This window comes from Ruditapes philippinarum, unplaced genomic scaffold (assembly GCF_026571515.1).
Source record: "Ruditapes philippinarum isolate M1 unplaced genomic scaffold, ASM2657151v2 ctg4116_1_1_1_1, whole genome shotgun sequence".
Lineage (NCBI taxonomy): Eukaryota > Metazoa > Mollusca > Bivalvia > Venerida > Veneridae > Ruditapes > Ruditapes philippinarum.
In genome coordinates, this window is record NW_026856716.1 from 2740 (window position 1) to 146918 (window position 144179).

At 32.7% G+C, this 144179-nt stretch overlaps 4 protein-coding genes and 1 long non-coding RNA gene across 11 annotated transcripts; 4 read left to right on the forward strand and 1 right to left on the reverse strand.

The window, feature by feature from the left end:
* The first annotated feature begins 12476 nt into the window (after window positions 1-12476).
* Window positions 12477-80891, forward strand: LOC132747475 (ankyrin repeat and fibronectin type-III domain-containing protein 1-like). 4 transcript variants are annotated; one of them, XM_060736869.1, is made up of 22 exons: window positions 12477-13777; window positions 31562-31689; window positions 42410-42438; window positions 50175-50258; window positions 55346-55509; window positions 57113-57223; window positions 60633-60711; window positions 61228-61331; window positions 61760-61893; window positions 62763-62841; window positions 63459-63572; window positions 64602-64790; window positions 65260-65373; window positions 69892-69982; window positions 70784-70919; window positions 71219-71332; window positions 72310-72528; window positions 72813-72979; window positions 73342-73466; window positions 75174-75359; window positions 75895-75995; window positions 76264-80891. In XM_060736869.1, exons 1-22 carry the CDS (start codon window positions 13606-13608, stop codon window positions 76993-76995), a joined length of 3372 nt encoding a protein of 1123 aa, XP_060592852.1. In that variant the 5' UTR covers window positions 12477-13605; the 3' UTR covers window positions 76996-80891. The 4 variants fall into 4 exon arrangements, with proteins under 4 accessions (XP_060592852.1, XP_060592854.1, XP_060592853.1 ...); XM_060736871.1 differs by lacking the exons at window positions 12477-13777; window positions 31562-31689; window positions 42410-42438 and adding an exon at window positions 44434-44492; XM_060736870.1 differs by lacking the exons at window positions 12477-13777; window positions 31562-31689; window positions 42410-42438 and adding an exon at window positions 48782-49383.
* On the forward strand, window positions 65468-68528 carry LOC132747476 (uncharacterized). Its single transcript, XM_060736874.1, has 2 exons — window positions 65468-65904; window positions 66670-68528. The coding sequence occupies exons 1-2, from the start codon at window positions 65630-65632 to the stop codon at window positions 67826-67828; spliced, it is 1434 nt and encodes a 477-aa protein (XP_060592857.1). The 5' UTR covers window positions 65468-65629; the 3' UTR covers window positions 67829-68528.
* Window positions 80892-96966: 16075 nt separating the features above from the next.
* Window positions 96967-101757, forward strand: LOC132747474 (small ribosomal subunit protein uS2-like). The gene is made up of 6 exons (XM_060736868.1): window positions 96967-97086; window positions 98902-99068; window positions 99269-99474; window positions 99798-99956; window positions 100741-100875; window positions 101381-101757. Exons 2-6 carry the CDS (start codon window positions 98936-98938, stop codon window positions 101663-101665), a joined length of 918 nt encoding a protein of 305 aa, XP_060592851.1. The 5' UTR covers window positions 96967-97086; window positions 98902-98935; the 3' UTR covers window positions 101666-101757.
* Window positions 101758-116331: 14574 nt separating this feature from the next.
* LOC132747477 (mitochondrial glycine transporter-like) lies at window positions 116332-125619 on the forward strand. 4 transcript variants are annotated; one of them, XM_060736876.1, is made up of 9 exons: window positions 116332-116675; window positions 118585-118700; window positions 118994-119078; window positions 119394-119567; window positions 120005-120074; window positions 120575-120673; window positions 122654-122820; window positions 123338-123430; window positions 123939-125619. In XM_060736876.1, exons 1-9 carry the CDS (start codon window positions 116655-116657, stop codon window positions 123963-123965), a joined length of 852 nt encoding a protein of 283 aa, XP_060592859.1. In that variant the 5' UTR covers window positions 116332-116654; the 3' UTR covers window positions 123966-125619. The 4 variants fall into 4 exon arrangements, 2 of the variants coding, with proteins under 2 accessions (XP_060592859.1, XP_060592858.1); XR_009628135.1 differs by lacking the exons at window positions 116332-116675; window positions 123939-125619 and adding exons at window positions 116727-117100; window positions 122064-122125; XR_009628136.1 differs by lacking the exons at window positions 116332-116675; window positions 123939-125619 and adding exons at window positions 116728-117100; window positions 122064-122110.
* LOC132747478 (uncharacterized) lies at window positions 124925-134771 on the reverse strand. The gene is made up of 2 exons (XR_009628137.1): window positions 134659-134771; window positions 124925-125959 (listed from the first exon to the last, which is right to left on the reverse strand). It is a non-coding gene; the product is annotated as an uncharacterized LOC132747478 (long non-coding RNA).
* Between the last annotated feature and the right edge of the window lie 9408 nt (window positions 134772-144179).

Sequence of the window (144179 nt, forward strand, 5' to 3'; positions counted from 1 at the left end):
TGTTTATTTCCTTTAACTAGTTTTTTGGAATATTAGATCACCCTACTAATGGCCGCTATTTCGGGATTGTTGCTATTACAAATGGTGCTTAGAAATCCATTAGCAGACGGCAAAAAAGGTGTCAATCCATTTTAAAATGATCAAATTTGAGATGACATGTTTATATAGTAATTGTTATCCTTTATCTATAAAAGTTGTTTTCTCCATTAAAGAAAATATTGTTTTGTCTAAGATTGCGGACGTAGCATTTCTGGTATTTCTCGAATGTGGCACCAGTAGAAATGTTGAAGTTTTTAATACCGGTATTCAGTTAGTTCATTCAAATCTTTCAATTTTGAAGAAAACAATTTAAATGTGTTATGGGCCACCATTTTTTTTCAAGCACGTATAGTTGTTTTTGAGTGATGTGTCAATTTGTTTTGTTTCCTTCTTCCTAATCTAACTCACACTTTGACCAATGTCAAGATATTTGTTATAGTGTCTTGTACTCCTTAAGCCTCGGTCTCACTTACTCCCGGCAGAGCCCAGGACCATCCCGGTAAGTTACTGGGATGATCCGGGACGATCCGGGATGAAATTATTGTTGCGGTCACACTTACCCCGGCAGCACTACGGTAGTTCCCGACTAACCACCCAGGATGCGCTCCGGATCATCCAGGCAGAGCCCAGGTGAAGCTACGGTTCATGCCTGTGCTTCCCCGGTCGTTCCAGGATGACGCCGGAAGAGCCCCGGTTGACCCAGGCAGAGCCCCGGTCGATCCAGACAGAGCCCAGAACGATCCAGGCAGAGCCCCGGTAGAACCCCGGTGGATTGAAAACGCCCGAAAATGATAACATTGATACATAATTTTATTTAATATGATATCTATTGTTTCAGAATAGTAATTCATGATGATTTTCTGAAAAATCCTTATGCCATACTGGATAGAAGGGAAATGGGAAGGCTTTTAATACAAACAAGTGCAATCATCGCAAATTGTCGTTATTCTTTTGAAATGATCCGGGCTTTGTCGGGGCTCTACCGGGATCAACCGTAGCTCTACCTTTATCTTCCGGGGCTCTGCCTGTAGTTACCGGGGCTCTGCCGGCATATACCGGGGCTCTACCGTAGCTCTACCGGCTATATAATACCCCGGATCATCCCCGGTTTGTGCCGGCAGAGCTACGGTGCTTTCCCGGTATAACCCCGGTCGTTCCCGGCAGAGCTAAGGATGAAGCCGGCAAAGCTATACCTTCCCGGATCATCCCGGACCACCCCGGTGATATTAAATATTTTATTCCATCCGGGATCGAATGCCGGATGTTCCCGGATCATCCCGGATCATCCAGGACGTTGCCGGCAGAGTTACGGATGTACCCCGGTTGTTCCCGGTTGTTCCCGGTCGTACCCCGGTCGTTCCCGGATCACCCCGGACGTCTACCGGGGCTCTGCCGGGATGTAAGTGAGACTGTAGCTTTAGTAGGTTTGAGATATATACAACTAGTATAAAAATAGAAGGATGACATCATACTTGCACTGTATAAAAATATCAAAGTGCTGCAGCACTGAATGCGACGGACATGCAACCGGAGAGACATTAATTAAGGCTTCTTTTAGAAAAAACAAAAAAACAAACACAAAATATATAACAGAGAAAATTTGTTCCATACAAGTTCGAGATTTGTAGAGCAATATATTTTGTGTCCCAAATTGATATAATTCAGATTTTCTACTTTCAAGCACTTAAATACAGAATGAAATTTATGCCTAAAAACTCTGGTCAAACTTGTAAATCAGTGTCCTTATCGATTTATTCTAAGAAATGATATGTAAATAGAAAAAAATACTATCAACGAAATATTTCTAGAATAAATCCAGGCAAATAAACTTCAAAACATCATACATTATACATTTGAGAATGCTATTTAGAATTCCTTCGTGTTATATCATAGTGGGCATACAGACAATAAAATATAAGTCATTTGTATTTTTATTTCTCTTGGATATGTCTCATTAAAAAAAAATTGGTTAAAATCATCAGCAATTAATAGTGTATTTCTTAGATTTTTTTTATTTACAATGTAAAGATGTAGAGGCCAGAGCACATCGTTTTTATTTTAATTTAAATGTCACTTAAGCACTACAGTGTTTAGTTGTCCTTTTCAACTTCACACTAAATTCCATTTTCAACTTGTTTGCTTCTTACAATTGTATAGCATTTCTAAAAGTATTGCATTACAATCCGCTGGTTTATTAATTACATGTTTAATGTGTACTTCCTAATCGCCTGTCCAAAAATCAGAACAGGTGAAGCAGAATCTATTTTTAGAATAGCGAAGGTTAACTCATATCATGACCTAGTAAAATATGTAAACAAACCACAAGAATCGGAAGTAGAACTGATATTATAACTTCCTTACCATGAAAGACTACATGGCTGTAAAGTGTCTTACATGCATTTTCAAAAATAGATATTTATACTAGCCATTGTACTGTATCTAATATATTAATATAAACTGCTGAATATTCAGCTAAACCCGCGGTATGAGTCACGAAAATAGTTCTTCTTTTATTAATGCGCGAGTTATCCTAGAGTCACGAAAAACTTTTGATTTGTTAATAATAATGTTTTGTATAATGTAGAAATATTTATTTCCTACTAATAATGTCTTGGATCTCAGAGGTTACACCTTTATTGAAGTATAATTTGCTGTCCTACTTTTTCGACAGCGGTAAATCGTTTCAGCAGTAATTTGCATATTGCGCAATAATACTACGGGACTACAACGTTTTTATCAATAATATACGTTCATATTTTAACTTGGATAACTTAATTTGAAATTGAAAAGGCTAAATATGGAAGACATTAAGATATCCAGACAAAGTATGGGAGTTTTGAAGGATCAAATTCATGTACTATTTCTTGGGCTGTTAATTGGTTTAGGACACATTGCGCGAGTGTAGCCAACGAAATCCCATGTGTAGATGACTTAGCTCTGAACGCGCCTGAGGGCGCGTCCGTCGCAATAACTAGTAGTTACTTGGCTGATTGAACTTTCTTGAAAATTCAGTGCTCCAGTTTTGTCATGACTTTCATAATGTTTTTGTTTTGAACAGCTACACACCAGAAAATGTTCTAGCTTTTGTCTCGGCACATGAACTGTTACTGAGCTATGGAGTTTGTATAGTGAATGAAAACTTGTCATATGTTGTCTATGCTATTTCCCAGAGAAATTCACTAGGGCAGGATATTCCTTTTGTTACGCTATCGACTGACAGAGAGGCTGATAGGGACGTAAATGATCCGAGGCTCGTTCATTGTCTTTACCATTAATATATGTCAATACGTCTGCTTTGTTTTTGTTTGAAAACATTTTATCTAGAAAGTGCATTTGTTTGAAAGTTTGTCATATCAAAGAGAGTGTATTATGTAAAATTGTCACTTTACCCCCCCCCCCCCCCTCCTTCTTTTACTATGGGTATGAATGTTGACAGCAAAGTTGAGGAACTGGTTGAACAGCAAGCTTACAGGGAGTGGGTGGTTTTGCCATACCTGAAATAATGCACCCAATCACTTTCCTGTAGAGCAAAACTTTGGAAACTAAAATTGCTATAATATAACATATTATGTTTCTGAAATTGTTTGTTTGTTTGACTTGAAATAGATATACAAAAACAGGCAAAGTATTAGAAAAGTAAACTATAAAAGGGTATATTATATTCAGCATAGTTTAATTTAATTTAAGGAAGGCCAGTATTTTTACAGCCATTTCTTAAGACAGTGTCACTCAGAAAGCATTTCACAAAGGTTACTACCATAATAACGAGCTCTGTGAATAACTCCAGAAAGGAAATTCTGTCGTAAAAGAAACACCTACGAGACCAAATGTTTTCTTTCAATCAGTAAAATAAATCTTCTTTAAGGTTGAATCTGAAATTCAAAATGTCATGAGAAAATTTGTGTTCGATGTGAGATATGTAGGAAGCTTTCATTCAAGGAATATATTTAAACTGCGTAATGATTTATTAAATTAGCTAGCACTATTTTTCATGACATGAATTCCGACAATTTTTGTTTGTTTATGCCCAAGAATATTTTTTTCGTATGACGTCAACACATTAGCTATACTTCCAGCTGAAACATTTTGAATGCCATGATCTTGAAGTTATTTCACGTTTTAAAACGTGGGCTGCACCCTCTTTTCAGGCGGTATTACAAAGTGGCGTATAAAATAAAAATAACAAGTCTTTGTCATGGCTGCTTAATAGTTTGAAATTATTGGAATAAAAGAAATAATCAGGGAGGGCTTGATTTGGTGTTAATATTGACTTTAATTTACGTCATATGAAACATTGATTGTGTCAGTTCCTGTGCCGTAAGGTGTGTTAGTCGGATATTTTTATTGTTTTATGTTTTAGCTCTTCATCAATAAAAAAAATCTCAGTGGAACAGTATTTCAAAAGGTTTTGGAAGAACATTATTAAGGATTGGAACTATCTGATAAAATGCGTGTTCTAGAAATTGTCCCTTAATGCACTTTTACGTAATTTGGATTCTGTACTATAATAGAAAATATATCCTCCTTCCCTCCCCCATTTAGTGATTAAATTCAGAATATATTTAATAATGTTAAAACTGAAGTGTCCCTTGCTGCCTCTTTCAATCTGGACAAAAATATTTTGCAATTTTAGGAAAAAAATTTTAATTAGTGTTAACTGAATAGCAAACAGTAGCAGACTTTAACGATCAGACGGCACTTATATGACGCTGATCATGGTCTGCACTGGTTGCATCGGTAGAACCGGTCACAGCCAGCAGGCATTATAAGCTGTCCTCCCCAATTATTGATAATGAATTGTCTCGAAATGGAAGTTGGCCATTCAGGAAAATCAGGAAGCATGCAAGCATGAGAATACAGCTATGTATTAACAATATAGGTTCTTCAAGCTGCATGCCTCCAGATGAGCCAAAATATTCCAAAAAAATTAAACTTGAGAAAAATGTATTGTAATGTATTGTTTTGACTGTATTTACATGTGCTGTTTGGCGCTTCATTGTGACATCGCATAAACAATTCTTTAAACGTCTGGACAGTGGTAATCACATGGATTGTAAGTGCTGTTTGCAATGTGTAAATTACTTTCTTTGCTCACTTCACAATATTGTACTTGAAAAAAAAAATCATGAAAATAAGCATGAATCTGGAGGCATGCTGCTTTATATTTTATAAATCATAAGTTTGATCAAACCAAAATAATGTGATTGCATTTCTCACATACTTGAATCATTTGATTACGATTGTTAATATATCTGAGCATGATAGAGCCAAATCATCTTCTTAAATATAATATTGAAATATTAATGGGTAATATTAAACCAAAGATATTGAGAGAAAATCTGAAATACTGTAAATTCACTTAATTTCGTGGGTATTAAATTTCGTTTTTTTTTTGTCACAAAGAACATTTTTGTGGACTATCCAAAAGGTAAAATATAAATAATGCGATGTAATATATAAAATCTTACAGCAGACAAAATGAAATTTCATTGGATCTTTAATTTGTGGATTGGCCTATCGACGAAAATTTCTGCCCCATGAATTAAATTATGATTTGCAGTATATATAGATACAGTATTGTTAATAATATAAAGATAGTTTCCGGCAACATTTTTTTGTAGGAAAAGATACCTTGCTTCCTTCTTGGAGTTACACAGAATCATTTTCATTTGTAACAAAGTTCATAATCATTGACAATTTAGAAAGAATAAAATTGTAGAAATTTATTTTTGTGTAAATGCATTAATTGCATGTCTGTATAATTAAGTTTTGCCGAGTTTGCGTTAAGTAATTAAATAAATGGTTTTACGCGCAGATAACCCATAATGCACTGTGTTGTTATTAACCTATTTTTTTTAATGTTACCTCCATCAATAATGACACGTAACCATTACATTCTTTTTATAATCCATTGGGTAATAATCTTTTTTTATATATATATAACAAGCCTCAATCGCAATAGATAGCCTGGGGGAAAAATGATTTGATTTAGATTACGGGTTGCTGCGTTTAATCAAACATGGAAAATCACCAATTGAACTATGATATTTATCTTGTTTATTGATTTGCTATAAAATTGAAGTAAAATGGTTATATGATCACAGTGGCATAAATGGACGCGCACTTGAGCTTGTCATGTGAAGATATTGATGGGACAGCGGTGTCTTTCAGGGGGGGCCGTTGAGTCGACTCATCTGCTATAAATCTGCGCTATAGATAATTGATCTCCTTTAAAGATTTATTTAAATGTAAATGTTGATTTATAATTTTTTATACGTATATGTGTCATAAAGAAGATCTGTTTTCGTTGTGATAAGGGTAGAGACTTCGCATGATTACGGAAGCAACTTACAAATTTTAATCCTGTTTGTCTCAAGTTTTGCTATTCTTCAAAAGTTGCTAACTTATTCATCATTTTTTTCAAATAATAAATTATTTATTCCCTTAAACTTAATATGTCTCCCTAATCCTCAGGTGTAGACTATCATTTTTACCAGGTTTGTCTGTCCGTCAATTTGTCACACATTGTTTAAATTATATCTATTTATGTTTTGATTATTGTTCAGATATGAAAATAAAGTAAGGGCCCGATATGACATGTTTTGATGTGTGGTCTGTAAATATTCAGATATGGTCCTTTAGTCAAGGGTCTATTAATTTTGTACTGTTAGTATGACTATGCAACTGAGGGAAAGTACCTTTAATAGACCTTAATTTCTCTACCTGACTTAACCAAAGGAAACGTTTCTTTAAATTATCTCCAAAAAATTTTACTGAATAGAAACTTTTCTGGCAGAAGATACATTTATCTCTCACCATGTATTTTGTCTTTAAGAATGAAACACGGTCTATCGAACAAAATACATCGCCCCTCTAATGATCTGTTATTTTATTTTCTCATTTACGCATGCTGAGCCCTTTTCCTCCCCGCACCAGGGTACGTACAGATATAGGAAAACATTTCCTAATTTAATATTACAAAGCAGGTATACTGTGGTTTTGAGAATTTTCTTCCTAGAAAAGTTCCGAAATTTGCAGACAAACACCACTATTTTAGAATCTTAGGAATAATTATTATAAGCAAAGTCTTTCCAAGTATCAGAATGCGGGAATTTTCATTATCAACAAAATAACAAAACTGTTTGTCGATTTTTTTTTTGATTTTTTTTTTCAAGAAAAGTTGTTTTTTTTAAATCACTATAATTGTATCAGTGACTGAAAGTGCCATATTTTTGATGCCAGAAATTGCATTGAGAATTTGTATTTTTCAAACACTACCCGTTTTGAATTTTCATTACGTAATGGGGAATTCTTTGCATTACATAAATACTCATGTATTCATTTATGTTTTTTGACAACTATAATTAGTATAAGTTTTGCAAATAATTTTAAAAGAATACTGCAACCAACAATGACTTGCTTTTGGCACAAGAAAAGAGATATAAGGCTTTTTTTTTTACATCTGCTCCATTTTTTAGTACTTTGATACTAAATAAAATCCTTTAAATTACTATTGAACTGTTCTATATTCACAAGCTGGGTTAGACCATTTTAATCGATCCTTATTTGATCAGAAAGTGTTGATTTATTGTAAATGCCATAACAAATATAACACAAGGAGATGGCTACTCATTTAAATTAACAGCCAATGTGCTTTTTTCCCACTGTTCAGATTTTTTTAATGGCATACAACCTAATTTTCTTTATGCTCACATTCAGTTTACAGTTATTAAAGGGACACAACTTATGTTATACATGCAGTGGTGATTTCCCATAGTTTCCAGTATATTATAGTTTGGTACAAAATCTGAACATTTTGTCAGCTAAGGAATGTCTTTGCTTTAACTTACAATATATTTCAACTATTTTTATGTGATTTTTTTTTACCTACTTAATTATAACAGTTAATGTTAACCACATATTTGTAATAGAGACCTTTGTGACCTCCTTGCATGGATTAAAACCTTTACCTTAAATTTTGCTTGTGTCTGAACAAAACAAAAATGCTTTTAAATAAATTGGCTGCAAGATGGAGTGAATTGGCATTATTTAGAGTTATTTTCCAATTCTTTTACTCAGACTTGCAATAAGAGAATAAAGTTTGTTTTTTTCAACAATAAATAAATGTATAAATTGACTTGTGTTATGAAGATCACAATGGAAAAGGAAACAAAATCAGATAATTTTTGATATATCAGATTGCTTCTGGTATGTTAGGTTATTTCTGGTATATCAGATTGCTTCTGGTATGTCAGATTATTCCTGGTATATCAGATTGCTTCTGGTATGTCAGATTATTCCTGGTATATCAGATGTCAGGTTATTCCTGGTATATCAGATTGCTTCTGGTATGTCAGGTTATTCCTGGTATATTAGATTGCTTCTGGTATGTCAGATAATTCCTGGTATATCAGATTGCTTCTGGTATGTCAGATTATTCCTGGTATATCAGATTGCTTCTGGTATGTCAGATTATTCCTGGTATATCAGATTGCTTCTGGTATGTCAGGCTATTTCTGGTATATCAGATTGCCTCTGGTATGTCAGGCTATTTCTGGTATATCAGATTGCTTCTGGTATGTCAGATTATTCCTGGTATACCAGATTGCTTCTGGTATGTCAGGCTATTTCTGGTATATCAGATTGCTTCTGGTAGGTCAAATTATTTCTGGTATATCAGATTGCTTCTGGTATGTAAGATTATTTTCAGATTATTTCTGGTAGATCAGATTGCTTCTGGTATGTTAGATTATTGTCTGGTTGTTTTTGGTATATCAGATTGCTTCTGGTTTGTCAGATAATTCCTGGTATATCAGATTGCTTCTGGTATGTCAGGTTATTTCTGGTATATCAGATTGCTTCTGGCATATCAGATTTTTTCTGGTATATCAGATTGCTTCTGGTGTATCAGGTTATTTCTGGTATATCAGATTACTTCTGGTATATCAGATTATTTCTGGTATATCAGATTGCTTCTGGTATGATAGATTATTTCTGGTATATCAGATTACATTTGTTATTTCAGATTATTTCTTATCAGGATTATTTCTGTTTATCAAATCAGTTCTTACCAGTATATCAGACTCATTCTGGTATGATAGTATAATTTCTGGTATTATCAGTTATACCATCTTTATTCTGGTATATCAAGGTAAATTCTGGTATATCAAGATTAATTCTGGTTCCTGAATATCATAAACATACTATGAAATATCTATTTCTGGAAGTCATTTACTTCTTCCCCCAAGACAACATGTTTAATTTCAATTAGAGAAATATCTTTAAATAGAAAGTAATGATAACAATAGCAGCTTTTTTGATCAAGTAGGAAGAAATTCTAAATTTCACTTTTAATCTCAGATTGACAAAAAAAAAAAAAAAAGGTTTGAGGATTGTAGAAGCTGAGTAGGTGGAGAAATATTAAAGTGCTGCCTGTACTTTGATTATTTATGAGATGATGCTTTTTATAAACTGTTTAATAATTTCTGGTCATAACAATTTGTACATCTGCTGTTTATAATGGCCATAAACATAAAATTTTAATATAAATTAATTGATCAAATTAATTTTAGATTTCTAAATATCATCAATGTATTCCTGAATCAGCAATGTGCACCTATATAGAAACTCAGATATTGATAAATTAAATGTGTTCTGGTTCTGAAAATTGGTATAGTGAACTGAAAGATGTGTTCATGTACAAGTATTGATAACAGATTTTGTTATTAATTAAAATGTGTTCTTTAAATTGACAAATTGTTCCTTTATTAGCGGTGTGTGTTCTGTCTTTAGTAAAATGCTGTTGTTTTTGACTTATTCTATTTTATTGACAATGAGGTTTTTTGGCAATATGTTCTTTTATTGACAATGAGGGTTGTTGGCAATATATTCTTTTTTTATTGACAATGAGGTTTTTTTGGCAATATATTCTTTTTTTATTGACAATGAGTGTTTTTTGGCAATATGTTCTTTTATTGACAATGAGGGTTTTTGGCAATATATTCTTTTGACAATGAGGGTTTTATATTTATTGACAATGAGGTTTTTTGGCAATATATTCTTTTGACAATGAGGGTTTTATATTTATTGACAATGAGGGTTTTTGGCAATATGTTCTTTTATTCACAATAAGGGTTTTTGGCAATATGTTCTTTTATTGACAATGAGGGTTTTTGGCAATATGTTCTTTTATTGACAATGAGGGTTTTTGGCAATATGTTCTTTTATTGATAATGAGGGTTTTTGGCAATATGTTCTTTTATTGACAATGAGGGTTTTTGGCAATATGTTCTTTTATTGACAATGAGAGTTTTTTGGCAATATGTTCTTTTATTGACAATGAGGGTTTTTGGCAATATGTTCTTTTATTGACAATGAGGGTTTTTGGCAATATGTTCTTTTATTGACAATGAGGCTTTTTGGCAATATGTTCTCTTTATTGACAATGAGGGTGTTTGGCAATAAGGTGTTTGGCAATATGTTCTCTTTTATTGACAATGAGTTTTTTTGGCAATGTGTTCTATTATTGACAATGAGAGTTTTTGGCAATGTTCTCTATTATTGACAATGAGGGTTTTTGGCAATGTTCTCTATTATTGACAATGAGGGTTTTTGGCAATGTTCTCTATTATTGACAATGAGGGTTTTTGGCAATGTTCTCTATTATTGACAATGAGGTTTTTTTTGCAATATGTTCTTTTATTGAAAATGTGGTTCATTATTGGCAGTGTGTTCTTTTGTTGCAATTTTATTATGACCTTAAATAGAGAGATTATAACTCTAATTCAACGGTATTAACATAATTATTAAAGAGTTATAGGCAGCAATGATTAAGTTACAGATCAGATTTTCCCTGAATTTGAAACTATGAACACCGAAAATTCTTTTCATTCACAATTAGTTTGTTAATTCAATTATAAAATGCTGTTGAAGCAGTGTGGCTTCATTTAAAACATGAAAGTGTAAATCACCATGAAGCACTGGAGAATGCAAATTTGCAGAGATAATTGAATTATAAAGTTGTTTATACCATCAAGGTATAGTTAGTAAACAAAGACTCTAGGATGATGGATTTTCTTCGACATTTGCTCTTAGAAAAATTTTGCACTATTATGTAACACAGCATGAAAGATTCTTGGAAACATTTTTTTTGTTGAGAATATATTTTAGGCTTGTTATGATTATGATCAAATTATACCCGGAACATCTTCATTTAGGCCAGGAAAACTTTTTTTTTTTGTGTGTTTATGATGCACTGATTGACTTGGTCTGGCATTGTAATAGCGAAGGCATGTTGACTTTCATAAAAAACTATGGTGAAAAGGATATGTTTAATTGAGAAAACATTTTAACATGGTTATTCTTTTAAACCTTAACCTGCTAGAACCGGAAATGATCAGCCGTTGATTCACACCAGTATAGAGCCAGGCCAGACTGTACATCCATATACAAGGCCAGACTGTACATCCATATACAGTCTTCAGACTGGGGTTAACTCAACTTTTGTATTTTTGTCAGCTTTGAATAGTTGTAATCTGGAAAGAGGCAAATGTAGGCTTTTCTAAACTTTTACCATTATAGCTTGCTTCATGGTGCATTGCTGTTCACGATAGATTAATCAACATGTTGTGCATATTAAAGGAGTATTAATTTGTATCCCAGGATAAGGTGAGAAAACCAAAAAAAAAATCTTTTTTTCCGGAGTAAGTCTGTTAAAAGGTTAAATAAAGGAAACTTGACAAGTTCATTTTAGAAATTCAACTGATTAAAAGCAAAGGAAACCGTGTTACGATGAAAATGGCCAAAAGCTGCATGGCTTATCAACAATCAGTAAAATTTATTCAGAATTATGATTCTTTTGACATTTTTATTCAGTAGCATGAAGGGCATTTATTACTGCTAAATTGCATACAGGATAATTATGGTATTTTATAAAACATGCAAATTGTAGTAAATGATAGTAAAATACTGTATATTCAAAGTGTACTTCACACTGCTACATAGTTGATATGCTACAGAATTGAAACAACACTTTCTGGATGGTTTTTATGTAGATTTCGTCAAGAATAGCTATAGAAACATGTGAATGAAGTCTCGTGAGCATTTCCTCTATAATGTGAGGCATTGAAATTTACAGTTCTGTACAAATTGATTGGAGAAACCCGTTAACTCCCGGTGGATAAGCTGGTTAAATTGATTTTGAATGGTTTTGTGTCCCGAGTTTGTATTTATTTTGTTCAAATAAAATCGTTCATTTAAGCATAATGATGTGATAGCATGCAAAAATTATCGGATATAAAATACTTTTACAGTGTAAATCAGTCTGTTTTCTCTGTCAGTTGGTGATGGCGATCTGAAATAAAGCAGCGGAGTGTTATTTAAGTAGTTTAGTCACAGTTACTATCATTTTACAGTGACTTAATAACTGTTAACAGTTTATTGTTTTTATAAAATATACAAAAATAACAGTATATATTCTGTTGGAACTTGCATTTTCTATAGCTATTTGTGGCATATAACAATAATGTTAATACTATTGATAGGATTACGGTGTGCCTTTTGACAACTGTTAAAAAAAAAATCTGGTTAAAAAATAACCTCTTGAAATAGAGAAGGATAATCCCTAATCATTTCTAATGTGTGATATAATTGAATTGATCAGCTTTCAATGGTATCGGGGAGTGACATATAGCAGTTATTGAATACTGGCATATTTCAATATTAAAACTAGATCAGTGTATTTGCTTTTAACTTTGAGTTTGGTATTTTCGTACTGAAATTGTGCCATTTGATTAAACGGAAAAGTGTGTTTATATTGAGATAAGACGAGTGTTTGAGACCTGAATAATTTTCGTATTGGATTTTAAAAATGTGTTTGTGAAGTTATGTGACGAGGTGAAGAGATGTCAGTGTTTTCATTAATTGTTTGGTTTATATATTACCAAGTGGTATAAGATATAGGTAGCTGTATGAAAGAACCAGGAATAGAATAGGATTGATAATAAAATAGCTGAATAAGATGTGGAAATTTATGTCGGAATAAACTTCGATGAAAAGAACACTTCGATGGACAGGAAAGGGCATATTTATAAATGTTTGAAATATATCAGTCCTTGAATTGATATTCCGGTATTGAAACGGTGAAATATTTGTTGAATGTAAACATTGGGCTTTTATATACCCTGTATGTATTGGATACCTAAATGTATAAGTTAAATGCAAGTTATCATTTATTGCACAAAATTGTTAAATAATATTAAACCGCCACTGAATAAATTGCATGAAATTTGTTTTCCCCTTGTATTAAAAGATATAAATTGATATCCGAACTATGTGATGATATGGAGAAATCGGTTATTTATGAACATGCCAAGTTTTTATATGGAATAATGGCAGAAATGGAGATAAATTGTTCTTATATACTTTAATAAAAGACGACATCATGATCGGTTAAAGTTATGTAAGAGATAACGGGATATAATAATTATTAACACGATAAAAAAATATATGAACATGGAGAACAGGACCTGTGTTTTAAATATTTGGTATATTAAATGACATTTAGAAATGTTATCGCGGAAGTCTCGGACCAAAATGCAGGATCTGCGGCGCGTTTCTTCTTGGAAGCCGAAAAAGGAGAAAAAATCTATCCTCGCTCGAAGTAAAAGTGAAGGCGGTACAGAATGCTGTATGCCTGTAGATTTAAGGCTACCTGGCCCAGGTCCACCTATGGTTCCAAGTAAGTTTGTCACATAAATTTTGTTCTTTTTTTTTTTTTCTAAACTGCTGTGGGTTTGAATCCTGCCAAGGACTCAGTGACTATAATAGTTAAGTGCTTGGGTATGTATCTTTTACTGACCTGAGTAAATTTATGCACCTGACACAAATAGTAAACATATGTTTTGACTTATAATCTAAATTCATACCTGAAACTTTATTGTGTTAATGTGGAATTCTCAATTGAATTTAAATTGGCTTTCCTTAAAATGTGTTTTTAATTCTCAAATTCTGACCTAGTTTTAGTAATTTTGACTATTTTAGTAATTCAAAAATTGTCATAAAAACAATCCCAGTACAGATAAAGTCCATATGCTATCTTAAATTCCAGATAAAATATTTTTCCATATGTTGAAGTGTTGAATAATTACTCTAGTAAAATGTTTACATTTAGATGTTTTGGGCTTGACATTTGACTGTACAAGTATCATTATATGGTCTCTTCAAAAAGGATTACATTAGACAAATATTTTATTTCGGCTTTGTTAAGTTTTAGACCTGTATTATTAAGGAATTCACCATTCTAAATCAGAACTGTAAATATTTTCACCATTATGTACATTCTGTTGAGAATTTAGAAATTCTGTAACAAGGGCAGTGACTTAATAAGTATAAAATGCTTTAAAAAAAATATCAGAAATAGATTTCATGGAATTTAATATGAAAACCATATTGTTATTTATGGTATATAATAAAAGGCACATAACTATATAGAGACCATTTCCTGTCTATAAATATATGTTAAGATTTCCCACCCCTTAAATAAAGATGAACTTTATAGGTAATTTTATAATAAGAGAGTGTTAATTTGATAGAGGTTCATAGGAAAGACTGGACTTGCCTAACTGTGTTACCTCTAAATAAAATTATTATTAGTATGACTATGCGGAGAGACACACAGGCATGAGTATCGGACCTGGGAAGAAAAAATATGAACAGATTGATAAAAAAACCTGTGTTCATCTTAAAATTGTCAATAAAACAAAAACAAAAAGGAAATAATGACCCCCTTTAAAAATATACTATAAGTTAAGATAAATTTATCTTAACTTACAGTATAGTATGTTTTTAAAGGGGGTCATTATTTGCATTTTTTTTGTTTTTTTTTACACTTTTAAGATGAACACAGGTTTTTATTATCAATCTGGTCATATTTTTTTCTTCCCAGCTCCGCTACTCGTGCCTGTGGAGAGACAGGCACAAATGGTCTTGCACCACCATGCAAACCCTATATAGGAAATCCCTCCCCCTTCTTCTGTTTAAATGACAAGATTGAGGATCTTTAAGTTTGAGGTGTTTTTTTTCTCTCTCTAACTATTGTAATGTAAATGATTACTGACTGACTTTCAGTTTGACAGCATAAACTAGATACAGAAACATAAATAAGAAATAACTAACACACTTAACCAACTTGGACAAGTCCGAAAATATTACTAAAGGATAATTAATTGACTTTACCAAAAAGAAAAAAAAAAGAATAAATAACTGACTACCACCATGAGATAGACAGACAAAATATGGATAACTGACTGACTTTTACCACCTGCATCTACAAGGAAAATATGGATAAAAGATAACTGACTGACTTTACCACCTGTGTCTACACAGGAAAATATGGATAAAAGATAACTGGCTGACTTAACCACCTGTGTCTAAACAGGAAAATATGGATAAAAGATAACTGGCTGACTTAACCACCTGTGTCTAAACAGGAAAATATGGATAAAAGATAACTGACTGACTTTACCACCTGTGTTTGCACAGGAAAATATGGATAAAACATAACTGGCTGACTTTACCACCTGTGTCTAAACAGGAAAATATGGATAAACGATAACTGACTGACTTTACCACCTGTGTCTACACAGGAAAGTATGGATAAAATATAACTGACTGACTTTACCACCTGTGTTTACACAGAAAAATATGGATAAAAAAGAACTAACTGACTTTACCACCTGGCTCTACACAAGAAAATGTAGATAAAGGATAATTGGCTTTACCACCAGCAACTACACAGGAAAATATGGGTGAAAGATAATTGACAGAATTTACCCCCCAGCAACTTAGGGAACACAGGAAAGTATGTATTAATGATAACTGACTGACTTTACCCCCTGTATCTATACAGGAAAATATGGATAAATGATAACTGACTGACTTTACCACCTGGGTCTACACAGGAAATATAGATAAAATATATCTTACTTTACCCCCTGTATCTACACAGGAAAATATGTATTAATAATAACTGTCTGACTAAACCATCTGGGTCTACACAGGAAAATGTTGATAAAAGATAACTAACTTTACCCCCTGTATCTACACAGGAAAATTTGTATTAATAATAACTGACTGGCTTTACCCACTGTATCAACACAGGAAAGTATGTGTTAATGATAACTCACTGACTTTACCACTAGTATATGAATTAATGATAACTCACTGACTTTACCAACATAGACTACTATAAATCCTGATTAGCTTTACCATGCAGTTTGATAGAATAAAATTTATCATTATAAGTTATATTTTTATTGCACAATTTGCAATATTTTTATTGCACAATTTGCAGTTACACCATTGTTATTACAACCTTCAACTTTAATCTGGCTTATAAAATTAGTTTTACTATAATTTTCACAAGTTATAACTAACAGGGCAGTAAAGGGTTAAGTCATTATATAATGTAATAGGAGTTAATCTTTACTGCACTAATGTGGTGAAATGTTATTTCAAATATCTTCTGCAAATACCTATTTGTAACATTACAATTAACATAATTATCAACGAATATTAACTACCAGTATAACAATTGACCTCAAATGATTTGTGGTTAGAATCCCACTAGGGACATCAGATTCTCTCATGTTAGGAAACTATACTAAGCTGAAAGCTATGTGATGGCAGATACCTTACCGGTGGCTGAAATAATACACAGAGATGCATCAGAATCAGAGTTCTTCTGGTTTTTTGTTTGTTTTTTCTTTCTCCATTTGGCCAGAAACAGTCTTGTGCAACTTTAACCTTTTGTCAGCTGGCGGTAACTGAATCTAACCTTGCGATCAGTGCAGACCAATATTATCCAGCACTTTCTTGCTATCTTACCTCATTGTCTGTTGAATCAGTCGGTACTTATTAAAATTTCCCCCCATATAAGCTGAATGGTTTTGTCCAGTTTGAAATATGGATGAATCTATTTGAGCCATGTCATGACAAAACCAACATAATGGGTTTGCGACCAGCATGGATCCAGACCAGCCTGCGCATCCGCGCAGTCTGATCAGGATCCATGCTGTTCGCTATCAATTTCTCTACTTGTTATAGGGTTTGTAAGCCATTATGTTGGTTTTGTCGTGACGCGGCTCATATTTTAAGATATTAAGTTTGGAACGATGAAACCTTGAGTGGAAAAAAAAATTCTATGACAGCAAGTGTGATGTAACAAACACTTCATGTGACACTCATTTGTTAGTAGAAATATTTGTTATTAGTAGCATTTGTTTTGTTAATGATTTCCTATATCAGTTTTCATTCTAATAATTTCAAGTACTTTTACTATAATACAATGCTCAGTTATTACATACAAATTGTAGTCCTTCTTCTGTCATTTTTTTTTGTATGGTAATTTTAAGTGAGCATTGAAAATATGTTAATTGAAACAAATTTCAATATCAAAGTTGAAAATGATCAATTTAATTTTTTTTCTTTTGAAATGATATAATATTGTCAGAGTATATTCCTGTTTATAAATAAACAACAATGAAAAATAAATTTTAAAGCACATCACGGAATATATTTTTTTTCTTTTCAGAATATTAATATTTAAACTTCTCAAACAGTGTACTTGGATTTGTTTTGACAGAAGATATATTTTACTTTGTATTTAAAAAAAAAAAAAAAAAAATCCGAAAAAAAATAATTTTGAAATATATTTACAATGGCTATCATTTTCAAGTGAAGGACACATTTTTATATCCCTATAATAATCTTAAAACCATTTAGACATAATTTGTACGTCAGTCCATTTGTTATGTCTTTAAAATGATATGGTCTCATTTTTATATAATTGACAGTTTCCATTTTCGTGATTTGACACACATATAATGATTGTTATTAAACCGCGTTTTCAAATAATTTCAAATATTTTGATTTTGTTTCAGCTATTGATTTATAGATTTATGTCTATCCTTGATAAAAAGAGAGAAAATTGGGTTATCGTGTACGTTTCATTAATTTTCATTTTCGTTTTTGAATGTAAAATTAAGAAAACTAGCAACATAACAGTCTCTGTCAAATATTTAACACCTGTTTACAATTAATATGATTTGTCTCATTAAAAATCATTAAGTATAAAAAAATTTAGATTTTGTATTTCTTAATAACCTTAACCAGGCAAATGTCTTTGATCTTTAATTTTGGACAAAACCATTCATTATTTTTACCAGAAAAAATTTCAAAGTATGTACTGACAGAATAGCAAACTGTGCAGACCTGAGGGTCAAACTGCACGGATATGACGGCCGGCCAACTGGTTACATTGATTTAGTCGCTGCCAGCTGGCTTAAGGTTAAACTACTACAACTTAATTAGCTTGATGGTCTATATTTAGTTCAGAATATATAGCGTACACTTTGTTAAAAGTTTGTCAAACAAGAAACGTCTCCAGTCAGTTTTTCTCCACCACCGACTTTAAAGTGAATTTAAGTAAAGAAGTTGACATGATTTGTGCTTGTGGGGAAAACATTTGATAAATATAGTGTTATTGCCATTATGTTTTTTATATTTCATTCAAAAAGAAAATGCAATAATTTTATGCTCTGAAGATTAGAAGAATTTATCTTCCTAAGAAAATCACTAACAGAATATTTCACCGACATTTCCGAAAAGTACATTAAAAAAAACCCATAATGATAAAAGATTGGTATGTAAATATGCCAAGAGTTTTGTATGATATTTGAAAATTGAATTTGCTAGAATTAATGTTTAAGATTATTCTTAATGGTGTCGAATTATGAAAGTGCTAAATTTGTTACAACTTGAGTCAGTGATAAATCTCGAAAGCTCTCTCACGTAATTCACGTGATTCGTAATTCACAACTATAAGTAGGATAAATTTGCATGATGAAAATGATGCCAGCGGTTTAAGTGGCTAGACACCTGGCAAAGAAGGTAGCGTATAAGGGTTTAATCCCCCATCCCCCTCATAATATGGTTTTCAATTATTTGATTCTTGTTAAATGAGATTTTAAACAGGTACCTGCATGACTGTGATATAACCGAAAAATTAGGAAAATCAACTCGGAATTTCTCTGGAAATTTAAACGTTTTGCAAAAATCATGCAGCTTATTTAAAAGAGAAAGTTGTTGCAAGATACTTTTTAATTTCTGTTAATTTCAACCTGGCTAAAGTTGTACATTTGAAAGTTTGATCAAATTATAAAATGGTGTTGATGTTTTTTAAAACCAAAGCATAAGGAACCCATTAAAAAGTCAGATTATCTGCTTTTTTTATGAATTAAACAAAACAAAAATGCATATATTTCTTTATTTCCTCCAGTTTTGAAGAGTACAATGATATATATATATATTTGTATGTTTACAGGAAAAGTACAAAGTACAATGACTATAACAATGTTAAATAATGTGAAGAGACATTTTCATTTTTCTTCCCTGCAATCAGTAAAAATAACAAATTGCAATAACCTTTGAATTTCAGTGTGATTTGTTTTTTAAAATCAATTTCAAGAACAACAGCAGAAAACTTAATTGGGAAAAAAAATTCTCTCATGATATTACAAGATTTGACATTTTTCACTGCTATTTTCATCTTTAACACCAATGAACTTTACTAACCTTTACATAAGAAACTGTCCCATGTTATCTTAAGATGTTTGGATTTAGAGTTTCTGTGGCCGAATTCGTGGTTATGGTCAAAAATCTAACGGGGGTTTAAAATTATAAGAGGAAGTTTAAAATGAGTTATCGGCAATATAAAGACTCAGGTCAGGTAATGCGTCAAAATGTGCTGGCTGATCTTGGTAAGCTGCCTGCTCGAACATGGGTAGAATCAGTTGTTGCTTGCAGACTTAGAGACTTAATAAAAATAATTAGCCGCGCCATGACAAAACCAACATGATGGGTTTGCGACCAGCATGGATCCAGACCAGCCTGTGCATCCGCGCAGTCTGATCAGGATCCATGCTGTTCCCTTACATACTCTATAACAAGTAGAGAAACAGCGAACAGCATGGATCCTGATCAGTCTGCGCAGATGCGCAGGCTGGTCTGGATCCATGCTGGTCGCAAACCCATTATGTTGGTTTTGTCATGGCGCAGCTCAAATGTTCCTTATGTCATTTTAAATTTCATGTTTTATTAGCTTATCTGCTTCGAAGAAAAAGTCAAGCTTATTATGATATATGATCCTGCCATTGTTGTCGTGCAAAAACTTTAATGTAGTCCATTATTAATTATCCTCTTATCAACATGAAAATTTGAAAACTTGCTTATCATGATTAGACAAGGGGCATAATTCTGAAAGCAATATTTTTGGTTACGCCCCTTTTTAACTTGAATTGTTTTATCAGACCAGCATTATCACGGCATGCGGTGCTCTTGGTTTGCCTTAATACTCCACACACCAGGAAGATCAAGAGTACAGAATTAAATTATCTATCTCAGTTTAAAGCAGCAGATAAGTAAAATAAATCTTCTAAACATAAAACTTCGGAAAAAAATGTGTTAAATGATTAAATCAGTGTATTGGTCTACAATGGGCACATTTCAATAAAAAACTGTAGAAATGTATCATTTGGATATTCTGATAACATATAACTTGAAAAAAAAATGTTGATCAAATTCTTTGTAATCAAAAAAAAAATAGTATGAACATTAATTTTATATGATGAATAATAAATAATATTTTTTTATCGTATGTAAGACATAATATTGGATATGATCCACAAGAACTCCAATTTATAAATTTTTTCATACTATCAATGTATTATTTTTTAATTACAGACATTCCTTATAACCAAATTCACTTAATATAACCCTTTTTTACAAATTGAATAAACTTTAAATTTTCCCAAAATTGGAAAATAATTTTAAGTCCGTGCTGCTTTATAAACACATCAAATGCAATATTTGGAAAATATTAAATTTGAAAACTGCAGGGAAATCTTAAAGATAAACCAAATATTCTGTATAGGAAGATTGATATATTTTCACAATATTATCTGGGTACACTGAGCAAAAAATGGACGAAATAGAAATTTATGTTTTATATGAAATTGCCATGGAAACCAATGCAAGAAATTGTTAGACAGTGGTCTATAAGGAATATGATCAGATTTGACGATTGCACATGAGGCTTGTAGAAAAGTTGTAGAGACGAAAATAGGAGAATATTGTAAGATTTGGTACGATTTTTGTATATTATTAGCTTTACAAAATTTCTATAGTTTATATGGCTCAATAGCTAACATAATTTTTAGCAGTAATTTTGTATAATCTTTATTTTTATATGGCTCAATAGGTAATATATAGCAGTACTTGTCTATGACCATTTATTTTAAAGGTGCATGGCTCAATTGCTAATATATTATAGAAGAAATTGTCTATGACAATTTTTATAGGTTATATGGCTCAATAGGTAATATATAGCAGTACTTGTCTATGACCATTTATTTTAAAGGTGCATGGCTCAATTGCTAATATATTATAGAAGAAATTGTCTATGACAATTTTTATAGGTTATATGGCTCAATAAGTAATATATACCAATACCTGTCTATGACCATTTATTTTATAGGTTATATGGCTCAATAGCTAATATATTATAGAAGTAAAAGACAATTTTTATAGGTTATATGGCTAAATAAGTAATATATAGCATGACTTGTCTATGGCCATTTATTTTATAGGTTATATAGCTCAATAGCTAATATATAGCAGTAATTGCCTATGACCATTTATTTCTATAGAATAATTTATATGGCTCAATAATTAATATATAGCAGTAATTGCCTTATAATGACCATTATATGTATTTCACTGCCATATATCCAGTAAGTTTAAAGGCACATTAAGCATCAGAGATGAATGCATTTTTTTTCTTCCTAAAGGGTAAACATATTTTGTGTACTGTATTAATAATGGATTTCCAGCATGCATGCTTTATTTGAATGATTATCACCTAAAGAAAAGAGTAATTAGTGTGCAATAATTTGTCATAAAAGTAGCAAATTGTAAAAACAAAGTACATGTAGTATTTTGACTTCTGTACAAAATACTGAAACACCATAACAGCACTTATTTCCAAAATGCAAAAAATTTTGCAACAAGGGGTTTAGATTTTAAAAATAGGCCCAAAGGTAACTGAAAAAAAATGGGGGGTTTTTTAAAAAAGAAGAATTGAAAATTTTTGGGGTTAATGGGGTTTCAATTATAGTAATACTGCCTAGGTGATTTTTTTTGATTACTTATTTTTAAAATTTTTCATTAAAACTTTTTCGCAGCTTTTTTAAAGTCGAAAATTTAATCAAACACTGTAGTCCAAAGAAAGCTGCAATTTTCTACTACATGCAGTATTTAAAAAAGCCCGATTTTGAGCTGCTTTTTTAATACATTCTATAAAATAAAAATTTGTAAAGGGGAAAAATTTATAAAAAGCCAAAATCTTTAAAAACCCCCAAAAGATCAACCTTTAAATAATTTATTTAGTTTCCGTACTTTTTTGGGGCCCTAGTTATTTCCCTTATGGGTCAATTTAAAATTCAGTGTCCTTTAAATTGTATCAAGACTCTCATAAAAGTTAAATGCATAAATTATGGTACGGGGTGACTTTCTGTATCGTCCCGTCCCCTTCAGTTCCTTCTGCATTGGTATCAAAGTTGCATAACATAACAGTTTAAATATATAAATATGTAAAAACCCCCTTATGTTGCTTTCTTATTCAATGTCCTGAAATGCTATCAAAGTCGCACAAAAGTTTATACATAAATATGCTGTATGTCCTCTTATGTTCTTTTCACATTCAGTGATCAAAATATACTGTATGTGACTTAATTAACATCCCCTTACTATCGTCCTTGGTAGATGACATCATCATGGAAGGGCACCTGTGGTCTTCCTCCACCAATTTAAAGCTGGAAAGTTGCCATATGACCAATTCTGTGTCGGTGTGACGTAAAACCTAATCAAACAAACAAACAAAGATGACATCATAATGTTTGACAAGATTATAGATAATTAATTATCATATTATCAAAGTGCTAGTAATATCTTTACTCATTTAAACAATATTTCAAGTGAAAAACAATTATCTTTTATTGACACACCTATAGTTTATATAATGCTAACATTTAGCGCATCTATGCACCATTATGTTTGTACAGTGCAAAGATGTCATGTCAAAATAAATGCATTGCCTTGCAAAATCATTTTCACAGAGTCCCAAAAGCGGCACGTGTATGAACTGATTTTATTTGCTAGATGTAATAGAGGGAAGATATACATCAGCTAGGTTTTCACGGTGACATACCTGATAAATAAGATCTCATCCAATATTAAGCAGAAGCTATCAGTTTTATGGAGAAAAACAAAAGTTGCTTTAAATTATTCATGAACAATATTGAGAGTAATTGGGAAGTTTGTCAGAGAGCACATTGGCCCCAGGGATGTTTTGTAATACTGTTTTATACACATTAGCAGAAACCTATTTGATTTTATCATCCATTGAAACCCAGTGAATTTGAAAGTTGTTATTGAAAACTGATGATGTAGGTAATATTGAAATGTTTTGTTTGTATTTTGATTCTAAACAAATGATTGGTTTGTGTAAACAAATGATTGGTTTGTGTTCTGATAAAAGTATATACTGTATCACATAAACATGATTGGTTTTCATTGATGCTATAGACATGATTGGTTTTCAATGATGCTGTAGATATGATTGGTTTTCAATGATGCTGTAAACATGATTGGTTTTGAATTATGCTGTAAACATGATTGGTTTTCAATGATGCTGTAGATATGATTGGTTTTCAATGATGCTGTAAACATAATTGGTTTTCAATGATGCTGTAAACATGATTGGTTTTCAATGATGCTGTAGATATGATTGGTTTTCAATGATGCTGTAAACATGATTGTTTTTCAATGATGCTGTAGACATGATTGGTTTTCAATGATGCTGTAAGGTGTTTTGATCATAACTGATGCTTTATCTGCTGGTTTTAAGTAATGGATTGGTCTTGTTGCAGGTTGGCATGGCTCTGAAACTGTGGCAAAAGCTTTCACACCCTGTTAAAATCATATTGTGACTTTCTAATTGGGACTCGATCTCCAAGTTTATATGGGACTTTTACAGAATTATATTGGGACTTACCAAGATTATATATATAATTTTATATTTATTGGGACATTACAAAATTATATTGGGACTTTCCAAGATTATATTTATTGGGACTTTACAAAATTGTATTGGGACTTTCCAAGTTTATATTGGGACTTTCCAAGATTATATTTATTGGGACTTTCCAAGATTGTATTGATTGGGACCTTTAATCTTGTATTTTTGTGAGCTGTCTTAAATATTTTTTATGCTCCCCGAGGGTGAACAAATAGTCGCCGCTTTGTCCATCAGTGTCCGCTTTTCTTGTCCAGGACATCACTTTGAAACAACAAGAGGTATCAACATGAAAATTTGTAGGTAGATAGATCTCATTGAGTAGGTGTGCAGTGCACAAGAACCCTAACTCTGTCTTGCTTAATTTTGGAGTTATTGCCCTTTGTTCATTTTGACACTTTGAACTTTGTCTGGGACAATTTACTCTTTAAATAATAAGAGATATCAACATGAAACTTTGTAGGTAGATAGGTCTCATTGGGTAGAAGTGCAATGCTAAAGAACCTTAACACAGCCTTGTCTAATTTTGGAGTTATTTCCCTTTGTTTATTTTTACTTTTAGACTTTTTTCCAGGACATAACTCTGAAACTATAGGAGATATCATCAAGAAACTTTATAGATAGATAGATCTCATTGAATAGAAGTGCAGTGCAAAAAACCATAACTCTGCCTTGTCTAATTTTGGAGTTTTTGCCCTTTGTTCATTTTTTATACTTTCCTGTTGGGGAGCATCACCCGGTTCAACCGGTTCTTGTTCATTTTTGTCTTGTGAAGAAGTTCTTAAAATGAAGCATTTAGTGCTGTTTATGTAACTTGATGTAAAATAATTGATGATCTCGCAATTAAATAACATAAATGTTTAAAAAAGAATAATTATTAAGAATATTAATAAAATATATATATAGAGCATAAGGCCTAAAGGCTATTTTCACAAGGTCAGGTCATTGTATCAATTAAGTATTGAATTATATAACTATTATTATCAGAAGGAAAAGAATGTGGACTTTTATTGAATAATTGACAGGAGAATTAACAAGTTTTTTATTGACTTGTCATTTACAAGTAGGGTTAATCAAAGGTGTAAATTAAGACATTGTAAGTGCAGGAAATTATTGTCACTATATATATATGTACATACTGGTGTATAATTACAAATGTTAGAAACAAGTTTAAATGTTACTGCAGATGTTAAACAGTCAGGTTTAAGTGAGTGTTTTGAATTCGTTGGTTTTCTGTAGAATTTTTTATTTGAGGATATCTGATTAACAATTTTACCAGGTTATGGAGCTTTAATTCACAAACCCTAGGATAATTATGGCAAGTGACGTTTTGTTTGGATATTTTTAGTCCTTTCTAGTTTATATTGTGTATTTGATTTTTTAGTCCCCTACCGGTTTACCGGAGGGGACTTTAGGTTTACCCTCCGTCCGTCTGTCTGTCTGTCTGTCAGTCCGTCTGTCTGTCCGTCCACAAAACTGGATCTCGCGATAACGCAAAAAGTTATGAAAATATTTTAATGAAACTTGATATATAGATAGATGGAAGTATGGAGATTATGCACATCTTTTTCTTTTCTTCCTTTGTTGAAAATTCTGGTTGCTATGGCAACAAATAGACAGAAAATATGGCAAATTTTACACAGAACCTGGATCCCGCGATAACGCAAAAAGTACTGAAAATATTTTTATGAAACTTGATATATGGATAGATGGCAGTATGGAGATTATGCACGTCTTTTTCTTTTCTTCCTATGTTGAAAATTCTGGTTGCTATGGCAACAAATAGACTGAAAATATGGCAAATTTTACACATAACCTGGATCCAGTGATAACACAAAAAGTACTGAAAATATGTTTATGAAACTTGACATATGGGTAGATGGCAGTATAGAAATTATGCACATCCTTTTTTTATCTTCCTATGTTGAAAATTCTGGTTGCTATGGCAACAAATAGACTGAATTTCAAGATTTCTGATTCTAGTTTTTAAGTTTTTGTGCCCCCACGTTACTGGCGGGCATTTAGATTTACCCTTGTCCGTCCTTCCGTCCGTCCGTCCGACCGTTCACTTTTGTGTCGCACATAACTCAAAAAGTATTTACCCTAGAGTCATGAAACTTTACAGGAATGTTGATCAGCATGTGTAGTTGTGCACCTGGGTATTTTCGTCTGGATATTTTTAGTATTTTCAGAGTTATTGCCCTTGACTTAGTAAAATTTTGCAATTTTCAACTTGTGTCGCATATAACTCAAAAAGTATTTACCCTAGAGTCATGAAACTTTACAGGAATGTTGATCAGCATGTGTAGTTGTGCACCTGGGTATTTTCGTCTGGATATTTTTAGTATTTTCAGAGTTATTGCCCTTGACTTAGTAAAATTTTGCAATTTTCAACTTGTGTCGCATATAACTCAAAAATTATTGACCTAGAGTCATGAAACTTTACAGGAATGTTGATCAGCATGTGTTGTTGTGCACCTGGGTATTTTCGTGTGGATATTTTAAGTATTGTCAGAGTTATTGCCCTTGACTTAGTAAAATTTTGCAATTTTCAACATGTGTCGCAAGTAACTGAAAAAGTATTTGACTAGAGTCATGTAACTTTACAGGAATATTGATCAGCATGTGCAGTTGTGCACCAGGTATTTTCGTCTGGATTTATTTAGTACTTTTAGAGTTATTGCCCTTCACTTAGAAAATTTTTTGCAATTTTCAACTTGTGTCTCAAGTTACTGAAAAAGGATTTGACATAGTCATTAAACCTTATGGGCAGGTTGCTCAGCATATTTTGATTTGCACCTGGGGTTTCGCTTTTGGATTTATCCAGTATTTGTAGAGTTATTTCCCTTGACTTAGTAAAAAGATTGACAGAACAGTGGCGCGGTGGGGGCACCCGTTGTCCTATGGACACATTTCTAGTTTCACTATAAGTTCTTTATTTCTTAAGGTATTTTCTTCAAAATTTAAATATAAGTTGCTTGTCATCAACCACATCATATGTGACAAAGTTTACAACTCTAGCACAAAATTTATCAGAATTACCTCCCTTGAACTTAAAATTTTCATGAAAAAAACATTGTTTTTTTTAATAACTTCTTTTTCTGAATGTATCTACTTCAAACTTCATATAAATGTTTCTTATTGTCACTCAACATTTGTGAGTGCTCAATACTCTAGCAAGACTATTTCCAGAATTATGCCCCTTTTGAACTTAGACTTTTTTTTGAGAAATTGGTAATTTTTACTCCAACTTCTTCAATCATGATAGGATTTTAAAAATGTTATATTTTGATAACAGGGATGTTTAAAAAATAACTTTAGAGTGTCCTTCAGTCCATCTGTCTGTACATAAAAACTGTTTCCTGTGATCACTTTTAAAGAACTTTTTCAACAAATTTACTTAAAATAGGAACCTAAGTGAATGGCCAATGGCTAGGGGTGTCATCGATTCAATCGATATCGGTGTATCAACGATCTTTGTTATCCGATTCGATATCGATTCCATTTTTTAAATATCGGATATCGAATGCACATATAATTTCTAGCTAAAGAGACTTCAGCGAACAGGTTTTATAGAACTGACAGACCTGTTTACTGTCGCAAAACATCAAAATAAAAGCGACATATAAAGTTAAGAATGCCAGAACCATTTTTTTTTTAAATTAAAATGGAAATCAATGCCAAAGTTACTTCCCAGTGTCTCTAACGAATGCTGCCTAATTTCGTTGTAATCTCGCACGTCTGCTAAGTGGATGTGTAGAAATGCCAAGAAAAATTTGTCAGTGTTTTTTTGAAACATTTATGATTACAAAATATTAAACATATATAATAATTCAGGTTCTACACACTATAATTTGCCAATTAAACCCGGCCTTATTGTAACTGCATGGACGGGATTTAGCATGATCAGTAATTACGTAATAGCAACAACAACAACTAAAGTAAAATGGAAAAGGCTTTAAACTTTATAGTTACTAGTCATTAGTTTTCATTTATATCTATATGATAAAAAAGAAACAAATTGTTCAGTTTTCATAGTTTATCTTTTTTGCATTTGTCTATATATAACTGCTTTGTCAGTGTCCTTAGGAAACATTTAAAAAGACTTGAAAGCTAAAATTTAGCCTGACAATCGATATATCGCTGTATCGCCGATGATTCATTACCGATATATCAATACAAAAATCCTTATCGATGACACCTCTACCAATGGCCCTTCAGAATGTTGCTTGGGCTCTTACCGGTAGGGGACTTATGGATTGCTTGCAATCCTATGATAATTGCTTGTTAATGTTATAATATATCAGATAATGGTTTTTGTTTTGTTTTTGTTTTTTTGCACGGCAATATTTAAGTCATATAGCAACTTTCTAGCTTTACCGGTGAGGAAGACTCCAGGACCTGGAGCCCGTCCTCGTTTTAGGCACCTGAATGGAATCATGGACCTTCTGCAGACTAGCTGGATAGTTAACTCATATCAATAACTTAGTCCATTCAAAAGTAGTTATGGTAATGAATATTAAGTTCAACTGTACCTAAATTGAGTTCATTCATAAAGGAAAACTTACAATGCTATTTCTTGCATGGTCAACACTTGGCAGGGTGTTTCTTTGCTTCTTTTGAGGTGATAAAATAAAACAATTAGCAGGAGTTCTTCTCTTTTTTTGATCTATTTTATTCAGAAGCTTTATGTCCGAATGGATGCAAATAGCAGCTTTTTATAGCATGCAGCTGAGTGATCGAGAGTGGTTGCCATAGATGATGAAACAAACATGTTTGTTGACTTATGGAACCAATCAGATGTTCTCTAACAACCTATGATCTTAGTTTGGTACATGATACAGAATATGTTCCACATGTCAACAAATTTTCACCTTGGGGATGAACAGTTCAGGATGTAAAAAATACTATCTTTGAAAATACTAGGAAAAAAGATGTTTGGTTGATGTAAAAAAAAAACATAAGAAAAAATACTGCACAATATTGTAACAGTGTATATGTCTAGGTAAAGCTAGTGCATTTAGAAAAACCTTGTATTTTTTTAAAAGAAAAAATAAAATTTTGAAGAAAAAAAAAATGAAATATGTTTTATTTGTGTCTTGAGATAAACGACATTTTTTGCAAGCTCATTGAAAAAATCTAGTTCTCAGGACCCTTACTTATTTACTTGGTGAAAGAATAACAGTTATCCCCCTTTATTAGTTGCATAGGATAAATTAGTGGCCTTAGACTGTAACCATTTTTGCTGGTCGAAACCAGTTTAAGATCCCATTTAAAATCGTTCATTAAATTTTTGATTTAGATTTTCAGTTCCATTCATTTATGCTCTTGTTTGTCACAGTGATTTTTTTTTCCATTAAGAACAATGGAGGTTTTTGTTCCGCAAAGAATAATAAATAAATTTTTATTCCATTAAGAATACAGATTTTTTTCCCTATAAAAGAAATAGTAAAAGTGATGTATTAAAATTGTTTAAAAATCCAAACTGCAAGAAAAACTAATTTCGTTATTGACTTTAAATTGATCATAAAATCTCTCTATTTCAATGGGGAAAAAAATTATAATGTTTCTTTCTAATTACTGTTATGTGAAATTTATTTCTTGGCGGAACTATTAAAACATTTTAATACAGGAATGAAATGTGATGATAATGTTTTATAAAGGCTTATTTTTACTTCCCTAGAATTAGACTATTAGGTTATTGGGTAATAATAGATTTTATTGCGGTAGAAAAATTTATCGAATTATATATTTTTTGTTAACTTAATGTCGGATGTGATGTTTTTTTATTGGATTTCCTTTTTAACGTCATAAATTTTTCAGAATTTTTATTTTTTTCAATGGGGCTAAGAGTTAAAAGGGGCGGATAAGTGTCACAGTACTCGAAACAAGACAAGTTTGCTTGATCAGAAAGATTTTTTTTTTTTCAGTTTTGGAGTAATTTCAGAGAGAGAGACAAAATGGAAATTAAAGATCAAATTTATTTCTGGAAGGTTGTAAAGAGAAAAAACGAAAAGTTTGCAATTTATAAAATAACAGAAACAGGAACTTGAAACAAATCTTTTTTTATATAATAAAAGTAGTAAACATAATCAACTGGAAAGTTAACTGGGTACTTGTAGGAATTGCTTGGAATAATTAACAAAGTCGTTAGCAGAGCCTGTGCTAATGGGGAAGTGTTAATTGGAACGAAAGGCATCTTGTGTGTTTAAATTTTCTCTCCCTGGTTACTTTCAGATGTTCTGTGACTAGATTGATGGTTTTGAATTAAGACTGAACTCCATATCATGATGTGGACTCGTGAAATAGGAGAAATTGTTCTAGAAATTTTTAAAAAATGAATTTTTTTTTTTTTCCAGAAAATTTAATCACACTGTTATTGCAAGAATTGCATCATTTATTGTGTGTTAATTTGAAAGAGATCATTTATAATAATTTACATAATATTTTAGTATTAGTAAAATTGCAAAATGTCATGTGTCTTTTCTGTAATGCAAAAATAATTATATAAAATTTAAAAAGTGCAAATATAACATGTACTGGTAACAAAGTTGTACTATACTGGGAAACAATATTTGAACAGGGAAAGTTGTGTACTGGGAACAATATAAACTTGGGGTTTTGTGGGAACAATAATGAACTGGGGACATTGTGTACTGGTAACAATATAAACTTGGGACATTGTGTACTGGTAACAATATAAACTTGGGATATTGTGTACTGGTAACAATATAAACTTGGGATATTGTGTACTGGTAACAATATAAACTTGGGACATTGTGTACTGGTAACAATATAAACTTGGGACATTGTGTACTGCTAACAATATAAACTGGGGACATTGTGTACTGGTAACAATACAACTTGGGATATTGTGTACTGGTAACAATATAAACTTGGGATATTGTACACTAAGAACAATATAAACTTGGGATATTGTGTACTGGTAACAATATAAACTTGGGATATTGTGTACTGGTAACAATATAAACTTGGGATATTGTGTACTGGTAACAATATAAACTTGGGATATTGTGTACTAAGAAACAATATAAACTTGGGATATCATGTACTGGTAACAATATAAACTTGGGATATTGTGTACTGGTAACAATATAAACTTGGGATATTATGTACAGGAAACAATATAAACTTGGGATGTTGTGTACTGGAAACAATATAAACTTGGGATGTTGTGTACTTCGAACAATATGAGCTTCTGACATTGTGTACTGGGAGCAATATGAATTGGGGACATTGAATAAAATATAATCATCTTCCTATATAACATAGTTTTTATGATTTTAATTGCACACACTTTTATATTTTCAGGATCAGCATGGAATTTTGATGATGATACAGATTCTACAACATCTTCAGAAACCATGACAACTGGTTCAGATGATGTGTCGGTCAATAAGAGTCCTATGCCACTCTATTATACCACTCCACCTAAAGCGGTAAGTGTTTTCAGCTTGGTTATTCAAAGACTGTTTTGCATTGAAGTATTATTTAGACTTTATCTCAAGAACATTTGCAGGGATTGGATTCAAACTTCACAATGATTTGCTGATTATAAATCTTGAAAATAGAATTTAGTTTTTAACTATACTCCAAGTAACCGGAGTTATGGTCCTTGAAAAAAACTTGGACATTTCATGCAGTTTAATGTTTTGAACAATTGTCACAATTGCTGGTCAGTGGACAAGACCTATTACTCTTATAATATATTGTTTTAAGTAATGATTCCCCTTTGTGTTTGTAGAAATTTTGTTATGATTCTTGTATTACTGAATAGTTGAGCAAACTTCTCTGGGACAACTCTTGTTGTTGTTGTTTTTTGCTTTTTCTTCACATTTCTGTTGTTACAGTTATATTTTTGAAGCTTAATTAATACTGAAAAATATTATTAATCTTAAACATGTTCAAACTTCAAACCTTAAATGTTCTATTATCTTAGTTTAATAAGGCCATAAAAAATGAGAATATAACATCCTTTGATTTAAACAGAAAGAAAGGATTTCAAAGTCTTTTTGTTTGTTTTTTTTTCTTTAAATAAAGCACACATAATTGTGCTGATGCTAAAGATTTAAGGGGTATATTGTTGTTAAGAAAACTGGGGAGTTTAATTAAGGAATGTATTTTCCATGAAAATGATGTATAAATTACCTAATTTATTAATTTTTCTTGCTTGGCATTTAAATGCACTGATTTTTTTTGATTTTTTTTTTTCTTTTTAATAATGAAACAAGAGTTTCTTGTTTTCAAGTTGATCTGTTTCAAAGCCAAATGCCATGACTTGGTAAAAAGAAGTTAGTTTATGATTTTCGGATATTTGCCCTGGTAAATAATGGTGATATTGACATTTAGAACATTCAGTCTTAAGGGAATATCAGTAATTGTAAAGAGAACCAACTATAGCCCAGAAAGTATATAAATCATTCCTTAATTGAACATACTGATACTCCCGGGGCTTGAACAAAGGTCAAATGTTCTTCACCAGTAAATCTGTTAGGAAATAAAACATTAGTACAATTATTTAAGTGTGATTGTCTGTTAGTCCTCATTTGGTAGGCATAAAGTTATTTGTTGTCTGCTGGAGGCTTCACATACGCTGATTGGTTTAATAATTAATGTGGATAAATGTGGATTTACTCTTTTCTCCACCTTTGCTGATGTGTCCCAAATTTCCAAAATGTAACAAAATGTAACAAAATGTACCATCATACACCTATCTTTTTGGGTCAGTCTACATTTTTATGCTCCTTGAAAAACTTTTGGGAGTATAATTATAGTAACCATCTTGTCCTTCCATACTTTTACAACTTCATTTAATGACCAATATTGCTTCCATATTTTGAAATATCTTAGAGGGTTTTCTTACTTTGGTTGAAGTTTTAGGTCATTGGGGTCAAGGTCTGGACGAAACCATTAATTGTTTTTAGGCATTTCAAAATATTAAGTCACTGAATAGCAAACTGGATGTGCTTTCTGATCTTGGTCTGCACTGGTCGTTTGGGTAAATTTGGTTGCCATCAGCAGGACAAAGGTTGATTGGTTAAATGAATATCTTCCAATTGAGTGAAAGCTCATATTGTACAATTAACAGTATAAGTACAAATGTCATTCTAAATAGAGGAAGTTTTCAGAAATCCCCAGACAACAATGTTACTGTCTGATAGTTAACAGTTAACACTGCTCTATTGCTCTTTCATGACTTCGGAAAGACATTTCTTTAAATATATTATCACTATTTGAGACAATTTTTTTTTACAATTTCTAGCAGAAATATTCATACTTTTGAATGTGTAGGTCAGGACTGTTACATTAAGATAATATACGCCTCCGTGGTCGAGGGGTTAGAGTCGATGACTACTAATCCAGTTACCTCTCTGGCGTGGGTTCGAACCCCGGGAGATGCTTTGGTAGTTTAGCGCGGAGGAAGATAGTCTAGTACTGGTGTAACTCTCCAGGAACGATGTTTAGGGAACTACCCGCCTATATGACTGAAATACTGTTGGGAAAAGGCGTAAAATGAAACAAACATTAAGATAATTTTAGCACATGAGTGTGTGAACATAACATAATGTAAAATAAAATCAGCATAGAGGAAACCAGATAAAGTATACAAATAGTAGAATTTGATCATGTAGCAGAGTGGTTAATGCATCAGACTAGTAACCTATGATTGCTGACCATGTTGGTTCAAACCCCATCTGAGAGGCAAGTTATTGTTTCCTAATTGTCATAGAAACTTCACTCTTATTGCTCATTACTGGTTGGTCCCAGGAATGCAGATCTGAGAGTGGTGTCTTTAAGCTTATAGCTTCCCACACAATCAAACTAAAATAAATTCTGTAAATAAAAGGTGTCCATTCTACATAATATTATATAAACACAGTGGAAACAAGACCCATATAGGTTGAGGAATTTAGGGGCCATTTTAAAATTGTGTTCTGATGTTTGAAGATGTTCATCGCTGAACTAAAAGAAGATTGCATACTCAAGTTTAAAGATTTCTGTGGTTTAAAGTTTGTAGATTTCTGTGCTTTTGTTTGAAGATTTTGCTCAAGTTTAAGGATTGTCTGTGTTCAAGATTGAAGCTCTAGTTAAAAGATTGTGTTTAAACATGTGTTTAGTTATTCTGAGATCAAGATCTCAGTTATTGATGGTGCTTGAGTAAAAAAGACAAACACTTAAAGCACTAGAAGAAATTCATATGCATGAAGAGGGTATTTTTTCCATGATTTGAGGAGAATGTTAAAGGCTTCTTCTGTAAAAATATCACAGATATAGTTGATACTGCAGCCTGAATTCATATAAATGCACAGGGGAATTGTGTCGTAAATTTTCTCACTTCATACTATAAGGCTGTCTTTAATATCTAGCAAGCTATTCATATGAAGCGTATAATTAACCGGGTCACCTATATTTTTGAATAAATGTTAAAATGAATCCATAATAAAAGTCATTCTGTCATTTATGCATGATTTTATTATTTGGCATTTGCATCTTTTTTCTATAACAATAAATGATATGTTGTGGACACTAGTAATTTAGGCAGTAGTTGTGTATTTTATTTGTGTCTGAAAATAGGTTTGCTTAACTCGTACCGCATTAAATATCTCTTAAATGGACTTGTCCGTCTTTCAATCTGAACAAAACCATTCATTGCTTTTAGGGAAAAATTTAAAAGTAAATACTGACTCACAAGCAAACAGTGCAGACGATAATTATGATTATGCAGACGACTCAAATGTGACAGGTGATCTTGGTCTGCACTGCTCACATTGGTAGAATCAGTTGCTGCTGGCAGGCTATGACCTAAATCACAATGGTATGGGCTTGATCATGGTCAACACATATTTCACTGACTTTATCAATGTTTCTTACCTATGAATAATCATAATGCTTCCTTACATTAACTTTGTCACCATTAGCTACTAATAGATTTTCCCCCCATCTTTTTCAAAGCAAAAATCAAAAAAACTACCAGAAATGGAGACACCTTCCCTTCCAATTGTCAGTGTTATGTTTGACATTACATGTATCGATATGGAAGATTATTATTGGCAAAACATAAGCTTGGGTAATTGTTACGGAGACTGAACATCATTTAAACGTTATTTGTTTTTGCCAAATATGTCCGATTGGCGGTCTGACCTACTTTGTATATAAATGCTGTTATTTGGACTATAGAATTTTTGCTATAAGAAATGGTTTCTGTCTTGACAATCTTGGAGATCTATCAATTCAATGCAAGAGAAAATTGGGGAGAATTTTTGTGATTTATTGTTCACTGGTGTATAGTTACACGAAATAAAGGGGGAGAAAGAAACACATGTGACACTCAGTTGCCCTTTTATTTATGGTAATGTAACAAAGTCCCGCCCCATCCATGAACTGTGCTTTTGTTTGGCAGTAAACATTATTTGGTTAAAGTATTCAAGAGCCATTACTACAGTAAGATGGGTTTTTTTGTATCACCCTGTCACATACAAGATCATTATAAAGACTTACACAGCTTTATTGATGAAGAAATTAGGACTTCAGATGCCCATCTGTGCATTATTTCAGGCACATGTATAACCACTGTTCTTCCATAAACTAGCTTGTTTTATGAGCTTTATCACATGTATGAATCAAATGTCTCTGAAAGGTTTCAAATATCACTTGCAGTGGTGAGGTGCAGGTGATTCAAAGTCATGGAAGTTAACATATTTGTCATTGAGGTAAACCTCAGGTGTCACATGTGTCAGTGACCTTCAGTAGGCTATTCTGATTATTAAATCACCTCATTATCACAAATCAACATCTCCAAGAAATTCTGACCCACAGAATTTAGGGCGGTAAGAAGCATGATGTATTTGACCTTTTTCTCTCTTTGATCCCCTTGTCCTAAATAGGGAGGGGATTATAAGGATTGGGTAAACCGTCTGTCTGTCTGTAAGATTTCAAGTCAGCTTTATAACTTTTAAAGTGCGGGCAAATTTTTAAACACCTTGATCCAAATGATCACTACTATGACACAATGGGCAGAGTGAACAGCCTGGTCATTAGTCCCCACCACTTAAAGGTAAAATATAAAAAGTCAACATTTTGTGTCTGCTCTATAACTTTGGAATTGTTGAAAAAAGTTTTGAAAGTAATTTGGTACAAATGGTCGCCATTATAACATAATGTGAGAATACAACAAAAGGGTCCGCCTGTCACAAGGTCAAGGTCATATTTCAATGTCAAATGTTAAATAGTTCATATTGTCCACACCATAACTCACATGTTAGGAAGGTTTTGCAGTTTAAATACTAGGCAGAAATATCACACCATGTCACAAGGTGCGGTAACTGTGTACAGTACTATAGCCAGGTTTTATCCCCCAAGGTCAAGGTCGTTCAATATTTAAACAAGATTCATGTCCGCTATAGCTGCAGTCCTTCAGTCTGTCTAGAAAAAATGTTAATATTTGCAGACCCAGAATCCAAGTGTGCCTTTGTGTCCTGGTTGAACTACATTTTCACTTCCAGTCAAGCATTGTTTAGACATTCGGAGAGAATTTGTTTATATAAACTGTTGCGGAAGAAAAGAAAATGGTGAAACATTGTAACTGAGTGTTTCCATTGTATTATGATAGAAATTCAATATTTTCTGTTAAATCCAGTTTCTATTGAACGTTCTTGAAGTTTGTTTGTATATGGTCTGACAGCTTAATTGCTTTGCAATTGTTGTCAAAATAAGAATGAAAATATAAGCAGAACAATATTAGACAGTTCTGGAACACACAGCTTGGTTGTTTTATAGCTTGTTCTCAACATAATGTTTGGTTTTTGAGTTGATTTTTTTCATAGGGTATGTTGTAGTTTTCATTGCTTGATTTTGTGTCCGCTCCATAACTTTTAAACTGATGAAAAACATTGAAATAACTTGGCACAAGTGATCACTATTAAGAGGCGAAGTGCAGAGCGCAATATTTGGGTTGCAACCCCCAAGATCGAGGTTACACTTAAAGGTCAAGTGGTAAAAAGTCTACTTTTTGTGTCTGATTCATGACATTTAAACTGCTGCAATGGTTTTAAGATAACTTGGCAGAAATGATCACCATTATGACACCATGTGCAGAACACAACAATAAAGTCAAGTGCTATCCTCAAGGTCAAGGTCACACTCAAAAGGTCCAATGTTAAAACATCTATTTTTCATGTCTATTCTATTATATATAAAAAACTTATTGACAATTCAAAGGTTTTAAAATTACTATGCACAAATGATCCCCACCATGACACAATCTGCAAAGCACAACATCCAAGTAGCTACTCCGTAGTTACATCCAAGGTCAAGGTTATATTTTCTCCATAACTTTTTGACTTAAAGGAAGATTTTAAATAACTTTGCACAAATAATCACCATTATGAGACTATGTGCTTTTGATATGTATGGCACAACATCAAGGTCATGATTGGTTAAAGGTCATGAAGTTCACATTCATGTCCGCTGCGGAAGGGGATGACTGCCTTGTAATCTTTCTCACAACCAGATTCAAGTTTCGCCTTTCTATATAACTAGTCTGGTTTCACCTTTCCTATAATAATTAAAACTTTCTTATAACCAAACTTGCTACACTTTCCTATAACCAGACTGGTTTCACTTTTACTATAACCAGACTGGTTCTCCCTTACCTATAACCAGGCTGGTTCCCTCTTTTTATAATCAGACTGGTTACACCTGTCCTATAACCATACTGGTTTCACTTTTCCTATAACCAGACTTGTTTCACCTTTCCTATAACCAGACTAGTTACCCCTTTCTTGTAACCAGACTGGTTACCAGACTGGTTCCACCTTTGCTATATCCAGACTTGTTTCACCTTTCCAATCAATGGGAATAGATTCTTTAGTTAAGTGTTAATTAGTGACATTAACCTGCAAAGCATATTTCAGAGTAATTAACCACCCAGAACAAATAATTCATTAGTTGCAGTAATCAAAGGTTGAAGTATGAGGGCATTGGGTTAATGTGTCTACAAGGGAAAATATTTCCTTTGAAATTCATCGAAAAATTATGGCATACTAGAATATTTAGAGTGTCTAGTCTAGTAATTAAATTGTATTGAAATGTAAATGAATACTCTCTGAACAAAGGCATTGTTTTACAGGCAGGAGTTGTTCCAATACGTCTGATGGAATTGTTCCATTGGTTGTTTAATTGAACAGTTAATTAATGTCTGCTATTTGATTGACTGATTCTTGAATCTAATCTTGTGATTCTTCAGGGTAGCCAAGCATTTTCATCTTCAATTTGTACCACCATATGCTGTCTAGCTGATAAACATTCCTTTGTAAAGAGATTCTACTAAATGTTTAGCTTTGACATACAAACTGCAATTTCAGCAGTTTCTCTTTATAATGCTGAGCGACTTGATATTGCTTGTTTTTTTGTGCAATGGCAGTTACAGTGTGTTCTTATGTGAATTATTCTGTTTACATAACATGCATGACCTCCCTAATGCTCATCATTTTTAGGGTCATTCTGCTCACCATTTTGAGGGTCATGCTAAAATTACATAATTTTTTAGTTACAGTTCTAGACTGTGACATACACACCTCCCCTTCTATTCAAATTTGTCATTGAATTTCTAAATGTAAATTGCCAATGTGGTAAAGTATCGCATAAATGTGGTATAGTTTCACTTAAATGTGGTATAGTATCACATAAATGTGGTATAGTTTCACTTAAATGTGGTATAGTATCACAAAAATATGGTATAGTATCGTATTAAAATGGTATAGTTTGTCATTGAATTGACTGGAACTATAACAGTCACGTTCCTCTGTTTGGTGCCTAATGTGACTGAGTGAGAAAAATGTACAATCTGACGGGAACTCAAACCAGGTCCTGGGACCATTAAAATACAGTACAATGGCTCTATATCCAGCTGGTAACACATTCTCTCCCTTGAAATGTGAACAGTTGTAGACCATGACAGTTTAATTCAACCCTTAAACTGGTTGATCTTAAAAATGATAGCCTAACTGCTACCAGTTTTGAGCTTGCCCAGTCTGCACTTCCATGCAGTCTGACCGATCAACCTCTATAGTCTGATGATAGCTCAGTTTTGCCTAATCCATTGAAACTATAAGGGGACTGCTAACCCTAATTTAGCAGATAAAAGGTTAATGCATGATGTTATCGTGCCACAATATGGATGTATGATTAGTTTTACTAAAATATTGTATGGTATCACTTAAATATTGTATGGTATCAGTTAAATGTTATATAGTTTCACATAAATCAGTTATTCAATGAGTCTGGCTTCCTGACTTAATTAGCAACTGTAAGGTATATATTTTATGATATATAAATATGTATATGATATATAAATATATATCTGTAATAATAAATGTTAAAAAAAATAATATAACATCTTGCAATCTTGCATTCTCTAGCTCTCAACTCAAGCAATTGTCTTTTTCTTAGTATCAAAACAGAAAGAAAGGACTTTCACATGTAATGAGAAGCCATAAAATAAATATTTAATAGAAAGTGTTGTGAGATTAATTTTTGTCTACAAATCATTTTGAAGAGGAAAATAACAGCTACTTCACAGAAGTGCTCTCTTCTTCAAGAAATCAAATTAAGGAGATTTTTTTATATTTCAGTTTGCTCTATTCATATCTAGACATTTTATTGACACTAGAAGTTTCACTTTATACAATTGATATAATATAAACCATAAGTGTTTTCAATATTGCTGATTGACTTTTTTTCTTGCGCGTCGTGATTCATTCAATGTAAAAACCCAATATCTATATGTTGAAAAATTATACCACTGTTATTAAATGTGAAGGTATTCAATACAAAGATTGTTATCTATCAATAAAGATAGGAATTTTCTACTTTTAGATGTTGCCTAAAATCAATATAATCGCCCTAGGTTTTAATTGGGCAGGTTAAAGCTAACTGGATTGTTTGGATAGTCATTTAAGAGTTGTTCCCCTTGATGCTAGCAATGAAACAGTGTGTATCAAAAACGTTTAGTTAAAGATAGGTTTTGAAATAGAATGCTTAAAGAAAATGTCGGTACTTAATATCAGCAATAGTTTAGTTAGAGCAGAGTTAAATTGTTTAGTCTGACCAAATTTTGATACTGATCAGATGTTTGGGATTCTGAAACCCCTTATACTACTAGTAGACTGTTCCAAATTCAAACCCTGACAGGTCCATTGTACAAATTTAGTACAGTAATAATTAAATTATGAAATTACTTGTACAAAACATGAAAAGGTAATTTTGTTTTGCAGCTAATATTGTTATATGTCTATAATATATCGGTAATCTGACTAAACAGTATATAATTATATGTTTAGTATATATAAACAGTGAGTCATGTACATTTATTGTGGACAAATCAACACCAGCAGAATGACCAAAAGTAAAAAAAAAACTGACCACCACGTAAGTGAAATACGTGAAGTAACGTACATTGATTCATAAAGCCATGAGCAGGTATGATCGGAGTGACATTAATACGCTAATAAAACAATTACCGTAAATAACTGATATACTCCATAAACGGGCGTTTTGGCTTGATATGACGCGCTCCGATGAACAGATTTTTATTAAAATGAGACTGCAACATTTAAAGTTGTAACAAAATATTTATACAATACCGTGATCAATGGGTGATTTTTAGGATGGAATGATATTAAACTGTGATTTTGCACCGAGATTTTTTTTTTATTATTGAACCGGAATGACTTATTAGTATAGAATGAAAACAAAAGTGATAAATATTTATATAACAAAAGGAGAAACAATGGATTTTCATTCTAGGTAGGAAGGTTGATTTGTATCTGGAAAAAGAAAGTATATTATATTGGTGGTAATGTAAAAAACAAAGAAAATGTATTTCTTTTGTAAGAATAGTATTAATAGTAGTTATTGTTTACCTGGATTCATCAATATTAAAGTAATTTATAGAGACTGTGTTCATATTCTAATATGTCATTTTCTTCAAGTATAGTATATTTAATTTTTATTTGTTGTTTATGTTGTAAAATTTGCATTTCTGACAAAACAATTTTATGTTAAGATTTTGTTCCTTGTTGTGTTATTGACAAGAGAGCCGCATCACGACAAAACCAACATAATGGGTTTGCGACCAGCATGGATCCAGAACAGCCAGCGCATCCGGGCAGTCTGATCAGGATCCATGCTGTTCGCTTACAAACCCTATAACAAGTAGAGAAACTGATAGCGAACAGCATGGATCCTGATCAGACTGCGGGGATGCGCAGGCTGGTCTGGATCCATGCTGGTCACAAACCCATTATGTTGGTTTTGTCGTGACGCGGCTCAAATAGTGTTACTTAATTTAAAATTTACATAACATACAAAAAGTATAATGCCCTCATTATTTACATATAAATTGCACACCACACAAAATTGAAAATAAGAATTGGGGAAAAGATTTATAAATAATGTGAATTTCAAAGGCTGTATTTATTACTATTTTCCAACCACATGTTCATATGAAACAGCATAGATTCATGAATTATATAAGGTCAGAACTGAAAAAATCCTGAAATTATAGAGTAAAAGAATTATTTGTCATCATAACAAAAAAAATAAACATTGCAAAATAAAGAATTATCATTACAAAGTTTGGTTTATTGGTTTGTTTTAAATAATTTTAGTGGGAAATTTGATGTTTCATCTTTTTGACTCTTGGCCTGTTCAAGCCTGTGCTTTAGTCAGTAGATTTTGAAACTTTCCCTGGAAATGATTTTGTTAAGATCATAAGATGAACAAGATCATTTCAGGCATTTAGTGTGGCCAAGGGTCTAAAGAATTTCATTTAGACAATCATTTGAAGTCCTCTTTATGATAAGGGTGACCAAGGGACATAACTGTATTCATATTTTATATAGCCATAGGAGTTACCTCCCTTTCAGATCACAGACATTTTGCATGTAAATTTTTGTACATCAGAAGCTATTTCTATTTAAAGTATACACATGTCTGTCTTTTAAGTTTGTCTTACAAGTAGTATGTAAAGGGGATAACAAGAAAAATATTTTTTTTTGCATGAAACAAGGTTTTAGGCATGTGCTAAAAAAACATCTATTGAAGCAGGTTACTATATTTAACTTGATGATTAAAAAATGTCTCTGTTTCTCATTTCAGAACATGACAAGGAATACAGAGGACAAAAAGTGAGTACTTGTTTAGAAAAGCTCAATTTTTATGTGTTCTTGGATGGTGTTTAGGTTTATCAAATAACAATTTTGTTGGGTTTGTTGAAGTTATTTCCAATGTCTATCAATAGTATCAATGGCTAGGAGTGTGTTGTACAAGTATCAATGGTATGGAGAATCTTTTACAGTATCATTGGCTAGGAGATTCTTGTACGTGTATCAATGGCTAGGAGATATTTGTACAAGCATCAGTGGCTAGGAGATTCTCATACAGTATCAATGGCTAGGAGATTCTTGTATAGGAGATTTTCATACAGGTATCAATGGCTAGATGATTCTTGTACAGTATCAATGGCTTGGAGATTCTTGTACAAGTATCAATGGCTAGGAGATTCTTCTACAAGTATCAATGGCTAGAAGATTCTGTACAAGTATCAATGGCTAGGAGATTGTTGTACAGGTATCAATGGCTTGGAGATTCTTGTACAGGTATCAATGGCTAGGTAATTCTTGTACAGAAATCAATGGCTTGGATGATCTTGTATAGGTATCAATGGCTAGGAGATTCTTGTACAAGTATCAATGGCTAGGAGATTCTTCTACAAGTATAAATGGCTAGGAGATTCTTGTACAGGTATCATGGCTAGGTGATTCTTGTACAAGTATCAATGGCAAGGAGATTTTTATACAGGTATCAATGGCTTGGAGATTCTTGTACAGGTATCAATGGCTTGGAGATTCTTGTACAGGTATCAATGGCTAGGTAATTCTTGTACAGAAATCAATGGCTTGGATGATCTTGTATAGGTATCAATGGCTAGGAGATTCTTGTACAAGTATCAATGGCTAGGAGATCTTCTACAAGTATAAATGGCTAGGAGATTCTTGTACAGGTATCATGGCTAAGTGATTCTTGTACAAGTATCAATGGCAAGGAGATTTTTATACAGGTATCAATTGCTAGGTGAGTCTTGTACACATATAAATGGCTAGGAGATTCTTATACAGGTATCAATAGCTAGGTGATTTTTGTAGTAAATGTATCAATGGCTAGAAGATTCTCATACATGTATCAATGGCTAGAAGATTCTTGTACAAGTATCAATGGCAAAGAGTGTTGTACAAGTATCAATGGCTAGGAGATTATTGTACATGTATCAGTGGCTAGGAGATTGTTGTACAGGTAATAATGGCTAGGAGATTAATGTACACATATCAATGGCTTGGAGATTATTGTACAAGTATCAATGGCTAGGAGATTCTTGTACAAGTAACAGTGGCTAGGAGATTGTTGTACAGGTATCAATGGCTAGGCGATAATTGTAAAGTAAAAATGGCTTGGAGATTCTTGTACAAGTATCAGTGGCTAGGAGATTTTTGTACAGGTATCAATGGCTAGGCGATAATTGTAAAGTAAAAATGGCTTGGAGATTCTTGTACAGGTACCTGGAATGGCTAGAAGATTCTTGTACAAATATCAATTGCTAGGAGATTCTTGTACAGGTATTATTGGCTACAGGTATCAATGGCTGGGAGATTATTGTACAAATATCAGGGACAAGGAGATTTTTGTACAGGTATCAATGGCTTGAAAATTCTTGTACATATAACCAAATATTGGAAATATTTCTAAATAAATAATTTTACAACCGTTACAGATACAATATTTTAACTTCACAAGGGACCAAACAATGTACACATGAAATGTCGACATTACGTCTTGGCTCGTCAAAATCAAATCTTGAGTGGTTTAATTGATCTTAACTCTGTTTAAAATGTTTATATAAAGTTGATAATGCTTTGATTCATACCTATCTATACAAATAACCGAACCTCGGTTCCTCGACCTTTTATTGTGTATTGTTGTGAAATAATATCTCTTTGTTAAGACATTTTATATCCAAAATAGACCCTAAAGGATGATGTTAAAGTTAAAAATTAATAACGCATTAATTACAAGCGTGAATTATAGATTGATTTTTTTTCTCGATTTTTGAATATATGAATTTATAATTTAACGGATAACCAAAAATATCGGGGAAAGTATCAAATATGTTTTTCAGACACTCAAGGTAAGATGTTTATTTTACTGAATTTATAATAATCATTAAAATAAGTGACAATGGATATAAATGACTATTTTAGTTTGTTCTGAAAATATCTCCATACTCTTTGCATATATAGTTGAACTGGTACAATAAATATGTGGAAAAAACAAAAACAACTTAAGTGTAAACATAGGTTTGGCATTTATGTAAGATAATGTTGAGAAAAAAAATGGTTCAAACAGTGGTGATAATTTGAAAAAAAGGATATAACATCACCTTAGTGCAGTATCGTGTTAACTCCTTATATAATATAATAGGAGGTAACATGTTACTGCACTTAGGTGACTATTTATTTATTGTAGATAGGTTTCTGCAAGATGTCACTGTGATAAATTTGTTTTTATTTACACACAACGTTAATCCTAGTAATATTATTATTATGATAACTGTAATTCATTAGTGAGCCACTCCCACACCTGTGCAAGCGAGAGAAAAAAACAACAAAACAAATTTTAATTTTGTGCACAGCACCTATTGAACAGTTTGTTTTGCAGGATGCTTTTACAAGATGCTTAAATAGAAATGTCATGGTGTTATGTGCTACATGTAGTTGTAAATAAACATGTTTCAATATAGTGCTATATAGTGCTATTTAGATATGAAAATATTTGTTTCATTCAAATACAGTCTAAGCAGCGATATATGACTTTCCAAAGTACCAAAAGAATAAGGTCACATATGTCTGGGAATCTCTAAATGAAATGTCAAAGAAAGTATTAAAATTGATACTTTCGGATATACCATGTGACAAGGAGTTGTTTAATTTTGTCCATTCATATAGAGAAATATGTTGGGCAGATTGAAACAAGGTAGGAAGAGTCAGAGAGTCCTTGAATTCAGTGGAGTCACTATCGTTGAATTCAATGGGCTACCTAAGGCAGTCTCGACTGCATTGACTTTTTGAAAGGTCTGAGTTCCATGGTTTTTCTTGTACCTGAAATAGATGCACATAGGGGTTCTTACATCTTCCTTAACCTGAGTTAAGCATGAAAATCACATTAAGAACTTAATAGGGTCAGTGTGGCCAAAAAAAGCTCTAACCACTTGTAAAGCATTTATACAGGTAATTTACATGAGTGAAAACTTAAGTGAAATTGATTTTTAACAGCTAATATTCTTTCTAAGGACTGTGTGAAATACTTTTTTATTGAAAAGGAAAGTAATAAGGATCAGTCCCTCAATAAAAGAACTAAATTTTCTTTAAAGATTTCCACAAAACTTTATGTTTAGTCTGTATCAACAAATAGTGCAAACAGGAGACAATCTTATTACTTCAATTTATTTAAAAATACGTTTTGTTTATTAAGTAAAGTGAAATCAAACAGAAAGTTAAAAATAAACAGCTAGGTTTACCGTAACCTGCTCTCGGTCGAGAAAAGGCGAAATTTTTTACAATTCATGCGGCCGATTAAACCGGGTGTATTGTACAAATTTGAGGTTTGTTTACATATAATTACTTATGTATTTAGGTTTATACATAATAGTATTAAATTCCCATGTTTTAACAATACAAAATATTCATCTTATTTTACGCATTAATTGGATTAAAATTCTTTACGATCTTGAGTCAAACTTTAATTTTCGCGCAAGTTGGACGTTTTTTTTTTTCTTTTGTTCACAATGATGGAATAAGGATATATTCTTATATTACAAGGTATTATTGTCTTTTAGCTGCAATTATAAACAATGATTATTGGATATTAATTGTAATTAATCGTAAGAATTAAAACTATAAAATATACATTGAGGATATTTAATGAATGTAGATTTGATACTAAATTTATTGAACTAGTTGAATAATATCATATTAAGTAAGCCTCTGGCAAGCATAATATTGTTAAAAAAAATAATATTCTATTTATCACATAATAAATGCTTAAAATCAAGCAGATAACAATTTGCATCAAAGCGCCTAGTAAAAAAAATGTATTTTCAATACTACATTCACCCATAGTGTCCTTGCCTATCACATGCAACAAAATAACATGAAAGTTGCAGACTTGGTTTGATTGAGTCTGTACAAGTCATGAGGAATAATGAAACAGTGCAACATCCCTCACACACCCCCAGCTTCAGCTTGAGCAGTATGAATTTTCAACACTTGCTTCAAAAGTTCTGGAATCAATGATCCCGAAGGGTGAAAAAATATAACAACACTGAAGTGAAGTACAGGGCAACTTTTTACACTTCTTGCATAAGGATCTTTTTTTCCACATTTGACCAACACTTAATTCCTATAGCACCTTTAGGGCTCTGGTATGTAAATGAAGTAAATTTGTGTTATACTTCATAGAATGTTTCAAGTTTTATTACAATGTTTAAAGAGATTGTGTATTTTGACACTATTGTGTGAAGCCTTTTAAAGATGGCTGTAAATTGATAGTAAAAGGATTACAATTTATTTAGACCTGTTAAACAACTGACTTAAATAACTTTGAACTGACCCGCTGTCAAATAAAAGAAAAAAGGTAGGCAAAGTTTATCTATAAATCTTTAAAAGTTTTGCCACGCGTTTTCAATATGTGTTCTTATATATATTTTGCCATTTATTTTGCATTGAATAAAGTATATATGTACATGTATAAAAAAAGTAACATCATTTACTAAGCTTCAAACAAATTGTAAGTATTATTGGGAATTGTTTTTATGTTCATCAGTAAAGCTTAAAGGTCATCAAATTATTGAAAAATTTAATTATGTAATTGTGTGCTTAAAAAAATAAATCCAACTTCAAAGGTGATAATTCAAAGTTGACATATTCATATGAAAAAAGTTTTCACGAAGATCAAATTAGTATGTTTAAGAAACCATGGTCGCTGCATGCCACAGAATTAATTTCACAGTTTATATTCAATCCTTTAGTTTTGTTTAAGAATAAAATAGGAAACAAAATCAAGATTGACAATGAAATAATAATTTTAATCTATGTAATTAATTCTTGAAAATGGAGAAATATGTTTTTTTTTGTATTGTTGAAAATTAATCTATGCTACTAAATGACCCCTCTTGTTAAAAAGTCAGAGCAAAACTAATTTTCGGTAAATGGGTTGAACCAGTCAAACTTTCACAGCTTTAATCTCCGACTTAAACAAATCAAAGTAGAATCAAGATGCACATTGTTGAGTCAACTTTACGATACACTTAAGTAAAACTTACACAAAGACGTTAAAATGTTATGAATTTCTTTGTGTACGAGACTCCTCTAAATGTTGAATAAACGTATGCAAAGTACGTTTAATCATAATCATCTGAATAAAGTCCCTCGCCTATTTACAATGTGGATGCATTCATTTTACAATACGTTATAATCAATGTATGTAACGTACAAAATAATCTCCGAATTTTTAATAGATTGATCACATTGATTTTTAATGCTTTATCTAACTTTTTTTTTTCAACAGCGCCCATATCTAGACAGCCCCCCGAGATAAACACAAAGTTAATACTGTATAGCCGTAGATTTTTTTAATGAAATGAAATTTACGCTTTACATTGTAAGTCACTTCGATTACATAACACATTGTATATTATTGGCCATTTATTATTCATAGTTCTGAAAAAACTTGATAATTGGATAACAATATTTTGTTTCGAAGAGTTTGTTTTATCAGGCAAGGTATTATAAACTGTTGAAGTGGTCGGGAAAGAAATCCTCTAATCAAATATATCTGATCGTATGGTATATAGCATCGCCAAAATTATTTTGTTAAGGTAATTTACAATGTGGATCGGACAGGTCCGTTCACGTCCTTTTAGATCCTTAAATGATAGTAGGTTCTGATTTTTCAATAAAATTACACCTGGCTACCGATAAAATGACTTGTCGATGTTATTTTGATATATCTATATTCGTATATTCAATATGGGATGGATATTAAAACCGCTATGTGAATCATGCTGATTTTATTTTAATCAGTCAATAAAGACAATGTGGATTATAATATTACCTACGCGTGTATATTGAATCAATGATTTTGATGAATGGTTTTGGTTTAAGGTTCAATTGGTTAATATACGTAATAAATAGAAAAGTGAAAAAGTACTTTGTTTCATGATAAGGAAGTGAAGATATTATAGATTTTTGTAAAACTTGAGTAAATTTTATTTTTTATGTCGTATTGTTTTCTTTCACAATAACGTAAATGACTGTTTTCTACGAAATGTTGTACTTGATTCGTCAGTGATAAAGGGATTGTGGTGTCTTATAATGTTCCATCTTTTTGTGAATGAGTAACTCGCGCTCCTTTCTGAGCTGTATGCTCCAGAGACACTATAAATAGACTTAATGCAATTGAAGTACTGAATTTTGAAATCAATTAATGATACAGGTATGTGAAAAATCTGATCATGTATAATTGACGGCCTTAATGACTTAACACTAATGAACAATGACACATGTAAACTGGGAATTTATTCTCAATAATTGCGAAAGTCGAAAGTTTGCAGTTTTTATCTAAATTACTTCTTCGTTCATGAATATATTATAAACGCTTTCTCATTGTTGTTGCATGGTTTTAATGTAAGACTTTTTGGGCGTGGAATAATTTCTGATTTAATATACTAAGTAGTTCAAATAAAGATTTGAAAAGTTCGTTTAATCGCAAATACATTTTAAATTGTGATCAAACAGTACAGTGATTTAGGTGTAATACATAATGTAACTATTTTTCTACAAGTGGCATTAAGGAGCAATTAAGGCTTGAAAAGTTCGCAAAGAAATTTCAGTTTGGAATTAAAAACATTTATTTATGAAATTTCCCATGTTTAAAAGATTTCAAGGAAATAGGAAATCTTTGAGAATGGGCGCTGCGGGTAGTGTTGGAATGATAGTGCCTGCAGGCTCGACGATGCCAAGGTATAATAATTATTATGTTAATGAGACAAATGTTTCTGTCAGTTTACGTTGTCGGTGTTTCTTTTGGTTTTTTTTATAATAAATCATGAAAATTATATAGATGTATGTGTGAAACAAAAATTGAAACTTGTTGCATTAAAAGTACATTTACAAATTAATTGTACTTAAGTATTTTGGTCCATAGAATTGTAAGAATTAAGTGTGACAAGAGTAAAAAAATGTGTAAAATTATCCAAGGAAGCCATTACTATAATCATAACATGAATGAAAAAGGTTTATGATATGTCATCTTTTGACAAAAAAAGCTAAATTCATGGTCTTTAAATTACAATTTAAATTAATCGTATTTAATGTTTCAAAGTAATTCTGTAGTTTTGTTTAATAGCAAAATGCTTTTTATCAGCAATATTTAAAGCTATCTATTGAGACATTTATTATATTTTTTTGCACCTACAGTGTAACCTCTACAGAGAAACAACCTTTTGCAGACAAAGATTTTGGTTGTTTTTTGAGAGGTGTTGCTCTAGGGAGGTTTAGTTCATTATAAAGTCTGACTTTGGGAACAATTTTAACTGCTGCTGTAAGAAGTAATTACTCCACAGAGGGTAGCTATGTGAAGGTTATGTTGTATATTTTGTAACATTCATGTTACATTTGCCAAAAACTTTGCCCTCAGTTTGAAAAGTTTTCTATATTTTTTACATGTACTCAAAAAAGTGATCAAATATTTTAGCTCTAACCAGATGATAGGTTCTAAATGTAATAAAAATGTTCTATATATATATTTTCAGGACATCAAAGAGACCAAACAGCCATCTTGCGTCAGATCCTTCCTCCCTGCAGAATTCCAGACAGAGGTCCGTCAGTCTAGATTGGTATGTGTTCTTTTCTTATATTTGCACTGCTTGAATGTGCATATGTGGGGGCATATAGTTTTGCCCTTTTCCGCCCTGTCACAAACCTGTGATGGCATCCATCCCGTATGGACACATTGCTAAATTATTCTTTTCTTATTTTTATCAGAAATATATATTTTAAACAAAGTAACTCTTAAGCTAGCCATGTAGATATATAATTTCCTGGTATTGCACCAGTATTGATCAGGATTTAAACCATGTAGATTAAATTCTCATGATTGAAAATGACTCGATGTGACATTGGATTTAAATCCTTTAACCTATTGACCAAATCTGATGAGCCTTTGCCACCAGTATAGAGCCAGGCCAGCCTGCACATCCATGCAGTCTGATCAACCTCTATATTGGTGGCAGTCCATCTTCAAATTTTCATGTTGGTATCCCTAAAAGTGTTACCATATTTGGACAGTTTTGAAAAAAAAGCTGGCTAAAGATTAAACTTGTGAAAGCAAGGTCTATAAACACAAACCTTTTTCTAAACCAGCTACCAAGACTCAGAGGCTTCTGTCTAAAGGCAGATGTTACATGTACTTAAATCTCCCTTAAAGTAACAATACAATACAATTCAGGGGATTCACACAAACATTTAATAAATTTCAAATTGAAAACTGCTATATAAATCAGTATAAATTTAATTATAGAAATCAAAGGAATCTCACGTTTAATTTTTCTTTTTCTCTCATTATTTCTTCTAGTTTTCCATTTAGACTTAGATCAAAGGATTTCAAATGTTGTTAAAGTTTATCATTTGATGGAGAAAGTCTCTAAATGACCTAGTGTCTGAAGTAAGGCCAGAGCAGATTATGTATAATAGTTAACCACTTCCAATGGTAGAAAAGAAAGAGTATTCTATGCATTCGATATAAAGTTAGACCAGCTTGCATGGCCATGCATTGTGAACAGATTCTAATCAAGCACTCACTTAATTTTAGTGCTTTTATATTGAAATTCTTCATCAGTCTGATAAGCCCTGCCGTTTATTATTTAAAATGACTGCCTCACAGTTTAGGAAATGTTGGTAAGAACCAACTGCTGGTGTCACAATCATCAGTTTCTACCCACATGACCAGTGCAGTCTGATCAGTCTGAACATATTTTCCCTAAAAAAACGAATGGTTTTGTCCAGATTAACAGATGGACAAGTCCATTTAAGATATTTAAAGCACAAAAAGGGTTAACCATCAAGGGATGACTCAAGATTCAGAGGAGACAAATCTGTTTCACACAAATTTCATAAGAAATTAAAGATTAAAGACTAAACTATTATTCTGACCCTGTCACCATACGACTTTAAACATATTTAAACACAATATCTTCAAGGTCTTCTAGAAAATTATGAATCATATGGAAATTTGAGGATAGCTTAATACAAATTCCTGTAAGAATTCTTAGATCTTTTCAGGCGTCCGGTTTAATCCGTTGCTGATTAGAAAAGTTATTTATAGCTATTATTAAAGACAGTTCAGAAAAGGATGCGAAATTATGCATAAATTAATTCTGCTGCACAGATTTTCTATGACCATATAGGGGCAATATTTGCACAATTTGATATTAAAAATTCTAAAGCGCAAGTTATTGTACAATGTCTTTATTGAGAAATTATGCTCCATGACCATATTTGGGCAAAGAATCTGTACAAAAATAAAAGTACACAACGCTGAAGCAGAGACATAGATAACATGTTATCTATGTCTCTGGCTGAAGTCTCCATTTTCTATAATTTATGTAGACATGAAATAAATTCTATAATTCTATGTTTATAATGTACTTTATTCATTAGCCAGCAGACGGCAACAGATTCTACACATGTGACCGGTGCAGACGGTGATCAACCCGCACATCGGTGCAGTCTGGTCATGGTCTGCATTGTTCACTATTCAGTAATATATACAATGTACTTCCCCTATAAATGTTGAATGGTTTTGTCCGGATTGAAAGATGGAAGAGTCCATTTAAAATATTTAGTGTGGTTAGGATAAATATATGTCCTGTTTTAATGCTGAAATGATAACCCTTTTCTTCATAGATTAATCTATAATATTGACACTTGTTGTAACATGTATGTTACTCAAATATGGCACCTTCAAGTGCTTTTTAGGTGAAGAGTGCCTAAAGTTAAAAAGCTAATTTGGTAAATGCAGTTTTGATGTACCTGACTTGATATGTCTTTAAAAACATGAAAATAAAATTGTTCCTATATACATTCTTAGGCTGAAATAAGATAAATATTGACATATCGGCACAAGATATTATGCCCACTGTTATCTTTGTCAGGGTGGAGCACAGCCACTTTCTGTTCAATGCAAACATTGTCTAGTACCTTATATATCCTATATAAGGGTAAATTTATTTAAACAATACCAAAATAATATTTACATAATTGATAGCTAGGTTTTAAAATTTTATACAATGTTATGTAATTTAGGGTAGACAGATTGTTCCACACAATCGATACTGCCATACATGTATGTTGTATACAAACTGAAATAGGAAGTAACATCTCTTTTGGTGATAAACTGTTGATACAGTGTACACAGTGTGTGAGAAAAATATTTGACAAAGATTTTTTAAGCTTGATATATGAATGAAAGTATAAACTAATTTATCTTAACTTACGGAATTTCCTAATAAATGGACTTGTCCAGCTTCCATGTTTAGAACTGTCCATGATAAATAAAGAGGATATCATGATGAAAATTTGTAGCAGACGGTCAGCCAACAGTATAGAGCCTGGTCAAAGTGCACAGATGTACAGGCTGGCCTGGCTCTATATTGGAGGCAAAGGCTCATCTTATTTGGTTTCAGAAGGGTAAAGGTTAACTAAATTTTGAACATTTACTTTGAACATAAAAGCACATGGTGCTTGTACACTTACCAAGAAGTACATTTTGTAAAATATTTTATTTAATCAGTTCTCTTAAAGTTTGATAACAGAGTTGTAGAAAAAGTATTTATTGTATGTAATCTTGACAGATTAGGTAAGTGGTGCAACCAAGATAAAGACTCTGTTTTTTTACAGATATTTATGGGCAGAAATATTTTGACATTGTACAGTACATGTATTTTGATTTACATTGTTGTTACTCATAGCTTAAATATGTTTACTTAAGTATACAGATACAAATTTCTTTATTTACCATTCCTTAACATGTTATTTACCCAGCACGTACTTGCCCAGTGCTTTGAATTTGTAATAGTCCAAAACAAAAAAATGAAAAGATTTCAGTACGTCAAACTGCATTGTCCGTGAGCTTTACTGGTGTCTTAGGCATTAACTCTGAACCTGCTATATTTCTATAATGGATCTGTCCAGCAAGTCCATTCAAAGTTCAAGGGATTTCAATATCAAAATACAAAAATTGAGCTGCCAACAGTATAGAGCCTGGTCAGACTGCACGGATGTGCAGGCTGGCCTGGCTCTATACTGGTGGCAAAGGCTGATCACTTTCGTTAAGTCATTATTGCTAGAAAGCATTCAAAATCTATAAAGTCTTAACAATGTTCCCTTAAAAGTTTATAAAACTTTATAAATTAAACGAACTCCACTGAGGTTTAAAAACCTAAAAAAATAATTTTTAGAAAGATCTACAGGGTCACTTAACCCATTACTTCATTATACACGCCTTTTAACGCCTTTTTCAACCCCCCCCCCCCCCTTTTTGTTGTCTCAAATGATGAAAAATGCCTTATTTAGGCCCCAAACACTTGTTTTTGTTTGAGAAAAAGTTGTTAAAAAAAGTGACCTCTTTTTCGGCGCGGCCCCCCAACCAAAAGATACATCAGGGGGTTGCCAGAAGGGGATGTGTGCCCCTTCTGTTTGGGGGGGTTTGATGGGGGGCGGAGTCCCCTCAACGCCAAGAAAATTTTGGACTTGTGAGAGGCTGTAAATGACCCCAGATTGATCATAAGGTAACGTGTAACCCACGCTGAAAAGCATTTGACTTTATCTCAATCCATTGAGAAGTTGCAGCATTTGAAATCAATTTTGATGGAAAAAATCAAACGCAAAATAGTGATTTTTGGCAATTTTGAGATGTCCCCTCGTTGCCAATGGTAACAGAAAATTTAAGCCTGCAGCAGGTTGAGGGTTAAGTCATTATTACTAGAAGCATTCAAAATCTATTAAGTCTTAACAATGTTCCTTTAAAAGTTTATAAAACTTTATAAATTAAACGAACTCCACTGAGGTTTAAAAACCTAAAAAAATAATTTTTAGAAAGATCTACAGGGTCACTTAATACATGATAAACATGAAAAGGAAATATACTCACAGTTAAAATTTAGATTTATTTCTGTGTCATTCTTAGTCTTATTTGTAGTGATAGCATTCTAAATGCTTTTTAATTTTTGAGTATTTTTACAAAATGAAAATGATATTTCTGGAAAAACTGATTAAGGGAGCAAATTATCTAACTTTTTCACACAATGATATTAATGATCCATCATGTCTAAAAATAAACAGTTGAGTCCCTTTAATAACCAGGCAAATCAGTTGTTAACATAGGTTGAAGGGTATTTGTTGGTTTAGATTGCAAAGAATTTACTCAATTGTCATGTCTTGTTTGCAATGTCTATCATGACAATTTAATGCAGAATCTGATTACAACACAAAGGTTATTTACTTGAAACATGAGAGGTATATCTATCATATATAGTCATTACTTAGACAAAAGACTTGCCTTGTTTATTGTATTGGAATAGTACATTGTTACTTTAAGGGATTTAAGAACATGTAATGAAAACTGGCAGCAGACAGGAAGTTGTCCTGGCTCAGTCTTGCAAGCAAAGGTCTCTCTTCATGGGATTCAAGGTATTTTAAAGTGACATATTAAAACAATGCATCTGAGAATTCATTTTGTAGGATTTTGACCAATAATGGCCAAATGACAACCTTTTCTTCGCCATTTAAGGTCTGATAAGCCCTTACACTGCCAGATCTTCTAAAGCAAAATTTTTGTCCTCAGGAGAAAACTTTCCCGTCAACCAGATTGCATGATATTTAAAACAGAATTTTACTTCTTATAAATAATTGTCTTCTATTTCAGTGGTGATGGTAGAATGATGAAGATGTTCACGTCAGAGTCGGATAATCTTCAGCAGATTCAGACACAGAATCGTCAAATACTGCGAGCTTCGCCAAGTGATCCAGGGTCGTTGCTAAGAGCAAATGGTTATCCCTCTCCTGGTAGACCACCTAAAACTCCACTTTGTGAGAATTAATTTTTGTTATTAATAATATTATGTTGACTTTCGGATATTTTAAGTTATTTATCTAAGCTTGCGTCTCTTAGCATACCAGTGAGTTATCTATCCTTTTGGCCATTTTTGTAACAAAAAAGGAATCATGGAGTCTTTCCTTTTAGTGAAGTAGGTTAACTCCTACTAGTAATAAAATAAACCATTAATGCACTTAAAGGTGACAATTAATATACCAATTTCAACTTGATTGAGCATGTTTCTGTCTTTCACAAGGTCATAGTAACAGGCGTTTTTGTAAGGTCAAGGTCACACATGTTTCACTAGGTCATGGTTGTCATATTCTTAAATTATCATTATTAAAACAGATATTAATAAGTTGTAGTGAATAATTTCATTACAACTATTGTCAGAGGTCATTTAAATGTCACTCATTGAAAGGTGAAGGTCAGAGGTCACTCATTGTCACTAATTAAAAGGTAAAGGTCATTGTTATGAGTATGCCAGATTTAAAATTCGTTTTACAGTGCAATCTCTGGAAAGCGACATTTGTCACCTTAGTGCAGTAACAAGTCCTTCCAAATTAAATAGGAGTTCACCAGTTATTGCACTTAGGTGAAACATTGTCCTCTGGGAGACCAAGAATCTTTGTTGAGAGAAGTTGCTAGAGATGTTGCTCTTGGTAGTTCAACGTTGTTATGGAGCATTGCATAGGGAAACAGTGATACTTTTTATTAAAAGAGATTATTTCTCTGCAGATGGCCACCCTACACAGGTTGCACCGTACTTTTATTATTTTTAATTGAAAAGGAATTTTCAAATACATCATGATGATGAGAGTAAAATTAAACTATAATGTCTTAAAATAAACTGGCTTTTTATGGAGACATGTCCAGAAAAAAAGCAGGATAGAGGATAGAGAAGAAGGCGTCTGCCGATTCACAGATACTATCTGACATTTTAATTGTATGGATATAATGTCATTAAAATGCATAATTCTTCTGATTTGACATTTGAATAAAATTGATAGAGGCTGTTTTGTCAATGATCTCTGGCCCTCCTGCACAAGTTTGCAGTAGTATTAGAGGGGACGGTAAAAAAGTAACCAAACCTCTCTTGTGAAAGTTCAAATTTTATATAGTTAGAGTTGTTAAGCTAGCATTGATTAAAATGTTCATGAATTTAAAAAAAAAGAGAAATGAATAAAGAAATCCTGTCTGGGATTAATTTATTCCAGTTAATATGAATTTTACCTAAGGAATGAAAATTTATAATTATAGGCTATATTTGATTGCTAAGAAAACACAATATTCCTTTATACATTTTAATATTATTCAAAAATTATTTAAGAAAGTTGACATTTACAATTGGAAAAATTTTGGAGTTTTTTGAACTTCCCTCTTCATTCAAGGCTTAGGACTATTAGTATTACAAAATGACGGCTTATTGACATCATCTTGAAAACAAAATATATATATATATGTTACAAATGGATTAAAAAGTAGCAAACGGAATAAAATGTTACAATATGGACTCATTTGATCTAGGTTGTATATTGGAGTTAAAAATGGTAGTAAGACATAACAGCTTACAGAGTTTTTTCTCTAAATTTGTAGCTACGCCAAAGAAAAGGACGTCTATAAGCAGTACAGATACGGACAGCTCGTCTCCAGGGAAAGTTGACCGTAAACGTATGTCCAAAGAAGCCAGGACGTATGACATTTTGGGTATGTATTTATATACGAAGAAATAACGTTTCCAAAATTTGTACAAGGAAATAATGTATCCAAAAGTTCCGATGTATTTAGGTTTAAAACTATTTTTGAGCGATACGTCTTTTGACTTATATATTGAAATCATTTGAGCTTTATTTTCAAAAAGAGAAGTGTTTGTTAAGATCTTTGTAGTAGGTTCCAACGGTCATTTGTATCTAATGGCTGATTTCGAAAATGGTGAGGAATAAGTAGTTGGTAACTTGCAGAGAAATTGGTAATTACTGGTTTGTTATCAAGGAAAGCTGGTTAGGTAGACTGACCACCAAGATTAGGACTAAAAATTTGTTGAATTTGGCTTTAAAATCTAAGATTTAACAAACAATTGTTCCATTTTATAGTGTGAATATTACAAAGACAGATCTTTAAATATGTTGAAAAAATTTGTTGTTTTATATCATAATTTTCATAAATTTGTTAGAAGTTTAACATCTTATTCAGTTTATTTAATTTTGAAGTTTATCGAAACATCTTACAATTTAATCATGATGATAACAGTTTTATTAAAAAAATGACGGTACTTAGTGTGTACATCGAATGACTTTTACAGTTCATTTATCATTAAATTACCAACGTAATTGACTTTGAGCATTGTATTTAAAGTAAGGATCGAGGGCCCTGTTTAATCATACTGACAAAAAATGTTGATAAAAATCTATTACTGTATTATTATCTTTAAAGTAACTACACGTTCAGCCCTTAGGGCCGGAGTCGTTTATTACGAGTGTACTGTATTGTTACAATTTACCGTTTGCAAATTTATTTTACACAGTCACTTAAATCTGTCAGTTAGTACAAAAATCAATACCCAATCGAATTCAAACATGCGGCTTTTTCAAAATTTTCTATTTATAGACATATGGGTGGGGTAATTTAGTTTAAACATTTTACATTTTTGAGGATTTTTTTTAAAGATCAATATCAGCCTAATGGTATTTGTGTCTGTAGGGAGTTAAGGGGATCTATGGGTATTACGATAAAAAAGATAAATGAGTCATGGAGGACATAGGCCCTTGTTTCGCTGGTTGTGACATGTTTTTGTAACAAGTAACCAAGTTTTAAGATATTTAAGATAAAAAAAAGAACAAACTACCTGGAGCTAAGATTTGTTTGTGCAGTAAACTGTTTAAGATAAATTTATAAGATTACGATATTTTGATAAGATTGGAAAAATAGACAAATTTATTGTGTTTTACAAGATAAGTGAAAAATTTTGCATCTAGTAGAAAGTACTACACAGTACCTGTGTTAAGGAGTATGACATTGAAATTCAAAAATTTGACCGTTAATTGTAGGGAGATAAAAAAAAAATTAGAAACCACAAAATTTACATAAAATCATGTGTTAATTCTTAAAATTAATTTGGATAATGACCAACGGAATAAAATTATGTCAGCACTATTAAGATGGTGGAGATGTTCATGTAAGTTTGTAAATTTTCTTTTAGAATTAACTTTTTTAAAATTTTGAATTCCTTTATTTGATCAATTTTAAATTAATGGTTCAATAAGGTTAATGTCAGTTTGATTTTAAGTATTTCTGACTCTTTTTTATGTTAAAAAAAAAGAGTTGGTTAGATTATTTAGTAGTTTAAATATTTATGGCCCAGTATAAACAGTTTCAAGCTTGTAAGCCTGATGTCAAATAGTGGATAGATATACTAGCAAACATGGATTTATATATGGTCATATAACCTGTCATAAGTTTTTATAAAGAATTTATAATACTGCACATTTAAGTCCTTTATTTGAGGTAGAATAAAAGTCTTATTCATAAATTTTAAGCAGCCAGGTATATATTATATCATATATGTCAAGATTATCGAAAGAAAATTAATGTTACAAATCATGTCGTATAATATATATATTTTTGTTTGTCATTATGTCATATTATGAAGTGGTAATAGATAAATTTGGTAGGAAATTAAATGATCAGGTATTCAGTCAAAAAAATAAATTTCGTAGGAAATTAAATGGTCAGTTGTTCAGTCAACAAGATAAATTTCGTAGGAAATTAAATGGTCGGTTTTTCAGTCAACAAGATAAATTTTGTAGGAAATTAAATGGTCAGTTATTTAGTCAACAAGATAAATTTGGTAGGAAATTAAATGGTCAGTTGTTCAGTCAACAAGATAAATTTTGTAGGAAATTAAATGGTTGGTAATTCAGCCAACAAGATAAATTTTGTAGGAAAATTAAATGGTCAGTTATTTAGTCAACAAGATAAATTTGGTAGGAAAATTAAATGGTCAGTTATTCAGTCAACAAAATAAATTCTGTAGGAAATTAAATGGTCAGTTATTCAGGTTACAGGATAAATTCTGTATGAAATATATTAGTCAGTTATTCAGTCAACAAGATAAATTCTGTTAAAAAATTGGATGGTTGTTATTCAGTCAACAAGATAAATTCTGTTGAAAATAGACTGGTTGGGAATTCAGTGAAGGTGATACTTTTTTAATCCAGGTTGCGGTTAAAAAAAGAATGGGTCGTGATTTAATTAACAAAATAATCGCTATCTGTCACATGGTTTATCATTTACTATAATTATCATGGTTCAGAGATCAGATGGGCCAAGATCGATTGGTCATACATTCAATTATAGTAAGATTGATCAGCTGTCGGTTAAGTATTTTATACTCACATGCATTCATGTATATAATCACTATCTCGGTAATACATGTCATATGTTTATAGCATTCTATCTTTGAAACTTTACCCATATGAGCCATGTCATGACAAAACCAACATAACGGGTTTGTGACCAGCATGGATCCAGACCAGCCTGCGCATCCGCGCAGTCTGATCAGGATCCATGCTGTTCGCTTACCGACTCTATTACAAGTAGAGAAACTCAGATAGCGAACAGCATGGATCCTGATCAGACTGCGCGGATGGGCAGGCTGGTCTGGATCCATGCTGGTCGCAAACCCATTATATTGGTTTTGTCATGACGTGGCTCATATGTTGTATGACGCTGACTATCAAATATGAACATAGGACGCTCATCAAAATACCAGATGATCATCAAATACTAATAAGAAAAACATATTTTCCTTATGTTAGTTATTTACCTATTCTTTTATGTGTGTTTTTTTTATTTTTGTGGGTGTTTTGTTTTCTTGACTCTTTCTATGACTAAAGCAATGCAAAATAATGATTTTTTTTTGGTCATATTTGACATGGAGACAAAGTAGAATTGTGATGTCTTTGTTTTCCACTTTGACCTGACAATTAAGGTCTTTTGTTGTGTCGTTGTTTGGCAAGGTGTATCAGGGACATTTTTCCACATGGACTGCATTTACTATATGTCATGTATAACAAAAACAATGGTTATTATAACATATTTGTTTCTGTATTTTCAGCTTTATTTGACGCTGTAGAACATCAAGATTTAGATGCTGTCAAAGACATTCTTGAAACCAATGGCATTGATATAAATAGGTAAGATATTTTGTGCCTCTGGCTATGCAAACGATGATTGATGCTGCTGCTGCTGATGATGATGAATGAATGATGATAACAAAGATAGACAATGATATTAATGATGATGATACAGGAAACAAACCTATGATGATTAAAACTTGTGGCAATGATTATTGTAGTGATGTTATGATGATGATGATGATGACTTTGATAATGATGAGGACAACATATGTTGACGATAATTACGCTGATTATTTGATTTTGTTGTTGTTGATAAAAGATTATTTGAAACTTCAATCTTTTGTTTCATAGTCAAGATAAACATGTATTTGCAGCCATATTGTTCTTAAAATCACCACAGTAATATTATAGTTGTCATTCAGTGCCAGTTTTTGTTTCATTTTTGTTCAGATTTAGGTAAAGTTCTGAGCAAAATAACAATTTTTGACAAATATTTAAAAAAATATAAACTTCCTTTGCTAGTTCAAATGTTATCATCTCTTAGTAATGTTTTGCTGTTGTTTATTTTTCAAGTGTGAATAGTGAATTTTTAACACCACTTGATGTTGCTGTGATGACCAACAATATTCCTATGGCAAAAATGTTACTGACCCATGGAGCGAGGGAGAGTCCTTTATGTATGTATCTTTGTGATTGTAACATCTTTATTAGACATTATCAAAATTTTAATCTTATCTTGATAGCTAGAGTTGCTGACTTTAAATCACATGCCTTGAGAACTTGAATACATTCCTGATAAGGAGCTAACTTGCTATGGTTTCCTTGAGCAAGAAACCTTACACTCATTGCTTAGTGCATGTAAGTCTGACTTTGCAAAGGATGTATACTATACAATTTCAGTTTCAGCAAGGTTGTTGTTAATGTTTCCTGCAAAGTGAAAATTAATTTACAATTTGTGCTAGAGAATTAAAACTTAATTTCATCAGCAAGTCATGTTTTGATGTGTTTAATTTTTTTACATGTCTTTTTGAGTCCGTTCTTTTTCTTTTTGATTGGTTTATATCTTTAATAATTATTCAATTTGTACATTGTATATAATTTTCAGTCCAAAAAGGTGAAGGTCGATCAGCAAGATTGGATGTTCTGGTATCGGAGGCTGAGAGACGAGTGGTTGACCTGACTGCAGCTGTTTTAAATGGTTCGTCAGGAAATACTGCAATGTCCTCAAACCAACAAAAGGTAATTTCAAGAAATGAAATGAAGATAAAAAAATGTTTTTGGGTTTTTGTTTTATGAATCAAACTTATATTAAATATATCAACGATTATGCAATTTTTAACAGAATTATACTACTTTCATCACCATATTATATATCCCTTTACCTGAGAAAGACCTGTTCCAACGTATATTGACAAGTTGTAAATAAATTTTACAGATTGGAAGAGCCCTAGGCTAGGTGTAATCACATTACTTGTATATTTTGACAGCATTTTTTACTTCGAACAATTTTTTAATATTCATAAAGGAAATTTGGACAGATCTGGAGGGTAGCTCCTTCTAGATATAAATTTTATAAATAACATAGCTGCATAATTACAGTGTTTATTTTGGATTTAAATCACTAATTTACATACAATATTGTTAAAATAAATAGAGGGGGTGTTTTAAACTGCATATACACAGCAATTAGTGTGTTGTTAATTGAAACTTCAAAAGAAAAATCTTGAATGGGTTATTGATTTATGCGCATGAATTAAGAAAAAATAATAGCAAACTGAATATAGATAAATTAGCTACATGTACCTATAGATTTCATTAAAATACATTAATATCAAACGTACAGCCTTGTCAACTTTGCATATGGGATCAAAGGTCAAATGTTAATGAGATTGGCGTAAAACTTAATTGATGTATAATTAAGGAAACCGAGCGTGAAATTTTAAATCGTTAATGTGACGTTTATGGTCATGTTAACAGCTTTGAACAGAGTAGTGGGACACTGTTTCTTAAATATGAAAGTTAATTAATTACAAAAACTGCACATATTCTAGACGTAAAAAAATAAATTTGTTAAATTTTATTTATTTAAATTTATTATTTTTAATCAGGAAAATGAGCGTCAACTTAGCCACTGGGAGTTTCGTCACCGTCTTTTAAAACGAATGAAAGCTGGATATGACCATGCCCGTAAGTAAATTAATAATTTTAATATTTATGAATCAATTCATTTCCTGTGTTGGATTTAAGTTATATATACTGTATAGTTATGGTAAACCATTTCCAGCTGATTTTTTATTTTAACCATTTTATGTGGTTATTTTCTTGTATAGTAGCATTTTGGCTACAATATTCATGAAGTTTCACTTATTGATCAATAATTTTCATAAGTAAAGTTAACTACTTTATGTAAACCTAAAAATATAATTATGTAACCAAGTTGTTAAATCACCCTTGATTGGTGCTACTTAATGTAAAATAAAATAAAAAGATTGTTAATATATAAGATATACCATGTTTGTCTAATGTGACTCGTAAAAATGGTGAAAAAATGTCAGGAAATTTGAAAAATGAAACATAAATTACGATATATAGATAACTATAAATAGGTGATATGATTGTGAAGATAAATGAAATGAATAACAATACCTCATATACCTTCACAATAACACTACCAGCTGTATAGTAAGTTCTAGTGATTTACATTACGTAATTTGTATATATTTCTGTAAAAACTTTTGCACAAAGTAGACTAGATTCTATGTTTTAAAAAGCATTATAATGTAATTTTGTATATGTAATTTTAGGGTGTCCGGACCCACCTACAAATGTTACACTAAATATATCCAGTAGTACATCTCTGCTTGTAAAGTTTGGGGAGCCGTTGAATAGAAACGGAGCTGTTGTTACTAAATATAAAGGTAAGGGGAATATTAACAATATTTACTTGAGTATGCAACCAGTAGAGAGCCAGTTCAGTCTTCACAACTCTGCAGATTCTTCATAATTTTGCACATTTTCAATTTGCCTGACTAAAAAAAAATATCTATGCAGATTCTAGTTTGTGATTGGTTGCTGCTCAATTTTAAAGCAGCTCGCCTTCTTATGAGTAAAATAATTTTCAAGAAATGAAATTTTACAATGATATATTCATAAAGTTAAAAAATGTTAATGTATTCACAATACATGTGAAAATTAAATATGACAATATTTACTATTACATGTATTATCACCGTAATTGTGCCCCAATACTAACGAAGGAATAGAAATTTCTGTATAGATATATATTTGGTTGTCTTAGGAATTTCTGATAAAATAAGTTTTGTACTCTTGGCAATAATTTTACTTTTAGAAACAATTTTTTCTTAAATTTTAAGTTTTTTTAGTACAAATTAACATTTTTCTGGAGGGATGCTGCTTGAACAACTTCATTTTTTTTTTAAATTAAAGAACTGGACGAGTCACGTGCTTAAAGTTTTGATAGAGAATATCAAAGTACTGCAGTAACTCTATACGAAATATTGTTTGTTGAAGATTTAAGCAACGTAGGTCATCTGATCAGATTTAATGGATCTACTTGAGTTTTTCATAAAGGCTTGTTTAAAAAAAAAGCTCGGTCATAATTAAAAATCTTTTGTAACGACCTAATTTATCTAAAAACAGAATTTGTTGTTATTTATTATGATAGAGATTATTCATACACACTTGAATAGAGTAAGAAACAAAAGATATGAGCCGCGTGACGACAAAATCAACATAATGGGTTTGCGACCAGCATGGTTCCAGACCAGCCTGATCAGACTATGGGATGCGCAGGCTGGTCTGGATCCATGCTGGTTGCAAACGCACTATGTTGGTTTTGTCGTGACGCGGCTCAATTATACACTGAGATATTGAAAATAATTCATGTTATTAAAAGTGACTGTAATCTTGAAATAATTTTTTTACAGTTGAATGGAGTAAGGATGACAGTTTTGCTCGTGTAGAAGGGGACATAATTCTTGACGATGTGAGGTACCTGGAGGTGGAAATTAAACATCTAAAGAAAGGAACACCTTATTATGTTAGAGTATCAGCAATGAATATGAAAGGGTTTAGTGGTCCTGCTTCTTCGAATCCACTTTATGCCATACCATCGAGTAAGTTTGAGATTTTTTCTGAAGACTGAATGCAACTTATGTGCCTTTAAGTGTTGTAGGTTTGAATTCGGCTTTATGTATTGAATTTTTAGTGTGAAGAAGCTTTGTAAAAAATGACAGTAGTTTTGTCCATATTCATTTTATACAAACCAGTGATTAATGAGATATGATTAATTGTAAACATTATTTGGTATTTTGTGATGTATAATGTGGATGACTTTCTAGTTAATATACATGAATCCAGCATATTTAGTTGCCGATTTAAGAAAAAATTATGTTTATGTGATATGTGATTTTGTATGAAAATCAAAATGATCTGAATAAGATGTACAAGAAACGACAAATTATATTTCAATTTATCACTCTCCATTTGATAAATTTCTGTAATAATTTGAATAAACTGTGAACTGAAAAAGAAAGTAAATGTTTTGAAATATGAGGTATGCTATGTATATTTTTTTGTCTTTAGGTTGGCGGGATGTAGACAAGATGCAGCCACGATGGCATGGAAAATTGAAAATTTTAGAAGAATTATTTACGCAAGTTAAAACATTACGGCCAGCCGACGCCCCAACTATAAAAGGTAACGTGAAAATCTGTTCTATATAAACAATACCATCATTGATTTATGAAAGTTCTATGTAAATAAAATTAAAAAATGAATATTGGGTAATATTATACCTCATTTGCATACGCCCTTCTATATTTAATATGACGTCACCCTGTCCATAAACCGCATACAGACCGGGGCCGGTCCATAATTCTTATGAAGACCGTTTAAACGTAACTTTCACGAAGTGCAAATTTCACGACGACACAAACAGACGATAACTGTCAAAATGGCCAAGGCTAGCCGATTCGCATCATTATCTGAGACCGAGTTAGTTAAACTCAGTGAATCTAAGGATTCGAAAAACACAAAAGCAGCAACAAAACATTCAGTAAAGCTGTTCAGGACATATTTGGCTGAAAAAGGCCACGATTCTTCCTTTGAAACTTACACGAACGGGGTTCTGAACAATCGACTGCGTTTGTTCTACGCCGAGGTTCGAAATGCGTCTGGAGAACGATATAAGAGGACATCCCTGATTGCAATACGAAGTGGAATATGCAGGTTATTACATTTTCTTTATCTGTTAAATATTTTAATGTCTATTTTAAAATTTTGCAATATTTTATTTTTCGTCCCCAGACCATTTCGAAACAAGCAGACTTTGCCCTCACATTGTTGCCATAATTTTGGTTAAAAATTAAGGATTAGACAGAAAAGTCTGACAATATACTTAAATGACATGGCTTTGAGTATGTTGTATGCAGGACTTTTTTTTGGTAAAAAAATATTAGTAGGGTCCCTGTCACCCATGACTGCTGTCAATAGGCCCATAAGGATTTTGTTTAGCTATCAGGGCCAAAACACCATTTTTGGGGAAGGGGCCTCAGCCTTTTTCTTGGGGAAAATATGCGTGATTTTGGCTTACTTTGGGAAAAGGGGTCTGAAATTTAACACAAACTTTTAACAAGTTCTTCAAAATAGAAAAGCAAAAAGCACTGGGAAATACTAATAAGGCAGTAAAAGACCTTAATTCAACACCAACATTTAGTTTTGTTCTAAATTCTATGGGAAATTTCAAAAGACTGGGGAATTTTGAGGACCAAACTGGGGAAATAAAGAGGCTATTTTGGTTGGGGAAGCAGCCTATATTCGGCCCCTACACAGAAGGGTTTTTTGGCCCTGGCTATATATAGATTACTGAAGAAATTGGCAGTTTTACAGTCTTGGCCCTAAGATAATAGATCTTAATATTTTGATTGTGTTTTCAGATCTTGTTTATTTTATAAATAAGGCTAGCTATACTTATATATTTTTTTTTATTTTCAGGTACTTGTGTCAATCTAACAACATCGACATAACTCGAGATGTGGACTTTAAAGAAGCCAACGACATGTTTGTTTGTATGTGTAAAGATACCTGCAAAACAGGTAAAGGAACTGTTGATCACAAAGTGTCCATCGAGAAAGCAGATTTAGAGCGTTTATACAGTTCCAGGATGCTTGACACTACCACACCGTATGGGCTTTTAAACAAAGTATGGTTTGAATTATGTCTGTACTTTTGTAGGAGAGGGCGTGAAAACCAACGTGAGCTGAAACCATCCATGTTTAATATCAGAACAGATGCCTTAGGCAAGCGGTATGTCTGTCAGGTGGATTCAGAAGTATCCAAAAACCACCAAGGCATTAAGCATAGTGAAATTCAAGATAAAAATGTGAGAATGTATGAAACGGGTGGAAGAATGTGTCCAGTAAAAAGCTTTGAGAAATATTTGTCAAAACTGAATCCTAAATGCAAAGCTCTGTTCCAGACACCAAGAGAGTCCTTCTTTGACTCAGACTCGATCTGGTATGAAAATCGCCCACTTGGGAAAAACAAGTTAGGTACACGTATGAAGGAACTATCTGTTGGGGCCGCTCTTTCCCAGGAATACACCAACCATTGTATCAGGGCAACGGCTATAACCGCTCTCAGTCATGCAGGATTTGAAGCGAGGCACATAATGACAGTTTCTGGTCATAGAAATGAGGCCTCAGTCAAAAGTTATGTTTGTGACACAACCGTAACTCAGAAAAAAGAAATGTCTGCTACAATCAGTAGTTTAGCACCAGAATCTGCCAGTGTACATGAGTTTGAAGATGGCTTGGATGATGTTTTGTCACTATCTCTGTCGCAGACTGAGTCAATTCTGAAGGATATAACTTCTTTTGAAAACCAACAAACATCCAGTACGATAAACACTGACCTAGGACAGTTTTCTAAGCCACATCCGCAACATCTCTCTGCAGGCGCTGTGATTGGATCCGAGCTTGTGGGAGCTGACACAGTAGCGCCACATCCAACTCGTCTTTCTGCCGGCCCTGTGAATGAGATCAACCATGTGCGAGCCGAAAGTTCACTTCAAATACAAAACAATGCCCATGCTCACGGACAGTCATCATTTTCCTTCCATGGATGCCAGATCCAGTTTCATAATTATAACTAGATGATTTACACTACAGAAAATTTAGACAAAAATCCTACAATAAATACTTTAATTATTAAGTGAACAAGTTGTGCTTTAAACTTTCAATATTCAGTGTATTAGACTAGTCTAGACTTGTGATAAATATGTAAGAAATGGATGAAGATTTTTTGTATGTGTCCGATATATACATTTTGTATTAGCTGTATAATTTAATTTAATTTAATTTTAGTTATCATTAGTGTAAGAGAATTTGTCAGTGAGATTTTATTTTGTTGTTAAATGATTATTTTTACTGAATTTATTGTTGTGTTTCACATTAAATTATTACATGTTGATCAAAAGTCATGATTTGTCTTTAATTTAATTATAAATTTTATTTATACAGTTTGTGAAATTCTTAAAGTCCGGGTGTTTTGCTTAGTAACATTTAGTATTTAATTTTATTAACAAAAATGAAATGTTAAAGGGACTCCACTGAGGTTTAAAAGCCTAAAAACAAAATATTTAAATTTCTTACATGAATGAGCTGAGGCACTTTAAAAAGAAATATATGCAAAGATAGTTAAGAAATATACTTTGAAATGAATTGAAAATCGTATTTTTATGCTTTTCTTAACCCGATTTGAGTGAAAAGCGTTTAAACGCTTTTCATTTTGTGTCATTTTTTTAATATTTGAATAATTATTCTGGAAAAACGAAGTGCGCGAATGATCTAAAGATTTGTTGTCTTACCCTATATCAAATGGTACATTTATCTGGAAAAATATTTTCAGCCCCATCATGTCAAAAAACCTCAGTGGAGTCCCTTTAAAAGAAGAGCATGATTTTGATGCATTGCTTGAAAATAATAAAACAAAATCCGACTAGGGTTTGAGATATTTCACACACTGAACAAGTAAAATTATTATTTGAAAGCAAATAATAGTAAAAATGACAACAAAAAACAAAGGGATTAAAGGATTTAGATGCGCTTCGGGCCATATGCCTTCCTCAGTCTGACCAACCAGTCCGTAAACTTGCATATTGCCCTCAAGGCCATGTTTTATTTGTTAAATATTCAAATTTCAAAATCTGTACTGACTGAATACAGTCTAACTTGCCCATGCGACCACGTGTATTAAGCGACTTTTGTCTTAAACGACCACTTTAAATTCCCCCCGATCATTTTCTCTCTATATCTTTAATGTATTAAGCGACTTTTGCTCAACGCGACCAGCGACCGCTAATTAGTCACCTAATTGACATCAATCTTTTCATTAAACGACCACTTTTACCTGTCAAGTAATTGTGTTTTTAGAGAACGCCACCTCGTTATGTCACAAGTGTCAGCAATCAAAACACAACAATAAACGTGTGAAAAACTCTATTTCCCATACCGTTTTAGCGTATGCAAATGAAGTTAAGTATACGCGTGACGTGTATTATCCAGTAATATCGGATAAACAATGCAACGCTCCGCCCATACTGAGATGGTGTTATCGCTTCGCTTGTTGACATTTAGACTGCATTGAATTGACCTTGAACTTGATCAGCCATTAAATTAATCGTAACAAATAGATGTAGTTTGTTTATTTCAAATGAAAAAATGCACAACAGAAAACATCTTCACTAATAGGGTTTTCGTGTTGGAGACAAGGAAAAACAACGGAGAAGTTAAAAAATTCTGGAAAAAAATGTCAAACATGTACGTAATGGATCAAAACTGATTTTGTCAATAAATATCAGAACGTTATTTTTACATTTGCATCCGTTTAGATTATCGGAGCGTACTTATTATTCAACATTTATATAAAAATGAAGTTGAAAAACAATCCCATCGAATAAAAAAGATGTCATTTATAAATTTTGACTTTTATATCATGCTGACTGTCTTAAGAGACCGTTTCATTAAGCGACCGTTTTTGGTGTTTCCCTTGCCCGGTCGCTTAATACATGTTTGACTGTAGTTGACTGTCTATCGTCATGAATTTTCAAATTTATGAGTGATTTGTTTTAAATATTTCTCAAGGAAACCATAAGCACGTTTTCAAAGTTTCATTTCAAATCTTTTTTTAACAGTTATTCTCTTACTTGATTTTCAGATACCCCAGGTTCAACATCACCAGTACGCAAGAAAAAAGGCTTTAAAAATCTATTCTCATCAGCACCAAAGTTTCATAAAGGTTTAAAAAGGTATATTAATTTACATCTTTTCTCCAGTAATTTTACACATGAGATTGTATTTATGTTTTTTTATGACACTTTAAATTGGTTTTGTATAGTTCAAGTAGTTATTAATTGGTAAAGGGTTTTATCTGTGATTCTGTTCAAAATTGTATAATACTTTTGCATACATTAATTTTTTCTTGTAAATCTACGAGTCTTAATGATTTGATGTCTTTTTTTCAAGAATGATCAGAAATAAGTAATAGATTAATAAAGAATGTTTGTATAGTAATGCAAAAGACATGATGATCACCATTAAAAATACGTTGCGTTTTAAGTACATTATTGCTTTTCAGTAATGTGTTATATTATTAAAGTATGTTTGTTATATTTTAGGGGTGTATATTTATCCTGTTATTTGTTATATTTTAGGGGTGTATATTTAGCCTGTTATTTGTTATATTTTAGGGGTGTATATTTAGCCTGTTATTTGTTATATTTTAGGGGTGTATATTTAGCCTGTTATTTGTTATATTTTAGGGGTGTATATTTAGCCTGTTATTTGTTATATTTTAGGGGTGTATATTTAGCCTGTTATTTGTTATATTTTAGGGGTGTATATTTAGCCTGTTATTTGTTATATTTTAGAGGTGTATATTTAGCCTGTTATTTGTTATATTTTAGGGGTGTATATTTAGCCTGTTATTTGTTATATTTTAGGGGTGTATATTTAGCCTGTTATTTGTTATATTTTAGGGGTGTATATTTAGCCTGTTATTTGTTATATTTTAGGGGTGTATATTTAGCCTGTTATTTGTTATATTTTAGGGGTGTATATTTAGCCTGTTATTTTCGTTATGATGACAAAGTGTTAGTGACATCAGAAGAACAAATTCCTATCGTTGAGGTGGACGAGACATTTGCCGGACCATCATTGTATCTTGATCTCTACTGGTTAATGAAGGTGAGCACTTCTGTCTTAAAATATGTTTTAGATATTGTCTATGGAAGGACATTCATTTAATAAAGTATTAAAATTCATCAAAAAGACTAGTCACTGTCAAAGTATTTAATAATGTCACTGATACTTATCATTTCTTGTAAATTTTAATATCTTTGAAAATTAATATTTTAAGTATGCATTAAAACAGATAAAAATTTCAGACCAGAGTTTTGAAGTTTATACTGAAGAGTTATTATGCAGTTTGTGCAAGAAACTATGACTTGTTAACTAAATGAATGAACTTGAAATTATACTTTAAGGTTGCATGTACATGGGAGGATGTAAAATCTCTGAGACAAGATATGGAGAGGAGTACAGCCGAGGGCAAAGTTCATTTTAGAGGGAAGCTTTTACAAGCTGTTTCAGTATTACAGGTACATTATGTTACAGCTTTTTCTTTTGAGCTTCTTTGAGGTTAAAAAAGCAAATAATGAGTTTTTTCTTTCAGCTTCTTTGAGGTTAAAAAAGCAAATAATGAGCTTTTTTTATTGAGCTTCTTTGAGAAGCTTTTTCTTCAATAAGCAAATTTCATGCTTTTTCTTCAAGCTTCTTAAAGGTTAATTAAGGCAGAGAAAGAGCTTTTTCTTTTAGCTCTTTTAAGGTTAAAAAGCAAATATGAAACTTTTTCTTCAAACTCTTCTGAGGTTAAAAAAAACAAATATCACGCTTTTTATTCAAGCTTCTTAATGGTTAAAAAAGCAAATATGGAGCTTTTTCATCAAGCTCCTTTCAGGTTAAAAAAGCACATATGGAGCTTCTTCAAGCTCCTTTCAGGTGAAAAAAACAAATATAGAGCTTTTGCATCAAGCTCCTTTCAGGTTAAAAAAGCAAATATAGAGCTTTTCTTCAAGCTTTTTAGAGGTTTAAAAGGCAGATATAGAGCTTTTTCTACAAGCTTTTTAGAGGTTAAAAAGGCAGATATAGAGCTTTTTCTTTGAGCTCTTTTGAGGTTAAAAAGCAAATATAGGAAGTCTTGGCCATAAGTGAAGTAGAGCTGCCTGTCTAGCCTACTTGCACTTAAGGACATGCCATCTCCTTGTAATAAATGTGAATAATTATCTTAATTTGTAATGAAATTACACTTTAACATTACTTGGGAACATTAAACATTAATTCAAAAGTTTAATATCTAAGAGAAATAATACTAATGTGAGATGGAAGCATTCGAGATTAAGTATCTAAACATGGAAAGATAACGAGAAATGCTTCAATAAATTTAGAAGCATATAGAAATTGAAGAACTTAAAATAGAAAATAGATTTAGTCCTTAATTGATTAATTTCAGAACTGTCTGTTGTTCTAATCACCTTGTCCTGATTTATTTAACTCAATTATTTATCCAATCTTTCAGACCGCCTTGGGTACTCACGATTTAGGAAAATTTTATTTCAAACCCCTCCGAGATCCTAATGGAAGTATAGTTTTAGCTACAGTGAACTTTATACGTGATCCAAAAGTTGTTTCGTTTAATTCGGGAAAATGGGTTCCACTGTCACGACTGCAGCGAAGACAATCACAGAACTTGAGCGACTTCTCGGAGGAACAAGAATGTATCGTGTCCTCTGTCAATGTAAGTATATTTCCTTGTTGTTTTTGTAAAAAAAATTATTTGGGCCTTTTTGTTTGAATATTTATATTTATTTATAATATTTGCAATATTCTGACAAAAATAGATGAATTTTAGATATCAGCAGCATGTTGTTGTGTTTGTCAACTATAAAATATTGATTTATTTTCTAATACAGCAAAGAAATCGGTTTTGCATAGTGATATTAAAGTAATTCTTCTTCTTGCCCTGATCCGCCCTGGCTCCATGTCTTGCATATTTAAAATATGAAGCTGTTATTATTTCAGGAGATGACAGTGTATCACCAGACGAGTTCTGTACCATTACGCCCTGGACTTTATTTAGGATATTTAAAACTTCATGCATCAGTGGATCTGATACGTGTTTTAGTGACACAGGCTGCGCCAAATGTTCTTCCAAATGTAAAAGTGCGGGACTGTTCTAACATTTCTGTGTAGGTTCTATTGCACATATGCTGCAATATTTTTACAATTTTTGAATGTAAATGAGGAAACGTGTTTGTGATGACCACAAGATTAAATTTCCCTTCAAGGGTAAAGAAACCTTTCCTTCGTAAGCAAGTATGATCTTGATCACGCTGAACTCAACTAAATCTAAACCAATTTACTAGCAATTATTTGACAGCTTGTTACCTAAAACAATCTAAATGTAAGAGAGGATAAAGACATCAGCTTCCGTTTCAATGATTTTTGCATTAATTTTTTAAAGGATAAATTCTTAAAAACATCAGTGGCATTATCTTGAATTAAAAAATGTGTTGTACATGTATAAGAACTTGAAATGTATATTTTTCAGAGAGGAGTGGAAATGGTTGAAGTCCTTATCACCGGATGTTCAGAAAAGCTCGGCCATGTCAACCAACCAGCAGACGTTCCACACTTGTCTTTCAAAAGCATCGGAAAAACTGTTCAAGATGTTAGGTACTGAACAGTGTTTTTTTTTGGTTAAAATGATTACTTTTTCATCTACTACTTCTTTCAAAATATAATGCTCTTTATTACTTTTTATCCCCCGCCGAAAATTTTCGGCGGAGGATATAGAAATAGTCTCCGTCCGTCCGTCCGTCCGTCCGTCCGACCTTCCGTCCTTCCGTCCGTCCGTCCTTCCGTCCGACATTTTTGTCCGGAGCATATCTCTAAAAGTATTTGAGTTATCAACTTGAAACTTCATAGGTGGATAGACCTCATTGAGGAGGAGTGCAGTGCACAAGAATGATAACTCTACCTTGCATGATTTTTGAGTTATTGCCCTTTGTTATTTTTCAAAATTGATTTTTGTCCAGAGCATAACTCCAAAAGCCTATGAGATATTAACATGAAACTTCATAGGTGCATAGATCACACTCAGGAGGTGTGCAGTGCACATGAATGATAACTCTACCTTTCATAATTTTTGAGTTATTGCCCTTTGTTATTTTTCATACCTAATTTTTCACCTGAGTGAAGCATAACTCAAAAAGTGTTTAAGATATCAACATGAAATGTCATAGGTGGATAGATCTTATTGAGGAGGAATGTTGTGCGCAAGAATGATAACTCTTCCCTATACAATTTTTGAGTTATTGCCCTTTGTTTTTTTTCATGCTATTTTGTCCAGAGCTTATCTCAAAAAGTATTTGAGGTATCAACTTGAAACTTTAAAGGTGGATGGATCTCATTGAGGAGGAGTGCAGTGCTTAAGAATGATAACTCTACCCTGCATTATTTTTGAGTTATTGCCCTTTGTTATTTTTCAAAATTAATTTTTGTCCAGAGCATAACTCAAAAAGCCTTTGAGATATCAAAATGAAACTTCATAGGTGCATAGATCTCACTCAGGAGGTGTGCACTGCACAAGAATGATAACTCTACCTTTTATAATTTTTGAGTTATTGCCCTTTGTTATTTTTCATACTTAATTTTTCAATTCAATTTTTTTCTCTAAGAGTATTAGAGGTATCAACTTGAAACTTCATAGGTGAATAGATTTTACTGAGGAGGGATGCAGCACACAAGAATGATAACCTACCCTGCATTATTTTTCAGTTATTGCCCTTTGTTATTTTCAGCCATCAGTATTCACATAGGTTTCAAATCTGTAATCACTATAGCCATCAGTTTTCATTACCAAAAGACCTCTAAAAATAGAATTATTCTGTTCTTCTATATATACATTCTTCCAATGAGCAAACACATTCGGCGGGGGATGGCCATGTTGACATGGCTCTTGTTTTGGTAAATTTAAGCCTGATACTATGTAAGTGACAGTCTGAAAGTCGGTCCTTCTCGTAACAATTTTGATATTGTAATGCTAACTATGAATTGACCGTAAAAAGTCGGTCCAGAAGGATGGTCTGAATGTATACCTGTACCATAGGATTAACTTCTGGCATTCAAAGGGCAATAGACTAACTCCGGAATTAAGAATATTTGGGTATTTCTCAGCTAATCTGTAGGTACAAACATTTACAGTAACTGTTACAGCTTCCAAGATAAGTGAAACAGGTTGACTAATCTGTTGTGGCTGTAGTGGTCCATGAAGCTGTAATGGTAAAAGTTTGTTTGTTCCTACGGATAGGTTGGGAAAAACCCAAATTTGCGAATAACGTCTATTAAAGTATTATTAAAATCTCTATATTTCATTTTTAGGTATATCGGAGGAGATGTCATTATCATATCGTCTTTACGATGTTGAGGTTATTGAGCTAAGTCCGCAGGTCTCGTTTCTCCTCATGTTGCCACCGGCTGACGATCTATGTATTGTACCGGGTCAAAATGACGAAATTGTAGAGCGAGATGATTTCACCTTACTACCTGTGCAAGTTTTTGAAATGAGTAAGTTGAAAAGGATACAGTCTTTTGTATCATATCTTAAAGCTGCAGAAAAAAGTAAATAATTCCTCCAGTGATTAGTTTTATTTTGAATTTATGGGGAAAAATTTTATTTTTTTTATGGAAAATCTTCTCGCATACACATGTGACTTGCTACTCAGCATTGTGGGTTGTAATTCATGACAAAGATATTGTATTATTTCAAGTGAATTTGAGAAATTAATTGCTTTTGTTTTGGTTCACCTGTACCAGAGATGATATGGATTGGAGATCTAAGAAAGTTTAGAACTTGTTTTGAGACTAAAACTCAGACTTAAATTAAAAAGAAATACTATTGCTTGATTACTTAAGTTAAAACTTTTGACAAGCTGTTCAGAAAATAAGGAAATTATTTTGGTTTATGTTTATCAGCTTTTATGGAATTAAACTTACAGAAATTCAGTGTTCAAATTTTCTTCAGAGCTATATATTTGCCATATTTTTAGTTCAATTGTTATACATTCTATTTTCAGTTCAATTATTTTCTATCTATTTTCAGTTCATATGTCTACATACCAGCCACAGTTCATCAGTCGTTACTCTCGTCTTTCATCCATTCTCGAGATGGACACCATTCTGGCGCAACAAATGCAAAGAGAGGTAACTCTTTCTTACTAAAATAATTAGGATAGTATGAGTAGTCTACCTTATATAACTGACAATTGCATTATCAACTAAGGCAGTTTTCACTTCATATGCTTCAAATGTAAAGATTTATATAAGTAATAATATTGATGAAAAAAGATAAATCTGCACAAACATGATGTAAAAAGCACAAATACAAAACTGTGAAAGCAAATTCAAATTTTTCAATTAAAAAGTTGTAAAAGGTAAAAAAAATAATAATGAAATTTTCTTTTTCTTGCAGGCATTTTCAAAAGAGGAATTAAATACAGCAAAAGATCGTGTAAAAAGACTGTTAAATTTACAAAATGATCTTGATAAAGCATGGAAAGGCATGCGCTGGATCATGGACATAATCACTCATGCGCGATCTCGAACTTTCGTAGGATGCATTCCAGTTCAAACTTTATATTCTGCAAGTGCGGATAATTCTTTATCCAATGACCTTGAACGCAAAGGTAAAATACGTGATAACAACAATTATGAAGGTTATTCGAGTTCATGTAATTCAAATGAAATCAGTGTCGGAAAAGACCATGTTAAAATCGCAAAGTTTTACGATCCAAACGATGATGAGTCACAAAAGAGTCACAAAGAGACGAAGTCGGAAACACCTAGTCATAACGATAATTCAGGGATTTTACGGGTATACGCAGCTTATGACACTGGGTTAGCGAAAGGAACGAGTGTGAAATTGCATGTGACGCCACGAACTACGGCAAGAGAGGTTATTAACTTGGTTGTGTTAAATTTGAACCAAGCAGTGATTAACAAGGGAAAATCTGGACCAGTTTACGAAGAGGAGAAATTCACGGAATTTTGTTTGGTAGCTGTGATAGGTGCACGGGAGAGAATTCTAAGAGACGATTATCAACCTTTAAACCTTCAGAATCCATGGACTAAGGGGAGATTATATGTACGCATGAGAAGTAATCTGTTAGCTGCCATACAGCAAGGGCAGGCCACTGCCGTCTGAGGCGAAACATAAAGCGAAATTATACTTTTACTATTGAGAAGTAATCTGCTCGAAGCCAAAGAAACAGCAAAGAAAAGTCACTTTGGTCGGAGAGTTAAAATCTTGTTTGTTTGAAAACCTATTCCAAGTTCTGTTAATTAACATATTAAAATAGGGCAAATTTTATTCATTTATCCTTAAATGAATCCATACACTTACAAGATTGTGGGAGAGATCAGAAAAAGGTGTTAGTCATACTGAAACAAAAGGAATTTAAAGGACATCTCCAGATACAAGCGTAATATTTAGAAACATGTAAAAATGTTGTCAAAATTACAAATATAGTGATTTAAACAAGCCTAAGGTACTTATTTCATAGTAATTACCTATTATGTAGGAAAATATACAAGAACAACTCTTAATACATTAGATATGGAGTAGAATTCTAATATGAAAATTGAATATTCAATCTCTATAATTTTGCATTAAAAACTATTTTTAAACTCTATATATTTATTAGCTTTGATCTTTTGAAAATTTGTTTACTCATATAGCAGTGTGTGGCTTTGGGCATATTGACAATTTTTATTTCTGAGTTAGAATTATATTGTTAAGTTTATTGCATTCTGTAAAAACAGCATACCTTTTAGTGATGTCGAATTTGTGATGGTTTTAGTCAAGTTTAAACCTATAGAAAGTTTACCTGCAATCAAATATCCATTAATGATGTTACAGGAAGACTTCAACTTCTTGAACCATTATAATGTTGTTTTTTTGCCTCGTATTTTGTTTTATCAAAGACCTTGCCATTTATTGCTATAGAAAATAGTGTTACTACATCTACCATTGTGTATTCACAACCCTGTTGGAAGCATTCCATACTTGTATTATTCATACATCATTGGTTGTATTGTTCGGGGCCTCTCTTGCTGAGTTGTTTAAGTTACATTATATCCTCATTTTCTGCTGTCCAGTTGAATAAGTTATGAAATCTTTTAAAGATTGGCTATTAAAATGGTGATTGATCAATAACTGATAATGAAGAATGTGTATAATATAATATTAAATCAAAACTACCTTAATTACAAAAAGACTGTCCAAATCTTTTTAAGAACTGAGCATTACCAATACATTTTGAATGATATTTAAAGAAAATTCTGTTGGTCACCTGGATTATTGGTTACTTATTCATAGTAATATATAATAAACTGAACACACTAATATGGCAAAATGTCAAGTTATTTTTTATTTTTTAACTGCTTACTGATCATGTACACTTGGATGGGCATTATGTCACTTTTAAGTTCCCTGATTTCATACCATTTGCTTATCACCATTGTGGGTTCGAACCTTGCAAGGCACTTTGGTTTCTTTCATGTGAGGAACCTATCCAGCTAGATCACGGAAGGTACCAGCATGTTTTCTGAAATAATGCATGAAGGCGCTCCAGAGATATTTCTCCCCCAGTAAAACCTGGAAAGTTCACAAGTAATGACCCATGACCTAACAATAACCACATTTTTTTGAAAAATTAACCATGTTAACACAATAAATGTACAATATAATAATCTATAAGGAATGGTCAAAAATCAAGTTTCTGCTTTTATTCCACTGCCAGGCATTGCTTTAGGGACATGAAACTGCCAATATTTTGAAATGTTTATATCATTTGACGGTTAACAGTATAAAAATTCAGTTATATCTTTTAACAGATATATTGTCATATGTTTAATACATTATCAACTTTGTGTGAAACTTTTGGACATCACTGTATTAGCAGGGCTCATTTTTAGCCCGACTACCAGTCTCAAGAGTTTATAACTCTGTCATTTTGATAAATTAATGCCTTTTTCTCCAACTTTTTAAATCTGTTATTAAAAATAGTTGAACATACAGTTTTGTTGACAACTTTTGCTTCCTAGAAAGTTAGCTGCAACATAAAAGAGGCATTTTCTAGACCAAAAGTATGTTGTTGTTTTTTTCTAAAACATAAAAGAGAAAATTCACCAATAGGTTGCCTTTTATACAGCCACAAAACAAATTTCTTTTAACTTTTGAGATATACAGAAAAAGTGATAAATTTTGGAACAGCAATTAAGGTTGTTTTCTTTTTGCATTATATGTGAAGTATCCATTATTTTTAAATTACCAACATAATTACATGTATGTACACATTTTTTCCAAATTTTTATCAGTGTTTATTGTTTTCCTAAAATTGGAAATATAAAGGCCTGGTATATATGTTTGAAGTTTCAGTAATTTCACACTATGGTGATACTAAATCTGCCATGTACACATTCATTCATTTATTCATTCTTGTAAATATTCTTGCATACTAATTTATTATTGTGTTCGTAGTCAGCCCAGTGCAATTTTTTGGCCAGGAGTGATTTCGGGGGGTTTTATTGAAGGTTTACTATCTTTTACTTATATATTTTCCCAATAAACAAGTTTTAAATGTTACTGAAATAAAATATAAATATTATACTAACAGATGGTGAATATCATTGAATTGGGGAAAAGTAAGCAATGTATATTATTACATAAGCTAACAGATGTGTTTCTGTTTTTAAGTTAAGAGTAACATGTTTGTTTTTTGTTTAATGATGCTCTAACAGATACTGATAAAATGTTTGAACACATTCAAACAAAAAAAGTGAATGTTTACAATAGAAAATTTTAATAGATGCCCTTAGGCCTCTATTAAAAATTAATTGAAAAATATTGAAATTTATTTACATTACATAATGGATGCACAATATAGCAGCTACCAAAGATTAGATTATCTAACTGTAAAAACGTTACATAAGTAAACAAATTACAAATAATTAGTTGATAAATGGTTGATTAAAAGAAATTAAATATTATCTTTTTAATTAATACTGGCCTGATGTTTATTTTAAAAATTAAACTATTTTTTTTCTTAAGAAGATGGCATATTATTAAGCGTTCTTGTTTTATCTAATTTAAAAAAAAATTCTTAAGTTCATTTATTTTATTAATCAAAGCTTGATTTTTTACTATTAAAGGTTCCTGTTTACAATTAAACTTAGCCATTTATTATTTAATGTGGTCATTTTCAATTGAAATGTCCTGTTTGTTTACAGTTATAGGTGATTGTTTACCATTACAATTCCCATTTAGTTTAAAACCCTTTTCTTTACAATTTAAAATGGGCCATTTTCAACTCAAGTTAGCAATTTACTAGCATCATATTTAGATCTTATTGTTTACTGTAAAGTAAACCCCACTTGTTTACAATGAAACCTGGTTATTTACTATTAAATTTGGCCGTTTTCAATAAATATTTCCTGTAAACAATTAAGACTTATTTTTTACCATTAGACCTGGCCATCTACTTTTAAAACTACCTGTTTACAATTAAAGATGGTCATTTACAATCAAAACAGGCAATTTAATTATATAGTTATATGGTAATATTTATATCTTACTGTTAACCTGTTTACAATTAATGATGGTCATTTACTACATGTGTAGTTTTCAATTTCCTTATTTACTCTTAAATCTGGCCATCCAATATTAAAACTACTACCTGTTTACAATTTAAGATGGCCAATTACAATTAAAACAGGTACTTTACTTACTACTGTAAATCAGAGTAGCTTATAGTTACTGTTAACTTTTTTAAAACCTGTTTACAATTACAAGTTGGCCATCTGTGCTGTATTTGCATTCTTTTTCAATGTTTCATGAAAAACATTTATTTATCAATGCATTTATTTATGATATATTGTTGTTGATAAACATGCAATGAGATTTTTGTTAATGTGATATTTTATGTCTAGAAAATGCATGTGCTAGATACATACACTCTCCTTCATCCAGCTCGTCATTCCATTTACATATGAGAATTTTTATAGTATTATAAAGTAAAATAAAAACATTAAAAAACTTTACTTGTTGTTTGTTGTTATTTTTTAGTGTTAAAAAGTCCTTGTATAAAACCAATTGAGATGTGGATAAGAAATTGTTGTCTTTACTTGATAAAGGGTTACTGGAATGATCATTTTTCCTTGACAGTTGATCTTGCACATAAAGTCTAATCACTACTGATTCAGAAGTCGTGTTGGAAAAGTATATGGTCATATGCGAAGAAATTGGTAATTACTGGTTAGTAATCCAGGTAAGCCGGTTAGGCTGTCGGACTACCGAGATACAACCAAAATATGTTGGTTTAAACATATTAATTTAAGCTTGATTGCGAAACAAGTTCTTGCAACTTATATTAATCATTTTCGAGTCCGCTTCCTGGAGCCAACCAGTACTGGTGTCATATGATGAAACATGGTCGTCACCTATTAGGGCTTAAACCCATGATCCACGAGTTGAGAGACAGATACCTTAACCACTAGGCCACCGCTCAATAAAATGTGTTAAAATCGACATTAAAACCAAACATATACTTGCAAGGGATGAGGTGACCTAATGGTTAAGGTGTGTGTATCTCAAACAAAGGATCATGAGTGAAGATATACTGGGGACATTTTATCATGTGACACCAGTACTGTTTATAAACCAAGGAAGTGCACTCAAGATTTACACTCATTACTCAGTACTGGCTGGGTCCAGGATCGGATTCGATAGTGTCTATGACCTTAAAGCTTCCAACACAATCACACTGAAATACATTCTATATTCTATACTCATATGACATCCAGCCTCCATGTTCCATCTTAAACACGTGCCAGTATTTCTTAGTCTAAATAGTGATTTAAATAAGTTGTTTTTTTGTTTGTTTTATCATGTGTCAACATCATTACTTAAAAATCATGGAAGCATACTCAAGAGTGGCTTAAATAAGTCTTCATAAATGTGGGATACGTCTCACCAACGCTGACTAAGGCGTCATATGGCTACTGGTGGAGGAAGACTTAGCTCGATAGCTTCCTCACACTAAAGAAGAATACTAAAGAAGTATACTATCAGGATTCGAGCCACCAGTGTTGGGGCAAGTAGTTTGAAGTCAAGGACCTTATCAAAATATGATTTTTGAACATTCTCTTGGGACACATTTTGTACAAAGGTATTCTTAGCGTTTTAGTAACATCGTGCAATAATTTTTGAGACACATTGAATGTACTCGCGTTTTTGTACACTCATTTTGCTTAAATGGATAAATGAGCGATCTTTTAAGCCACATTTTGCTTTAATTAACTATTGGGCGTTCTTTGTATCATCATTATGCTTAAATTGATAATTGAACGTTCCTTTAAGCCACATTTCGCTTTATTAAACTATTGGGCGTTCTTTGTAGCTACATTTTGCTTGAATGAATTACTTAGCGCTCTTTGTACCACATTTTGCTTTCATAAACTATTGGGCGTTCTTTGTATCATCATTTTGCTTAAATTGATAATTGAACGTTCTTTTAAGCCACATTTCGCTTTATTAAACTATTGGGTGTTCTTTGTAGCTACATTTTGCTTGAATGAATTACTTAGCGCTCTTTGTACCACATTTTGCTTTCATAAACTATTGAGCGTTCTTTGTCGCCTCATTTTGCTTAAATGGATAAATAAGCGTTCTTTTAAGCCATATTTCGCTTCTTTAATCTATTGGGCGTTCTTTGTAACCTCTTTTTGCTTAAAAAGATAATTGAGCGTTCTTTGTTCCACATTTCGCTTCTTTACAGTCATGGACGTTCTTTGTCGCATCATTTTGCTTAAATGGATAAATAAGCGTTCTTTAAAGCCATATTTCGCTTCTTTAAACTATTGGGCGTTCTTTGTAACCTCTTTTTGCTTAAAAAGATAATTGAGCGTTCTTTGTTCCACATTTCGCTTCTTTACAGTCATGGACGTTCTTTGTCGCATCATTTTGCTTAAATGGATAAATAAGCGTTCTTTAAAGCCATATTTCGCTTCTTTAAACTATTGGGCGTTCTTTGTAACCTCTTTTTGCTTAAAATGATAATTGAGCGTTCTTTGTTCCACATTTCGCTTCTTTACAGTCATGGACGTTCTTTGTCGCATCATTTTGCTTAAATGGATAAATAAGCGTTCTTTAAAGCCATATTTCGCTTCTTTAAACTATTGGGCGTTCTTTGTAACCTCATTTTGCTTAAAAAGATAAGTGAGCGTTCTTTGTTACACATTTCGCTACTTTAAAGTAATGGACGTTCTTTGTCGCCACATTTTGCTTGAAAAGATAATTGAGCGTTTTTTGTTCCACATTTCGCTTCTTTAAACTAATAAACGTTCTTTGTAGCCACATTTTGCTTAAAAAGAGAATTGAGCGTTCTTTGTTCCACATTTCGCTTTATTAAACTATTGAACGTTCTTTGTAGCTACATTTTGCTTAAATGGAAAATTTAGCGTTCTTGTTGGCCACATTTTGCTTTAATAAGCTATTGGACGTTATTTGCAGCCATATTTTGCTTGAATGAATTACTGAGCATTTTTTAATGCCGCATATATTGAGTGAGTTCAATACTGAATACATAATTGGAAGTCTTATTTTATCATTGATTAATTAGGGAAATTCATCCGTAGCTTTTGTTATGATAAACAATTGAGCTGTCACAGACAAAAACTATATGAGCATTCTTTGTAAGCACATTTCAACTAAAGTGCATGCTTGACCATTCACTTTAGTCCAGTTGTGTATTCACAGGCAAAGATTACAAAATCTTTGATTACATAAGTATTTATGAATGAAATAGTATAATTATATTTTGGCTGATTTCGGTCATTTCGTTTGCAGCAGTGTCAGTTTTAACCCCAGGGGCAAGATTTATATGCTACACAACTTTTGCTAAGCACCATGCTTTAATTTTTATACTATCACAATAAAACAGATTTCTTTCCAATTTTTAAAAATCTGATTCAGCACTGTTTGAGATAGTTCCCTGATATGAATCCGTGTTCACTTATCCGTTACCCCAATATTTTTATGTCTTGATGGGGTGTACAATCACATGTATTTTGTTATACGGCGACATTGCCGGCTTGTTGCCATTCATTAGGTTACATTTCTTACATCTGTCTCTTTGATATGGCGAATGCTAACATTAGGCGGCATTTGAGAGAAGTTTATTATATAGAGCTGTAGGGATGGTGCAGCAGGGGGGCCACCTTCCGCCAGGTTGGTGCGGCGCTTGATGTAAGATTGTTTTTAGAAAGCATCGTTACGTAATCGTTAATCAGTCGTTAGTAAAATTCATTAACGAAATCGTTGTGTAATCGATATGGGTAAAAACAGCATATTGGCATCACCTGTTATTAAAGTTTTCCTGCATAGAGTACATTGCCAATACAAATAATTGTTCATAAATTGTTTAAAGATGTTTCCATATATCTGTGAACACACATCTGCTTTATAGAAACAGTTGACACTCTGTATAAATCTTTTTGTTTGTTTGTATGTTTGTTTGTATGTATGTATAACGTTCGTTCGCCGTAAAACCTAAGTCGTTGGATATTCAATACAATACAATACAGTTTATTTGTTTTAAACATTATACAACGTTTCTAGCAAAATATTTAGACAGGAAACATAGTTTATAGCAACATTATACAAAAACAAAATGCTTTCAAATCTGGGTTAGCGGAGGGATATTTGTTATATGACCAAATAAGTTACAACTGAACATTTTGGATTTGTAACAAAATACAAATTAAGAGACTACTAAACGTTCATAGATATATGTTCATTGCCTCATGTTTAAGATACAGAATATTTCGGTCTTGACAGGTTACATGTGTGTGATAAAATAGAAGGGTTAACTATTAAAGAGTAAATGTTAAAGTGCAAAGTATATAAAACTCAATAAAATGTGGATACTTTTCGAGATTAAATGATAGAAAAATGTAAAATTATCTCCTCTATGAAATGCAAAATATATAAATCTTGATTTGATATTTCTTTGTGATGAAATCCATAAATAATGATTAAAACCCAATTTAAGAGAAAATTTTAATTATATCTTCTTTCAAAGGCAAATTATAAAAAAAAAATGGAATCATTTTTCAAGAATAAGATGATAAAATAGTTGCAAACTTTATGATTGTTGGCCAATGGCAGTAATATTTTCGTTAATATCTGAATCGATGCTTGCAATGAACTCTTTCAAAAATGTTGGCGCTAAGTATCAACGTAATTTTGTTTTGATTTTAATGATGCAGATCATGGAATGAGCTACATTTTCTGTAAAACTTTGATTACATAAGTAACATAACCTTTGTGACACACTGGTGAAAATATTAAATAAATGTTCGTATGATGTTTCCTTGAAAATGCTTTTGGGAAACAAAGCAAGTTTTGATTAATAATAAGTTTATTTTCCATGAAAATAGAGGTAAGCCATGAATTCAAAGTATATGCTACACAATTATATAATGTTTTCTTAATATACTCCGTTTAATTTCATTATAACCTAAAACGTCAAAATTTATCCATATATAGAGGATATTGAATGAGTGTAAGTTCAATACTGAATTTATTGCACGAGTTGAATAAAATCATATTATGCGAGCCTCTGGCGAGCATAATATTATTTTATTCAACGAGTGCAATAAATTCAGTAATGAACTTACACGAATTTTTAATATTCTATTTATCACATACCCAAAATAAAGACCGTTTGAAGTGAAATAAGAGTCATTTTTCATTGACGCGCCTATAGTATAACACTAACATTTAGCGCGTCTTTACACTATGTTTGTATAACGCTAATGACGTCACGTCAAAATATATGCACGGCCGTGCAATACCATATTTACGGAGTCGCAAAATCGGCACGGGTGTGTGATAATAATGAACATTTTTATAACAGAATTTTTATAGTATTATAAAGTAAAATAAAAACATAAAAAACTTACCTTGCTGTTTGTTGTTGCTTTTACCAGGTTCTGTAAAGTTCTTGTAGAAAACGAATTGAGATATTTTGAGATATGGTGATTTTCTCCGTTAGAAATAGTTGTCTTTGATTGGTAAGAGTTACTGGAATAATACTCTGGCGCAACAACATTCTTCCATGTCAGTTGGTCATGCTTATTAAGTATAATCACTACTGATTCAGAAGTCGTGTTGGAAAAGTATATGGTCATATGCGAAGAAATTGGTAATTACTGGTTAGTAATCCAGGTAAGCCGGTTAGGCTGTGGGACTACCGAGATACAACCAAAATGTGTTGGTTTAAACATATTTATTTAAGCTCGATTGCGAAACAAGTTCTTGCAACTTATATTAATCACTTTCGAGACCGCTTCCTGGAACCAACCAGTACTGGTGTCATATGAAGAAACATGGTTGTGACCCGATTAGGGCTCGAACCTATGATCCACGAGTTGAGAGGCAGATACCTTAACCACTAGGCCACCGCTCAATAAAATGTGTTAAAATCGACATTAAAACCAAACATATACTTGCAGGGATTCGATAGTGTCTATGACCTTTAAGCTTCCAACACAATCACACTGAAATACATTCTATATTCTATACTCATATGACATCCAGCCTCCATGTTCCATCTTAAACACGTGCCAGTATTTCTTAGTCTAAATAGTGATTTAAATAAGTTGTTTTTTTTTTGTTTGTTTTATCATGTGTCAACATCATTACTTAAAAATCATGGAAGCATACTCAAGAGTGGCTTAAATAAGTCTTGATAAATGTGGGATACGTCTCACCAACGCTGACTAAGGCGTCATATGGCTACTGGTGGAGGAAGACTTAGCTCGATAGCTTCCTCACACTAAAGAAGAATACTAAAGAAGTATACTATCAGGATTCGAGCCACCAGTGTTAGGGCAAGTAGTTTGAAGTCAAGGACCTTATCAAAATATGATTTTTGAACATTCTCTTGGGACACATTTTGTACAAAGGTATTCTTAGCGTTTTAGTAACATCGTGCAATAATTTTTGAGACACATTGAATGTACTCGCGTTTTTGTACACTCATTTTGCTTAAATGGATAAATGAGCGATCTTTTAAGCCACATTTTGCTTTAATTAACTATTGGGCGTTCTTTGTATCATCATTTTGCTTAAATTGATAATTGAACGTTCCTTTAAGCCACATTTCGCTTTATTAAACTATTGGGTGTTCTTTGTAGCTACATTTTGCTTGAATGAATTACTTAGCGCTCTTTGTACCACATTTTGCTTTCATAAACTATTGAGCGTTCTTTGTCGCCTCATTTTGCTTAAATGGATAAATAAGCGTTCTTTTAAGCCATATTTCGCTTCTTTAAACTATTGGGCGTTCTTTGTAACCTCTTTTTTGCTTAAAAAGATAATTGAGCGTTCTTTGTTCCACATTTCGCTTCTTTACAGTCATGGACGTTCTTTGTCGCATCATTTTGCTTAAATGGATAAATAAGCGTTCTTTAAAGCCATATTTCGCTTCTTTAAACTATTGGGCGTTCTTTGTAACCTCATTTTGCTTAAAAAGATAAGTGAGCGTTCTTTTGTTCCACATTGCGCTTCTTTACAGTCATGGACGTTCTTTGTCGCATCATTTTGCTTAAATGGATAAATAAGCGTTCTTTAAAGCCATATTTCGCTTCTTTAAACTATTGGGCGTTCTTTGTAACCTCATTTTGCTTAAAAAGATAAGTGAGCGTTCTTTGTTACACATTTCGCTACTTTAAAGTAATGGACGTTCTTTGTCGCCACATTTTGCTTGAAAAGATAATTGAGCGTTTTTTGTTCCACATTTCGCTTCTTTAAACTAATAAACGTTCTTTGTAGCCACATTTTGCTTAAAAAGAGAATTGAGCGTTCTTTGTTCCACATTTCGCTTTATTAAACTATTGAACGTTCTTTGTAGCTACATTTTGCTTAAATGGAAAATTTAGCGTTCTTGTTGGCCACATTTTGCTTTAATAAGCTATTGGACGTTATTTGCAGCCATATTTTGCTTGAATGAATTACTGAGCATTTTTTAATGCCGCATATAGAGGATATTGAGTGAGTGTAAGTTCAATACTGAATACATAATTGGAAGTCTTATTTTATCATTGATTAATTAGGGAAATTTATCCGTAGCGTTTATGATAAACAATTGAGCTGTCACAGACAAAAACTATATGAGCATTCTTTGTAAGTACATTTCAACTAAAGTGCATGCTTGACCATTTACTTTAGTCCAGTTGTGTATTCACAGGCAAAGATTACAAAATCTTTAATTGAATGAAATAGTATAATTATATTTTGGCTGATTTCGGTCATTTCGTTTGAAGCAGTGTCAGTTTTAACCCCAGGGGCAAGATTTATATGCTACACAACTTTTGCTAAGCACAATGATTTAATTTTTATACTATCACAATAAAACATATTTCTTTCCAATTTTAAAATTCTGATTCAGCAATGCTTTGAGATAGTTCCCTGATATGAATCCGTGTTCACTTATCCGTTACCCCAATATTTTCATGTCTTGATGGGGTGTACAATCACATGTATTTTGTTATTCGGCGACATTGCCGGCTTGTTGCCATTCATTACATCTGTCTCTTTGATATGGCGAATGCTAACATTAGGCGGCATTTGAGAGAAGCTTAATTATATAGAGCTGTAGGGATGGTGCAGCAGGGGGGGGGGGCACCTTCTGCCAGGTTGGTGCGGCGCTTGATGTAAGATTGTTTTTAGAAAGCATCGTTACGTAATCGTTAATCAGTCGTTAGTAAAATTCATTAACGAAATCGTTGTGTAATCGATATGGGTAAAAACAGCATATTGGCATCACCTGTTATTAAAGTTTTCCTGCATAGAGTACATTGCCAATACAAATAATTGTTCATAAATTGTTTAAAGATGTTTCCATATATCTGTGAACACACATCTGCTTTATAGAAACAGTTGACACTCTGTATAAAATCTTTTTGTTTGTTTGTATGTTTGTTTGTATGTATGTATAACGTTCGTTCGCCGTAAAAACCTAAGTCGTTGGATATTCAATACAATACAATACAGTTTATTTGTTTTAAACATTATACAACGTTTCTAGCAAAATATTTAGACAGGAAACATAGTTTAATAGCAACATTATACAAAAACAAAATGCTTTCAAATCTGGGTTAGCGGAGGGATATTTGTTATATGACCAAATAAGTTACAAACTGAACATTTTGGATTTGTAACAAAATACAAATTAAGAGACTACTAAACGTTCATAGATATATGTTCATTGCCTCATCTTTAAGATACATTGACAGGTTACATGTGTGTGATAAAATAGAAGGGTTAACTATTAAAGAGTAAATGTTAAAGTGCAAAGTATATAAAACTCAATAAAATGTGGATACTTTTCGAGATTAATATACAATGATAGAAAAATGTAAAATTATCTTCTCTATGAAATGCAAAATATATAAATCTTGATTTGATATTTATTTGTGATGAAATACATAAATAATGATAAATACACAATTTAAGAGAACATTTTAATTATATCTTCTTTCAAAGGCAAATTATAAAAAAAAATTGAATCATTTTTCAAGAATAAGATGATAAAATAGTTTCAAACTTTATGATTGTTGGCCAATGGCAGTAATATTTTCGCTAATATCTGAATCGATGCTTGCAATGAACTCTTTCAAAAATGTTGGCGCTAAGTAACAACGTAATTTTGTTTTGATTTTAATGATGCAGATCATGGAATGAGCTACATTTTCTGTAAAACTTTGATTACATAAGTAACATAACCTTTGTGACACACTGGTGAAAATATTAAATAAATGTTCGTATGATGTTTCCTTGAAAATGCTTTTGGGAAACAAAGCAAGTTTTGATTAATAATAAGTTTATTTTCCATGAAAATAGAGGTAAGCCATGAATTCAAAGTATATGCAACACAATTATGTTTTCTTAATATACTCCGTTTAATTTCATTATAACCTAAAACGTCAAAATTTATCCATATATAGAGGATATTGAATGAGTGTAAGTTCAATACTGAATTTATTGCACGAGTTGAATAAAATCATATTATGCGAGCCTCTGGCGAGCATAATATTATTTTATTCAACGAGTGCAATAAATTCAGTAATGAACTTACACGAATTTAATATTCTATTTATCACATACCCAAAATAAAGACCGTTTGAAGTGAAATAAGAGTCATTTTTCATTGACGCGCCTATAGTATAACACTAACATTTAGCGCGTCTTTACACTATGTTTGTATAACGCTAATGACGTCACGTCAAAATATATGCACGGCCGTGCAATACCATATTTACGGAGTCGCAAAATCGGCACGGGTGTGTGATAAACTGTGTTACGCTTTGTTATTGTACATGCATGTGTTTATGCTGAATTCTTTAATTTCACTTTGTATATAGAACAAGTATAAGTTTTAAGCTGTTTAAGTATTGAAAAATTAAAACTGTAATATTATATTTATTTGATTTCATATTTCAGGGCAATGCATTTTGACTAATGATTGTTTTAGCACGCCCGTTGTCATATTTTGCAACATTGACCTATTTTGCCTTCTCTGATGTCGCACTTTGCAATAGCGATAAATAAGAATACCTTGTAACATTTTATAATAATGAATTATTGAGCATTCTTCGTTGCAACACTTTGCTTGAATGAACGATTGAGATGCTTTGTTGGCACATTTTGCTTTAATAAACTATTGATCATTCTCTGTAGCCTCATTTTGATTGAATGAATCACTTGGCATTCTTTGTCCACATTTTGCTTTAATAAACTATATGTAGTCGCCTCGTTTTGCTTAAATGGATAATTGAGCATTCTTTTAAGCCACATTTCGCTTTATTAAACTATTGGGCGTTCTTTGTAGCTACATTTTGCTTGAAAGAATTACTTACCATTCTTTGTACCACATTTTGCTTTCATAAATTATTGAGCGTTTTTTTGTAACCTAATTTTGCTTAAATGGATAACTGAGCTTTCTTTTATGCCACATGCCGCTTTATTAAACTATTGGGCGTTCTTTGTAGCTACATTTTGCTTGAATAAATTACTTAGCTTTCTTTGTACCACATTTTGCTTACATAAACTATTGAGCGTTCGTTGTAGCCTCACTTTGCTTAAATGGATAATTGAGCGTTCTTTTAAGCCACATTTCGCTTTATTAAACTATTGGGCGTTCTTTGTAGCCTCCTTTTGCCTCAATAAATTACTTAGCATACTTTGTACCACATTTTGCTTTCATAAACTATTGAGCGTTCTTTGTAGCCTCATTTTGCTTGAATGAATTACTTCGCATTCTTTGTCCACATTTTGCCTTAATAAACTATTGAGCGTTCTTTGTCGCCTCGTTTTGCTTAAATGGATAATTAAGCGTTCTTTAAGCCACATTTCGCTTTATTAAACTATTGGGCGTTCTTTGTAGCCTCCTTTTGCCTCAAAAAATTACTTAGCATTCTTTGTATCACATTTCGCTTTCATAAACTATTGAGCGTTCTTTGTAACCTCATTTTGCTTCATTTTGCTTGAATAAATAACTTAGCTTTCTTTGTACCACATTTCGCTTACATAAACTATTGAGCGTTCTTTGCAACCTCATTTTGCTTAAATGGATAATTGAGCGTTCTTTTAAGCCACATTTCGCTTTATTAAACTATTGGGCGTTCTTTGTAGCCTCCTTTTGCCTCAATAAATTACTAAGCATTCTTTGTACCACTTTTTGCTTTCATAAACTATTGAGCGTTCTTTGTAGCCTCAGTTTGCGTGAATAAATAACTTAGCTTTCTTTGTACCACATTTCGCTTACATAAACTATTGAGCGTTCTTTGTAACCTCATTTTGCTTAAATGGATAATTGAGCGTTCTTTTAAGCCACATTTCGCTTTATTAAACTATTGGGCGTTCTTTGTAGCCTCCTTTTGCCTCAATAAATTACTTAGCATTGTTTGTAACACATTTCGCTTTATTAAACTATTGGGCGTTCTTTGTAGCCTCCTTTTGCCTCAATAAATTACTTAGCATACTTTGTACCACATTTTGCTTTCATAAACTATTGAGCGTTCTTTGTAGCCTCATTTTGCTTGAATGAATTACTTCGCATTCTTTGTCCACATTTTGCCTTAATAAACTATTGAGCGTTCTTTGTCGCCTCGTTTTGCTTAAATGGATAATTAAGCGTTCTTTAAGCCACATTTCGCTTTATTAAACTATTGGGCGTTCTTTGTAGCCTCCTTTTGCCTCAAAAAATTACTTAGCATTCTTTGTATCACATTCCGCTTTCATAAACTATTGAGCGTTCTTTGTAACCTCATTTTGCTTCATTTTGCTTGAATAAATAACTTAGCTTTCTTTGTACCACATTTCGCTTACATAAACTATTGAGCGTTCTTTGTAACCTCATTTTGCTTAAATGGATAATTGAGCGTTCTTTTAAGCCACATTTCGCTTTATTAAACTATTGGGCGTTCTTTGTAGCCTCCTTTTGCCTCAATAAATTACTTAGCATTCTTTGTACCACATTTTGCTTTCATAAACTATTGAGCGTTCTTTGTAGCCTCATTTTGCGTGAATAAATAACTTAGCTTTCTTTGTACCACATTTCGCTTACATAAACTATTGAGCGTTCTTTGTAACCTCATTTTGCTTAAATGGATAATTGAGCGTTCTTTTAAGCCACATTTCGCTTTATTAAACTATTGGGCGTTCTTTGTAGCCTCCTTTTGCCTCAATAAATTACTTAGCATTCTTTGTACCACATTTTGCTTTCATAAACTATTGAGCGTTCTTTGCAACCTCATTTTGCTTAAATGGATAATTGAGCGTTCTTTTAAGCCACATTTCGCTTTATTAAACTATTGGGCGTTCTTTGTAGCCTCCTTTTGCCTCAATAAATTACTAAGCATTCTTTGTACCACTTTTTGCTTACATAAACTATTGAGAGTTCTTTGCAACCTCATTTTGCTTAAATGGATAATTGAGCGTTCTTTTAAGCCATATTTCGCTTTATTAAACTATTGGGCGTTCTTTGTAGCCTCCTTTTGCCTCAATAAATTACTTAGCATTGTTTGTAACACATTTTGCTTTCATAAACTATTGAGCGTTCTTTGTAGCCTCATTTTGCTTGAATAAATAACTTAGCTTTCTTTGTACCACATTTCGCTTACATAAACTATTGAGCGTTCTTTGTAACCTCATTTTGCTTAAATGGATAATTGAGCGTTCTTTTAAGCCACATTTAGCTTTATTAAACTATTGGGCGTTCTTTGTAGCCTCCTTTTGCCTCAATAAATTACTTAGCATTCTTTGTACCATATTTCGCTTTTATAAACTATTGAGCTTTCTTTTTAGTGTCACTTTGCTTAAATGGAAAATTGAGCATTCTTTTAGACACATTTTGCTTTAATAAACTATTGAGCATTCTTTGTAGCCTCATTTTGCTTTGCAATAATGAATAACTTGGCATTTTGCTGTCACTTTTTCAATAATGTATTGTTGAGTATTTCCTGAATAATTATTTTGTGATTCTTGTCTTTTACATTATGAGAGTCATATTTTATTATTAATTAATTAGTGACATTTATCCTTAGCGTTTGTTATGATAAACAATTGAGGTTTCACTGACAAAATACATTTCAGCTTTACCATTCACTATAGTCCAGTTCTGAACTCACGGACATAGATTACAAAACCTTTCATTACAGAAGTGTTTATGAAAGAAACCGTATTGTTTATATGGTGGTTGACTTCTGTCATATTGTTGGGGGGGGGGGGGGAGAGAACCAATTTAAAAGACAATTTAAAAGACAATTTTGCTACAAATCTGAAGAAAGAGTCAAATCCAAGGAAGTATAAATCACAATTAAATGACAGGCAATGCTACATGCCAAATATTCATGCTAAGCTTTCATAAAAGAGTACTTGAAATGTATTTTCCTATACAAGTCTATAATTATAAAAGTGAAGCCCGGAGCGGGGCCAATTTTACTTTTGTAGAATACCATAAATGATGCTATACGCAAAATATCTAAGCTCTTGACATTGTAATTTTAGAGAAGAGTTTTGTTAAGTTACGTTATACCGGGCGATAACTTTTAGGGGTGTCCAACAAGAAAGCGAAAACACGCAAACACGAAAAGAACGTTTTTCTTGTTATGTCCATTTGGAAAACGCGTACACGAACTAACTGGAGAAAAAAAAGCACGACAAAACAAAAAATATATATTTCTTGTTCTGCTGCTCTTTCGCGTTGTCGCTCATTCAGCCTTGACAAAGAAAAGACAGAAATCAGTCCACCCCATTTTGTATGATAAACTTTTGGCAAAATATAAACAATAAGCTCAGAGAATATCAAAAAAACCTTGTTAAGCCCCTCGAAACTTTTGTTTTAATTTACATTTTGTCTGTCTCCTTGATGATGTTCACTTTTCTTTCTTTGTCATTCTTCTTTTCTTTTCTTCTTGCTTGTTTGTGCAAGTAGCCAGGTATATTTTCACAGCATTTAGCGGTGATTATAACAGTTCTGACTTTTCCAATGCATGTGTTTTATAAATACAAAGTAAAAGTACCCGCGCAGTGGTATTCCATATTTTCAGTGACTGATGTATAACTATCCAAACTCAAGATTTGATTTTAGAATTTTGCTGAGGCAATTATTTTTTCAAACATGAATTCTTAGGTATTTCATGTAGCCCCTACTTTCAACACTGAATTTTCGAGAAGCATGTTTTGCAATTATGAAGTATTGAGCTCTCTCTGTTGTATATCTTTGCAATTCATTTGAGCCGCGTCATGACAAAACCAACATAGTGCGTTTGCGACCAGCATGGATCCAGACCAGCCTGCGCATCCGCGCAGTCTGATCAGGATCCATGCTGTTCGCTATCAGTTTCTCTACTTGTTATAGAGTTTGTAAGCGAACAGCATGGATCCTGATCAAACTGCGCGGATGCACAGGCTGGTCTGGATCCATGCTGGTCGCAAACCCATTATGTTGGTTTTGTCGTGACGCGGCTCATTTGTTTCTAGTGAGTATCTCATGTATTGATGCATTCTTGTGTATTCCTTTAAGACACTATCTCAATAATGTATTCTTTATCACTATCAGAAGTCAAAGTTTGCAGCAAGGAATAATTGAGAATTCTTCAAAAAGATGTTTTTTAATTTTGAATTATAAAGCTTTCAGGGGCGATACATTTTGCAAGCATATCCTGCAGTTATATTTTGCAATATGGACATATGCACTATTTGAAGACGCAGTTTTCAATAGCGATTATTCATTACATTTTATAATAATGAATTATTTAACATTTTTGTAGCCATGTTTTGCATTATTTAATAATGAATTATTGAGCATTCTTTATGTCTACATTTTGCTTTAACGAAACAAATGAGCTTTTTTTCTATCCATATTTTGCTTAAATGATTACTGAAAAATTATATATATAGCCACATTACGCTTAATTGAACATTGTACATTCTTTGTAGCCACATTTTGCTTCAATGATAAATTGAGCATTCTTTTTAGCCACATTACGCTTAAATGAATTACTGAGCAATTTTGTAGTCACATTTTGCTTGAATAAACTATTGGACATTCTTTGTACATTTTGATTGAGTCAATAATTGAGCATACTTGCTTGAAAATCACTTAGCATTTTTTTGGCCACACTTTATTAACATGTCATGTTCCCTGTGGCCACTGTCTTTTTACAGTTTTGGATAACCATTTACTTAAGTCCCGTTGTTCACCCACGGGCATAGATTAAAAAATCTTAACTTACATTAGCATTTTGTGAATAAAGGCTAACTTTTTTTGGAGATATTGAGAGATATTCTCAGTGTATAGTGCGAGGTCATATAGCGGTGTTTTGATAAATTTAGACTTTTCCCCAACATGGCTTTTTTATAAAAAAAGTAAAAATCCTCTCAGTGTATTTCCTTTGGACAGAAAGATATGAGCCGTGTCACGACAAAACCAACATAGTGCGTTTGCGACCAGCATGGATCCAGACCAGCCTGCGCATCCGCGCAGTCTGATCAGGATCCATGCTGTTCGCTTTCAGTTTCTCTACTTGAAATAGTTGGTAGCCGAACAGCATGGATCCTGATCAGAATGCGCGGATGCGCAGGCTGGTCTGGATCCATGCTGGTCGCAAACCCATTATGTTGGTTTTGTCGTGACACGGCTCATATGTACATAGTTTGTTGATGTAGATATCTCAACAAAAGACTTGATTTAAGTATTCTGGGATATCAATTTCCAGCATTTTTAGAAAACTACACTGTATATAGACTATAGACACAATGGAGTTTCTACAGCAACATTTTCATTTACTGCGTAAAGAGATTTAATATCAATTATATGATAAAATGATTGAGCATAGAAGGGTTGGGCTGTAAATTATAATTTTAATCATAATTGTGTCACTTTCATTTCTCTAAAACGTTTAATTTTTGGCAAATGTTGATACATATGTACATTTACTTCAATTGTACGTTAGGATTTCAAGATAACCGTATCAATCGGAAAATGACATTTTTTACGACTTACATGTGTATTTAACTATACTAAAATATTAAAGTTTTTGAATATATACCCCAGCACCATATCTTCTCTTATGCTAAGTTTATATTAACTTGAAAGTTTAACAGTAAAACCGTATTTTTATATTCACAAACAACAAACCTTTCTTCCATTTTGAGAGTAAACAACGGATTTTCCGCAGCAAGTGAGGTTTAAATAATTATATTATAATATATTGATAAATAAACTACCGTTAGGTTAAAAACAAAACAATACAAATAAATAAATAAATTTAAAAAAATAAAAACACCAAAAAACGTTGACATGTGTAGAATATCTGCGTTATGCATTAATGCACAAAAAAAACAAAAAACAAAAAAACAAACAAAAAACAAAAAAAAAACTTACTGATCAATTTTCGCTTAAATTGATTCTATTTTGAATAAGCTTTGCAGGTTTGTATTTTTTAATTTTGATAAATATAGTTAGCGACGAGATAATGATCGCTGGCACATACCGGTATACATTAAGAAAAACTTTCCGCATTGTTTTGAATCAGTGGGTTGTGCGCGAAGGACAACCCTCGTATACACAATAAAAAGCCCTGGCACACAATTTGTTGGGCTAGGGTCAATACAAAATGGCTTTCATGTATCTTCTTGAATAAATGGATAATTCGGCTACTTATGGTGAGTAATTTTTGCATAAAAATGATTCCGTTTTTTAATGTAATAAATGTCATATAAATTGTGATTTTTGTTTGATTTTATTAAGCCGTCAATTGCATAAAGTTTAAGTATGTACACTATATATTAATCTTCGATAGATTTTCGGTAAGTTCCGTGATTTGTAAGCAGTAATTTAATTTGTGTCTATGGAATAATTAAAATGAGTGTTCCTATAATTACAAAACTGTAAAAATGAAAACGCGAAGCCTTTCAATGATGTAAAAGGTTTTAAAGAGATTCAAATAGTGTGCATAATAATCAGTATGAACTGTTTGATTTTGTAGCTTCAATATTTTTGTCACTTAAAACTCAACGTAAAAACCCTCTCACAATAAACTGAGTTTGAACCTCGTAAAAGCACTTATGTTATTCATTCAATTTTCCCTCGGCAAAGTAATTCAACTTTATTTTACCCTTAGCATAGGACACATGCTTTAAATAACTCCTTCACTACAAATGTCACATGAAACCAGCTATCCAGACTTGAGTGGATACTGAGATTTTTCATTTACCCAGTGCCAACAAACTGGTACGTGTTTGTTCCATTAAGGTCTCATATGATTTTAAGCCATCTCTTTCATTCTTGTATCAATCCATGTGTCATTTTTCTTGAATTATGAACCACGCAAACTGCACGCAAACTGCACGCAAACTGCATTTACTGTTGACCTTGCTAAATTTTCAACATCTGCAACACTTAATGATGCGTATTTGTTCCATACGCAGTCTATACCACTTAATTAAGATTTACTCTGTCTTTACCATAGTTTTCAACATTTTTGCTTGTTGCTCTATTACATTTAAATCTCAACATATTTTTCACTTAGTTAAAATGACTCCATTTTTCATGGATTGTTCACTCTCTAAGTTAACTTTAAAGGTTCAGGGAATGGGCCATCTCCGAGTATTTTTGGAACTTTGATAACTTCATCTAACTGCCTGTACTGGAGCACATGAGCCTGCGCATTGCAGCTGACAAAGAGACAGTTCTTTTTCATCTTTTGTTGATGCTCGGATATCCGGCCGCTTCGTTATACTCCTAACCTCTATTTCCATCCCTGTAAATAAGGTATACAAATGCCACTTTAAAAATGTAAATTCCTCAAAATTCTAATTGATTTTAGGAAGCTCCAATCTTTCTAGTGTTTTGATACTTAATGTAAGAAATGTTGAATAAATAAATAGCGGCTAATAATAAATTCACTAAGCAAGTGTTTAAGGTTCACATTCATACAAATATATACGAGGCCAGTATATTCAAAATATAGCTGTCTTCATGGCGCTTTGTCAAGAGATCGCCCCTTCGCCCCCACCACCCCCCCAAAAAAAAAAAAAAAGAAAGAAAAGAAAAGAAATGCCCTGAAATATTTATTAGTGTAGAGTGGCACCTGCACCTACTTGTATAGGTACTATCTGTAGAAGTATCCCCAGTTAATAATATTGATGTGGGCACTTTTTGCATTTTAGGAATATGCATGTACACAATACGCATAGGTACAACCGCAAAATTTTATGACTAATCTATTCACAATAATCACAATATAAAATACAGACATTAAATTTCTGTGAATAAAACAGGAAAGTGCCAAAACGTGTTTTGTTTTTAAGCAACAAACAATTTACAGATACACATTTTTCAAATTAAATAAACACTGATATGTTAAATTATGAACTACATGTATTATATACATTTGTACATCAATTTGTGTATCATGTATCATGCACTGATTAGGCAATATACTTGACTTGTTCATTATCAAGATTTTTTCCTCACAGGTTGATCACCGTTATTCCATAGATCGGCTTCAAGATGTCCGGAGGTTTAGACAAATTTGCCCTTCAAGAGGAAGATGTTAGAAAGTTTTTGGCTTTTTCAACACACTTGGGTGCCCAAAATATTAACTTCCAGATGGAACAGTATGTGTATAAAAGGAAACCAGATGGTGAGTTACTTATTTATAGAAAATTGTCTAATTTTAGTAATTGAAACTATCAGCCCACAGTAATCGAAGAGAACTGTTAATAATTACAAAGATATAAACCTGTAATACTTATGGTTAAGTTCTTGTAAAAATTGACATTTTATTTTATTTCTTAAAATGTGGTAAGACTTGAAATTAATCGTTTTGGCTGCTTTTTGCAGGTGTTTACATCATCAATCTGAGGAAGACATGGGAGAAGCTTCTGCTTGCAGCTAGGGCTATTGTTGCTATTAAGAATCCAGCAGATGTGTGCGTAATCTCTGCAAGGCCATATGGTCAGCGTGCTGTTCTCAAATTTGCTAGGGCTACAAGAGCTACACCGATTGCTGGTAGATTCATACCAGGTACATTTACCAATCATATCCAGGTAAATGAAAATGATGTTTGTCGAATTATGAAATTACATATTGACAAGTAAATGAAATATGTAAATAATATGGTTCTAACGTTTTACAAAGTTAATTTTGAGTGTTATGAATTTTCTATAGAAACAAAATTAACGAACAGGATTTTTCTGAAAGTAAAATTGATTTTGAATTGGTAAAACCAAGTGCAATGTTTAAGACATTTTCTTTTGTGCTGCTTTAATTTGTAATACATTTATATATTAAGGGCTCGTTTTTAATGGTCTTTGATATTTTTGAATTGCACTAAAATAGACAATGATTGATAACATTTAATCTTTTGTAGGCTACATTCAGAGAACCACGTCTGTTGGTTGTCACAGATCCAAGAACTGATCACCAGCCAGTCACTGAGGCTTCTTACGTTAATATCCCGGTCATTGCTCTCTGCAACACAGATTCCCCTCTCAGATATGTTGACATTGCCATCCCGTGTAACAATAAGGTATGTATTGTACCATGGTTTTCCTACAGAACTTTTTGTGCATTTCATCACTTTTTTCAGAATTATTTAAAAATATGATCCCACAACCTAACCGAATTTTTAAATGGATTTGTCTTGTTATGAATTTAAAATTTTAGGAACTTTAGTATAAAAGAAGAAAAAATAAGCTCCCAACACATGCACCATTCTCAGATGGTTTAATGTAGAATTCTTTTCTTTCATTTATGCATTGTTTATCTCGATGTTAGTGGTCTATGATGAAGCTGTCGATAGAAATCGTGAAAATGTTTATTGAAAATATAATGGTCAATGCAACTGGATGTTTGAATAAGAATCTTCTATTTTGTAGTTGTGTGTTGTCATAAAATATTGATAGCGATATTTTTCTTTATCAGTGTTTGAAAATTTAGAATTTTGTAATATGTTATGAATCGTTAAGTAGTTATTTCAGGTTTCTTTCACCTTTTATAACAGCTCTAGGCCTTCCCAGTTGAAATTGTCTTTAAATAACATCATGCAGTTCCCCAAAATATTCAAACTTACACCAGCTTTTTACTTTCCAAAGTCAGCAGTTCTAGCAATTATCCTTCCCAAACTTAAGAGGCAACGGCCTCTTTCCAATATAGATAGAAATGGCTGTTTTTAAAGTGGGCCGCGTCACGACAAAACCAACATAATGGGTTTGCGACCAGCATGGATCCAGGTTGCAAACCCATTATGTTGGTTTTGTCGTGACGCGGCTCAAGTGCTGTAGTAACACAGCATGTAATTTTGATGTTTTTAGGGACCACAGTCTATTGGTCTGATTTGGTGGTTGTTGGCTCGTGAAGTACTTCGTCTCCGTGGTACCATCAGCCGTGACCCTGAACGTCCGTGGCATGTGAAGGTACATTTCTTCTTCTACAGAGACCCGGAAGAGGTAATATTTTCTTTAATACTGAATGAGCATGCAGTATTTTTCCTGTCGCTCTGTTATTTCTTTTCTTTAACCTCTTGAACGAACCTAAGGGGTTAAATGATTAATTAAATAGCCTGTCATAAACCTTACTTTTTTATTCCTGATAATTTTTTTTTATATTAGGAAGCTTAACTTTTTGATGTTCATGCTCGTCCTAAGAAAAGATAAACATGTTTATGCAGTTTTCTCTTGAATCGAATAAAAATATAGGGAAAAAAACTATTTAATGATTGTGATGATACTACTTACAAGTCTGATTTAAAAAAGAATAAAATATTGCCCAGTCATGCAGAATCTTTTGGTTTCAAAATTTGAATGAAAATGGGTCTGCGTCAAGGTAATTTAATTCGATAAGCATTAATTTATAAAAATGAATAAACATAGGAACTGTGGGTCATTTTTTGTGTCTGTGTTACCCTGATAAAAGATATATGAATGCGATTTATGTAGTCTTACATTGTTAAAGGTTAAGAAGGAAGAGCAAACTGCCATTGCTGAGAATGATGTTTCTAAAGAGCCTACTGATCAGTGGGCATCAGATGAGGTTCCACAGAAGCCAACGAAGACTGAGGTAACTGACTGGGCTGCAGAAATCATGAGCACCCAGCCTGTTATTGGCGGTCAATTCATGGGTTCCAGCGTACCTGCACCAACTGAAGACTGGTCAGCTACTGACGACCGGTCCAAACAGGTACCTGAGGTATCTGTCACTATATACAGTCGCACCAGCAGCAGGACAGCCTCCAGCTAACTGGGGAAGAGATAATGTAGAAAGCTGGTAGAAGTTGCAAGTTAATAAAGAACTTTTGAAGAAAAATGCACATGATAGCAAGTGAATAGAACAAAAAATGACAATAATCGGTACTGTGTTGTTTTGTTGTTGTTGTTTGTTTTTTTTATATAAAAAGAATTTTATATTTCTTGTGATATCAAAAACTTAAGTATAATTAGGGATGGCATCGAGTAATGATTTCAGCAACTGAGTACACGGTACTTATTCTGATCGAGATTTCCTAAATCTTTTGCAATGTATGACAATTTTTCCTCCATGCTTCCATTTCTGCTATATAACTCACGGTCATTAATTTATCAAAATAACACCGCCCATTTCTAGAAATGTGACGAATGTACCTTTGTTTTAAATCTTTAAAAAACGTGATTCAAAGGTCTATAATAAGTCACTTTAATCTTACACTTTTGAAAGCTATTAGTCATTCAAAGCGGTATTAAAGTATCTTGGAAACAATTTTGGCAACGCACTGGTAATGAAATAAATGGCAAGTCTTTACTAAGTTGTCTTTACTGCCTACATGTAAATCTGTCAAAACGTTTAATTGCTTCGGAAAGTCAATTTTTTTTAGCACCTCTGCAGTGATGATTTGATTAGATTTAAGTTTATAGTGGACATTTATCTTGCATTGTTTAACCATCATTATATTTACGACTAACAAAATGAAAGTGATTCATTTTTAGCCGAAGAAAAAATAGAGGTATTGTCAAAGTCATGTCGGAGTCCCCGTCTGCAAACTTGAACGTTGATCATAACTTTTAAATTCTTTGTATATTGCCTTCATGCTTCGCCAAGACAACTCTTGGGACAAGACCTTCAAGTAGACCAGAATAGAATTGACCTTCAATCATAAATGACCTTGACCTTTTTAAGTTCAAATGTCTAAATTTTGCTGATTCTTTGATATTAGTACCTATAACTTTGTTAATTTTGAATGGTTTTCGTCAAACTTGAACACAACAGGATAGACCTTCAAGTTTATCAGACAGACCTTGATCTTCACTTAAAAGAAATTAGAACTATCACTAAATGTGATTTATACCCCCACAAGACTGCTTCGGAAATGAGAAAGTTACTAGTAACATAATACCTTGCAAAAGAATTGAAATAGAGTTATGAATGTGAGCAATTAAAGATAGCTGTGGTTCTTGTTTGCTGCATTTCCTTACAATGTGGTTGACCATTGATGAAGGAAGTTTTATTAAATTACTCGATAATAAGTTAATAAGTCCAGAAATAGTTACGCTTCTTGAGCACTGCATTTCGTCTCATTGCGCTTGACAACTGCATGAAGTTGCATTGAATTCTAAAAATTAGTTTTGAAGTTATGCACCGGTCAAGGAAAAGAAACAAAGGACAATAAATCTACAATTACTGAAGATGCAGTAATGGTTATGGTGTACTGCACGTCCTCTCATTGCGCTTTACCATTGTATGAAGTTGTATTGAATTCCAACTACTAGTTTCCAAGTAATGCACTGGAAAAAAGTAACAAAGGACAATAACTGTAATTAGAAGTTTCTTTGAATTCCAACCATTAATTTTCAAGTTATGCACTGGACAATAAAAAGTAACAAAGGGCATAAACTCTTAAATGAGTCAAGAAAGAGTTATGGTTTCTGTGTACTGCGCTTTCAATATACTTGACGATTGTATGAAATTGTATTGAATTCCAATCAGCAGTTTTCAAGTTATGCTCTGGACAAGAAAAAAGCAATGGAAATGCAATTAAGGGCAATAACTCTATAATTACTCTGGACAGAGTTATGGTTCTTGTGCACTGCACTTCCTATTATTGTGCTTGACAATTGTATGAAGTTGTTTTGAATTCCAACCGGTACTTTTCAAGTTATGCTCCGGACAAGGAAAAGTATCAAAGGGCAATAACTCTGTAATTTGTCAAAATGGTGTGATGGTTCTTGTGCACTGCACTTCCTCTTAATGTGCTTGACGATTGTATGAGGTTGTATTAAATTCCAACTGGTAGTTTTCAAGTTATGCTCCGGACAAGGAAAAGTAACAAAGGGCATTTACTCTGTAATAAGTCAAGATGAAGTTATGGTTCTTGTGCTCAATGTGCTTGACCATTGAAGTTATATTTAATTCCAACCATTAGTCTTAAAGTTATTGTCCGGACAAAAGAAAGCAATGAAAAAGTAACAAATGGCAATAACTCTGTAATTACTTTAGATAGTTATGGTTCTTGTGCACCTCACCTTATTGTGCTTGACCATTGTTATGGTTCTTTTGCACTGCACTTCCTCTTATTGTGCTTGACCATTGTATGAAGTTGTTTTGAATTCCAACCAATAGTTTTCAAGTTATGCTCCGGACAAGGAAAATGCAACAGACCGCTGGACCGACCGACCGACCAACCGACCGACCAACCGACCTACCACCGAGTGACTCCTATATACCCCCAAACTTCGTTTTGGGGGTATAATTACTGTAAATGATTCCTTGAGCATGTCCCGTAGTCATATTTTGCAATAATAAGGAGCTATTATGCATTCTCTGAAGACGCATTTAGCAAGAGCGATTACTTAGCAAACTTTGTGACATTTTGTAATTGTGATTTATTGAGCATTTTATTTTATAGTCACAATTTGCTTGATGGACTTTTTAGCATTTTTGTAGCCACACTTTGCTAAGCTTATTATGCATTATTTAGCATAAATTTTGTTATATTGAATTATTGAGCATTCTTTGTGACCATATTTTATTAATGAAAAGAAATAAGTATTTTTCTAGTCACATTTTGCTTACATGAATTACTGAACATTATTTATAGCCACATTTTGCTTTAATGAACGATTGAACATTCTTTGTAGCCACATTTCGCTTCATTATAAAATTGAGCCTTCTTTCTAACTACATTTTGAATTACTGAGCAACTTTGTAGCCACATTTTGCTTGAAGAAAACACAAACTATTGGACATTTTTGTAGCCATTTTTTGTTTCAATGAATTACTGATCATTCTTTGTAGGCACATTTTGCTTTAAGAAATACCTGGGCATTCCTTGTAATCACATTTGGCCTGAAAATCACCGAGCATTCGTTTTGACCACATTTTGCTTTAATGAACGATTGGCCATTCCTTTGGTCACATTTTGCTGTTATAATTTGTACTCATAATTTGCCAAATAAACTAAAAGGCATTTTTTGCCACATTTGCTTTGCAATAATGAATTACTGAACATTCTTTGTTGCCACTTTATACAATTATAATGAATTCTTGAGTATTTCCTGAAGACATATTTTGCATTAAATATGCCGTGTTCCCTGTAGCCACTGTCCTTTGACAGTTTTGGATAACCATTTACTTTAGTGCCGTTGTGCAGCCACGGGCATAGATTACAAAATCTTTGATTGCATTAGTATTTGTGAAGAAAGACTATCCTTTTTTGGTTATTGTTTCTGTGGCAAGATCATGTGAATGTAGAAAGGGATATTCTCATGGCATGGTGCGAGGGAATTGGATACATAGTTTGCTGATGTAAATATCTCAACCACAGGGGGCCCACACAGTGTTTGGATGGTATATACTGCTTGATAGTGACCTTAAAATGAGATTTTAGTCATAACCTTATAATATGTATATAAATATAGACAAGGGGCATTACTCGCTAAATAGAGAATTTTCGATCACCCTCAAATTCATGCGAGATTTTCCACTAATTAAATAAAAAAATTCCAAAAACTATACTGCGTTGCATAGCTTATATAATCCACAATTGATAAACACTAACTCTATTCTGATTCCCTTAGCCCATTTTAAGAAATTTATTCAAAACCGTTCACTTCTGTCACAAAATTGCTTAGTCGTACGAGATGTCGCAACACCAAATTCCACGGGTAAAATATCAATTTTAAAAGGGGTAGGTACAAATAAACGCATGCAAACAATAACACAACATAGTTTCTATTACCTACCTGCGCAAATAGTCGTGAAGCGCTCTATATTCGTCTGTTTCGAACGAAATCTTCAAATCAGAGCAGAAATCTGCTTCGACGTAGACATCTTGGGGAAACCCCGGTCACGTGACCAGCCGGTGTATCGAGACCTTTCATTGGTTCGGCAGGAACTTTGTATATAACGGCAACCAATGAAAGGTTTCCATACACCATGACCAGAATTTCCAACATGTATTCGCCGAAGCGATTTTTCTGCACTGATTTGAAGATTTCGTTCGGAACAGACGAACATAGAGCGCTTCACGACTATTTGCGCAGGTAGATAATAGAAACTATGTTGTGTTATTGTTTGCATGCGTTTATTTGTACCTACCCCTTTTAAAATTGATATTTTACCCGTGGAATTTGGTGTTGCGACATCTCGTACGACTAAGCAATTTTGTGACAGAAGTGAACGGTTTTGAATAAATTTCTTAAAATGGGCTAAGGGAATCAGAATAGAGTTAGTGTTTATCAATTGTGGATTATATAAGCTATGCAACGCAGTATAGTTTTTGGATTTTTTTTATTTAATTAGTGGAAAATCTCGCATGAATTTGAGGGTGATCGAAAATTCTCTATTTAGCGAGTAATGCCCCTTGTCTATATTTATATACATATTATAAGGTTATGACTAAAATCTCATTTTAAGGTCACTATCAAGCAGTATATACCATCCAAACACTGTGTGGGCCCCCTGTGATCTCAACTAAAGACTTGATTTAAGCATTTTGAGATATCAAGCTTCAGCCTTACTGTGCATAGACTATAGACACATTATTGTTTTTTAGCATTCTAAAAAGGTATATTTAAGAGAAATTATGATAAAATGATTGAGCGTAGGGGGGTTAGACTGTAAATTATAATTATAAAGCAACAGATAAACAAAACGAAACTCAAACAAATAATTACGACAAATAGCGAGCAAGGGGTAGTAAGCCTGACTGTGTTGTATCCTGAGCTGTGAAACTAGTTACCTCCCCTGTCAATATAAACGCGCACACATTGAGCGATACGCGGTACAATATCACATTTTCTGCAGAGCATAAAAAATTATAAAATTGAAACATGTTATTTAATCCTTCAGCAAATCGACATTATATGTGAATTGAAATAATGTTAAGTTTTCCCACAGGAACCCGAAATTCTATCCAAAACAAAACATAATGATTTAAAAAAAAAATTCCATATATATACTATAAATAAAGTATATATATATGGGATTTTTTTAAATCATTATTTTTTTTTTGGATAGAATTTCGGGTTCCTGTGGTTTTCCGGTTAGTGTCATTTAACAAATTTGTATTTTCTTTCTTTCTTGGGTCATATATAACATTTTAATTATTTATTCATAAATCTATAAATAATAAACATTCTGAAAATGATTACTTAATCTATGACATATCGAACATTGAAACAGTTTGGGATACTTTCTTTTGTGCCAACGTGAGACCAGCGGTGCGATCCGTTCAAACGCGTCATACGAAAGTGTGAAAAACATCAAATGTGAAAGACGATGACTTTTAAACGTCAGTGATTTTCTATAAAGAATATATTTGTTTTAAGTCTACATATACATCTATATTATACGTTGTCGTATTATTTCATGCCGAATGAAATGTTCGTATATTTTGTGCGCTAGCTGAATGTATATGTATAAGACCATACAGGCCTAAAGAAAGACTGTTGTGACATCGTTTGACAACTATTTGAACAAATCATTGGTTTACGAAGATACAAAGAATTATAAATTGATCAACATATCTTTGAACCTAAGCTAGAAATGGAGGTAATTTCGTTTTAGATTTTAATCCTTAAACACTAAATATCTCAAATGGACTTGTCCATCTTTTAATCTGGACAAAACCAGTCATTACTTTAAGATAAAAAATATCAAAATATGAAGTGACTGAAAAGCGAACAGTGCAGACCATGATCAGTTAGCGCGGATGTACCGGCTGATCTTGGTCTGCACTGGTCGTCCGGGAAAATCAGTTGCAAACAGCAAGCTAAAAAATATTTATGAAAAGGCGGAATGAATGTTCGTTTATCTTATTGATTAGAATTTTAAGTTGGTCCTGAGAATGAATATTTTGTACCACACTATATGTAAAAGTAATGTTCAACTGCATTATGGTTTATCATAATTAATTAAGCTTCGGTCCGGTATTAGGTTTGTTAATCATTAAACATAGCTTAAATATTTCATTTACACCTTAAACTTCTTTCCATCTTTATACTGCTTCAATAGATGACTGACATCGGTGTAATTGATAAAATTGTAAGTAAATATTATACATAAAATGAAAACGATGCATCATATTTTCATGGTAAAGTTCTGAAACATTACTCATTTTTGGTTTTCTAATAGTTATTTTTCAACCTGATTAATATCCTACATAATTGTTCGCATTAGGATCTGACGGGCACCAATAGCAGATCACCCTCTTGTGACCTTTCAAACAGTGGCCTTAGAAATGACGAGATTTCAGTTTCTAATGTCACCACTAGAAAACCCCCATTGAGTCTGGAATTACATAGAAGGGGTATGGAAACATCCATATGATTATGTAAGTGTTCGGTTGGCTCAAAATGTACATCGGGCAGGTTCGATTCCCGGACGGTGTAGGTCACTTTCGTTGTGACTAATCATTAAATATTTTCTACAGTCATTCACACTGTACCTCTGCCCTAGCATGTACAGAAGTAATCCTGCAGTTCCTTGCGAAAGTGAAGGTAACTAGTACATGTTCAGCCAGCGGTGACTGAACTGTGCATTTTTTTTTATCTATATTTCATGTCAAACCTTCTGTTATAGGAAATATATTGCAGTATGTGTACGTCGGGTTGTTAGTAAAACATTGTGAAAGATGGAAAAGTAAGTCCAGACATAACATTAATATAGATATCAGGAAAGGTCAGACTGAAAACGTGTTGTGTTAGTCATGGTTAAAATGTTTATGGTCAAAAGATAATTAGTGCTCGTTTAAGGTAAGTACCAGATTAATGAAGTGACGTCATAATTTGTTTCGCAAATGACATCATCGATGTCGTTGTAACATTACAAACATACGGAAGAGCATTAGTTACTTATCTCGAAATTACGAGTTTTGTTTTGTTTTGTTTGTTTGTTTGTTTCATTTTACGCCTTTTCCCAACAGTATTTAAGTCATATAGGCGGGTAGTTTCCCATCGTTCCTGGAGAGTTACACCAGTACTAGACTACCTTCCTCCGCGCTATACTACCAAAGCATCTCCCGGGGATCGAACCGACGCCAGAGAGATAACTGGATTAGAAGTCATCGACCACGGAGGCGGTTTACTTAGCTCGAAATTTCGACTTTCTTACTCGAAATTTCGAGTAAGTTAACTCGAAATTTCGACTTACTTACACGAAATTTCGACTTATTAACATAAAACCCGTTTCGGAAGCTTATGTCATCAAGATTTTTTGCGACGGACGCGCCCTCAGGCGCGTTCAGAGCTAAGTCATCTACACATGGGATTTCGTTGGCTACACTCGCGCAATGTGTCCTAAACCAATTAACAGCCAAGAAATAGTACAATGAATTTGATCCTTCAAAACTCCCATACTTTGTCTGGATCACAGGGGGCCACACAGTGTTTGGATGGTATATACTGCTTGATAGTGACCTTAAAATGAGATTTTAGTCATAACCTTATAATATGTATATAAATATAGACAAGGGGCATTACTCGCTAAATAGAGAATTTTCGATCACCCTCAAATTCATGCGAGATTTTCCACTAATTAAATAAAAAAATTCCAAAAACTATACTGCGTTGCATAGCTTATATAATCCACAAATGATAAACACTAACTCTATTCTGATTCCCTTAGCCCATTTTAAGAAATTTATTCAAAACCGTTCACTTCTGTCACAAAATTGCTTAGTCGTACGAGATGTCGCAACACCAAATTCCACGGGTAAAATATCAATTTTAAAAGGGGGAGGTTCAAATAAACGCATGCAAACAATAACACAACATAGTTTCTATTACCTACCTGCGCAAAAAGTCGTGAAGCGCTCTATATTCGTCTGTTTCATACGAAATCTTCAAATCAGAGCAGAAATCTGCTTCGACGTAGACATCTTGGGGAAACCCCGGTCACGTGACCAGCCGGTGTATCGAGACCTTTCATTGGTTCGGCAGGAACTTTGTATATAACGGCAACCAATGAAAGGTTTCCATACACCATGACCAGAATTTCCAACATGTATTCGCCGAAGCAGATTTCTGCACTGATTTGAAGATTTCGTTCGGAACAGACGAACATAGAGCGCTTCACGACTATTTGCGCAGGTAGATAATAGAAACTATGTTGTGTTATTGTTTGCATGCGTTTATTTGTACCTACCCCTTTTAAAATTGATATTTTACCCGTGGAATTTGGTGTTGCGACATCTCGTACGACTAAGCAATTTTGTGACAGAAGTGAACGGTTTTGAATAAATTTCTTAAAATGGGCTAAGGGAATCAGAATAGAGTTAGTGTTTATCAATTGTGGATTATATAAGCTATGCAACGCAGTATAGTTTTTGGATTTTTTTTATTTAATTAGTGGAAAATCTCGCATGAATTTGAGGGTGATCGAAAATTCTCTATTTAGCGAGTAATGCCCCTTGTCTATATTTATATACATATTATAAGGTTATGACTAAAATCTCATTTTAAGGTCACTATCAAGCAGTATATACCATCCAAACACTGTGTGGGCCCCCTGTGATCCAGACAAAGTATGGGAGTTTTGAAGGATCAAATTCATGTACTATTTCTTGGGCTGTTAATTGGTTTAGGACACATTGCGCGAGTGTAGCCAACGAAATCCCATGTGTAGATGACTTAGCTCTGAACGCGCCTGAGGGCGCGTCCGTCGCAAAAAATCTTGATGACATAAGCTTCCGAAACGGGTTTTATGTTAATAAGTCGAAATTTCGTGTAAGTAAGTCGAAATTTCGAGTTAACTTACTCGAAATTTCGAGTAAGAAAGTCGAAATTTCGAGCTAAGTAAACCGCCTCCGTGGTCGATGACTTCTAATCCAGTTATCTCTCTGGCGTCGGTTCGATCCCCGGGAGATGCTTTGGTAGTATAGCGCGGAGGAAGGTAGTCTAGTACTGGTGTAACTCTCCAGGAACGATGGGAAACTACCCGCCTATATGACTTAAATACTGTTGGGAAAAGGCGTAAAATGAAACAAACAAACAAACAAAACAAAACAAAACTCGAAATTTCGAGATAAGTAACTAATGCTCTTCCGTATGTTTCATCGATGATGTCATTTGCGAAACAAATTATGACGTCACTTCATTAATCTGGTACTTACCTTAAACACGAGCACTAATTATCTTTTGACCATAAACATTTTAACCATGACTAACACAACACTTTTTCAGTCTGACCTTTCCTGATATCTATATTAATGTTATGTCTGGACTTACTTTTCCATCTTTCACAATGTTTTACTAACAACCCGACGTACACATACTGCAATATATTTCCTATAACAGAAGGTTTGACATGAAATATAGATAAAAAAAATGCACAGTTCAGTCACCGCTGGCTGAACATGTACTAGTTACCTTCACTTTCGCAAGGAACTGCAGGATTACTTCTGTACATGCTAGAGCAGAGGTACAGTGTGAATGACTGTAGAAAATATTTAATGATTAGTCACAATGAAAGTGACCTACACCGTCCGGGAATCGAACCTGCCCGATGTACATTTTGAGCCAACCGAACACTTACATAATCATATGGATGTTTCCATACCCCTTCTATGTAATTCCAGACTCAATGGGGGTTTTCTAGTGGTGACATTAGAAACTGAAATCTCGTCATTTCTAACGCCACTGTTTGAAAGGTCACAAGAGGGTGATCTGCTATTGGTGCCCGTCAGATCCTAATGCGAACAATTATGTAGGATTAATCAGGTTGAAAATAACTATTAGAAAACCAAAAATGAGTAATGTTTCAGAACTTTACCATGAAAATATGATGCATCGTTTTCATTTTACGTATAATATTTACTTACAATTTTATCAATTCCATCGATGTCAGTCATCTATTGAAGCAGTATAAAGATGGAAAGAAGTTTAAGGTGTAAATGAAATATTTAAGCTATGTTTAATGATTAACAAACCTAATACCGGACCGAAGCTTAATTAATTATGATAAACCATAATGCAGTTGAACATTACTTTTACACATATAGTGTGGTACAAAATATTCATTCTCAGGACCAACTTAAAATTCTATTCAATAAGATATATACAAACGAACATTCATTCCGCCTTTTCATAAATATTTTTTAGCTTGCTGTTTGCAGCTGATTTTCCCGGACGACCAGTGCAGACCAAGAACAGCAGGTACATCCGCGCTAACTGATCGCGGTCTGCACTGTTCACTTTTCAGTCACTTCATACTTTGATATTTTTCTCTTAAAGTAATGAATGGTTTTGTCCAGATTAAAAGATGGACAAGTCCATTTGAGATATTTAGTGTTTTAAGGGTTTAAATCTAAAACGAAATTACCTCCATTTCTAGCTTAGGTTCAAAGATATGTTGATCAAATAATTCTTTGTATCTTCGTAAACCAATGATTTGTTCAAATAGTTGTCAAACGATGTCACAACAGTCTTTATTTAGGCCTGTATGGTCTTATACATGTACATTCAGCTAGCGCACAAAATATACGAACATTTCATTCGGCATGAAATAATACGACAACGTATATATACATATGTATGTAGACTTAAAACAAATATATTCTTTATAGAAAATCACTGACGTTTAAAAGTCATCGTCTTTCACATTTGATGTTTTTCACACTTTCGTATGACGCGTTTGAACGGATCGCACCGCTGGTCTTACGTTGGCACAAAAGAAAGTATCCCAAACTGTTTCAATGTTCGATATGTCATAGATTAAGTAATCATTTTCAGAATGTTTATTATTTATAGATTTATGAATAAATAATTAAAATGTTATATATGACCCAAGAAAGAAAGAAAATACAAATTTGTGAAATGACACTAACCGGAAAACCACAGGAACCCGAAATTCTATCCAAAACAAAAAATAATGATTTAAAAAAAATCCCATATATATATACTTTATTTATAGTATATATATGGAATTTTTTTTTAATCATTGATAGAATTTCGGGTTCCTGTGGGAAAACTTAACATTATTTCAATTCACATATAATGTCGATTTGCTGCAGGATTAAATAACATTTTTCAATTTTATAATTTTTTTATGCTCTGCAGAAAATGTGATATTGTACCGCGTATCGCTCAATGTGTGCGCGTTTATATTGACAGGGGAGGTAACTAGTTTCACAGCTCAGGATACAACAGTCAGGCTTACCACCCCTTGCTCGCTATTTGTCGTAATTATTTGTTTGATTTTCGTTTTGTTTATCTGTTGCTTTATAATTATAATTTACAGTCTAACCCCCCTACGCTCAATCATTTTATCATAATTTCTCTTAAATATACTCTTTTAGAATGCTAAAAAACAATAATGTGTCTATAGTCTATGCACAGTAAGGCTGAAGCTTGATATCTCAAAATGCTTAAATCAAGTCTTTAGTTGAGATCACAGGGGGCCCACACAGTGTTTGGATGGTATATACTGCTTGATAGTGACCTTAAAATGAGATTTTAGTCATAACCTTATAATATGTATATAAATATAGACAAGGGGCATTACTCGCTAAATAGAGAATTTTCGATCACCCTCAAATTCATGCGAGATTTTCCACTAATTAAATAAAAAAATCCAAAAACTATACTGCGTTGCATAGCTTATATAATCCACAATTGATAAACACTAACTCTATTCTGATTCCCTTAGCCCATTTTAAGAAATTTATTCAAAACCGTTCACTTCTGTCACAAAATTGCTTAGTCGTACGAGATGTCGCAACACCAAATTCCACGGGTAAAATATCAATTTTAAAAGGGGTAGGTACAAATAAACGCATGCAAACAATAACACAACATAGTTTCTATTATCTACCTGCGCAAATAGTCGTGAAGCGCTCTATGTTCGTCTGTTCCGAACGAAATCTTCAAATCAGTGCAGAAAAATCGCTTCGGCGAATACATGTTGGAAATTCTGGTCATGGTGTATGGAAACCTTTCATTGGTTGCCGTTATATACAAAGTTCCTGCCGAACCAATGAAAGGTCTCGATACACCGGCTGGTCACGTGACCGGGGTTTCCCCAAGATGTCTACGTCGAAGCAGATTTCTGCTCTGATTTGAAGATTTCGTTCGAAACAGACGAATATAGAGCGCTTCACGACTATTTGCGCAGGTAGGTAATAGAAACTATGTTGTGTAATTGTTTGCATGCGTTTATTTGTACCTACCCCTTTTAAAATTGATATTTTACCCGTGGAATTTGGTGTTGCGACATCTCGTACGACTAAGCAATTTTGTGACAGAAGTGAACGGTTTTGAATAAATTTCTTAAAATGGGCTAAGGGAATCAGAATAGAGTTAGTGTTTATCAATTGTGGATTATATAAGCTATGCAACGCAGTATAGTTTTTGGATTTTTTTTATTTAATTAGTGGAAAATCTCGCATGAATTTGAGGGTGATCGAAAATTCTCTATTTAGCGAGTAATGCCCCTTGTCTATATTTATATACATATTATAAGGTTATGACTAAAATCTCATTTTAAGGTCACTATCAAGCAGTATATACCATCCAAACACTGTGTGGGCCCCCTGTGACTCGCGCATTAATAAAAGAAGAACTATTTTCGTGACTCATACCGCGGGTTTAGCTGAATATTCAGCAGTTATTAATATATTAGATACAGTTCAATGGCTAGTATAAATATCTATTTTTGAAAATGCATGTAAGACACTTTACCGCCATGTAGTCTTGAAATCATGGTAAGGAAGTTATAATATCAGTTCTACTTCCGATTCTTGTGGTTTGTTTACATATTTTACTAGGTCATGATATGAGTTAACCTTCGATATTCTAAAAATAGATTCTGCTTTACCTGTTCTGATTTTTGGACAGGCGATTAGGAAGTACACATTAAACATGTAATTAATAAACCAGCGGATTGTAATGCAATACTTTTAGAAATGCTATACAATTGTAAGAAGCAAACAAGTTGAAAATGGAATTTAGTGTGAAGTTGAAAAGGACAACTAAACACTGTAGTGCTTAAGTGACATTTAAATAAAAATAAAAACGATGTGCTCTGGCCTCTACATCTTTACCTTGTAAATAAAAAAATCTAAAAAATACACTATTAATTGCTGATGATTTTAACCAATTTTTTTTTAATGAGACATATCCAAGAGAAATAAAAATACAAATGACTTATATTTTATTGTCTGTATGCCCACTATGATATAACACGAATCAATTCTAAATAGCATTCTCAAATGTACAATGTATTATGTTTGAAGTTTATTTGCCTGGATTTATTTTAGAAATATTTCGTTGATAGTTTTTTTCTATTTACATATCATTTCTTAGAATAAATCGATAAGGACACTGATTTATAAGTTTGACCAGAGTTTTTAGGCATAAATTTCATTCTGTATTTAAGTGCTTGAAAGTAGAAAATCTGAATTATATCAATTTGGGACACAAAATATATTGCTCTACAAATCTCGAACTTGTATGGAACAAATTTTCTCTGTTATATATTTTGTGTTTTGTTTTTGTTTTGTTTTTGTTTTATTTTGTTTTTCTAAAAGAAGCCTTGGTGTCTCTCCGGTTGCATGTCCGTCGCATTCAGTGCTGCAGCACTTTGATTAAACAAAGTATCTGTAAGATACGGTGGCATAGAGGGGACATCAGAAATATTTTATCTATCACGTGCGCACGCGATGGGGGAGGTCAGAAATATTTTATCTATCACGTGCGCAAGCGATAGCTACTACGTGCGCACGCGATAGCTACTACGTACGTACGCTACTACTAATACGTGCGCACGCGACAGCTACTACGTGCGCACGCGATAACTACTACATGCGCACGCGATAACTACTACGTGCGCACGCGATAACTACTTCGTGCGCACGTAATACCTTCCATTTCTAAAATGGACAGGGAAGTGCTTATTCATGCCTTGTTTGAAATTAAAAGCTATCGCGTGCGCACGTAATAAATTGTACGTCCGCACGTAGTAGCTATCGCGTGCGCACGTAGTAGTCATAGGGTGCGCACGTGGTAGCTATCGCGTGCGCACGTGGTATTTAAATATTTTCCGATGTCCCCCATCGCGTGCGCACGTGACAGATAAAATAATTCTGATGTCCTCCATCGCGTGCGCACGTGATAGATAAAATATTTCTGATGTTCCCCATCGCATGCGCACGTGATAGATAAAATATTTCTGATGTCCCCCATCGCATGCGCACGAGATAGATAAAATATTTCTGATGTCCCCTCTATGCCACCGTAGTAAGATACTTACTGTACTGTAGAATAAAGGTCGACTTCAACGATTATTTTTATTCCGCTCCAGCCCAGGTTTTAGCTTAAAACTCGTTCAACGACCTTGACTGAAAAATGTAAACAGAAAACTAAATATAGATCTAGAAAATCCAGCTCTCGCCGGTTTTGTCCAGCAAATACTAGTTTTTCATTGGTTAGTAACTGGGATTGATCGCCATACACCATATCACATTCGAGCGCCGAACAAGAAATATCGTCAAGAGTATCCACGCATAATCTGGCCGGCTTTTAAAGCCTCGCCAATTAAAAGTTCGTTTATTTTCAAGTGTGAAGTGCAACTAACATTCGAGGAAGCACGCGGCAAGAGCTGTGGTGTTTTCACTTTATTTTGAACTTTAATCATGTTGTAAACAGGCTCCCAGGGGTAGGTGCCCCTGTCCGTACTAACGGAAGGACGATCTCTTTACAAGTGTCAACATTCCAAGTTTTATATAAGTTTTTCGTTAATAAAATATCAAAATAGAAAAAGAATGGAATCATCATTGTTAACGGTAAGTCATTTATTCTGAATAAGGCTGTTATTTGTAATGTTACGAAGTTGCCTCCCTTGGCGCGATGATGTAAACAAGGTCAAAAATAACAGGCATGGATCACGCGGGTTTCAGCAGGAAATGAACATACGGTTGTAACTGGATTAAACGGATGTCTTAACTAGTTGCCGTATCATTCTAAGTTGAAAACCGTCAATATATATTTAATTGTTTAATTACCTTAGATGGACAGAATCTGTGCATGTTTGGCAGAAAATTTGTGATATGTTGAAAATGAATAAATTATCATAATGTGAATGAAAAATGTTAACATAAACATGTGCTGATTGCATGATATTCTGGAGTGATCTTATACGGTAACCCTTTGAATGGATAGTAAAGATACTTTAATTGAATTTCAAGAAGATTCACGAACCAATTTTAAGGTAAGTTATCAAATATCTAAAGTATCTTTTTTTTGTCACTCCTGTATCATGTTTATCATTAAATGAGAGTCTCACTGTCAAAGAAATGGCCTAGAGCAAAAGAGTTGTAATTTCTACTTCATGACTCATGTTATGTGAATTCAACTTCATGTTATGTAAGTTGTTTCACACCATGCCTGTGAAATAATTATTTGTGCATATATGATTAATTATAAAAATGAGTGGGAAATTAAGTGCATGTAAAATTGTGTAAATTGTAATATTCATTATAATCATAATCTGCTGGATTAGATCCCTATGAATATTTCAGAAGTAAACCTTGTGTAAACGGAATGAACCTTATATACACTTACTCTTGTGGTTTAGACCTGGGGTCTATTCCAGGATATAGCCATTTTTTCATTAAAAATTCTTAAATCGCTGTCCTTCAAGGCTTAATTTTATCATAAGCTCATAACAATATTTAATGATAATTAATCAGTAATGAAACTAACGAGTCACCATATTCACAATCGTTGACAAGTGTCAATTAACAATTTGATTGTATAGCATGCCAATTTACTGAAAGTGTGTATACTTAAATGAAAAGTTAACATTTTACAAGATTTAAGAAGATCATATTATATAAATATGCTTGAACATCACTGATATTAATACTATAATTAGATTTCTGTGACTGTCCTTGACTTGTTTCTGTATATGTCTTGAAGTCTCATGACAACATGGAATATTTTCCATGGCACAAAATGTGTCTCTTGGTAAATTTCCATCGTCATGTCCAGGAGGCTTGATAAAACTAAAAACATCGGCATAGCATACTGACGTGGAAGATGCTTGCCATGTTAGGTCAACCGTCATGATGAGCACATCACTCTGACACTTGCCAGTGTACCTGCTTAATTTTAAAGGAAATTTATTATAAAAACCACATAATGTCAACAAAGAAAGTTTGGGATAGTTCTGGCATGATAACAATCTGTTTTAAGATAGATGTTACCTTGACATTATCATCCATCTTGTAAGTGGAAGATTAGTTATGGAATGATGGCTAAAATATCACCTTGACCTTAGAAGTTTTACCATCACTTATTAATGGATAGTTAATCTGAAATATTGATCAGTTTTAACTAATGACAGTGTTTGAATTGATTTTCTTGGATACAGTTGTGGAAAAGATGCCTCATACTAAGGTTTGAATTTTTTGAACCATGGCTACTGTTAGTACATAAGGCAGGAAAGAAATTATTTATTGGTGTTATAAGTTTCTTTTGTTCTCCTTTCTTTGGTTATGTTAACAGATTGGTGATCCATTTCATTATTTAAAATCGGTTGTATTTTCAGTCTGTAGATTAAACTGCCCCCTCAAACGAACATATTGGTTGTTTTCATTGGCACATCCACAAATGAAAATGAAAACCCTGTATGTCATATAAATGATTATAGTTTATACAAGTTGTTAATGTTTTCATTCTTTCTATTTTCAGTCCCCAGTGGTAAAATCTTTCCTTGCTGGTTCCCTTAGTGGAACATGTTCAACCTTACTGTTCCAGCCATTAGATCTGGTAAAAACAAGGGTTCAAGCCTCAATAAGTGTAAATGGGTGAGTCATTTATACAGTTTTAAGTTGTAACAATTTTTGCATTTATAACACAAACACATATACCATGGCATGAATCAGACTATTAGTTTATCATTCTCTTGTTTTTATCTGACTTATTTTGTTGATTTAGTAAGTTTTATATATATATGGGCCAACAACTTAAAATACTTCATTAGAATAACAAGCATACTACCAAGATATTGGCACTTGTGATAATGATACCGAAACTCCGGCTAACAAAAACTTGCATTTATATTTACATGTTATGTATAGGAGAATAATTTGTTTTTCAGAGCACGGCCAGCTGGCATGGTATCCATTGTTGCAAATGTTGTTCAACAGGATAAAATTGTGGGTCTCTGGAGGGGCCTTGTACCGGTAAGTGTGCATTTGCTAGATTAATCTTGAAATGGTGTTGATTTATAATTACTAATGAAATATAAAATTACTAATGAAATAAAAATGTAAACATGTATTGATTTTGAGCTCATTTTCTCATTTAATTGAGATCTTTGGTCTACATGTATTTTAAAGTTGATTTTCCCCCAAGTTTTATGCATGTTATTAATTCTTTAATATTGCACACTTTCATATTGAGTTTAATGATGATGTAGTGACATTCAATTTACAATGTTGTAGTGACATTGAATTTACCTGTTTTATTTTGATATGTTTGGTATATTCTTTAAACAGTCCATCTCAAGATGCGTGCCAGGAATTGGAATCTACTTTTCCACCATCCATTACCTGAAGGGTAAATTTGGGCACTCAAAGAGTCCCATTGAGTCGATGATCATTGGTGGAAGTGCTAGATCTGTTGCTGTGGTTACCATGCTGCCATTTACAGTCATAAAAACTAGAATTGAAGTGAGTTGTTCTGTTTGATTTATCAATGAAATATCTTCGTAAAATATTTGCTTTAGAAATTGTGATTTCAAAATGGGTTAAATCTTTATATTTAAAATCTATTTGTTAAAATAACCTTCCTTTATATATTTAAGTATATATAAAGCATACAAAATGATAATTTTTGCCATAACAGATTTTCAAAACTGTTCTTGAAATTGTAACTTAATGTTGAGGTTTGTTATTGTATACATGTTTCGTCTAGTGGTTCTACTCAGGTGCCCGTTTGTGCCTGAAATAATGCACGGAAGGGCACCTGAGGTCTTCTTCCACCAGTAAAGCTGGAAGTCATCAAATGACCTATACTGTGTCGGTGTGACGTTAAACCCAAAACAAACAAACAAACATGTTTCGTGATAAACAAAGAGATAAAAGATGTTGTCTTGTTGCAATTTCAGAGTGGTGAATTCAACTATAATAATATGTTCCGTGGATTAAGTGCTATCTACAAGCAAGAAGGTGCTAAAGGTAATGCAAACTTTTTAAAATGTGCTAGAAAGTGACGAAATTGATACTTGTATTGCACAATGCTGTTCTAAATGTGAAAAAAATATGTAGTTTTGTTTCTAGGCAAAGTTTTTGAAAATAGTTGAAAATTTATAACAATGACAGCCATGTACTTCTTTTAAATAGCAAAGAAAATTCAGTATTGTTAGTTGTAAGCATTTATAAATACAAAAATTTGTAAATATAAGTAACTTGTGATATTTTCTTTGTTTGAAAACCTGAAGGAAGCAAGGGCCTCTTTGTTTGAAAACCTGAAGGAAGCAAGGGCCAACTTGTTATTTTGAACAGTAATTGTTACTATTTTCAGAAAGAATAAATATTGCCAAGCAATAAAGAATGGGTATTATAATTAGCCACTAATGTACGGTAACCAGACTTTTTTAGAGGGGAAAAAAAGGTTTATTTGATTGTAGTAAGTAGTGAGATGTGTATACATTTCTAATGGTATGGTATCATTTCAGGTTTATTCAGTGGAATTGCTCCTACGCTACTCAGGGATGTGCCTTTCTCGGGCTTGTACTTCATGTTCTACACACAGTTGAAACACATGTCCATCATTGGTTAGTATACTAGTCTCACAAATACCTCTAGTCGATTATATTATATAATCACTTATGTAATTAGATAATCTTGATATCACAAATATTTCTTATGTCTTAACATTGCCTTTATTATTCTTATTGGTAGTAGTTACAAGAAATTTAAATGGAAGCTCAATGCAAAACTATTAAAAAAAAAATTGAAATGAAAAGCAGAAAGTATTGCAGTTCATTTGATAATTTATCACAATACTCCAATTAATTGATAATCTAAATAAAGATATTAAGAGAATGGGAGTATAATTTCATAAATTTATATAAAAATTTGACGATTGTATTTCATTATGATAAGCGAAGAAATATAAAAGAAATTCAATATTTAGTATCTTTATAAATAAGAGGAATACAATTTTATTTGGTGTATGTACTTCACAGATATTAATTAAAAAGAAAAATGAACGATTTTTGTGGCCAAAATTAATCCTTGAACTGTAAAAGTTAAATATAGGTCAGTATGTTGGTACAGAAAGATTAAACTCATCTTCATGGACATGTCTAAAATTTTCACTGATAAAAACTGTGTTTAGTTCATTGGGAGGGCATCACCTAAATTAGATAAAAATAAAATGCAGGTTTTGTGATAAAGGCGCTATTGACCTTCTGCAGTACATGGCAATACTGGAATTTAAAAAAAAAATGTTTAAAATTATGAAAATTATAAAAATGATAAAAAGCAATTTGTAACTATTACCAAATATTAGATTAAATAAAAATAACTCTGGTATTTGTATAAAAAGGTAATTTCATATGTCTTACAGTCATTAAGGTTAAGAGAACATATAAGATAATAATTTCTTTTAAAAATAAAAATATATGGTGAATTTTTAAACAATTGAAGTTAAATTTGATTTTGACTATATAATAATGGTTACAGTAAAGTCGTTTACAATTTTTCTTGCTATTTTATAACCTTAATGCTTTCAATTATTCTAACAAATATATAGCTTTTATGCTTGACTAAATGTAAACCAAATGGAATTAAGACAACTAAATGTAAATCAGCTATTTCAAATATTAACCATTTAACCATGTTAAATTGTTAAATAAAAGTCGCCTGTAAACGGTTTGACAAATAAAATTATGTTAACTTACTCCTTCCGAACAAATAGTGCAAAGATTTAATCTGAAAATAAAGTAATTCCTTGCAAAGTTTATAAAGGGATAAAATAGCAAAAAGATTTGTAAATGATTTTACATCAAAATTTATTGCGCAAGAAGAATACAAGTAAGATAAGATTTCATCGTAATATAAGATTATTTCAAGTATATAATGAAGACCCCCACCAACCTATTCTGCACCGGTGGAGGGTCACTAATCTGGTGTATTTTTTTTTCTGTGTTAACTTTATAGATCTTCCTCCTGCAGCTCACCAGTGCCAACTTCTACCCAAGGATCAGGTGACTATTGCGTCAGTGAGTTTTTCACGCCCACACCTCGCTGTAAAAAGCTGGCTGTTCTTTTGAGACCAGCGATTTAATGATGAACGATTTTATTTTCAGTAAACTATTTCTGTCATGTAGTTGTACATACCTGGTACCTAAATCTGCATGCAGAAAAAAACAGACTTTTATCTATTTTTTTGTTTTATATCTATAAGTAAATAGTAGTTTAAAAGTAGTTTAAAATAAGGAAAGTAATTAAAGTCGTAACTCTCATATATTAAGTACGCATCTTTTTTTTTGAAATTAAGAGTCTGGCTTTTGAAAGTATATTAGGTAGATTATTTTACTAACATTGAACGTAGCAGCTTTGCTGTATTCTACTAATTTATTTATTTTTTAAATTCAACAAAACTTATTCCTTAATAACAAATACTTAAAAAAAATGTAATTTTTCTTCTTTTTTTTTGAGGAATATATCAGAATTCTTAGATAAAGAAAGGTTTGATATTTTAATGTGGTATGACAATACAACTTATGTGGAAACTTCTTTTTTTGCAGAAAGTGTTCCTGATTCGGGACTTCCAATGTTGCACTTCTCCTGTGGGGTAACTGCGGGCATGATGGCCTCCCTTATTACACAACCTGCAGATGTTTTGAAAACACACATGCAACTGTATCCTAAACGATATGGGCGTTTAAGGAATGCTGCCAAATTTGTATACCAGGTAAAGTAAATTTGATGTAGTCTGTTACCTGTTTGATAGCATTGTCCGCATAGAAGCAAAAATGACATTTTGTGATATGGGATATCATATGTATTATTTGTATTCACCATTTCAAAATGTAGTCATTAGGCATTGAACATTTAAGCTGAACACAGATTTAAATATGAACAAATTTCCATTTACAAAAATGCTGAATTATACGAAAATTGTTCGAATATTTTTTTTCTGAATTCGTTCACAAATACTTTATTCATGTAACAGGTTTTCTTTTTCCAGTTCTAGGTATTATGTGTATAAGAATGAGTATATTGATGATCTTGTCAATCAAGCCCTTTGAATAGTTTTCAAGACTTCATGATATCTCAAATTAAATAAATATACTTATTGAAGTTTTTCTAGTATTGACTTAGCTTGGTTCTCTTAGGATGGGTTAAAAATATTTGAAACAATAGTTTCCTAAAAAAAAGTACATAATATATGATAAACTTGTGATATAATAAAAATATATGTTTTACAGAGAGATGGTTTGGAAGGATTTTGGCGGGGTATTATACCTCGGACAATCAGACGAACTCTCATGGCAGCTCTTGCATGGACTGTGTATGAAGAGGTATATTTATACATTATATTGTAATTTCTAATGCACTGGATTCAAAAAGCCTCAGAATTAATCTAGTTAAAAATCTGGAACTGTCTGTTGTTGTATAGAATGATTTCGATGTCAGACTTGAAATAATTCTGACATAAACCAGTCTTACTTGCTGCAAGCATGAACAGTGGAAACATTACATTATGCCTTGTTTTGTGATAAATCTATAGTGATTTGTGGTGATAAATCTTGTAGAGATTGTAATAAAACCATAAGATCTACATTATGTAACTGTGTAACAGATGCATTCAATTATCATAATAAATTATGTAGAGCAAGTACTGTCTGATAACTAGGACAAGTTCATGGGTTGTAACTAGGCCATATCTTTTAACTAGGACAATTTTTTTTGTAAATGAAAAAAGTAGGAATGAAATAAAATTGGTGTAGAAATAAACTTAAATTTATACATAATACTATTATACTTATTAGTGTACTGTACTAAATTTTAGTTATATTTATTTTCCAGGTTGCAAAGTCAGTTGGGCTTAAGTGAACATTATACCAACCTGTGAATCAAACTGACCCAAAACAGTTTGTAACTACCTTGCAAGGATAGTTCCTGAATTTTGAATTTGTTCATGTTGAAAGGAATGTTTGTTTCAAAGGATAGTTCTATACGGAACTTTCGAAGGATAGTTCTTTACAGAACTCTCAGACACTTGTAGATTTGAAACAGACTGAAAATTCTAGACAGTATTTTAAAAAAAAAAGAACAGTATTTTTCATAAAGTGAAAAACAAAATAGTTTTAGCAGACAAATGTAATACTAATAATATATAATTCTGGGGAAATATGGCTGAATTGACACACACTAGAATCATGAAAATGTTGATTGCAACCTGTGGTGAAAAAAAAAAGTTTTTAAGATGAAAATGGTTATTAAACAAGACAAAAAATGGGCTAAATGCAATACCAAAACATGCACAATTTTTATGAAAAAAAAGGTAAAAATAAAAATCATAAATTTTTGTTATTTATTGTAAGTAATTCATTATTTTTTTACCTTAAATTGAAATGACACCTTTTTGTAGACGAAATGCCCATTTAGCCCTAATTATGATTTGATATCATAATTTCATGTTTTTTATTTTATTTTGTAAATAGTTTATTATTAATAACATAATACTTATTTTGTTTAAATTCAGGGTATGATAATTTGTTATCATAGTTTCATGTATAAATGTGTACATGTATGGAGATCCAGAAGTTCCTCCATGTTGGAGAGTTTTTTGTTCCCACTATAAATAGCTGGGCCTTTTTTTTTGATAATATACCTCAACAGCTGGTCTTCTACATAGATTTATACATTTGAATCTCTTTGAGCATCGTATTATTGGAGTCAAAATTTCATACGATAATTTTCTATCTCAATATTCTCATTGCTTATAAGAGGTCTTAATATATAAGAAGTATTGACCTCTCTTATAATTATAAGAGGTTTTTTCTTGTATATTTTTATTGTTTACTTGTATTTAAAGTTTGGCACAGGCACATGTTTATTATTCGAACAAACATTACATGTATATATAAGCACAATTTCTGTACAATATTCAATAAATATATACAATGCCTGTTGCAAGTCTTTCATCACTTCATTGGGGCATTATTTTATAGCAAATATGAATTAATTTTAACACTTAAGTTTCAATAAGAAAAATTGTAAAACTGTAAAGAAAAAGTTCTTATGTTGTTATTTTAGAAAAAAAGTTGAAAAAAATAACTGCCTTTTAATTTCTCACTCCTTATGTCATTTTATATTTGTACATACATTTATTGTTGTTTTTTTTGTCAGTTATTCAAGTTTAATAACTGGACAGTTATTTTGAATTTTTATGCAGTTTTATGTGTAAGAAATCTTATGATTGAACTGTGTTCTATACATAACAGAGATGTGATGACATTTCTATTGTGTATAATTATTGTATCATTTTTATGTTGCAATTTTTAACATATCCTTTATAACTGATCCCCCCAAATAAACTATAAGATTTCTGTTCATGTACAGAATTTTTATTTTCTCTTTTGTGAGGCATGTGATCATATGTTTTCATATTTTGTTATGAATTTTGAAAACGTAAAGTTTTTTTATCATTGAAAAACCCGATCAGTTGTAAAGGATATGAACAAAATAAAAGTATTAAAAAATATCTTTGTTGTTTGTTGTTTATCTTCTGTAGTTATCTCTCTTGGCATAGTTTAGATAATTTGTTTGTTCAATTGTCTGATTTTGTTTGAACTGACACATTTTCTGCCAGTCGAAAGTGAATTTTAAATTTCTTTGGTGCGTTGATCACTATCTAGCTTGAACCTTGATGGGGTATCTAATTGTACATCCGCTTGTCCGAACTGTTACTTGGGAAAACGCACCTTTATGTCTTTGGTCTCAAAGCTGCTAACGATGTTGATTAATACATGTCAGGAAGCCAATTCGCCAATTGTTTACCATGCTGCTTGTATTCTGTCTGAAAGTTGTCTTCAAAGCTTGACCTACGGAGATAAATGGGTCATATATTATATACATGTATCTTGAAAAGTCCCTGTATGTTATCACACATCAGTTAACTCTTGTCAAACTATGTTCAACCGCCTAACATGTTTCTGTTTGGACGTCCGGGTATTTGGATCCCGTGACAGCTTGAAAATTATATGGGCGGTAAAAGATGGCAGTATGGAAATAATGCACGGCAATTTCCCTCTTCCGGTTAGATCTCTCGGTTGCTATGGTAACGAGAATAGTAAAGTTAGACTTTAAGAATATCCCCGAAATAATGAAAACGTATGGTTAGTCGACGAGGCTGCATTATGTAGAAAATTTACGGTATTTAGCTTTTCCCGTGTTGAGAAGGGGAAAAAAACTAGAAAAGGCATCCTAATGAGCATGTGTTCAAATAATGACGTCACAGATGACAAAATTAACACGAAAAAAAAAAAAGATATCTGAAAGCGAGAGCGACCCCGGGTTATCGACAATAAAATGATTCATTTAAAGTGACGAAACATAGAGGCGACATATAGGGGTTACTTCTCCATTATCTGTCCGTCCGTCCGTCACAAAACTTGTCCACTTGTACCACTAATGCAATTTCAATGAAACTGTACAGGTCAAGTCCTTGCGCATATTGCACGGGGTTTCCTGCTGAATGATTTTTGGCCATTTTGAATAAAAATGTGTTTTTTTTGTGTGTTGCCAGATACACAAAAGCTTGTCCGGACTACTCAAAAACTACTGGTGCAATTTCATCCAAACTTTACAGGAATGATCATGTGCAATTTGTCCGGACTACTTCTGTTATGCCATTAATGCAATTTCAATGAAACTTTACAGGATTGATCGATAGCTCAAATTCTTGTGCATATTACACAGGTTTTTAGGTTGAATGTTTTTTTTATGAGCCACTGATGGCCATTGTTTAGTAAAATTTCCTAGGTTTTAAATGTTTACTGAAGCTATATGGATGGATATAGCAATATGAGCGGTAGGCTTAACCATTTGAGCCGCGCCATGACAAAACCAACATGCGTTTGCGACCAGCATGGATCCAGACCAGCCTGCGCATCCGCGCAGTCTGATTAGGATCCATGCTGTTCGCTTACAAACCCTATAACAAGTAGAGAAAGTGATAGCGAACAGCATGGATCCTGATCAGACTGCGCGGATGCGCAGGCTGGTCTGGATCCATGCTGGTCGCAAACCCATTATGTTGGTTTTGTCGTGACGCGGCTCATTTGTGTTTTCTTTAAGTCAAAAACTTTGATGGAGTCGGCTTCTTGTTCCCTGCTGGGAACTGAAAGAGATTATAGCCCTGTGTCACTAGTATAGGACTTATTCAAGACCACACGTTTGGTTAACTTTTCTTTGAGCTAATAAGCATTGTCGGCCCCTAATTTGCTTTAAGGTGCCTTGTTAAAAACAAAAAAATAATGTAACATATGCATGGCTTTTTTAAAAGATCACAATGTCTTGGCTTAAAGTTTAAAATTATGCGTTCAAGATCACAATAACCAACGAATGTCGAGTTTTATGGCCAAATGTCTTAAATATTTAAGTTGCATTGCGATATGACCTTGTCCCACAAGTTATTCCTTTCGTCAAAGGTTTGGCAACGGACACTAAGACAGACTTAAGCGATCATTATAATATTTTCTTTTCAAAGTTTCTGACACAATATATTTGTATTTAAAACAGATCAACCTCATACTGAGCGTATACAATATATTTCGGGCGTAAAAATGTAAAGCAATTAAGTTTTTTTTTAAATCTGATCTTAGATCTAACTTTGTCATGTTCGTATTCATTCAGAAGATTTACAAACTGGCTCGTAAATGAAAACATTAGCTCCATTGGTAACAAAAAATACCCGAAGTTGAGCTATATATTATTCAACATGTATTATACAATCTTGTCATATATTGGTAGCTCGTCGTGTTATAACTATGGGATTCTCTTAATACATATTACACATATTTTTAATATAAAAAAACAAATGACTTATTGAAAATTTATTTGAAAAATCAAAAAAAAAAAAAAAAAAAAATCAGCTGGAAATACAATTATACGGTAAAGAGTTTCAGATTCAGAACCATTTTGAGGGTTAAAACAGTATACCACTAGATTCTTGCCAATTTTTATGACAATTTTGAAAATATATTTAAACTTAAAATATTGTGAAGTGAACATAGAAGGTAATTTACACATTGCAAACGGCACTTACAATCCACTAAAATCACCAAAAAGAGGTCAAAAATATGCCAAAAATTCCCATACTGCGTTAGTCATGCACTAGAAATACCGCAAAAATCATTCATTTATCTAAAATAACATACAAATTATTGCTTGAATCTTTTTCCTTTTCAAAAAATCTTAGTATCCTTTTCCGAAGTTTGTGTTTCTCGAAATATTTTGGCATGCAGCTTTAAGCGAAATTACGTTAAATGGTTTAAAAGCCGGGCCGATATACGACGTGCACGTCTATGACCTCGTGCTATTTCTCGTGCGATCTAGGCCAGGTAACAAATTCATACTGTATTTTTTTCCTAAGGAGTGTGAAAAATGCACTGATATAAGTGTGGAATTTAGCAATCATTCTTAAGATAGCATACTAATTAAGGAAGCGCGTCACGATGCACTAGGACATCGTGCGATCGTACGATATACGTCGTCAGTGGAATCATTTGAGCCGCGTCATGACAAAACCAACGTAATGCGTTTGCGACCAGCATGGATCCAGACCAGCCTGCGTATCCGCGCAGTCTGATCAGGATCAATACTGTTCGCTATCAGTTTCTCTACTTGTAATAGAGTTGGTCAGCGAACAGCATGGATCCTGATCAGACTGCGCGGATGCGCAGGCTGGTCTGGATCCATGCTAGTCGCAAACGCACTATGTTGGTTTTGTCGTGACGTGGCTCATTTTTTCATTAGTATGAACGGTCTTAGCGGACAATTTACACGCAGAAAATGCAGAGTAAAGATCATCAGGTATATAAAAAGGTTCATGGAACGCAGTTGTGCCCTCAAACCCCATCCATCCAACCACAACATACATGATAAGTCTCGGGGTCTCGGGAAACAACGAGAACTGAGATGTCGGGTGCGGGGAGGAGGGGGTATGTTCTAGTGTTTTCTGGTTTATAACTACACGTATTATAGTTATTCTGCTTACCTAAGACCACTCTTATCGCACAGAATGCATCGTTATTGTACGGTATCCTGTTTGTCATGTATGGATATGACGATATTGAGTGACTTTCAAGATGAATACATAATTTGCAGGCACATAATGCCTCAGACAAAAATTAGAAATGGCAACTGTTTAAATTATGATTATAGAGAATGTTAGATGATTGTTACCTCAAGAAAAAGCGATGAATGTGAAATAATTTGTTATGAAAGTAGCAAAATGTAAACGACTTCCATACAAAATACTAATTCACTATCACTAACTGTCATCATTGCCAAAAACCAACATATGAAAAAGATGGTTCATGTAATTGGCCTATTTTGGATACTATAAAAGTACACCAAAAACAAAAAAGCTTTGAAAAAAAAACCTAAAAAAAAACAAGTATTTTTGAGACATAATGGGAATTTAAGCGTAGCGTTATTTAGGATATCGCGGCGGGGGTGTTGATTTATATTTTAGTATCTATAGGACAATCTCGAAGGTCACCAAGGGCACCCTTTGGTCACATGTTAATTGCTACGTTTGTTTTGACAACCATACTAGAATGGCCTCAGTGTGACTGTCACGTTCATAGTAATAAATTGTAGTACGTTAATTGCATGCCCTGGTCACTAATATTAACGTGGCCTTAGTTACACGAAATTATGACATAGTCATGTACAATCACAAGGGAAAAAGTTAACATTTATTCCTTTATTCTTTTTTCAATTCCATGAATTATTAAGCAATTCCCTGTATCTCATTTCGTGGAACTAAAGATTTAAAAGTTCAAGAGTAGTTCACCCTAACGGTACAAATATTTGTCAAATGAATTATAAGTAAAAAGTACAATGTACTTTACTTGTATAGCATTCATAATTTAGACCAAGTAATCAATGTTGTTTTTTTTAACTGTATGTTAACATGCTCGAAGGCTCCCGGGGCAGTGTATGTGGAATTATTTTATCTTTCACAGCAGTATTCTTGCGAGGAACTTTGATCAAATTTACTGAATGTAGGTTGTTTTATTCTGGTTCCTAGCTCGTTTTTCCATAAAATAATGTATGGAGCGTCTCTGGAGAAATAAGTCACAAATCAGAAAAAAGGTCTAGATCGATCTATAAAGGGCATAAATGCCTACTATCACTCCAGGAATTTACATCTTTTTTTACTTTTCAGGGGTCCAATGGATGCAGATTCGGTACGAAAAAAGATCCAATCTCTTACACAGTGGGCCCAATCAATGATTTATGGTGTCCTACAACAAATTCCAGCAGTCCAACTCCATGGGAGGAAAACTATCTGCTGATTAAAGAAAACTATTTATTGTTATATCTTAGATATGATAAACAATTTGTGCACTGCAAGGAATTGAACGTTTTATTATGTTAAACAAGATATATGATGCTGGCATTATATTTTTATTGATCCATTGGGATGCCAGAGCCTAAGCATTGTCATCCAAGTAGGCTTTTAAAGGGTATATTGATGCAGGATCATGCATCCAGTAAATCCCTGTCAGACGGACAGAGTGGCAGCGTGACAGTAGGGCGGACGGACATGGGCAAATCTATATGCCCCATCCCCAAGAAACAAATGAGAAACATGAATAAGGCACGTTTTCAGTCACATAACTCATTTCCTTGCGGAACTCGCCACAACCAGTATGTCAATCGGAACGCCTCAATCATCCGAAATTTGGCGGAAAGGGCCGAGAAGTTGCGATGGATGTGGGGAAATGGATTTTTTTGGCATCAAACTTGATTGTATCGAAACTTTAATATTTCTAAAAGGCAGATGTCAATTTAGATTAAACCAGTATAAACTGCTTCTATACTTCTTTCAACCGGCTGTTAACTGCATAGACCCTTTTTAAGCAAGATTTGTGAAAGCGATAACCATATTGGTACTGAAAAGAAAGATAAAACCGATCTGGGACACTTTGTCTGGAATGTGGAACATATAGTTATACCTTTTCATTTGTCATTTGCAAAATACATGCAATCATTTGTGCTTCATTCCTAATATGGAAGGCCATTTTTGTCAAAATTACCACATATGTATTTTGAAGTATTGCCATTGATGAGCAAACATTTATTTAATTGTGGCGTATCTTGGTCATTATAAAATTTCATCGTTAATAATCAATGTTTGTTTGTTTGTTTAATTTTACGCCTTTTTCCAACAGTATTTCAGTCATATAGGCGGGTAGTTTCCTAACCATCGTTCCTGGAGAGTTACACCAGTACTAGACTACCTTCCTCCGCGCTAAACTACCAAAGCATCTCCCGGGGATCGAACCCACGCCAGAGAGGTAACTGGATTAGAAGTCATCGACTCTAACCCCTCGACCACGGAGGCGGTCGATAATCAATGTAAAATAGCGTATAATATAGATTTATAAGGTTTTACTTCGTTTGCAAGAAATGAAATGTTTGAAGAAATTTGAATGCTCGTCAATGATTGGCTGTTTGAAAGGTCACCAGAAGGTGACAACATATTAATGGTCGTCAGATCCTAATGCGTAGGAGCTGATTTTAATCAGATTGTGAATAGTGTTAATTTTTAATAAATAGAAATCGTCTCCAGTTCAAATATAAAATGAGCCTTGTAACGACAAAACCAACGTAATGCGTTTGCGACCAGCATGGATCCAGACCAGCCTGCGCATCCGCGCAGTCTGATCAGGATCCATGCTGTTCGCTATCAGTTTCTCTACTTGTAATAGGGTTGGTAAGCGAACATCATGGATCCTGATCAGACTGCGCGGATGCGCAGGCTGGTCTGGATCCATGCTGGTCGCAAACTCATTATGTTGGTTTTGTCATGACGCGGCTCAAATGTTTGTTTAATATGAATAGGAAAGTTAACAAGGGAGAATAATGTAGCAAACAGGATCAAGCACCGAACAAAAAGTTAATAACAATCTAATAAAAAACAACAAAAAACTGGCTCAAAGGTGCTGGGGGACGATGAGCACTTTTACAGCATTATGCCTCCAGACTCATACTATATATTTTATCATTTTCTTTCAAAAATGCTTTCAAAAGTAAAATATTGTGAAGTGAACAAAAGAAATTTGCACTTAAAAGATACCAACATTACCAAAATAGGTCAAAATATGCAAAAATAGCCCTTACTGCGTTAATCATGCATCATAATTATGGAAATTAATTCTGCAAAGTTTCAAAATTCAATTGGGCCGCAAACCCTTTCGAAAAAAACAGTGTATCTATGAAAAACTGCATCTGCAGAAACCTGATCCTTAAAAGTTAGAGCCATTAGATAAGAATACAGAGGGCCAAATAGTGATGACAAAACTCTCAACTCAGTGGACGTTAATGGGAGATATACAGTTTATAGTGATTTACTAGCTGATAAGCCCTTACTGAGATTCAGCAGGCTAAAAGACTGTGGTGGCGGTGTTGGTAATTTTCACTCCGGATCACGGCAGTAAACCAAATTTAATTTACAAGAGCATAGTTCAGCCACCGCATCATTCCTAGTCAGGCTGTCTAGCAGTTTACCAGTACTAGTTGCCTCATTTTTCGCAAGGAACTGAAACTTCTGCACATGCCAGAGCAGTGATACAGTGCGAATGGCCATAGAAAATATTTCATGATCAATCATAACGAAAGTGACCTGCACCGTTCGGGAATCCAACACGAGTCGCCCGATTCACAGACCAACGCTGTAGGTATTGAGCTTACCGGGCGGTGATACGCATCTCAAAAAATATGTGTGAGTCCTGTGATCAGCAGAAAATTTCAGTGAAAAGAAGGGCAATTATTTGGGGACATTTTGCGAAAATTTTGGTCGGTCAACCTTATAATATTAAAACAAAATCATTTTAATGAAGAACACATCTTTAGCATGGATACTCATTTTAAAGGTGGGTTTAGGGGCCATTTCCGCTTGGAAAATTAATACAGTAGCCTGAGCATAAAACAGCATTGCCCTTTCTACAGGGGAGTGAAACATATTAATTTCTGAGACTCTTTGTGCCTTTAAGAATTCATTTATTTATTTATTTATGTCGCAATGGATTTCCAAATAATAAGATTAAGATAAGAAAGTCGCATATCACAGGCACAAAGGATATATCCGCGACATTTTCTCGGAAAATAAAAATCGGTTACGTAAACATGCGCACAATCCCCCTAAACATAATTATTTTATATGATTAATTTGAAACGGTAATGGATAATGTACGCGTGTGAATAAAAATAACAACAAGTCATAAACACGTCAGAATAAATAACCATGCAGTGTTATTTATGACCTGTCATACATTTTGGAAATAACAATTATTTATTTATTGTTCAAAAGTCACTATGATTATATATATATATAAGAATCAGGTATCTTTAAAGGCACATTATGTCTGAGAAATAAATAAATAAATTGATATTTAACATGAATTTATAATGTTTAAATAATGGTATAAGAGAATGTTGCATGCTCGTTACCTGAAGTAGCGATTAATGTGAAATAATTTGTCATAAGAGTAGCAAAATGTAAACATCATGTAAGTCATATTCTGACCTCCATACAAAATACTAATTTATTATAACTGTACTTATTGCAAAAAAGCAACAGATGGAAAAGATGGCCAATGAACACCATTTTGGATACTAAAAATGTACACAAAAAAAAGCTTGAAAGAAATAAAAATAAAAAGCATTTCTGAGGCTTAATGGGCATTTAGGTTTTCAAGTTTTAAGAAACAGTTCATTATCTAAATCATTGTCATGAAGGTTTTCAAGTTTTCAGTTTTCTCCCCGCCCTATCCATAACTAAAATATAGAAAAAAATGTCTTATAGATATATACCATGATCTATCAATAGACTATGTATTTTAATTCATTTAAACGAAATCACTAGCTCTCGGCCTGTCCTAAATGTACCTTGTCTTGCGATTAGTTCTGATCACAGTGTCTCTTATGGGAGCCTATATATTTTAAAGGCCCTTTTTGTCTCAGAAATGCTATCATTTTATTTATCAAAAACTGTTTATTTTTGGTATCTTGTTACAAATTCCAAAAACATTCTTAGCTATATACATGAACTATCATAATTTGTATCTTTAGTTCTGTTTGTAATTGGTATAATTATAGTGAAAAAGTATTTTGTATGGCACTCAAAAATACTACTTTGTTTATATTTTGCTACATTTACGACACATAACTGCACGTTCAGTGCTACTTTTTCAGTCTTGAAAATTCAAACATGCACTTAATCCATTATCTAAACATTATTAAATACACTTATGACATTTCTAAAGAATTAAAAAATATGGATATCTGAAGCATAATGTGCCTTTAACTTGTTCGGGAATCCACTTTGGCTATAGACACGTTTTCTATTGTTAACGTGTCTCTATAATTATTTATTTAAAAATTGAATGATATTGATCCTTTTTCAAAAATACACGACCTTGATACTTTGCCAAATGACGACAAACGATCAGCTCAAAACAAACACGTAATAGCAAAATAGTGAATAGTAAAAATATATACTTACGTGTCAACAACCTGCGTTTTGATCTACATATTCTGAATATTTTTAATACTTATAACAGGCATTATGCCTTTGTAGAAAATAACAAAGAACAAAAGTAAAACAAACAACAATATATTCTACGTTGCCCCGAAATCGACTTTGAACTATAAGTGTTTACTTTCTGCCAATACAAAACAATTACGTATGCATTATATAGAAATAATTATGTAGGAATAATAAATAACTTTTCAAGAAGAAATATAAATATAGTTAATCCACAATCTTAAGGCAGTTGAAAAATTACACCCAAATGGATGATGAATAAGCTATGATCTGCGCGGATCCAGAGTGGGAATTAGAGTGGTGGGCATGACTCTAATCCTGGGATTTGCCTAGTATTTGGGACACCCTATTGGGTCTATAAGTCACCACTAAATCCAATAAATCTGTGAACCGCTCTTAACAGATTTGATTTCATACAAACAATGACCTATGCAGAATCGCCACACATACTTTTGACCCTACCTTGAACTAGATTAAACCTTGAACTTCCAAGCTTTATTTTGATTAATTTGTTTGTATTCGGTTTGTTTTTTTCATATCCCCCCAAAGTTGACTATATGTCATAACCTTGAACTGTCAATGAAACAATGACTTTTTTTACGTAAAATGCTTGAGATGCGCCAATTTTAGCTTACACACTGTTTTTCAAAACCAAAATTTCATTTTGTTACAAATCAAGTCTATCTTATTATTTAAGGTATGATAGACGTTTTCTGTGTGTGTTTTTTTCAACTCATGCACAAATCCTATATTGTTGTACAAAAAGCGTGTTCAATGTCATCAACTCATTTAAGCCTTATGTCGATATAATACGAAATCGATATATTTTATTCTTTCATTTAAGGAAGGTACCCCCAGATAACTTTAAGGTTTGGGTATAAACTAGTATGTGCGTAACGGCCAACACGAAATTAAGGCCACTTGTCTGAGAAAATTAGAGGACGAAAACGTATCAGAAAGGACGCCGGCGTGGAATGCACGTGTTATTCAAGGTTGAGGTAATTTGACGAGGGATACATGTTTGAGGGACGAGTATTTGAGAGAATTCAGTGAAGAAAACGTGTTTTGAGGGACTCAACTCAAGGAGGGACGTGTGTTTGAGGAACTGCAAGCAGTGACACGTGACTGTTATGTCAATGAGGCTACTAAAGCTACATCAAAGAAAACTGCTTTCGTCGAAAATATATCTTTTTTTCTGCGACAAAAACAGTCGTCATTGTTTGGCTTTAATGGAAAAATTGGAACCAAACTTGGTCTTACACTGCATATAATTCATTCAGAATTTTGAATGTATTTCATAAATTGCAAGCATCCTACTTTCACTTCACTAAGAGTAACAACCTGTTATACTGTATATTTTTTATTTTCTTTATTCGAGCGAAAAGTTATTATTTCATTACATATACAAGAAAATACGTAATATTCAATTTTATTTTCTGTATTAAATTTTATCAAAATTTGGATTTAAAAAACAACAACTTGTGATGGCAGTGGCCTGTGTAGCGAAGGGGTTCCTTTGCGTATAGGAGTTTTCCTAGCGTTAAGTTTCGTGGGAAATAGTCATGCGTTCGTATATAGTAATATTGACTTTCTTTTTTGAACATAAATCGACAGCAGCCTTGTATATACGAGATTATATAAACGTCATGATTATCTAATGAAAAATGACGTTCATGGTCAATTCCTATGCATCAAAACTCCGAACCGGTGTTAAATAGCCGAAACGATATATTAATGTCTTGTCCTTAAGGACATATATGGAACAGCGGACACATTTCACACCGGGATGTTGATATTAATTTTAAGTAAAGCACGAAAACCAATGAATTGTGTGTGTGTAACCTGGTAAGCAACATACTATACTTGACTTACTCTAGTTTATACACAAAACAAGCTGAAAACTGGCATCTGTTGCAACATGCAAATGTGAATCATATTTGGCCCAAGGACAAGTTACATTCCATTATGCAAATCAACATCATGTTTTGATGGCGGTCGGTACATATTTAGAGTTGTTGATTATAGTATATACTTATTTGCTTCACAACCCTAAAAATTAAAGGCACATTATGCCTCAGAATTTTCTTTAGAAAGGACTCACATGAATTTTGTAATGCTTATATAATGGTATTAAATAGAGAATGTAAGATGCTTTTTTACCTGAAGAAAGTAGCGATAAATGTGAAATAATTTGTCATGAAGGTAGCAATATATAAAGAAAGTCAATTCAATATTCATTCACTATAGCTGTACTTATTGCCAAAAGAAAATATGAAAAATGAAAAACTTTTTTGGTACTATAAAAGTACACCAATATTAAAAAGCTTTTGAGAAATAAAAATAAAAGCATATCTGATGCATTATGGGCCTTTAAATAAAGAGTAAAATATTTATTTGCCAACTTTATATAATTTATTATGTTATTAACAATAACAAAATAGTGAAAACAAAATTTTTGCAATTTGTTCTAGGTTGGTCCCAATTTAAGGCTCCACTGACTACACTTTCATGGTATAATGTTATGTCATATAAATGACTATCATAGCTATATGGTATATTCTTTTACGCTCCACTAAATATCTTAAATGTTCTTGCCCAAGGGAAGTATCAACAAAAATGTAAAGAGTGAATCCTGAATAACGAACAGAGCAGACCATGACAAGCGACCAGGTGGCATTGTCGCCTGCAGGCTAACTTGAGGGCTATATTCCTTCTATATATATAATAAATGTTCAAACCGTGACTAACGCTTTTTCGATTTTTTTCTGTACATCTTATTGCCAAATATTTTTCTATTATTTTGATAGACTGAACTTAAATATTGTTTTGCATCTAAAGTATTATAGAAGGACACGGAGACGAGTTTTTTTAAGATGTTGATTTTGTGATTCATGATTTACAAGATATTACAATACATATGCACTACGCACCCACTTGAGTAAAGCGGAAACGCCCGAGTACTTTTGTTGACTTGTTATCTCGTCTGCATGTTTTGATCGAAACAGACAAAGAATTGTATGACGTAATACCGAACATGCATTTAGGTTACTGTTTAGTGCGAACACATTGACTTGTTTCACAATGAGACGATAACCGGAAGAGCGGTTGTTTAAAGTTCTTTATGAATCAAGTCCACAAACCCGCCTTTGTCCAATAGTTTCATATCTTTATATACATTTCAATGTTTTTTTATTATTTAAATATTTGCCAGAATCCACATCTGAGACGTGCATATGTTTACCTAAATTATACATTGTATATAATATGTTTTTTCCCATGCAATTCGACATGCTTAAATATTTGTATTGACTATTCTGGGCCAGTTCCAGTACTAGTATATGAATATCTTTGGTTATTTATTATACTTGGATTGTGAATAAAAAAAATGCTCGATTCACTTTTTTGTTATATTTGTAATATAATAATTTCTAACGATTCTACAGTATCGCGGTCAGTATTTTCTAGTGAGCAGCGGATCGTTTAGGGGTAGTTTAATCAATTTTACAAATACCTGTAATACTTTTATGTCTTTTAGAGCTACAAAAATACCTTTAGATATATGAAACCCGTTTAGATAAATGAAATAGCCATTAATTTGGAAAATATCGTCGCTGAACTTACCTTCGTTCCCCGTTCAAAGTCGCGAAATGGGATGAAAGTCCTCATAATATCGAGCAATATCCGGAGTACGGTATACCGCAGTGGTTATGCAAGAGCCTTAAATGCAATATAGTTGTTTGATGTTTCTTAGTGCATATAATGTGACTCACTGCCATGTGATAACAATAATAACATAAGTACTGTAGAAGTAGCAGTGCAGGTCTAACACGAAATTATCACGTGATAATATGATATTGATTCAAAACATATTATTCATGCATCGATAGGGTGTTTTCTGTTTTAAACTTTGTGACATTCTCATTTCTCTGGGAAAAAATGCATAAACTTTTTGTGCCAAAGTTGTTGTAGAATTTCCTCTTGTAATTGTATTTATGAATAGAAACACAGTTTTATTATTCCCGATCGTGCCGCTCGTCTCATTGCGATCCAGTTAACAGGAAATATCAATAAAATGATTTTTGAAAAGGAATATGAAACATAACAGAGTTGATATAGATTACATTAAGCTTACTATTACAGTAGATAGTTCAAAAATAAATTTGTAGAGCATATCGTCTTACTTTCATTTAAATTCGGTCAATGTACATGATGAAATATAGGTTACATCATTGCACGAACTAAACTATGGTGTGGTATTTTCAAAATGGGTAGCTGAATTACACATAAGAAATTATAACAATTTCGTTACACGAGTCCTATTATTATGCTCCCGGAGAGCGGCATATTAAAGCCGCACCGTCCGTATGTCCGTCTGTCTGTGCGTAACCACTTACACAACATTCTTGTCCGGATTGTTAACTTGGCACAAAATGTCTACCACATAATATTGATTTGATGTGTCGCGTCTAAGACTTCTAGTTTAAAGGTACCTATTGTCACAAGAAGATTTTGAATGTACGCATTTGTATCCAGACTGTAACTTTGTCATGCATTGAAGGATAACTTGGCATAAATGTCTAGCACATCAAGATGACTTGTCGTGTCCAAGACCCATGTCCCTACCCCAAAGGTCAATAATGAATAGCACTTCATTTCACAAGAAAATATTAAGCAATTAGTTACCTTTACTCTCTTTTCTTTTTATAATAACTTCTGCAATACTAACGAAATTTTTTTGCACAAATTATCAAAATCGTATTTAAATTGTTGTCATCTTTTCGGGATCGAACACTTTCTATTGAAATAGATATTTCAATTGACATTCTTTTTTTCAGATATGCCTTTGGTTTGGATTTTTTTTATTGTAAATATTTTCCCCTCACCACTTTTAAGATGAAATGAGTAAAATTATTCATAATTGATGAAAACATATTTGTTGTTGTTAAATTTTATCTAAAGTCATAAACTAGATGGATTACTTTTGTGAAATTTTGTTTAAGTGTCAAAAATATGATTACGTCCGAGCCAAAAATAGCTTTGCACAAGTGTATCTCTATTAATTTTAAGTAAAATGCATGTATGAAACTTTTTTTTCCCAAGAAAATAAGATACATAAAATTAAAAAAAATACTAAAGAATTAATTCGGACCAAAGGGATGTGTATACTGCCCACGCCAAAAATTATCATTTGTGGAGAAAGTTGAAAACATTGCTAAAACATCAAACGGTTTGCAGTATAAATAAAAAAATGCCCGTGCTGAGAATTTCAAAAAAGACAATTTGTGTATGTCTTGTAAAATTTGATGGCTTAACATCAGAAGTGTATATAACACAGAAGTGACACTTTGAAAATTAGAAACATTAACATAATGTTATATAACGTAATAATGACGTTGAAGCATGGCCGCATTGCGTCACCAGGTAGTCTTAAAATTTGTTTTTTTTTGTGATCAAATTAAATGATATCTTGCTGATTTCTCGCATGTACACTCAGTAATGGATTATGAAAGATCTGTCAAAAACTCAAAATCTATAAGAAGCCCAATAAGTATTTAGTATTTAATGACCTACTGTGACAGCCCTCGTACATCTAATACCCTAATCAAAGCACAGGGAGTGCTGATTGTGGCAAGCCCCGAGAAATTTATGCAAGGAAAAACAAGCACATGTGTATGAGTGGTAAGTTTACAATTTGCATTGGTGATATTCGGTGTGGCGCCGTAATATGTCGCAACGACGCAAACTGTCGCAGTGATGACGTTAAATGTCGCAACATTTTCTCTTAAATGTCACAACATTAGCGTTAAATGTCGCAATATCTAAATTCATGTTAATAAACAACTTGTATTATTTATGTTAATATGAACGTTATGTAGGTAATCTGGGATAAATTAGGAAAGGATTTGCTGTCATGTACAAAGTAACTGGTTGAAACTGAAATCATCTTAGTCGGTCTTACAAATTGACGACCACACTTCAAAGAGCCCTTTAGTGATGAAACACACGTTTTCATTTAGCAACCCAGATGTCGTGGATTCGAGCTATGACATCAGCTTGAAATGGATCTAACACACCGTTTATGTTAGAAAGATTCAATTAAAATTCAATCTCAGATAAGACTTTTTCAGATTAGACACCATTGAGTGTTGAGAATTGAGTATCGCTCAAGCCGGTGCTAGGGGGCGTGAGAGATGTTGCACGTATTCATTATCCCTTATGTACAGACTCGATCAAACCGAGTCTGCAATTCTCTTGTAATTTTGTTGTGATTAATGCTTCCGAGGGATCACTTTGTTTTAAGATTTTTTTTTATATTTTGTGTCGGCCTTTCAAACACAAGCATGCTTTATCTTATACTGTATGTGTTATTATTTTGCCACTATCAGATTACAGTTTTACAATTTCATTGATGCACTCAGTCCCGTGTGTCTTTTCTTGAGAATGTTATAAAATTAATACTGCCGTTGTAGACAGAAATGTATTTTTCTAAGATGACCAGTGTCAGAATTGTCGGCTGGTCAAGTTTAATCTATCTTTTCTTGCATCCCATCACCACATTAACTTTTTATTACAAGTAAAACAAGAAAAGCATTGATGCAAAACATCAAAGGGCGTCCAAGCAAGAAATGCAGCAAGTGAAGATGAACTAGCAGACATATGATGACAAATAAGTCGAATTATTTGTCATCATATGTCTGCTAGTTCATCTTCACTTGCTGCATTTCTGTATGTAATAAATCATGCGTAAACACGTTGTCTTCATCTAAAGGGAAACTTTTTCGCATCGGACAAAAAACATCGGTGTAAGAGCTGTTGCATTACATCTGAGTTTTTCATTTTATCCATTTTGTTAACCATTAGAAAATAGGAAACATATCGATTTTGAAGAAATTAAAATATACTGTATATCTTTTTAAGTCTTAAAAATGAAAATGAAATGTTGAAAAATAAATTTTGAATGACCATTTTGAGCGATTTGTTTGATACTGTTTCCAAACGATATTTGATTATTGGCAATTCATGTAGAAGACTGACTATATATATGATCAGGCATATTACGTTTGTTTACAAAAAAGCCATTGACCTGCTTTCACAGACAGTCCAATGAGCGCATGTATAGTATGTTCGTTCATTGACCTCGAATAGGGTGATGTGTTAAATAGGTCACTGCCACTGGGTCAACGAAAAATCACATTCAAATTGTTTTCTAATTCCTTTTGTGAACTAAATAATTTGTTGTTATTTTTGACTATCACGATAAACAAAGCACGTCACTAATGGTAAGCCAAGGTCAAACTTTGAAGTTTTAGCAACGTGGTTAAAAAAGGGACTTGCCCGATCTTTGACTTTCAAGATCGGATTTCAGACCAAACTGGTTTAGACTGGAAATGGACTGGAATAAAAAAAAAGCATTATCACTTTGAAACACGACCTGGCATTAAAAATATTAACAACGTCATGCCCTTGACTTAGCTGTTAAACTGCCAGGTGTTTATTTTTTGTTATTACTAACTTAAACAAAATTAATGTTTGCCAAAATTAATTACTACTATATTGATTGATGATATAATATATTTTCAGGGTAAATGTATTTATCTAAAATAGGTAACCTTTTTCCAAAATTGAACACTATTTAAACAATGAACCAAAAATAAAAGCACTTAGTTACATTTACACTTACATCCAACATTTCTTAATGTATTATTCATATTTATTGGCGTCCGCGCCGAAGCGCGGCGCTCTTATGGAATGAGATCAGATTTTGTGAAAGGGCGACAGCAACTTCTCGAGCCTTTTAGTCGGTCATAATAAAAGCCGAAAATTCCGATCGGTATGAGGGTGCTTGATTATTACTAAATAAGAATGAAATGTCGCGATATGTTACAATGAATTTTCGCAATGCAAACATTTTCAAATGAAATAACCTTTTCCGTCAATAAATCGCGCTCTTCGGGTTTTTTTATTTATCATTTTGTAGTACACAGTCGGTTATCATGGTATGTTATTGTTGTACATGTATCCTAGAATGATCAGTTGATGACCTAAATATTCCAAAAACCTATTTATAGATATATCTATTTATCACTCCTATCGGTAAATGCCGGTCTCTCCCGGTCTATTTTGACCAGGATTTACTAGTGACCGGCGAATAGTACCACAGGTTTTAATGTCCGGTCTCTCCCGGTTTTGGAGTAGATGTTTGATATCGTTACAATTAGAAAAAAAAACAACAATAGCATGTTTCATTTTATCTATATGAGATAAAAACAATAAATATGTACACGGATTTATATGTAATATAAATCCGTGATATGTACAATAATTGAGAAAAAGGTACATTTTTTATGGTATTAAAATGACATTATCAACTTTGAAACATTTTATTTAATTATTTAATTTGTTATCCGTGTTTATTAAAGATGCCGAGGAATTATTCAAAGTTACAAATTAGATTTTATGAATTATTCAATTGATCGATAATTTAAAAAATGATAAAGAAAAATACAATGTACATGTACATGGTTTTAGAATAAACAATATTATATATTGAAAGATAAACCATAATTTACTGACTTTTTCCAGTTAAGCTTTGACTTATAATCGTCGGTCAATATGACAATTGAATTCTTAAAATTTATTTTACAATTTTAATAAAAAAGAGTAGTAAAAACTCAGTATTAAAATAGCACATAAAACACAAAAAAAGAATAAAAGAAAACAATATTCAAAAAATTTGTATCTTTTTTTTAATTAAAATTAATAGATATTACAATTATTGTATAATAAACAATTATGCTCAACATGATCAACATGGTAATATAACCAGTGTCATATTTTTACTAACTTAAAGTGTGAACAGATACCTTAAGGGGGTCTTCGCTAATAGCGATAACATAATAAGGGACAAATGTGTGGTACGTGTTGATCATGCGTTACACATATGGATTATAAATGATTGCATACATGTATATCCGTTGCTATTAATAACCACGATCATAAAGAAATAACAAGTAATATTCTAATCTCTAGCATGCCAATCAAAGTTCATAATGAACAATGTCTTTCGTCCGCTCATTCATAAGTGGTATACATTTCTGGTAGTTTATAAGAATATCTTGTCATCATATGTGTACTAGTTCATCTTCACTTGCTGCATTTCTTGCTTGGACGCCCTTTGATGCTTTGCATCAATGCTTTTCTTGTTTGTTTTATAGCGAAACAGATGTCGATATTCTAAACGGTCGGTATCCGTAACAGGCATTCACACCAAAAAACAACAACAAAAACAACAACAACAACAACAACAACAAAAACTATCATATATTGGTAAATGAGATAAATGACCTTTTCATTGGCGTGTTGCGTGTGCATCATTAAATACTGTAAGAATAGGACATCGGCCTTAACATGTTCAGCACTGGTGTTGAAAGTAGAAAGATAAAAAAAATATCGGCATAATCTTTATGCATAATAACAAC

Excerpts from the sequence above, each read along its gene's own strand:
- LOC132747475 (XM_060736869.1), top strand. The coding sequence starts at position 13,606 with ATGTTATCGCGGAAGTCTCGGACCAAAATGCAGGATCTGCGGCGCGTT. Across the intron at positions 13,778-31,561 it reads AGGTCCACCTATGGTTCCAA|GATCAGCATGGAATTTTGAT; the intron begins GTAAGTTTGTCA and ends TTATATTTTCAG. Across the intron at positions 70,920-71,218 it reads ATCTCTACTGGTTAATGAAG|GTTGCATGTACATGGGAGGA; the intron begins GTGAGCACTTCT and ends TTATACTTTAAG.
- LOC132747476 (XM_060736874.1), top strand. The coding sequence starts at position 65,630 with ATGGCCAAGGCTAGCCGATTCGCATCATTATCTGAGACCGAGTTAGTT. Across the intron at positions 65,905-66,669 it reads ATACGAAGTGGAATATGCAG|GTACTTGTGTCAATCTAACA; the intron begins GTTATTACATTT and ends TTTTATTTTCAG.
- LOC132747474 (XM_060736868.1), top strand. The coding sequence starts at position 98,936 with ATGTCCGGAGGTTTAGACAAATTTGCCCTTCAAGAGGAAGATGTTAGA. Across the intron at positions 99,475-99,797 it reads CATTTACCAATCATATCCAG|GCTACATTCAGAGAACCACG; the intron begins GTAAATGAAAAT and ends AATCTTTTGTAG. Across the intron at positions 100,876-101,380 it reads TCTACAGAGACCCGGAAGAG|GTTAAGAAGGAAGAGCAAAC; the intron begins GTAATATTTTCT and ends ACATTGTTAAAG.
- LOC132747477 (XM_060736875.1), top strand. The coding sequence starts at position 117,044 with ATGGATAGTAAAGATACTTTAATTGAATTTCAAGAAGATTCACGAACC. Across the intron at positions 118,701-118,993 it reads GCCTCAATAAGTGTAAATGG|AGCACGGCCAGCTGGCATGG; the intron begins GTGAGTCATTTA and ends TTTGTTTTTCAG. Across the intron at positions 123,431-123,938 it reads CATGGACTGTGTATGAAGAG|GTTGCAAAGTCAGTTGGGCT; the intron begins GTATATTTATAC and ends TTTATTTTCCAG.